Source organism: Magnolia sinica, chromosome 11 (assembly GCF_029962835.1).
Source record: "Magnolia sinica isolate HGM2019 chromosome 11, MsV1, whole genome shotgun sequence".
Classification (NCBI taxonomy): Eukaryota; Viridiplantae; Streptophyta; class Magnoliopsida; order Magnoliales; family Magnoliaceae; genus Magnolia; species Magnolia sinica.
In genome coordinates this window covers 69,086,643-69,230,821 of record NC_080583.1, presented here as the reverse complement: position 1 = coordinate 69,230,821, position 144,179 = coordinate 69,086,643, and the positions used below count along the sequence as shown (strand labels likewise).

Here is a 144,179-nt window from a genome sequence, read left to right as displayed (position 1 = left end):
GGATGATCAATTTCAATATATAATATTTTTCTTTTATCAGAGTTAACAGATAAGCATAGGATGGACAAGTTAGCATAAATAAAAATTTATATTTACATTTGAAATGTACAAGAGATTGCCCATAATGACTTATACAAACTAATGTCTCGACGTTAACAATTACAAGGTTTACATACATGAGAAATATAAAAGAAATATATAACGAAGCCACAAGGTCGCGCAGCTTCCTTGACAGGTACAACCACACATCCTTGACCATCATAACAGCTCCTCATCAGTCTGAACCTACATATCACTTAAGCCACCTGTACTACCTGTACGGTTGTATATTTGATGGATGAGTGGCCAACTCAATGTGAATTTCCCTTAAGATTACACACCGCCGCATTAGGCAAGAAATAGTATAAAATATTTAGACAACCAAAATAGAGTAAATGCAGTCTTATTATATGTGTGGATGCGTGAATGCAATCATTATCCCAGGTAAAATATCCAGACGGACATTGGGGTCATCACCCATGAATATGACTGGTCATTAGCGTAACACTCAGCGTAATCGCTTGGGCATGATGATCCAAGTCATCATCATAAATCGAATGACTGGTCATTAACACAATACTTAGCATAATCACATGGGCATAATGATCCAAGCCATCATAATATGCTATGCAATCGTCGACCCGGGTAAAACATCCAGATGGTTGTGCCCTGAGTAATACATCCAGACAGGCAAATACGTACGATAACAATATATAGTGGTTTGTGCCCCGGGTAAAACATCTAGACAGGCGATCACGTATGTTACATACAATAGCAATAAATGCTGGTGTATGCTATGCATGCATGATAAGCCAACCCGTTATTAGTCCAATTACAACCAGCAAGTTTAATAAGCTCAAAGGTTACTAAGGGGAGCTCAGAGCCCAGTGTAGGCCAACAGTTCGGGCATAGTGTCCCATGACCACCTTGGAATGTTTAATGAAAACCCATTGACTAGTGGCCAATCATATTACAGTATATGAGGCTTACCATCGCATGATTGCACAGTATAAAATATAAACACATATAGAAAAAATACTAGAACAAAGCTACATAGGGTGATATCAAAGTAGGCCACATAGGGCGAGTATCAAAACCATGCAATAAAAGACCATCCTTGAAAACCATTGGACACAACAACCTTGGATGGTAGGCCCGCATCAATGGTCAATTTAAACCATCATTTAATAACCTCTACATCGAAGGTCCATTGCAATCACCGTCAATCGAGTTACATCCCAAGTATGGGTGTACATTTATAAGTGAGGATTTTCCACTAATGTACCAGTTTAAATTCCATAAGCAATCCACAAATAATACATAAGCATGAACAAATATACAGGATGAACATTAAGCATGTAATATAGCAATTCAATTTCCACTAACTAACACATGTGATTATAAGAGGGAGATATCAAATATAAATTAAAATACAAACTATAACTTAAGCAAATGGGAAAATGGAAAGCTCAAGGGGAAGAATCATCACCTCATAGTTCACATCGCCTACCAGCATCGCTAGGGAATGCGCGTTCCCTTAAAATCGAATCCTACCATAAATCAAGAACTTGTACAATTAGATCCAAGTTCTATACACTACCTAAGGTTTAATATCATAACCTAGGGTTTGATTTATTCATCTTAGAGTTTTAGTGTAAGATTGGGACTTCCATCCTAGGGTTTAGTCCTGAACTTAGGTTCTAGGATTTTAATTCTAAATTGTTATTAATAATATTATTATTGTTATTATTGTACAACGGATCGAATAGTATTCGTAATAGGAGTATTGATCCATCCATATTCATATTTGAATGTACCAATATCATCTAACATCTTTATACTAATTAATAATTTCTTAGAAAATGCAAGTAATAGTAATAAAATATTTACTAATTATAATACAACGAGGACTAATACTAATAATTATATTAACAAGTATTATACTAATCCCATGATAACTATTTTCTAATGCTAATAGTCATAACTATCAATACACTACCAAAAAATCGAGCAAAGGCTACAGATTATGGGAAGCTTTAGCTACGGATATAAACCGTAGCTATATTATAACGGATTTAATCCGTAGCTAAATAACCATACCACCACGACAAAGGCACATCCGTTAAAAGTTCTATGGGGCCCACCACAATTTTTGTATTTAATCTAAGCCGTCCATCCATTTTGACATTCATTTTAATGCATTAGTCCCAAAAAGTAGATAAATTGAAAGCTCAAGTGGACCACACCATGGGAAACAATGGAGATTAGGTGCCTTTCATTGATTTCTGGTGTGGTACATGTGAGCCTTCTATTTGCCAAATTTTTTGGGATAAAGCCCTAAAAAATTATTTTAATTTAATGAATGGCACAGATAAATGACATATATTATGGTGGGCCACACGTAGCCCTAACACATCACCGTCCGTCTCAAGTGGGCATCCGCGCGCACAAAAAGAAACCTAATTTCATTCTCGCACCCACCTTTCATTCCAGCGCCCACAATCATAGCCCTCTCGCTCCTTTCTCTCCATCATCTCCCCACTTCTCTCTCTCTCTCTCATTCTCTCTCCATCTCGACTCCCCATCTCTCTCCATCTTAACTCCCCATCTCTCTCAATCTCTCTCCATCTCGACTCCCGACAAAAACAGCCCCATCCTCGACTCCCCATCTGTCTCCCTGCCCATCCTCGTTTGGCCGAGCGGTGGTCCAAGGCCCTCCCTATCATGCACCACCTTCATTCCTCTCTCAATCACGACCTCCTCTTCTCTCTCTCTCTCTCTCTCTCTCTCTCTCTCTCTCTCTCTCTCTCTCTCTCTCTCTGAAGCTCGATTGAATTAGATTCACGAACGCGAGGTATTTCTCTCTCTCTCTCTCAATCTCAATGTTGATATATGAATTTGGGGATTGAGTAATTTGTGGATTTCCAATTCGAATGTGGACCCTCATTTAGGGATTTGGGGTTTTGAGGGCTTACAGATTTAAATGTGGACTCTGATTTGGGTTTTTCTGATTTTACAAATTGGGGATTTGGGGATTTTGGGAATTTGAGAATTTTTAGAATTAGGGATTTCACCTTCCAGATTTGAAAGAGCGTTATAAACTTGTTACTGGTTGTAGGTCAGGAAGCATCTATGGAAGCCCAGGATTTCTTGTTTGAGGGAAAATGGTAATCCTATTTTAGTGTCAATATTCCTTAAAAACTGGAAAGTTTACTGGATTTATTTTTGTCACTTATCTCAAAGGCAGAAAGGATGTGTTCATCTGTTGGAATCTAGAAAGAATTCGTTGGGAAGGACACTCCATTTCAACCCTTTAAGATTAGCCACCATACGCATTTCACAAACCATGTTATTATTTGCAATACTCCAATAATTTGTCATCGCATGCCTAATTTTAACATGTTGCCCTTATCATGGATCTCTTTTGTGCTTCTTTTCTGATTAAATAAATTGATATTCACAAAAAAAAAAAAAAAGAACTACTCAGATGCATGTGGCACACAGGGTGGTAACCTTTCAATGGTATTTTGCTTGCATGCCATGGATTTTTATTTTTTTTTTGCAGGAAGTTTGTTGCTTAAACTGATTGCTATCATTTTTATTTTCTTTTCTTTTCCCTGCGGTGCAGATCTATCAACATCAACACAACAAGCAGATGAGCTGCCCTGCTATGGCCCAGCTTCTCATCCATTGTCATGTACATTTGAGCAAACCAGTTTTCATCTAATATCAGTGAATTCGGTTTTTTTTCTATCATTGAATTTTACAATTATTTTAAGGATAAATTAGTACATCTATTTTATTTTTTTTGCTCCTCGGTTATGTATATCTAAGGTTTGAGTACTTTTTTTTTTTTTTTCTGGTAGCTTGTTAGCACACCCAACTGTCAGTTCACACTTCACTGTTAGCCACCCCCACTAGGGATCAATACCAAGACCTCAATGTTGAAATGAGGTATCTTTCACTCAGTCTACCACTTAAAAATTTGTTATTCTTAAAAACAGTATAATGGGACAGTCACACTCTAAAATCCAAAAGCATTGTAATTTGCAAGTCATAATTCTTTAGTAGATTGAAATTTGGTGCAAGAAACACCCTCTAAAGCAAGTGCAGAATTTTGTAGACAATATGCTAATAATTAATATGCTGGTGAGGTTGATGTCTATGGATCTGAGTGATCTCAACTGGGAGTATTGGTTTCTTTAACTGTCAGTCATAATCACCAAATGAAATACAAGAAAAGGAAAAAGGAAATTGCAAACGTGTTCACTTCTCATATTTTGTCTGAATGATCTTCTAGTTTCCTAAGCTAATGCAGGAATCTCTTGTTGAAGTTATGCTTGGTGTACTACTTATCTACCCACGTGCTTAAAGCTTGCAACTCATACACCTTGTCAATGTCCGTAAAGGAACATGTACCTGAATTGGTCATGTTGAGGTGGTGAGAAGGGGTATGAAGGCTTGTTTACTTTCCAAGGATTGGGCCTTAGGCAGGATCAATAAGTGAAAAAGGGTTTGTTAGTGCAACCGACCCCCAATAGTTGGGAGAAGGCTATGATGATGAGGAGGATATTAGATGTTTGAGTCTAATTTAAAATGTTATGTTTATTTCTATATGTTAAGGTATCTCATAGTATCAGATCATATTACATAAGTTTTCAAACAAGAGCAAACTGATGTAGTGCAAATTTCACAAAACATGAAGTAAACTTAGAATGAATCAGCTAAATGAACGAGTGAAAGTTCTCCACTAGCCTTGAATTTGATTAATACATGTTTGATAGCTTCTCCTTGCTCATGGGTAGTTCCATGGCTTTTGATGCCAATTGACTTGTAACTTCAACAACTTTGTTATGTCAAAGGCAAGACACTTTTGGGTTGAGTGTCCATAGACATCCATGTAAAATGGACCTCCACAGTTTACATAAATATTTTTCTGGTGCTGTTGGATGCATGTTATGGACACATGGCCACAAGTTTTTAGTAATAAGTCCTTGGTCTATTTTTTTTCGTTGTTGTTATTATTCATATACTATTTCTAGCCTTGTGGATCTAATGTATGGACCTGTCAGTTGATCGAGTTCTGAGTCTGACAGATTATTTCTACATTTGGAATTGAGACACGAGTTATGAGCCTAAGTTACATATCATTATGGTTTGTTTTAGCATCAAACAGTGTAAGAACCCTAATTTTTCTTGCAGGCTGATTCTTTGAAAAAGGAAGAGGTTCAATTTCTTCATGTGGCGATGGGGCATGAGGATGAATCTCTTGATGAATTTATTAAAGCACGCAATGCATGCCAAGAAGATCTGATGTACTTCCCAGCTCGTAATGCTTATGGTCTTGCCAGCATTGCCAACAATAGTGACAAACTTGTGGCCTTGCAAAACGAATTTGAGAATGTGAAGAAGAGAATGGATGATGAGGCCAAGAAGGCCCTGTGGCTTGAGCAGAAGATAAAAGTTCTTAGTCAAGGATATCAAGTATAGTGAGAAGTGCTTGTCAAATGTCATGGTATGAAATCCAGGTTGCTGGTGACTTCACATCATCATTGTATAAAACATATTTGTACAATACTATTTTGCAGCTGGCATCACACTAGTCCTATGCACTTTCCTCATGGTAAATGAGGAAAGCATTGTAATGATTGTGGTTGTTGATTTAGAGAGGAGAGCAATAAACAGCTGCATTCCCCTAGTGATACTCAAACTAGATGGTCAGAATTTTGTAACATGATCTTGACCTTTAGCTTGACTCCACCGTATCAACAGTTCCTATTACTGGTTGGCTGCTTGTACCATGAAAGGTCACTAAATCACTGGTTAGCTGCAAGGCACATGCAAAGGTTACTCCTGAAATTTGATTTTTGCAGTGTGATTACAGTTTGTGGTGCATGCTTCTTTAGGATTTGTTGACCCACTTGGCCAATTGGGGATTCCATTATAGCTTTGTGAAGCTTTTATTTTTTGTTGAATGCAGCATTCCAGAATTGCTAGTTAGATTACATGAGGATTTGCAGGTGAGAATCATGAACATGGGCTACAGATGGCCCTTTCATGTGGCTATTCTTAAGAATGATCTGGCTGGGGGAATACCATGAAAACATTTAGCGTGCAAGTCTGCAACCCCATCTGATTACAAAATAAATAACAACAGGATATGGGGCCATGAAAGAAACTAGAACACCAGCTGTAAAATAGTATGGCCGAGAGTCCCAACGTCACATACAATCTAGGTTGCTGGCATATAGCTTAAAGAGGACTGCTTAAAGTCTAACTTCGTAAACAAAACATGCAAATTATAACCTGTGATTTTAGCATTACAGGTTGCTGGTAATGAGAATGGCATCACTGCATTTCAGACGGACATAAAGGTCAAGACAAATCAAATCAACAGAACTCAGTTTCTTAAGGAGATACTCTGTTTCTTGAGCATTGGAAAGACAGGTTTTTGAATGTTAAGTTTTTTGTCATCATGTTGATTCAAGTTTTTATTTTTATTTTATTGTTGAAGCATGTATGTTAGTCCAAGATCAGGAAGGAGTACCCAGATTGCATGATCTTGCATAGCTCCTGTAAGATGTATTGACATCAGTCTTGTGAATTATTGTATTAGATTTGCAGACAAGTGGTTTATTTGTGTACTCCGCTGGTGGTTGAGACACTAGAAATGTGTTCAGTAGGTGTAAATTTGTGTTTGGAAATAGATACATAGGACCCACCCAAGCTGTAACTCTGACTTGCTTATAACCATTTTTCACCTTGGGAATTGAAATAGTGCAATTTTCAAACTTTGCAGTTCCACCAAATGATGCTTGATCTGACTAGGGTCTATTTGGTTGACTTTTTATAAGTGAAGCTGATAGATGACATTCTTATTGAACAATGGTCTGATACACTATTGAATACATGTTAAAAAAAAAAAAAAAAAATACTTGCTGTTAGTCGCTTGTTAAGCTGCATTTGTTACACAAATATACTTGCAGAGATGGTTATTAATTCTGGACCTATTAGCTTTGTGTGGAACTAAGATATTTATCCCTGCACCTATGACACATTGGCAGGAAAGATGGGGCTGAATGGTAAGTATGTGTATAAATAGAGATTACATTGTTGGTGGCAGAACAGGATATTCATGTTGCCAACCCTGATTAAGTGGGATAAGGCATAGATGATGATAACCATGATCGGAGATTTTGTTGGGCAGCTTGATTTCACAATTAACCCTTTTGTTATCAGTGTCTCCATGCAACTCCATCCACTATACCACTCCTAAGGTGAACTTCCAAGTTACCCAGCTTTTCCTTTACCATTCTCCGGCTTATTTATGGCTCATGCTGCTGGAAACAGAGTCACATCCATATTCATAACTTAGTTAAAGGGCATGATGGAGCAGAATTCTAGCAGGTTCGCTTGTAGGATTGTCCATTAATTTTAGCTTTAGATGATTTGAGCTGGAGGCACACTCTTGCTTTTTTATCTCTTAGCTAAGCTTGCATAGGTACATGGAAAGTTATGAGATTATGTTAACTGTGTTATTCCGTCTTTAGATACATAATGATATATGTTTGACTCTTTTTTCTTCTTCTTCTTGGGCTTCTGTTCTAACACTTGATGCAATGTGCTTATAATTCTGCAAAGTCAAAGAATAAGTTTCACCTTTGGGGAAGCCATTGGAGACATGGAGATTCTTTACTATTTGCTCTAGTTGGAATTGGTCAGGTCAAGTACAGTTACCTCATTTGGTAATTCTGCTTCTATCATTGTGCTTCTCTGTTGGAATGTAACTCTTTAGAGATGGTAAGCTTGTTTTTCTCTTTCTCATTTTTTTTTCTATTTTTTCTTTCTATAACTTTTTGGTCCATGTAAACTTCATTTTTTGGTGATCTTGTATGGTCTGGTTTGACCAAACCAATGTACTTGTTGATCCATTGACTAGTCCTGCTTGAGGAGAGTGACGTCCACCGTTGAAGCCTTCCTAAGGTCTACCGTGATTTTTATTTGAGATCCAACCTATTCATAAGTTAACACAGATATTAAAGAAGGGAAAACAAAAATATTGGCTTGATCGAAAACTTTTGTGGCCCATATAAGTTTTTAATGGTGGAGTGACTCGCTCCTCTGTTTTCTATGGTGGGTTCCACTCAAGTTTTGGATCATACCGCTATAAATAGTGGGGATAATGATTTCCACTGTTGAAACCTTGCAAGGCCCCACAGTGGTTTGATTTTGGCTTGAAATAATCTGAATTGCTATTTGGGGTTGGATCTTCATTGTGGATGGAAAGGGGTTATTCCAATGATGGTCATTTCAATTTCATTGAATTGAATGATTTCAATTCAATTGAGCATCCAAATGCAGCCTGGTGTGTGCGATTTATGTTATTTCAGTCTTTCTTAAACATGGTCTTTCCATACTCAACTGGCTTACCAATCTTGGAAAAAAAAAACTCAACTAGCTTACCCCATTTGCAACAAACGAGCAAACTGAGCAAACTGAAATGAATTCCACACTCTTGTATTCGTCAGAATTTTCTTGTTGGTTTGGAGCTGCTAAGTCCTAACTAATAAGAAATTATGACTGTTTCCAATTCATGCACATAAGCACATTTGGTGGGATGTTGTTAGGCTTAGAAGATTCAAACAAGAAACATGTAACTGTGGACTAGATGAGTTGGATTCATGAATTGAACAAATTGAAGTTGTAAAAAAAAATAAAAAGAAGTAATAATGCCCTGAATTGAATGGACTTATTTTGCAAAGTGATATCAGCAAATTGAATTCTATAGGCATCCCATGAATAATTGCTGACTAATCCCATTTCAAATCAATCATGAAACTGAAAACTATTAGCAATATTTCTATCAATCTGATGTGTATGTGCTTTTGTTATTTGTGTTGTTAGAAATTTTGACTGTTGAGTTTTAAGCAGTAGAGTGTGTTTCAATCTAAATAGAACTGATCACCAACAAATGGTCCTAGGGAATCTAAATAGAACTTATCACCAGCAAGTCATGGTGGACCATGGACATTATAAAGGTGTTAGATTCGAATCAGTCGAGATCTATTTGGCCCATTAACTAATTGCGGATTCATCTTTTCAGGTGAGATGAACGAGTTTCAAAACAAAACAGTCTGCGGTTTTGAGAAGAGATTCCCATGATGTATGTGTGTTTCAGGGGCCATCTGCACCTTAGAAGCATACAATGGAAGGTAAGAAAAACCCTCGAGTTCCCTTCTTTGAATCATGAAAAGGTATTTGTGCTGAATCCCATGTATTGGCAATATTAGGCATGCTCATGAGCAGGACATGCATAATTCCGTAAAAATTGATGGAGCAGACCCGGATGTGCGTCAGAGCTATCCCAATGTTGAGCGGGGGTCCCTGGAAGGTGAAAACCGTTGTTATGACCATAATAAAGTTGTCCATTTCCTATGGACAGCATTAAAGTGGCCTGGCCTTTTGGACAGGCCGTATTTATATCTGTATTTGTTCAAAATTGATGGAGTAGTCCCGGATGTGCGTCGGAGCTATCCGGATGAGCGGGGGTCCCTGGAAGGTGGGAACCGCTATTATGACCATGATGAAGTTGTCCATTTCCTATGGACAGTATTGGAGGGGCCTGGCCAATTGGAGCAGGCCGTGTTTATATTTGTATTTGCAGGGACCACACCCTTAACCTAAACCACACCGAAAACCTATAACCTAAACCTATTCTCAATTCCCTAAAGCTATAACCTATAACCTATAACCTAAACCTAAACCTAACCTAAACCTATAACCTTAACCTAAACCAAACCCTAAACCTAACCAAAACCTATAACCTTAACCTAAAACCTGAACCTAAACCTAAAACCTAAATGTAATCTCAAATCCTTAAACCTAAACCATAACCTAATCCTAATCTCAACTCCTTAACCTCAACCTAAACCTAAACTTGAAAACCTAAACCTAAACCCGATCCCGAACCCGAACACGATTTCCTAAACCTAAACCTTAACCTATTCTCAATTCCCTAAAGCTATAACCTATAACCTATAACGTATAACCTAAACCTAAACCTATAACCTAAACCTATAACCATAACCTAAACCTAAAACCTAAATATGTTCTCAAATCCCTAAACCTAAACTTACACCTAATCCTAATCTCAACTCCCTAACCTAAACCCATACCTAAACTTGAAAACCCAAACATAAATCCGATCCTGAACCCGTACCCGATTTTCTAAACCTAAATCTTAACCTATTCTCAATTCCCTAAATCTATATCTTATAACCTAAACCTAAACCTAAACCTATAACCTTAACCTAAAGCAAAACCTATGACCTAAAACCTTAACCTATAACCTAAACCTCAACCTTAACCTAAACCTAAACCTATAACCTTAACCTAAAACCTAAAACCTAAACCTAAACCTAAAACCTAAATGTATTCTCAAATCCCTAAACCTAAACCTACATCTAATCCTAATCTCAACTCTCTAACCTAAACCTAAACCTAAACTTGAAAACCCAAACCTAAACCCAATCCCGAACTCGAACCCGATTTCCTAAACCTAAACCTAAACCTTAACCTATACCTATAACTTTAACCTAAACCAAAACCTATGACCTAAAACCTTAACCTATAACCTAAACCTAAACCTAAACCTAAACCTTAACCTAAACCTATAACCTTAACCTAAAACCTACAACCTAAATGTATTCTCAAATCCCTAAACCTAAACCTACACCTAATCCTAATCTCAACTCCCTAACCTAAACCTAAACCTAAACTTGAAAACCCAAACATAAACCCGAACCCGATTTCCTAAACCTAAACCTTAACCTATTCTCAATTCCCTAAACCTATAGCTTATAACCTAAACCTAAACCTTAACCTAAACCTAAACCTAAAACTTAACCTAAACCTAAACCTAAACCTTAACCTAAACCTATAACCTTAACCTAAACCAAAACCTATGACCTAAAACCCTAACCTATAACCTAAACCTCAACCTTAACCTAAACCTAAACCTAAACCTCAACCTTAACCTTAACCTAAACCTATAACCTTAACCTATAACCTATAACCTAAACCTAAACCTAAAACCTAAATGTATTCTCAAATCCCTAAACCTAAACCTACACCTAATCCTAATCTCAACTCCCTAACCTAAACCTATACCTAAACTTGAAAACCCAAACATAAACCCGATCCCGAACCCGTACCCGATTTCCTAAACCTAAATCTTAACCTATTCTCAATTCCCTAAACCTATATCTTATAACCTAAACTTAAACCTAAACCTTAACCTAAACCTAAACCTAAACATATAACCTTAACGTAAACCAAAACCTATGACCTAAAACCTTAACCTATAACCTAAACCTCAACCTTAACCTAAACCTAAACCTAAACCTTAACCTAAACCTATAACCTTAACCTAAAACTAAACTTAAAACCTAAATGTATTCTCAAATCCCTAAACCTAAACCTACATCTAATCCTAATCTCAACTCTCTAACCTAAACCTAAACCTAAACTTGAAAACCCAAACCTAAACTTGAAAACCCAAACCTAAACCCGAACCCGAACCCGATTTCCTAAACCTAAACCTTAACCTATTCTCAATTCCCTAAACCTATAGCTTATAACCTTAACCTAAACCTAAACCTAAACCTAAACCTTAACCTATACCTATAACCTTAACCTAAACCAAAACCTATGACCTAAAACCTTAACCTATAACCTAAACCTAAACCTAAACCTAAACCTTAACCTAAACCTATAACCTTAACCTAAAACCTAAAACATAAACCTAAACCTAAACCTAAAACCTAAATGTATTCTCAAATCCCTAAGCCTAAACCTACACCTAATCCTAATCTCAACTCCCTAACCTAAACCTATATCTAAACTTGAAAACCCAAACATAAACTCGATCCCGAACCTGAACCCGATTTCCTAAACCTAAACCTTAACCTATAGCCTAAACCTTAACCTATAACTTATAACCTAAACCTATAACCTATAACCTAAACTCAATTCCCTAAGCCTTAACCTATAACCTAACCTAAACCTAAACCTATAACCTAAACCTAAACCTAAACCTAAACGTAAAACTTAAACCTAAACCTAAAATGTAAAACCTAAACTAAACCTAAAACGTAAATGTATTCTCAAATCCCTAAACCTACAATTGGAGTCGCAAACGCCAACAGGGAGAATCTTTCGGCGATTTCACAACCCGCCTGGTGAGTACCCAAGTTTGTATTTAGGTCATGTTATTTACAACATCTGAATTTCTTCTAGCCATACTTGCAACTTGAATTATTTCATGGGTTTTAGGATCTGAAATTTAGCAAATGTCTAACCATTTTTAAAAGAATACTATCACAGAAAATTTCTATATCAGCAGTGTCTTAATCCTTGGTTTTGCCCTATTTTCATCTACATATCATTCCTGGGGCAACTAATAGAAAATCTGAACGGTTCTATACCGGCACAGTAAGCATACATTAAGTTTCTTCCTGTCCTATGAAGGGCTTTGACAAACTGAAAGAGATAGTTGAGAAGTGGGAGGGCATAACAAAGGCACCGGCACGATTTAATATAAAGCTTTTTGCTGACAAAGACACGTATGAAGCCATGGATGAACTTGCAAAGTTGCAGAATAAGACTGCTCACTAGCTGGCCATGGAAGTCATCCGCAACTGAAATGAAAGTGTTTCTCTTACCTTGCTTCAATCTGAGGCAGCTCATATGAGGCCAGAGAATGGTTCTTGGTTCACCATTGCTGAATGGTCTTGTAACTCTTCACCATTAGTAATTGCTTCAATCTGAGGCAGCTCATATGTGATTGTAATTGAATGAATGAATGATTATGCAGGTGATAATTGAATGAATGAATGATTATGCAGGTGGTAATTGAATGAATGAATGAATGATTAAAAAAAAAATAAAAATTAATGTAAGTTATAGCTACGGATATTAACCATAGCTGTTATAAACTTCAGGATATTGCTACGGATCCAACACTACTTTTAGCTACCAATAATATTCATAGCTGTAGGTTTTTTTGGCTACAGAAAAATTTACTACGGATTATATCCATAGCTATTTTAACCTATTACTACGGATTAGATCCGTAGTCATAGGTTTTAGACCTATTGTTTCGGGACCTACGATGACAGTCATGCCACGAACGTGCTATGGATTTAATCCATAGCTATAGGTCTATGGCTACGGATTAAATCCGTAGCCTTTACCCATTTTTTGGTAGTGATAGTGAATCTACCCATGATGCTAGATACTATGATCTATCATTAAATAAATTACCACTATTTGATAATTACAATTTTATTTATAATAACTAGGTTCTATAGTGGACTTTGGCCCATATTTAACGGTTAGGATTTTAAGAATATGAGTTTACCAACTATAACATTTGACCAAGTAATTAAATCTAAATCATGATACAAGAGGGTAGAGACTTTGTACCTAGGCGGGAGAAATGCGGCCCAACTCAACTTCCAGCGAGTCAACTCGGCCCAGCTGAACTCGGTCCTTTCTCCCTCTAGTTTCTTCTTCCTTCTTCTCTCTTTGTCCTACTTCTCTCCCTCTCACTATCCTGCCCTTGGACGGACAGCGATCAGCGGTCCCAATGATGGTTGGGCGCTGATCAACTCAGAACCCAACTAACTCAAATCGCCTGGCTCGGTTCGGGCCTGCACATCTTCAAAGCTAAACTTCCAGCTTCGTCTGCCATTCTCACAGGGCTAGACCTGGCTTGTGCTGACCGGAACTCACCCGAGATGCCCCGAGTGTTGACGAACTCGGCCCGACTCACCTGGTAGCCCAATGACCCGACTACAATGAGGCAGCGCCTCCTACTTCTTCTCTACTCTTCTTCCTCTATCATTCTCACTTCTTTCTTCTCTCATTTTCTCTTTTTACTTCTCTGCCTCTCTTTCACTTTCTCCCAGCTTCTCTCACCTAGCTGGGAATGTCCAGCAATGGAGTCCGGCGCAGACAGACTCAGTCCGGTTCCATGTGGCGCAACAGCCGCGCCACCATCATCTTCTTTCCCTTTTTCTTCCTTCTTACTCCTCTCTATCTATTTCTTCCTTCTGCTTGGGAGCTCAATAGGGTCATAACGGACCCAGATTCGCACAGCTGAAGTAAGGCGTGGCTTGACAGCAATGAAGAAGAGGGTCGGCCTCCAATGGTGGATCGAAGTCCGGCCGTTATTCCTTCGAGCTGACAGTTCTAGAAGGTTCATTTAGGCTCATACGAGCTTGAAGACATGGATTTTTGAAGCTTGGTGGAGGATAGGCTGGTGGGTTCGAATGGAGAAGGGAAACGGCCGCTTCTCTCTCCTTCTCTTTCTTTTAAGAAAAAAGACCTAGCTTGTAGGGCCAGGATTGTTTTGATATGGTCGGTCAGGATTGACGGATTCGACCTCACGGGGATCGCCAACGTGGAGTGGAAGCAGTTTCCATTTTCAGAAAGTGTGTGTTTGTAGGACTGTTTTGAGTTGGTTCCTGTGTGCCCCCACGTGCCGAAAAATCGGATACGACAGTGGTATTTTGGTCGATCCCACCCTCTGAGTCAGATGGACGGTTTGGATCATCCAGATGGTCATCTTAGGTGGGCCACTTACCACCGAAACGGACGTCCGTCCGTCCTCTGTTAAAAGCCAGAGCGAGAGAGAGGAATTTCTCTTTTTAGAGAAATTACGGGTCAAACTCGTTTGACCACTACTACTGGCCCGGTGCACCGCTGGTGCTCCTGTCCTTTATACGCACTCACTTAACGTGGGGTCCACCATGGTGATTTTTGTGGATCTATCCCGTTCATCTAGCCATATGGGTCCTATTAGGACATCCAGCCCAAGATGGGACAGATCCAAGGCTTAGGTGGGCCATACTCTTAGATTTCAAATCTTAATGGTAGATTCTCATCGATCTAATTGTCGGATCATCCCGAAATCGAGCATCAACGGTTAAAAGGGTTCAAGGGTCCATTTAAGGCTTTCATCATGTATTATAAACCAATACTAATATTAATATGGATTTACTTGTAATTAAAATAATTAAAAACTCATACATATATATAAATATAATTTTTAATATTAACATGCTACTATATACATGCTATTAATCACATATTTATTAATATATAATTCTTAATATATAATATCATATTACACATATGTATGGATTGAAAATTGTACAATATCTCTTTTAAAATCACATTGTTAAATAATATACCATCTTATTAAAATATTTAATAATTTTTATATACATTTTTAATACTACATTAACATTTATAATTCAATTATATATTGTAAAATTATTATCCACTATGTTTAGTTAATATAATATTATTTTCATAATATTTTATATACCTTAAATATATATGTATCACTCTATTACAATACATTTTCATACATTTTTATATGTTAAATAGATTATCGAAATACATCTGTAATTTTTTTTATCTATGTTTGTGTAACGTTTATAATATAATAAATAAAGAGAATATACTTACTAAATATTATTGGAGCGCCAACGAACAGATGGGTCCACATACGGATGGGGACTGTTTTAACATTCAGATTTAAACTAGGATGAACGTGAATGTTTACTTACGCCTAGCTTGTATTTATACTAAGTTTGATTATACGGTAACACCTGAGTACTGAAAAGTACGGGGTGTTACACCTTCCCTCCATGAATAAGAGCTGACAATTGAACCGAAGTCTGACACTTCGGAATGTGTTGACACTATCATCCACTGAGAATTTTTCTGAATTTTATCTACCTGTAGTCTCTGATCCACCATGGACTACTAACATTGAAACTTTTTCTGTCACAGGTGAATCATATATACTTTAGATACCTCAGGCGATTCAACAAAATTTTTTTGCTAAGGTATATAAATTTCTCTGGAAATTCATGCTTCACGACTTCCAAGCCTATTGCAAAAAGGGCTTTTGGATGATCTTATTAACAAACCTTCTAAGAAATTTATCAAGATATTGGCTGGAGGAGGAACCTTACAGTATGACTGAGTAATTTTTTCCCTTGCTTTCCTAGTTTAGGATTATTTTATTGCTTTCATGTTATGTCTAGGATAGTCGACTTTATGCTGTTTTAGATAGTTTGATTTTCATTTATTTTAGGATAGTTTGCTTATCGTCTGTTGAGACCTCCTGCTAACCCATCTTCACTCTGAGATCATTTGAAAAACTTCAAAAATTCATTCTTCAGGTACTACCATTTCATAACTTCTCCTTTACTTTCGTTGTCTCATGTGCATTGCATGCTTATATTTTTTACACTGAGGATAATGTAGATTTTAGGTTGGGGGTGTGGATTAGACAAGTTAATCAGTGTTTTCTTAGTCTTTGAGTAAAATTTGTGAAAATTTTTTAAAAAATTTTGTAAATTCGAGTGATTTTGAAGTTCATCTATGATTTAAAAGTATAAGATACTTAATGTTTGTGATTGATGACTCATGGATTCAGTTACTTGCTAGATTTCAAAATTAACATTGAGTTATTAATCCATGATTAGAGTTTTAAACATTGATTGAGTCATGATTTCACATGTCACATTTAGCTTACACACTAAGGTTTTAGTTTGATATTGAATTGATAACTTGATGATTATTAAGCATGGAAGGAACCAACTTGGGGAAATTGTCCATCATGTTCAAATTGAAAAAAAAAAGAATTGAAAAGAGAGAAAAAGAATACCCAGCTAAAAAATAGTTGTCGTCGAAAAGGACTACCTATTAAAGATCATTGAAAAGATTGAACATAGCGTGAAAGCCATCGATGATAAAATCAAAAGCTGGAAGAATAAAAAGTTGAACTATAAGGCAAGTTTTGGTTTAGGTTATAGTTATCCTAAATACTCTTTTAATTATCAATGTTATCATGAAAATAGAGAATTGAACCTTTGATTGTAATAAATTTAGGTTTCACTATGAACCCATGGAACTCGATGTTCAGAATTGCTCTAATTGGAGGATTAATACCTTAAACTTGATTATGAAAATTACCAAGTGCTGGAGTTTAGAAGAAATTAATGCTCAACACTTTTCTATTTTAGAATTTTATTATCTGGATTATTTTGAAAATCACTTGGGTTTATAGAAATTATTGTGTTCTTGAAATATTTTTCACATACTTTGCTCGGGACTAGCAAAATGCTAGTTGGGGATTGTGTTGAGGGTCAAATATTGCATATTGGACCCCAATTATTACTTGATTTTATGAATAGGATAATGCTTAATGTTCTATTTTAATTATGTTTATGTTGCAAGGTGAATTTAAGAGCTTGGATTGAAAAGGATGTTAAAAGCATGGATTTAACACTCAAGAATCACCAAAGCCAAGAATGGACCAGATGAAACCAAGAATGAAGAATGCACATAATGAAGATCCAAGAAAATCAAGTCCAGAATGAAGAAAAGCAGAGTTTTGAAGTGAATTCGCGTAATCCTTGACTAGTCTAAGCTCTGGCTCGACCAATCCTGCGTAAGCTTGACTAGTCCTGGGCCCTACTCGACTGGTCGAGGGTCGACCGGTCGAGGTGTCTCAACTCGAACTCCATCGACTAAAATCTCAAATTCTTCGTCTTGCTCGACCAGTCGAGAGTGGTCCACGACCGGTCAAGGACGTCCCACGACCGATCAAGGACGGCCCACGACCAGTCGAGCGTTACGCAGAACTTACGCGGACTGCATAAATTTGAGGCAGTTTCCAAAAATTTTCACTCAGTGCGAAAGGTTAAGGCCTAAAACTATAAATAGGGGTCCCTAAGGTATCCCTAAGCATCTTCTAGGGTTTGAGGAGTGGAGTAAAAGGGTGGAGCCACCGTCCGAGAGTTCTTCTTCTTCCCTTTAGTTGATCTTTTTGTTTTGTTTAAAAGTTTTTAGTTCGGTCATGTCTATGGTTGGCTAAACCTATTAGCTAAGGCTAAGAGGTGAAGCTTGTAGCATGATTGGGATGTTTGCTTTGTTTTGATTCATGTTTTTTTGAACTCTCTTGGATTCTAATTTAATTATGATGAAATATTTTTAATTTTTAATGGTTTATTGTGACTCAAATTACAATAGATCTGCGATAGCTTGAGATATCTTCTTTTCCTGAATTGAGATTGTGAAATTAGAAAATCTTGTTGTTCACCATCGTCCTATAGGCATGGTAGGGTGATGGAATCCTCCCTAACTTTCACAATTCTCTTATGAATGGTTTTGGGTTTGGTAAATTGTTGTTGTTTGCGTTATCTCCTAGGCATGGTTAGGTGACGGAATCACTTCCAAAACCTCACCACTCTCATCCATTGATGATTAGATCCATGATAAGTTTAAAAATCTGACAAATCTCTTCTTACCAATTAGATAAGATAGGACTCTGATTCTAGTTGTGTCCTTGAATCATGCACGGTAGCTTCCCAATTGCTATAAGTGAATCCTTGGCTCCCTAGTTACCACCTTTAATTTCATTAGTTTTAATTACTTTTATTATAATTACTCTCTCAAATATTCCAAATTTAGGCTTTCATCTTTTTCTAATTCTACTTTTAGTTACTTTCAGAAGATACACGAGTTCAGTCCCTGTGGATTCGGGATTCGACCTCAGTCTCACCAAGATTATTACTACATCACAACCCTACACTTGAGGTTATGAACACTGGTGGATACCCTCAAAAGCCAGTTGGATGAGCATTCCCAGGCTGATGTACATTCATACATTCACATATTTAAACAATATTGTATTATAATGGTGTTACATGCTTTCTTTTTTTGAAACTATACTTGATTAGTATGTCATTATATAATTTTGGGGAGATTTCTCACTGAGTTAGCTGCTCACATCTTGAATTCGAAAAGCAATGGTTGACACAGGTAGGCAGAGTCATGGAATCTATGGATGTCTAGATAGATGCTTGAGTGGAGCAATGATACCTTGGTTGAGCTTTGGGAGCTCAAGCTGATAGACCTTTAGCCATTTCCTTTTTGTATTTATATGCCTCGTACATTGAGATTATGTCATGGTTCTTGGTTGTCCCTATGGGAACCTTTGGATTTGAGCTATTTTACTTGGATGTTTGCCCATTTACTTTATGGTTTAGTTATCTTTCCTTTCCTTCAATATCTGTTGAATTCAATGGGTGCTTCTCTAATTTAATTTGTATAAGGGTTTAATGTAAATCTGAATATGGAAAAGCATGGGAGATATACCCCCACGTGTGACATCTCTGGGCGACACTCGGGTTTACGCACTGAGAGCGTTGTACTCAAGTGGCGAAAATGGGACGTTGTCAGAGTCGGTGTCAATGAACTCGGCATCATATTGTTAACACCCTTGAATTCGGGATCTAAGTCTCCATTATCAGTGTCAGGTTTTGGGACATTACATGATAACACATGCTAAACAAAATTTAAAATCAATCCATTCACAGCATCAAGTGAGAAGACAATATTACATGTTATACAAATTTAGAAACATTACATTTACCAACGTCAAGTAAGAAAACATGAATATCTAAGCTTACCATAAGTAAGGTATAAACATAGAATTTTCAAGTGCTTTTGCTATGCAATATGCTAACAAAGAAGGTTTTAACGAAGTAAGTACCTCCAGATGGTTATGATGAGGCCAGGCCCAGTCTTAGGGTCTGCTGGATAGATCTAACAAAGGGTCGATCATTGAGTCGACTTGTTTAGTTGCCGAGTCATATCTCTCCTTATGGTTCCTTCTTCTTCTTCTCCTCTCCCTTCCTTCCCTTTCCTCCTCTTTTCTTCCCTTTCTTATGCGTTTCTTCCTTCAAATAAGACGTCCAGCAATAGGCTGGGCGGGGCAGACTCGATGTTACTTAACGAGTCACCTAACTCACTGTGACATTCGCTCTCTCTCTCTCTCTCTCTCTCTCTCTCTCTCTCTGAACTCTCTTACTCTTTGGAGATTTTTGCAAGGATTCCTGGATATAAGCAGTGTTTTAAAGGATTTTTTTCAAAGTTGGGTTAGCATAAGGAGATATGGCAGTGGGTTTGCAAGTGAACGACTTTTTAATTTTTATCGTTTCAACTAGCTCCGTATTCTACATGCTGAGTTTACAATCAGAGGTTATCTAGAGGTTTGGTGCAGTGGAGGTAATCAGTCTAACATGCACAGGTTGTCTAGATGCAGTGGTTCAATAGGAAGATGGGTTGCTGTCACGGAGACATTGCAGATAACAACGGAGAAAATGGAATATGGTAATTGACCTGCAATGGTGAAGAGGGCTTCCAATCTGACAAAGATCAGCAGAGATGCCAACAACGGCTAGTTGCAGATAGCGGTGTTGCGACTGTTGGTGATCGATAAGATCAATGGCCAAGGGAATGAGTCAAGGCTCAATGACGATGGGTGTTGCTACTGGTTGTTGTTGAAGATAGTGTCGAGGACTAGTAGGGGGCATCGATCGTGTGCTAGGAGGTCGGTGCACAGGAGATGTTAATTTATGATGATGCTACAATTGGGTTTGGGGCCGGATCTGAGAAGGGGTAGGATGGTCGAAGAGTGGGTACCGAAGTTGTGTCAGTCACGTATAGGTGCCACGCAAAGGGTTTGACAACAAATGGACATCGTCGGATTTATGGTAGAAGCACAACATGGGATTTTTAGGTTTCACCAAAATTAGTAAGGAGTAGAAAGTATGCAGAACTATCAAAAGGTCCATATTAGAGGCTTGTATTGAGTATAATACTCTAAATATATATGGGAGGAGGGGGCATACCCAAATCAGAAAAATTACCATCAATAAAAAATAATATAATTAAATCATAGTCTAATTAACTAGACATGAAAAGAAATTTACATAATGGAAATTAAATATTTTCAATTTTCCTAATAGATTAAAATGATTTGAGCCTAACACCAACCTAAATTTTAATCAAACCATGCTTGCTAAGGCCAAGCCCAACCCACAGTTTTAGCTAATAGGTCCAAGCCCATTGAGCCAAATGGGCATTTTGGCCCATTAACAACCTTACTGTCACCAAATAAACCACCATTGATCTCATGCAAGCAAGTTTCACACATAGTTGAGAGAGAGAGAGAGAGAGAGAGAGAGGTCTGTTAAGTCCACACACATACAAATAACCGCTCATCCACATGTATCAAGCATGTTGGTATGCACACGTGTGCAAGATCCAAGCTTTTCATTAAGTAGGCCACACTATTCAAATCTCTTAGGAAAAAGTTATGCCATTTCACTCTTGAAGGTGACAACAATGCACTAAAGAAACGGATGGCTAAAAGAATGTGTTAGTTGTCCGTTGGTACATTGTGGCCCACGTTAGGACGGAAAAATTTTGATTATTTAACTAGAGATCTTATCAATGTGTTGTATCTAATAGAAAGGTGGATGTTGTATACTTGTGCCCTATTAATGGGTCACGGCATTTAGGCCTGTTGGGAGCATTGCACAAAAACCTTAGGATCTCACCTCTCAAAACATTAGAATTATGGGATATAATAAAGCAATGAAATAAATTAAAGCATAAACCACACGACACAACAGATTTTACGTGGAAGACCCTCGAAGAGGTAAAAACCATGGGACCTAGTCTAGAGCAACAATTCACTATGAAATAGAACGTTATAACCGATCACAAACACACACTGCTTGGATCAAACTTTCTTCACTCACGTAGGAGTGGATGAACAATAAGAGAATAATGAAAACGAATAGATCTCACCGATCACAAGGACGTAGAAGCGCTGAGACGTTGACTGCACAATCGATCACCTCTACGAGCAAAATTCTCCCTTCCACAAGCTTCCTCTCTCTCTTTTCTCTCTCACCTTAGTCGTGAAAATGCCTTAGCATGCCCTAGAATAGCCTTAGGGATCTCTATTTATAGTTTAGGCAACTCTCCTTCCGCACCTCAGCGAAACCACCTCAAATTTACACAATCCGCACAAAATCTGCACAGAATCTGCATAACTCCGACTAGTCGAGCCTTCGACTAGTTAAGTCGACCCTTGACTGGTCGAGACTAAAAGATACATCTTGCTGGACTTTGAGTCGAGAGAGCCTCGACCGATCGAGCAGCGCGGTAATGCCAAGATTTGAGGCATCGGTCGAGCAGTGCCCTCGACCAGTCGAGCAGCGCGGCAATGCCAAGATTTGAGGCATCCGATTTACAACAAGCTGCACTACCTCTCCTCTGAACTGAGGAGGAAAACCCCATCAAATATCCCCCTTTCCAACTCAGGAGGAATTCGCCTTCTTCAAGCCAGTCAGGTTTCTACAAGCCTCAAACTTACCCTTAAGCAATGCCTTGGTCATCATGTTTAACCCATTATCATCTGTGTGGAACTTCTCAAGCTGTAACACCTTCTATTCTAAAGTATCCCTGATCCAGTGATACCTAATCTCTATAGCACTTTGACTATCGCAATAGACCATGTGCTGCTCTTGCTTCAGGCTAAGTTCCTGTAGGAACCTGTTCATCCAAAGCATCTCTTTACATGCCTCTGTGACAACAATGTACTCGGCCTCTTTCGTCGACAATGCTACGACCTTCTGTAGCTTGCTCTGCCAAGAGACTGCTCCCCCTGCAAACATGAACATGAATCCCGATGTAGACTTCATGAAATCTATGGCACCTATCATATATGCATCTGTGTAGCCTTCTAACACAGGTTTTCTGTCACCATAGTATAGGCTCAATGTAGATGAGCATCTTAGATACTGCGGTATCCATTTCACCACTGCCCAATGTTCTTTGTCGGGATTGACAACATACCGGCTAACAACACCAACCGCATATGTTATGTCTGGGCACGTACACACCATATTATATATCAAATTTCTTACCACTGACGCTTAGGGTATCTTCCTCATCTCATCCACCTCTACCTTCGTCTTTGGATACTGTTTGTCACTCAATTTGAAGTGACCACCCAGTGGAGTACTGACCAGCTTCACTACATTCATATTGAACCGTTATAGGACTTTCTCAATATACCGCTCTTGTGACAACTAAGGCTTTCTGCTGCTTCTATCACGGGTTATCTCCATTCCTACGATCTGTTTATCCGGGTCCAAGTCTTTTATTGCAAACGACTTGCCCAAGTTCTGTTTTAGCCTATCAATCTTCTTGATGTCTTTACCCATGATGAGTATATCATCAACATATAACAACAGAACTAAGAAATCACCATATGAAAACTTGCGGGTGAACACACAGTGGTTCGACTCCGTTCTATCATATCCATGATTTAACATGAATGAGTTGAACTTCGTGTACCATTGCCTTGGAGCTTATTTCAGCCTATACAAGCTCTTCCTACGCCTACACACCATATGCTATTTGCCCTTGACTTCGAACCCCTCTGGTTGGTGCATGTAGATCTCTTCTTCCAGGTCACCATGGAGAAAGACAGTTTTAACATCTAACTACTTTATCTCCAGATCTATGCTAGCCTCTATACATGAAAAGATAATATCTCAAGCTATCGCAGATCTATTGTAATTTGAGTTACAACAAACCATTAAAATTAAAAAATATTCCTTAATAATCAAACTAGAATCCATAAGGTTCAACCAGACATGAATCAAAACAAAGCCAACATCCCAATCACACTACAAGCTTCACCTCTTAGCCCTAGCTAAGAGCTTTAGCAAATCATGACCATGATAAAACTAAATCTCAATAAAAGTAAGGGAGAGAGAAAGAAAAAACTCCATTTAGAAAGGCTGCTCCACGTCCCAGCTGATATCCTAATTCTCTCTCTCACTTTACTCTTTTTTCCCATGTGCATGGCCTCCACGGCTGCCCAAGACTCTCTCTCTCTCTCTCTCTCTCTCTCTCTCTCTCTCTCTCTCTCTCTCTCTCTCTCTCTCTCTCTGGTCTCCTTTATATAGGTAGGGAGTCGCTCGAGTGCCAGAGGCGGTGGCTGGAGTTTTACGCAGCAAGAGTGCATACGCAGCAACAAAATGCAAGTGAGTTACGTTTGGATTAAAAACAATAAAGCTAATCATCCCAAAACTCCTTTATGGCTCCATGGTTAGGGTCAAGACCACCCTATTGTCACATTGGACGGTCCAGATCATAGATCCAGCCATGATCAAGATCACACGATAGGCCACGGAAGTCGGCAGCGTCCAGACGGTCTTCCTGCATAAAATCTTACGCTAGGATGCATGGTGGGCCTCTGATCATTTGTAAAGGAGAAATCCACCCCGTTCATTGGATTAGTGGCGAAAAACTAGTCGGGAAGGAGTAGTTTTTATCAGGTTTTGGTGCGGTCCACTGTATCAAACCAACTCACCATTAATCTTGCGTTTTTCAACGATCCATGTGCGTATCATAGGGCCAAAAGGCGACCTAGGCGAGGGTTACGCCTACCCCAGAGACACAATGGACGGTCCAAATCATTAAAATATGATATGGGTAGGGTCCACTAGCCAAAAATGGCCTCCATACGTAAAGACGCTGGATGGTTTTTTTTTTAAAAAAAACAGTCGGTCAGTGTAATGTTGACTGACTTTGGTGGTTGTGGTGCATGGCGAGTCTTTGCACGCACTATGCACCTGCAATGCACAGGTGGGGTCCATTGTGATGTTCATGAAATTCACTTCATCCATCTACTTTGGCACCCCATTTAATGGGTTGAGACCAAAATTGAATCATATCCAAATATCAGGTGGGCCCCAAATCAAAGATTTGTGGGCTGATCTATCCGTTGGACCACTTCTACAAGGATCTAATGGCTGAAATTTGACGTGTATGGTTAATTTATAGTCCTTAGGCCATATATAAAGTTTCGAGCCGAACAGAAGGTGAGAACCCTGTGATCTTGCTTTATGGACGATTTTCGGGCCCGTTTTATATGAGTGAACAGATTTTCTCAGATATCTAGCATGTAATTTCTTCGATCTTGATTCCCCGGGGTCTATCCCTTGCCTTGGTGATGTCTAAGCATTAAATCCATGCTTTTAGTACCCTTTTTCAGTCTAGGCTCCTAAATTCACCTTACAGCACAAACACGATTAAAATAGGGCATTAAATGATATCATGTTCGTATAATCAGGTAATAACTGGGGTCTGATATGCAATATTTGACCCTCAACACTGCCAACCCAAGAAACACCCGTATGGATGTCATCTGCATCATTGGTGAGAATATCTCCTTGAAGTCTATACCTTTCCTCTGACCAAACCCTTTCACCACAAATCTGGCCTTGAACCTCGTTTGTGAATTCTTCTGCTCAACCTTCTTTCTAAATACCCACTTATTGCTCAGATCTTTCTTGCCCTTAGGTAAGTTCACCATATCATAGGTGTGGTTCTTATGCAAGGATTCTATCTCCTCTTACATAGCTTTCAACCACTCCCCCTTATGATCATCGGTTAGGGCCTTAGAATAATCTTCTGGCTCTCCCCCATCAGTGAGCATAATGTACTCATGTGGCAAGTACTTCTTGGATGGGTATCTGTCCCTAGATTTCTTCCTCACCTGTGGCTCAACAGGTGGATCAAGTGAGGGTTGCTCCCCTGGTCCATCTTTTATAGGAACTCCCTCGTCCTCTACACCTTATTGTACTCCCCCATCATCAGGCACCACAGGAGGAGTAACCATATCCATGTCCTCTAGCTCACTTGAACTATGCCGAGTCTTTTATGGCTTACAAATGTTTTCTATACATTGATCTTCAAAGAAGATCACATCTCTGCTCCTGACGAGCTTCTTCTCAGTCAAATCTCACAATCTATAGCTGAACTTTTCATTACTGTACCCCAAGAACACATATTGCCTAATCTTTGTATCAAGCTTGGACCTCTCATCCTTTGGTACGTGAACGGATGTCCTACATCCAAACACCCTGAGATGACTATACGATGAATCTTGTCCAATCCACACCTTCTCAGGTACTTCTCCATTCAATGGGGCTGATGGAGACCTGTTTATCAAATACATTGTCGTGTGCATTGCTTCTCCCCAGAATATCATGGGCAACTTTGTATGGGATCACATGCATCTGATTCTCTTTGTAATTGTGCGATTCATTCGTTCAGCTACACCATTATGCGGGGGGCCTTGGGAACCATCTATTCATGTCGTATACCCAGGGACTTACAATACTCATGGAAGTCACTAATGTATTCACCACCATTGTTAGTGCGGATGCACTTTAATGATCTACCTGTCTCTCTCTCGACCATAGCATGAAACATTTTAAACACACCAAAGACCTCTTCCTTGGATTTCAAAGCATAAACCTAAACCCTCCTAAATGCATCATCTATAAAAGTGACAAAATACAATGCCCCACCTAAGGTTTTTATCCTCATAGGACCACAAACATCATAATAAACTAAATCTAATGCATGTATTTTATTAACATGGGAAGCAAATTTAACAAATGAAACTCTATGCTGTTTCCCTGATAAATAGTCAATACTGGTTTTGAGAGATATACCTGTCACTTCTGGAAGGAGCCTCTTCTTCACTAGTAGCTGAAGTCCTTTTTCACTCATATGGCCTAGACGCCTGTGCCACATGTCAATAGCTGAATCTTCCATTGCGTTCAACTTACCCTTACACACACTGACACTTTCCTTGTAAAGGGTGCAACACTTCTTTCCTCTAGCTGCAATCAACGTACCCTTGATGAGCTTCTAGCGCCCACCAATAAATCGACTTTCATAGCCATCATTATCCAACCTTCCGATCGACATTAAGTTGAGGCGAAGGTCTGGAATGTGCCTCACATCCCTAAGAACCTATGTGCAGCCCACATCGGTCTTCACACAAATATCACCAACCCTTATGATCTTCGATATGCCAGAATTTTCCATCTTCACGGTCCCAAAGTCACCTGACTTGTAGCTTGTGAAGAAATCTCTGCATGGAGTTGCATGAAACGAGGCTCCCGAATCTATCACCCAGTCAGTGTCCTGACTCATAGCCGTGAGACAAACATCATGATCTGCCAAAAGAATCACTACAACGTCGTCATCTGAAGCGACCACAGTGTCTGATTCATCTTCCTTCTCCTTTCCTTTTCCTTTTTTGTCATTCTTCTTCTTATGACATTCATGCTTGTAGTGGCCCTTCTTGCCACAATTCTAGCATTAATTCAACATCCTTTCTGACACTCGACTTACCTCTTGATTTATCTCAGGCCTTCCCATCCTTTTTGTTCTTTCCTCTCCCCAATCTTGTGTCATAAGGGCCTCTTGTTGAGTAGACTCCTGAGACTTCCTCCTTGTCTCCTCATTGAAGAGACAACCAATTTGTTCCATGGACACCTTTCCGTTTGACACAGAGTTACTCAAAGACACCATCAATGTCTCCCAACTATCAGGTAATAAGCTAAGTAATAGCAAAGCCTTTAGTTCATCATCTAGAACCATCTTTATAGCGGAGAGCTGGTTCAATATGTTGTTGACCTCATTCATGTGTTCAGCCATAGAACCACCATCTTTGAACTTGAGATTCATAGGTCGTCTTATCAGAAAAATTTTATTGTCGGCTGTCTTCCTCTCATATAACCCTTGCAATTTTAGCCATAGGCTAGCGGTTGAGGTCTCCCTAGACACATGGTGGAATACGGAATCGTCCAGCCATTGTCTAATAAACCTCACCACCTTCCGGTCCAACTTCTTCCAATCACCATCTGACATATCCTTTGTTTTTGCTGATATGCCTAGAATTGGAGTATACAAGTCCTCGTAATAAAACAAGTCCTCCATCTTAGCCTTTCATATGGTCCAGTTAGAACCATTGAGACTGATCATCCTTGATAAGCCACCTTCCATAATTCAGAACTAATCTCACTCCATTCAACCAACCTGAACGCTTTAATACCACTTTGTTAGGAGCGTTGCACAAAAACCTTAGGATCTCGCCTTCCAAAACACTAGAATTATGGGATATAATAAAGCAATCAAATAAATCAAAGTACAAACCACACGACACAACAGATTTTACGTAGAAAACCCTTGAAGAGGTAAAAACTATGGGACCTAGTCCAGAGCAACAATTCACTACGAAATAGAATATTACAACCGATCACAAGCACACACTACTTGGATCAAACCTTCTTCACTCATATAGGAATAGATGAACAATAAGAGAATAATGAAAACGGAGAGATCTCACCGATCACGAGGACGTATAAGCGTTGAGACGTTGACTACACAGTAGATCACCTTTACGAGCAGAATTCTCCCTTCCACAAGCTTCTTCTCTCTTTTCTATCTCACCTTGGTCATGAAAACGCCTTAGCATGCCCTCGAATAGCCCTAGGGATCCCTATCTATAGTTTAGGCAACTCTCCTTCCGCACCTCTGCGAAACTACCTCAAATTTACGCAGTCCGCACAAAATCTGCATAGAATCTGTGTAACCCTCGACTAGTCGAGCCAGGTCCTTGACTGGTCGAAGGACCCTTTCGACTGGTCGAGCCGACCCTCGACTGGTCGAGCTAACCCACAACTAGTCGAGACCAGAAAATACAGCTTGTTGGACTTTGAGTCGAGCGAGCCTCGACCAGTCAAGCAGCACAGTAATGCTAAGATTTGAGGCATCTGATTTACAACAAGTTGCACTACCTCTCCTCTGAACTGAGGAAAACCCCATCAAGACCATCATCAGACTACTTCTATACTGCTCGCAGTGCCCTCAAGTCATCGAACAACGCAAAGCTATGGTGGTGGCAACGTCAGGGCATTGCTATCGGGCCACCACTAAGCTATTATTAGGCTATCGTTGTCGTTGCTCTGTCATTAGGTCATAGTTAGATTTCAGGCGCTCCTTATAGTTGAGTGGGGTTTCACCATTGCCTACCTTAAGGGTAGCTAGCTATTGTTGGGCCACTGGGTACCATGGGGCAATGGCGTTGGGCCACCGTGGCATTACAAGCTTAAGCCATGCTGGTGTCGCGCTACCATGAGGCCGCGATGATGCCAATCATGTGAAATGAAAGACAAAAAATTTTAGTGCCAACAGCATGTAGCTGATGAGATCAACAAATCACTCTTTTTAATTGAAGAGCAATGACTTATATTGTCCAAAGTTTGATTGTTAAATGCCTTTCAACTAGATTAATTCTTACTCCTAGGAGAAAGTAAAGCAAATGCCAATTATAAGACTAATTCTAATTCCCAGACTATTATGGTTGGCACAAATAAAAGCAAGCATATAAGCCTATAGGACTACCTATTTATGTATATTTAAACCACACTGTAGTGAGCACCCAAGGTAATTAACAATCAACAAGGGGGAGGCTATGAGTGAGAGAAAAACACCACCAAGGGTTTTGGGGGTTTTAGGTATGTAGGATGCATGTGTAGTCTTTGCTTAAGGTTCCAAAGCATTTAGATATTCCCAATTGTACTAAAATTCTACTTTAACCAAAGATATGATTTTCAATCAAAGAAGCCACATAAAACAAGAGTAAGGTTGGAATTGGGGATAGCAAACCATATATTTTGTAGAAAATAGTGTCTGATCTCTCATTTTCCTTCTCATATCTCAGGTCAATATATATTTCATTCCATACATCTTAAGAACACCAACAATACACACTTTTATTTCATTTATATAATCTTCCTCCCCTATCTACATTCTCCTTTTATTTTATTTTCCTACCTAGAGTTAAAACCTTAGAAAAAAGGTTAGGTATTGTTTTTTATTTTATTTTTTTGCCTACCTAAATTTTAAATTCCACAAAGAAAGCTAGAAGTAATATAATTGAAGTTTTGTCAAGTCTCTAATGAATGGATATATATATATATATATATATATATATATATATATATATATATATATATATATATATATATATATATATATATATATATATGAGGGGGGGTTAACCACAGTTTGGCTAGGTGTTTTGGGGAGTAAAATGACCCCACGCCTTCAGCCAATAGCCCCTTACCATGTCAACTCAGTACGCCTTAGCATTATGAGGTACTCAATATGCAATCTAGTTCTAAATGAATGGGTATAGAAAAGGAGATTAAAGTAAGAGTAGATTAGATCATCCTATTAATGTAATTTTGCATGGTAGGCCTTGCAATATCTTTTAAGCTTAATGGACAGCTCAATTGATTGTGAGAAGTATTCAAGTGAACCAATCAAACCAAGAACATTATAACCGAGAGGACAAAAGAGCAAATAAGAGAATAGGAAGAGATCTTAAGTCCAACCTCTCCACCTACAAGTTACAATCCACATAGTGGATAACTTTCAACCTTTTATATGTGTGCAGCATCCTGTCCATTCAATAGGTTGGCCCATTCATAAGGATCACCTTGTGCAAAAAGTCAGCCACATTTACTCACCGAATGGACCGCACTTTATTTCTCTATTTATCTTATATGGTATGGTCCATTTGATAGTAATATGTGCTTGAATTTTGCACTTGGTGATCTTCATGGTGGGGCTAGCCTATTAGCAAGGTTGAATGTCATGTGCACCTATTAATGTTCTCAAAGTATCAAATAACTTCAAAGAAATGTAATTATTTTATACTCCACCCATATATGAGGCTTAATGTACATGCAAGATGGAATCCATTGTCACTCAGCACAATCTAAAAAATCAAATTGGTTCAATAATCCTAACCTCTTATTTTGTGGACATTAGAGTTGTACATGAATAGAGTTAGTTTGGTTAGCTCGCTCGATTCAACTCGAAAAAGCTTAATTCGACTTGGTTTGAAATTGAGTTCGAGTCGAGTCGAGCTGATTTTTTGGGCTCAAAAAAATTTCAAACCAAGTTTGAGCTTGCCCGAGCTCGAATCAACTTAAATCGAACCCCAACTCGAATCGAACCAATTTGGTGACTCAGTTATTTTGATATTGATGTTACTCACCAAGTATTTGATGAAATGACTCAACGAAGTGTCGACTAGTGGCAGGGAAGGTAGGGAGATGAAACAAATACCCTTTATCTTGATTTTGATGTTGCCTACTAAGTGTTTGATGAAATACATATAAATTGATGCGGCTAATTTACATACCGTGAGAAATTGAACGTGCACTCCACGTGCTTGAGAAAATGCCACACAAGCTTGAACTCGGCTCAAACTGGCCCAAGCTATTCACCAAATCGAGCCGAGCTGGCTAGTCAAGCTCGATGACCAAGTCGACCCAAGTTCAAGCTGGGGTCAGCTAGTGGCCGAGCCAAGTCGAGCTATGTCAAGCTCGAATTGGTTCGACTCGTGTATAACTCTAATGGACATGTTTATTAAAATATGAACATTGCACATTTTTATTTTTCACAGTCAAATAAATCCCTATCAATATAATATGGGAAATTAACCATACTAGCCTCAATATATGGTCAAATTCCATGTAGAGGTACTACCTTTCAGATATTCCAAGGGTAGCCTTCTAACAACTTTTATAAATTGTTTCGGATGAAAACGCCCCTGTCCTTGGATCAGTAGTTGTACGGCTTTAGAGTGTGGAAAAAGTTACCTCTCATTTCAATCTTAAGAATGTGACGTGGACAGAAGCCTTTTTAAAACTGGAAAAGCCATAAATGTTAGCTTTATTCACTTTTTACAGACCTTCTTCTTCTTCTATCATTTTCCTAGAAAAGTGAAGATCGACAGACTAACTACCTAATAGGGATGCTGTTTCTCCTTGTCATTTCTCTCATTTGAAAGCTTCTTCCACAAGGAGTTTAGTAGTTTATTCTAGGCATTTGCTAAGGTAAAGGAAGATCAAAGTGGAGAAGGTGAGGGTTTTGGTTGTCACGTGAATGGAGCTTACTGTAGCGCACACCTTGATCAAACCTCCACCATTGATAGTTGAAAACTATGACTCACGTTTTGAAACCTTCCACCCTTTAAGAAAGCAAACATCAACCATTGACAATGACAACCACAACCCTTCATGTTAGAAAACCACGACCCAAATGAAGGGTCGTGGTTCACATGCACATTAGATCGTGATGGTCATCCACAGTACAGTGAGTGTCGTGTTTGACAACCATGATCCAATGTGAATGACAACCACAACCTATTGCGCATGTGAACCACGACCATTCGTCTAGGTCATGGTTGTTATGCATAGTGGGTCGTGGTTCATTGACAATGACAACCACGACCCTTCATAATTGACAACCACTACCCGTCACGTTCTAAAACCATGATCCACACGAAGGGTCGTGGTTCACATGCACATTGGATTGTGGTTGTCATCCACAGTGGGTGTCGTGATTGTGAAGAACAATGGGTCGTGGTTATGAAGAATAATGAGTCGTGATTGTCAACCACGACAACCATATGTGGATGACAACCACGACCTAGACGAAGGGTCGTGGTTATGATGAACAATGGATCGTGGTTGTCATCCACGTTGGATCTTGACCACGATCCAACGTGGATGACAACCACGATCCATTGTTCATCATAACCACAACCCTTCTTCTAAGTCGTGGTTGTCATGCACACTGGGTTATGGTTCACAACCACGATTCAATGTGGATGACAACCATGATCCATTGTTCATCATAACCATGACCCTTTGTCTGGGTTGTGGTTGTCATCCACATATGGTCGTCATGGTTGAAAACCACGACCCATTGTCCATGACAACCACGACCCATTGTTCTTCACAACTACGACCCTTCGCACTGCCCTTGATGCATGGTCAAATTCCATAGTTAGGTTACTACCTTTTAAATATTCTAAGGGTGGCCTTTTAACAACTTTTATAAATTATTTCATACAAAAATGCCCTTGTCCTTGGATCAGTAGTTGTACGGTCTCAAAGTGCAGAAGATGTTAACTATTATTTCAATCCCAAGAATGTGACATGGACGGAAGTTTTTTTAAGCAATGGATCATGGTTTCATCCAAAGTGGGTCATGGTTGACAACCACAATCCAATGTAGATGACAACCATGATCCATTGTACATGTGAACCACGACCATTCATCCGGGTCTTGGTTGTCATGCACAATGGGTGGTGGTTCCAAACCACGATCCAATGTGGATGACAACCACAACCCATTGTTCATAATAACCACGACCCTTCCTATAGGTCGTGTTTGTCATCCACATAGGGTCATGGTTGATAACCACAACCCATTGTTTGTCATAACCACGACCCTCCAACTGGATCGTGGTTGTCATCCATAGTGGGTCGTGGTTGTCAACCATAACCCAATGTGGATGACAACCACGATCCTGAGTGGATGATAACTACAACACTTTACAGATGACAATCACGACCCTTCATTTCTGACAAGTTGTACCCATTCATTTTTATTGCAGGTTAACCAATATTAGAAGAATATGGGTCATAAGCCTATACTATGCTATTATGATAAAAAGAGTGTATATGATAAGGGAATTTTTACGTACGACGGTGAAGACTCGAAAGGATTTGTTGTGAGTGATGATATTACGTATCGGTAGCTCATAGATAAAATGCATCAGATTATGAAGACTACATCGGATGAATATAATTTGATAATTAAAGTTATGTACGGTGATCCTCAGATATGGGAGGTATGATCATCAGATATACCAATTCAGCTCAAGTGGACCCCTAGGGCCCTTCTCAAAAATTTTTAGGCGATGATGTGGTGTGAGCTAATAGACTGCATATTTAGCTCGCATCCTTTATTCCAGTATGCTCATCCTCTATCTTATTTTTCAATTTGGGAATAACTGTGGTCGTAGATGCCAAAAGTATTTTTAGTGACTTTTGGTCATCATCATTTTCGGACTCATTGTTTTTAGAGTTTGAGTCATCTATGTCATCCCATGTGGCTGCCATGACTTTTCCTTTTAATTTTCTTGCCAGACATTCAGTTGATATATGTCAATACTTTTGGCAATTAAAACATTGGGGTTCTTTGGACTTTCTAAAAGGTTTGCCTATTTGGCTTTTATTATCTAGTTGTTTCTCCTTAAAGAATTTTCCTTGGCTCTTGTTGAAAAATCTTTTGAACCATTTATCCAAGAGAGCCACTTCTTCATCATCATATTCATTTTCAGTTTCTTCTTCCTTCATTATGGTTTTAGAAACTTTAAGGACATTGTGTTTTGACTTTGTAAGTGGTTTGAAATGCAACTCAAATGTTTGTAAAGAACCCACAAGGTCTTCAACTTTCATTTCGTCAATGTTCCTACATTCTTCTATTGTGGTGACTTTGGAGTTAAATTGTTCCGGTAAGGATCTTAGAATTTTCCTACAAATTTTAAGTACCGAAATTTTCTCCCCTAGCCCCCCCATGGAGTTACATATGATATTCAGCTTTGTGAAAATTTCCATGAATGTCTCATGTTCTTCCATCCTTATATTTTCAAATTGAGTTGTCAATAGCTGTAATGTTGATATTTTTATTGTGTTAGTTCCTTCATAGGTTGTTTGCAATAAATCCCATGCTTCTTTTGAAGTTCCACACTTGCAGATTTGATTGAACACATCTTATGAGACTTCGCAGTAAATAGCATTCATGGCTTTAGCTTCATATGATTTCATTTCTTAATTATATTGAGTCCATTTCTCTTTTGGTTTCGGTTTGGAAATAGTTGTATTGTTTTATAGTACCACTTGTTCAGTTGGTGGTACATATCCATTTTCAACAATTTCTCCAACTTCATGATCCAAAGCTTGTAGAAAATAAGACATCCTGGACTTCCAATAGGGTAATTTGAACTATAAAAAGAGGAGGTCGGGAGATGGCTGATCCTTCTCCTTTCATATTGTTCCATCTTCTTATTAGGATCTCCCTTTAAGTTGTTGACCCTTCAAGAGGAACCTCACTTTGATACCAATTGAAATAGTGGTTTAGGCTGCTGTAGTAGAAGGATGGAATAGTCCGAGAGTCCTAGAGGGGGTGAATAGAACTTTTCAAATATTATGCCTATCTAAAACTTCTAATTGCCTAACTTAAACAATCCTTCAATTGAAAGCAAGTAAGCCAATATAACTTTAAAGGCTTCCAAGCCAATAGAGGTTCCAATCACATAGGCTACTTAAGATATATAAATTAAGCGACTAATCTATAGCATAATGAACATGTGTGTGTAAAATATGTTACCTATTAATCTCAGGCATTCATCTTAATCACGCACGTATAATTAAGCATTCAAATCATACACATAATTTAAATAGATGTGCATATGACAATTCCAAACACAAGCATGTATAGTGGTTTGGCTGTTTGCCTGCTCCACTCCCAGCAGACACACTCTCTCCTAGAGTGTACCAAATTTCACTATGAATAGTTTTAAATCAGGTTCACCATTAACCTTTACAGCCCTAAACAATGGACTCAACAATTTATGCTCTACACACGAGCAAAGGTCCTACACTAAGAACCTATATTTAGGCCCCACCGCCAAGGTCCCACACTAGGTACCTATGTTTAGTCACACCGGATAAGGTTCCACACTAGGCACCTATGTTTAGGCACACAGGCCAAGGTCCCACACAAGGTAGTTAAATGAGTTTTTAGATAGTAAACTCTTATCCTCAATCATTCACAAGGAAGGAGGCTAACTTGTGGACTCTTAACAATGACACTTGTCAGAATGAGTCCTCTTTTGTAGGTTGTATTGGGTTACTTGATCTTCACTCTCTCTTGCTTGAATCAGCTCCCTGATGCTCCCCCGATCACAACACTGTGATTTTCTTGTTGTATCAGCTTCACGATTAAGTACCTTACATATGATGTTCCTATAAAGGTAACTAAGGTAATGGGAGTAGATTGAATCTCCTATCAAAAGTAATGAGAGAATTTCCTAGGAGATTCAACTAATGGATGTTTCTAGAGTATCATGGTGACAGAGGATTTACCAATGGGTTTGGTCTCTATACTCTAAAACAAGCAAGAGATCATGTTCTTCACAATAAGAACTTTGAATGCTCATTGAAGTGAGGAATCACAATGAAAGAATATGAATCTCCTGTGGATAGAGTCTAAGATGAGTGAGATAAGCTTGAGATACACTAGAGACTCTGAAATGCCTAAATCCACACCATTCATAAAGTTCTGGGTCCTATATTTATAAAGAAAAGGTCCCAATGGATTTATAACGGCTAGTTTTCGGTTCTACTGAGTGAACCTTCGGTGGCACTGAATTGCAGTCAGTGGCACCGAAATATCACTCGGTGGTACCAAGTTAGATCCTAAAGTTGCTGAAAGAAATTTGTTACTTTTGGTGGCACCAAACATTGTACTTCGGTAGGAGTCGTGGGACCGAAAATCCAGTCAGTGGTACCGAATTATCTTTAATATGTTGCTGGACTATTTTGGGCACTTTCAGTGACACCGAAGGGGTCTTCGGTGGTACCGAAGGTGCCATTCGGTGGCACCTTCTCGAACCAAATTGGGACAAATTTTTCTATTTTAACTTCTTGTCCTTTAAATCATTCAACAACTTGGAACTTCCTAAAGCCAAGTCTAGGAGGGTAGAAAATATGAACTTAGAATGGCTTGAATAGATGATCTAAGTGGGTTTTCCTATTTGGGTTAGGATCATCTATAGGCAAGGTCAAGATTGTAGAAGTTTCTTTGTGCTTTGAACTTTTAGCTTGGGCTTCTACTCTAGTTCCATCGTCAGTCTTCATCTGTCAAGGACCCATCCGACTACTAGACACAACTAGTCACGTGATTGACAAACATGTGTGCATGGTGAGTGCACTAACAAACTACACCAACACAAATACCATTATATGTAGAGAAAGTGAGGCGTATACCCCTCATTGAAGATAATAGCATACATTCTACTTTACATTCGAACCTATCATCTCTTGATTTGTAGCCTTTAAGCAATGATTGGAGAGTCGACGATTCCAAAATACGTGGCTCTTCAAGTAAGGATAAATATCACGATTGAGGACTCGATGATTGCGATATACTTGGCCCTTCATGTAATGATACACATCATGATCGAGGAAATGATGACTATGATATACCTGGCCCATCAAGTAATGATAGATATCATGATCGAGGATTCGAGGATTGCGATATACTCGGCCCTTCAAGTAACGATCAATTTCAAAGAACAGTTGACGACTGCAATCTCTAAATTCCATCTGTCAATAATGCATCTTTTGATCCCTCTGTGCAGTTCAATCTACAGCCTATAAACTTAAATTTACCCATACCAGTTTATGAAGAAAATGGAGATATTCTTATATCATTGTATACTATCTTTGCTCCATTTGATAAAGCTTTTGTCAATTCAGATCATCAAAGATATCCAGAATTGATGAAAGATCTAATTGAAATATCTGTCAGACAAGTGTTTAAAGAAAAAGGCCGATTAAAACATTTTCTATGTAAATATGCGATGTGCCACAACTTCCAGTATAACGTCTTGAAGTCTAACAAGTTGAGATATACAATTAGGTACATTATAGGAAATTGTAGTTGGAGGATGCACGCTTCAAAATTAGACGGCATAGGGATGTTCAAGATAAAGACTTACAACTCCAAGCAAACATGTCGCATGTCGTTTGAGGCGATACGCCGCTCCGAGTCAATGATCGTGAATGACAAGCGTAATATAGCAACTTCGAAGAGGAAGGGAAGAGATCATCGTCAAGCCACCAATCTAATAAGTAGTGAATTTGGCATTAGTCATATGAGTTCGGGACTAACTTGCATGCTAAAAGAAATTCAATATCGAATGAGTGAGATGCACAAGGTTGAGATCAGCTACAAGAAAGTATGGAAAGGTAAAGAGATTGCAACGGAACAAGTCTTGGGCTCTTACGAGGGTTCTTATAATAAGCTTCTGGCCTATCTTTATGAGTTGAGAAATGTCAATTTAGGGACTGTGACAGAGTTACATATGAATGAAAAAACAAATAGTTTTGAAAGATGTTTCATTGCAATTGGATAGTACATCAGAAGCCTACATCTACATATTCAAAGGGTTTTGTGTGTTGATGCAGCAAATTTGACGGGAAGGTACAAGGGTGTTCTTTTCATGGCTATTGCATCCCTATAGCATTGAGATCAAAGAATTAAAGAACAATAGTAGCTGGCGGTGGTTCCTTGGGAATTTCTCCAAAGCAATTAGGATTCTTCTAGGACTAGTTATAGTGTTAGATTGTCACAAAGGGTTGGTCATTGAAGTCCCTAACATCTTCCCCTGTGCAATCTATGGATATTGTACTCATCATATTCTTGAAAACATGAAGAAGGTGTGTTCGGATGATTCTGTGAGGGAATACTTTTAGGGTACTTTTAAGACATGCAGGACATCCACGTTTTGAGAGATGAAGCAATGCATTTAAATGTTGAATCCCATAGCATATCAATTCCTTAATGGTATAAAAAAAAAAAAAAAGATGGACATCCTTATTCTTTCCTGGCATGAGGTATAACATCGTAACTACCAACATTGTTGAGAGCATGAATGTATTGTTCGTAAATGCATGAGAGTACTCCGTCACGAAACTTCTTAAATCAATAAGGAGTAAAATCCAAGACTTCTTCCTCTGTAGACGAGACAAGGCCTTAGCTTGCAAGGAAATTTTGACTCCTTGAGAAAAAAAAGGATTGAGTGAACTTTATCATTCGAAAGTGCGAAAGACACAATGTATTGTGATTTCAGCGGATGAGTTCCAAGTGACAGCATGGGAAATGACTGATGTAGTGAAGCTAAGAGGAATGAAGTTTACATGCGGTGAGTTTAGTTCTATGTTGTTGCCTTGTGTTCATGTGATAGCGGCTTGCAATAAATGTCAGCTGATATTTACAAATACTGCTGTTCATTCTATTCAAAAGAATTATATTGTAAAACATACTAAGAGTCGGTTTACCCAATACTTGACAAGACACAATGGAATATTTCAAACAAAGCGAACATTTTATGTGAGAATATGAAATCTCCAGAAATGAAAATATCTGCTAAAAGACCAAAAAAGGTTCTAATTACATCTCAGGGAGAAGATAAACCAACACCTAGATGCTCAAGATACAATTGAATAGGTCGGCGTCGATGCACTTTCATCCCTGCAGGTTGAGGTTGATGAGGATTATTACTTTCATTTTTTTGTCATAATATAATGTAATCACACCAATGAGAATTTTGGGCTTCTGAATTGTAATCTACTTATTCATGCTAGTTGATAATCGCGAACCGTTGTGCATGTGAACCACGACCCAATGTAGATGATAATCACGAATCGTTGTGCATGTGAACCATGACCCAATGTGGATGATAATCACGAACTGTTATACATGTGAATCATGACCCAATGTGGATGATAATCACAAACCGTTGTGCATGTGAACCATGACCCAATGTGGATGACAAAAGACGTAGTTTACAACCACAATCTATCGTGGATGACAAGCACGACCCATATAACATGACAACCACGATCTATGACAACTAACAACCACGACCCTTATCACATGAAAACCATGACCCTTACAACATTATAACCACGATCTAAAATTATTTAGTTTTGGTCATGGTTGTAATGTGGTAATAGTCATGCTTGTAATGTAGTAAGGGTCATGGTTGTAAAATTTAATGTAATTAATAAATTATTATATTATTAGGATCAAGCTGATATTATGTGCCCTAGCCCTGATATTAATAACATTATTATAATATTATGTTATGTAGTAAGGGTCGTGTTATATGGATCGTGCTTTTCAGGGTCGTGTGCAAGGCGCAACTCGTTGGGCCCACACTAATGCATCAAAACTGTCATGTTTTATGGGCCATGCTTGTAATGTTACATGGGTCGTGGTTGGCAGTTGTTATGGGTCATGGTTGTCATGTTCTGTGGGTTATGGTTGTCATGTTACATGGGTCGTGGTTGCCAATTGTTAGGGGTCATGGTTGTCATGTTATTTGGTCGTGGTTTTCATATTATATGGGTCATGGTTGTCAGTTGTTATGGGTCATGGTTGTCATGTTATATGGGTCGTGGTTTTCATGTTTCATTGGTCGTGGTTGTCATTGTTATTGGTCGTGGTTGTCATGTTATATGGGTTGTGGTTTTCATGTTACATGGGTCGTGGTTGTCAGTTGTTATGGGTCGTGGTTGTCATGTTATATGGGTCGTGGTTTTCATGGGCCGTGTGCAAGGCCTAACTCATTTAGCCCACAACTTTGTATCATGGTTGTCATGTTTATGAGTCATGGTTGTCACGTTACATGGATCATGGTTGTCATGTTATATGGGTCGTGGTTGTCATGTTACATGGATCATAGTTTTTAGTTGTTATGGTTCGTAGTTGTTGTGTTATATGGGTCGTGGTTTTCATGTTATATGGATCATGGTTGTTATTTTTTTCGGACCAAAATGCCCTCTACACATAAAAAGAGGTAATGATGAAGATGAGAAGTCGGTGTAGGAAGTCTTGTGTGGTGCTTGTATGTCTTATATGGCAATGGTTATCTCTTGGTTGTGGGACAAATGTGATGTAAATTTTCAATCTACACATATCATGAGTTGTATGAGTTCATCATAATCTTTATCAAAATTATGAACGTTACTTACGGGTGAAGTGGACTACAACCAAATAAATAGTTATCAAGCATTGAGAACTAAGTGGGTCATACACCTTTCTAATAAACATTATATTTATGTTATCCCTTTATAAACGTATATTACATATGATGAACAGGTTAGATAACATATACAGATCACTCTAGGCCCCACATATCTTACTTTGTACCGATTTAATAAATTGCACGTAGGTAGAGAAAAAATGGTGAGAGAAGGCGGATAGTTTCACTTACAATTCCCAATACCTAAAACCTAGCGTTAATCATCTTGTTCTAGTTTCTGGGCCTATCATAAATCGAATCTAATCCGTTAATATTATTTAGGGCTGATGAATTCCCTACCAAATGTGTAATCTTGACACCGTATCAAGCCATCAGTGGTCCACACTAAGGAAAAAGGACAAATGCTTTGCTTATATAGTACCTATTGTTTTGAACTGTTGTGGTCCATCAAATTTGAATATTTTGATCATTCTTTAGACATTTGACTTTCTTAATTTTACTAAGAGAATGGACGGAGCGGATTAGACAAAATGTAATTCGATGTGGCTTAGAAACATCGTGAGGAGGAATGTATATAATGGAAAACGACTGTTGGGGCCCATACGGAACACCGACTCTACCACTGACATTTGAAGCTTCTTATCTGGTATCCTTTACACTTCCTAGCTTTAAATCTTCTTCACTGGGATCCTTTACCGCCACTTAGCGAGTACATCACTTCTTCAATCCAACTTCGACATCTTTCCATATTAATGGCAAAACAAGGCATGGGCTTTGTTAAACTCTATTCTCAATCCATTCCTCAATGTACGTCAATGGGTTGTGGTTGCCGACCTCGACCCTCAATGAACTCACATGAACAATGGGTCTTGGTTGAGCACCACGACCTATCTTACCAATCAACATCGTCCCATTGTTAATGTAAACTTAAACTTAATCGCTAGGTGTTGACAACTACACAAAAAATGGTTGTGGTTGACAGCTTATTGAGAAGGGTCGTGGTTTACATGAAAATAGAGTCGCGGTTTATACAAACAATGGGTTGCGGTTGATAAGCACAACGGATCATGGTTCACATTTACAATGGTTTTTTATTGTGAACGACAACCCAACGTGAATCGTGGTTCACATGTACAATGGTTCATGGTTATCAACCTTGACCCAGTGTGGATCGTGGTTCACATGTACAACAGATCATGGTTCACATGTACAATGGATTGTGGTTATCAACCATGACCTAGTGTGGATCGCGATTCACATGTACAATGGATCATGGTTCACATGCACAATGGATCGTGGTTATCAACCATGACCCAGTTTGGATCACGGTTTGCATATACAACGGATCATGGTTCACATGCCCAATGGGTCATGATTCACATGAACAATGGTTTATGGTTGTCGACCTCCACCCTCAGTGCACTCACATGAACAATGGGTCTTTATTGAGAACCATGACACTAAGTTATTCATATCTTACTAATCAACATCATCCCATTGTTAATGTAAACTTAAACTTAATGGGTCATGGTTGACAGATATTCAAAAAATGGTTGTGGTTGACAGCTTGTTGAGAACAGTCGTGATTTACATGAACATATGGTCATGGTTACTTGAACAATTGGTTGTGGTTGATAGGCACAACATATCGTGGTTCACATGTACAATGATTCGTTGTTGTTAACGACGACCCAGTGTGGATCGTGGTTCACATGTACAATGAATCGTGGTTCACATGTAAAATGGATCGTGGTTATCAACCATGATTCAGTGTGGATCATGGTTTACATGTACAACGGATCATGGTTCACATGCAAGAGAACCACAACCCTTCTCTGTCTGCTAGTAACCACGACCCATATAACATGACAACCACGACCCATTTGTTCATGTGAACCACAGATTATAATGTACATTAGGTCGTGGTTGTGTTCGTGGTTGATATACTCAGTAGATCGTGGTTGACATGCACAATGGATCATGGCTCACATGTTATATGAGTCGTGGTTTAACATGGATGACAACCACAATCCATATTGCCTGTTAACCACGATCCTTCACAAATTCCTATCAACCACAATCCTTTGTGGATTACAATCACGATCCACTATATAATACAATTACGACCCATGCTAAATTTCTACTCTTATTGATTAACAATCTTGAACCATATTGGAATGCAGGTCGAAACTAGCCAAGGATGACCACCTGCTTAGACTTCGAGAAGGCATAGATCTCTCCGAAGTGTTCAATTAGTTTTTTAAATGAGTACATGATTGAAGATCTGGACAAGAATCCTAGTAGAAATGAACTGTTTAGGAAAAGTTGTTTTGGAATTCTACTTGACTTTCCACTGACTGGGTGGAAGTCACACTCTCAGATCATGCACTGCCTAATGCAGAGGCATATTGGTGACCTGACATTCAATGTCATGATAAAGTTTACTAAGCTTGACTTTGCATTAATAATGGGTCTTAAGTTTGGACCAATTAGGATAGATGGTGGTGGACATGAGAAGAGCATAAGAGTAAAGGCAGGAAAAGGTATTAGGGAGAGCTATCTAAGAGCAGTTAGTGTAATTAGGGATGAATTGAAAGAAGCCTATCTATCACTCACCAAGAAAAAGGAACATACAGACGTAGTGAAACTGGATCTAATAATTTACGTTGAGAATCTAATAGTTAGATCTCTATAAAAGAATCATTGTGTTGATAAGTTTATCGACATGGTTGATGACTTGGAATATTTTAATAACTACCCCTGGGGCAGTGTGGGGTATGAGTACTTGATGGATGGGGTTAACACTGTAATTGGCAATGTTCGTGAGAATGGTCAGTACCCCAAATCATACAACATTTGCGGATGCGCGTATGCACTACAAGTAAGTTATTCTTGTCCTCAGTCATACTTTGAGTTTGAATTTTTTCTTCATACATGCTAACCAATATGTAATACATGATAATGGATTTTAAACAAATATGGGCATATGAGTGTTTCCCGAAACTCACTGGTGATCATAGGTGGGCCGCTAGAAGACTACCTACAAGGATTCCTCAAACACAAAATTGGGATCCTTTTAGAGTAGGCAGATATCCCCCCATCTCGGCCATCTTCAAAGTTGCCCCAGTAAGAGTTATTCAATTATTAGTGTAATCTAATTATATAGTATGTGTATAATTAATAAATCGATTTTGCTCCTGCAGGTGGTGCTTGCTCCAGAGCTTCAACCAACGGTTCAAGAAGCAGAGATCAAGGTTGTTAAGACTGTAATTCATGACACGTATAGGAGGGACAAGGTTCTGCGGGCTACAACCACCACAGAGAAATTGGTCGAGGACATGGTGCTTAAACATGTCGCTAGTAGAAATGAGAAAGGAGGAAGTAGTAAGGATGGAGAGGAAAATAGAGAGGAGGAAGTGGAGGTAATAAGAAGAAAAATTGACGAGCGAAATAAACTTGAGGCTGACCTTAGAGCCTCCCTTGAGACACTTGCTCGCAAGGTATTCAAAATGAATAAGAAATTAAGATCCACCATAAAGAATTTTAATCAGCGGATTGAGTTCCTTGTCAATGAAGTGGAAGGAATAAAGGAGAAAATGAAGCATATTGATGGGTTTGTAAGAGAAATAAAGCATTTCAAGGAGGAGAATGCTTCTTTACGCGAAGAAGTGAAGTTAATGAGAGAGGATGTTCATACAAAATATGTACGTGATAGTGCCTTTGTTTAATTGTTAACAAGTCATTATGAATGTCATGTCTAATATATGATTTAATACAAGTGAACAGCACAACAAAAACAACAACTGTTGAAGATGGGATGAGCCATCTCAAAGATGAGAATGCTTCACTGTGGGAGCAGATGAAGCAGCTAAGAGAGGAGTTTTAAGTAACGAAGGTATATGAAATTGAATTTATCTTGATCTTTATTTGGTCGTAGTTGTGTTCCTTTATGAGTCGTGGTTATCATCCACAATGGTTCGTGGTTATGAAACACGGCCTAATGTGGTTGTTATGCCTAGTCCAAACAAGGGTCGTGGTCATTATGCATAATGGGTTGTAGTTATTATCCACGATCCAGACGAGGGTTGTGGTTACTGTGAACAATGGGTCATGGTTATCATGAATAATGGGTCGTGGTCATCACCCATAGTGGATCGTGGTTGTGAACCACGACCCACTATGGATAACAACCACGACTCAGACTAAGGGTCATGGTTACTATGAACAATGGGTCGTTGTTATCATTCACATTTGGTCGTGGTTGATCCACGACCCAATATGGATGACAACCACAACCCTTTGTCTAGGTCATAGTTAGTATGAACTATGGATCGTGATTATCATCTATAGTGGATCGTGGTTTTTATCCATGATGGTTCGTAGGTGTGAACCACGACCCAATGTGGATGACAACAACAATCCAGATGGAGGGTCATAGTTCACATTCCTAATGGATCGTGGTTTCCATTCATAGTGGATGACAACCACGATCCACGACCCATCCTTCGTGGTTGTGGACCACAACCCAATGTGAATCACAACCACAATCCAGTTGAAGGGTCATGGTTCACATGCTCAATGGATCGTGGTTTCCATCCACAGTGGATCATGGTTCAATCACAACCCAATATGGATAACCACGATCCAATGTTCGTAATAACCACGACCCTTTTCTTGATCGTGGTTGTCATCCATAGTGGGAAGTGGTTCACAACCAGGAAGGGTGGTGGTTGAATTCCTTAAAAAATATATCTTGAAATACATAAATAATATATAATTTTATTATAAGACAAAATCTCTTCAATGTAAATAGAAGAAGAAATGAAGCAACTGAAGGAGGACAATGCTTCGCTAAGGCAGGAGATAAACTTGCTAAAGGATGAAGTTAATACGAAAAATGTATGTGAAATTGCATTTGTTTTAATCTTTAACAGGACATTATGAACTGCATAAACAATATGTGATTTTAATACAGGTCATCATCTCATCGATGCAAGCTGAAGAGATGAGGCATATGAAGTAGAACAATGCTTCATGCAGGGAAGAAATGAAGCAACTAAGGGAAGAATTTCAATCAAAAAGTGTATGTAAAATTGTATAAAATTGTATTTGTTTTAATTTTTCCCGAGACATTATGTTATGAATTACATAGATAATATGTGATTTTATTATAGCTCAACATCAGTCCGACGCAATTGAGTGAGGAAGGGAGAGGACAACCTATGGGTATGGGAGATGCGGCTGGGCTGGATGCGACTCCTGTTGCGAATATACATAGGCCACAATGCAATGCACCGGCCTCGAAATATATGTGTTCTCCATACACGGCTTCATCTTCTTCTCTTGTAAAGGAAAGTCGTCAGGGGTATGTAGATCTACACCAAGCTCTAACCGATGCGGAAGATAATGAGTAGAGACTTGTTAGGGAGTCAGGTTCACATCAATGGTTAAATAGCATCTATGACTTAAATTCTTGGGTCGACTCTAAAATAAGTTCCTATCATTTCTCTTTCTTTATTTAATATCATTGTATGAATATTGTATGACACATTTTCCTTATTACGTAGGCCGTCGATCTATATATAAACTACTTATCACAGTGTTAAGAAAACCAATCACGTCATAGACAGGACTGCACATTTGTCCCGTCAATATTTACAGTAATGTGAAATTGAGAACTATAGTTTTCTTTATTGCATCATAAATTATTTATGTTTCTAACACTATCTAATATCACAATAGTAAATCATGGAGTTTCAACTTAACTTGTTGTGTACTTATGAAGTTGGGAACTATAAGGACCGACAATAAATAAAGCTAGAAAAATTGAATGAAAATCTTATAGCTATAGCCAAAGGTGGAATGAAGGCTTTATGGAAATATGACATAGTAAGATCTTACTTACTTGCACATGTACTTGGACTTAAATGATATTATTTATTTTAGAAAGGCATGTGTTTAACTGTTGTCTTATTTGTTGTGCTTGACAGATATACCTCCCTCTGAATGCAAGACAATAACAATAGTTCATAGGTGTTGTTTATCCAAAGAAAAGATATGTCATTTTATATGACAGCATGAATACTGAATGAAATGAGAAAAATAAGTTGGTCATCGTGCAAATAACGGACGGTCTGAGGTGGTTATTTCACATTCTTGATGGTAGAGTTAAGTTTTGGGAGAAGCCATGGAATACAAAGATTATAACTGATAGATCGACGCAACAAAACGGAGATGATTGTGGTGTATTCATGTTAAAATTCATAGACTTCTTAAGAAACATGCATGCAATTGATTTTGAACCTGTAAGTATATATTTTATTCATCTACATTAAATCTTCATTACTTTGTCTTTTATTGTTAATATTATTTCAAACTTTTTTTTAGGAAGAAATCCCTAAATTCAGAATGACAATTGCATACAACTATCTGCAGTACAATGTTGTTTTCATAAATAAACTACAACAAATATCAATCAGACCAATGAAAAGAGTCAAACACTGATTTTGTGTTGAATGTTGAATGGATTGGTGCTAAAATTATTGAATGGATGTTGAATGGATTGATGTTAAATTTATTGAATGGATTAGTGTTATATTATTTTTGGAGTGGATTGCCGATGATATATTTTGTTAATGGAATTATATTTATAATATTTTTCCATATTAATATTTGTAATGGTTTGGTGAATGAGATGGGTCATAGCTATCACATGGGTCGTAGTTGTCATGCACTTTGGATCGTGGTTGTAATGTTATATGGGTTGTGGTTGTAAACCACGACTATTTATGGATGACAACCACAATCCATTTTTCATGTGAAACACAATCCATGAATGGATCATTATTGTCATCCACAAATGGTCATTGTTGATCCATTTGGATGTGAACCAAGATCCATTCCATCGTGGATGACAACCACGATCCATATAACATGAGAACCTCGACCCATTATAACCACGACCTATATAACATGAAAACCACGATCCGTGTAACATGACAACTATGACCCCGTGTAGCATGACAAGGGTCATGGTTGTAATGTGTTAAGGGTCGTGATTGTAGCCTAGCAATGGTCGTGGTTGTAAGGTTGATGTAATTGAATAACTTATTTATTTAAAAATAATAGGAGTCGAGGTGATCCGTTCCGTCCAATCACCATTTCTTTTCTACTGTGTAGTCCACTTTATCTAGATCAGGCTGATAATTGGGCCCCAACCCTAAGTTGACATGACAGGAGGGATGGGCGGCATGGATTATACACATGCATCAGTGTGGGCCCCATGAATTGGGGCTATTCTATCGTGGATGACAACCACGATCCATATAACATGAGAACCACGGCCCATGTAGTAGAAAAATCTCGACCTATTATAACCATGACCCATATAACATGAAAACCACATTCCATATAACATGACAACCATGACCTCGTGTAGCATGGCAAGGGTCGGGGTTGTAGCATAGTAAGGGTCACGGTTGTAGGGTTGATGTAATTGAATAACTTGTTTATTTAAGAATAATAGGAATCGAGGTGATCCATTCCATCCAATCACCATTTCTTTTCTAGTGTGTGGTTCACTCTATCTGGATTAGGCTGATAACTGGGCCTCAGCCCTAAGTTAACACGGCAGGAGGGATGGGTGGCATGGATTATACACATGCATCAGTGTGGGCCCCACGAATTGGGGCTTGCCCATCGTGGATGGCAACCACGATCCATATAATATGAAAACCACAACCCATGTAGCAGGAAAACCTCGACCTTTTATAACCACGACCCATATAACATGAAAACCACGATCCGTGTAACATGACAACCACGACCCCATATAGCATGGCAAGGGTCGTGTTGTAAAGGGCATTTTTGTCTGAAAAATGACAACCACGATCCATATAACATGACAACCACGACCCATATAACATGACAACCACAAACCATAACAACTGACAACCACAATTCATGCAACACGACAACTACGACCCATATAACATGATAACCACGATGCAATAGTGTGGCGCCCAACGAGTTGGGCCTTACACACGACCTTGAAAAGCACAATTGATATAACATAACAACTACGACCCATAAGAACTGACAACCACGATCCATGTAACATGAAAACCACAACCTATATAGCATGACAACCATGACTCATAACAACTACCAACAACTGTAACGCCCCGACTTTTCAGGACCCGAGTACGTGACCCGTTTTCCAAAAACCCGAGTGTTAACCTTAAAGGATGGTCAAATTCAAGTATATATATTTTTTTCTTTCATCAGAGTAAACAGATAAGCGTAGAATGGACAAGTAAGCATAAAAAGGAAATTTCAAATTTCAATTAGAATATACAAGTAGCTGCCCATAATGACTTATACAAACCAATGTCTCCAAAATTAGTAATTACAAGAATTACATAATCCAATACATGAGAAATAGTAGAATGCAAGTAAATTTGAACCGCAAGACCCCTCGACTTCTCAAGGTAGATACAGTCACGCAACCCTGGCACTTGAACCCGCCTCCTCATCAGCCCAAACTTGAAAATCACTTAAGCTACCTGTGCTACCTGTATGATTATATTTATTTGATGGATGAGTGGCCAACTCAGTGTGAATTTCCCTCAAGATTACACACTGCTGCATTAGGTAAGCATAGTTATAAAGCATACAAAACAATACATGATCAGGTCTTATTAGATGCGTGAATGCGTGAATGCAATCATCGCCCCGGGGATGCTCATCCGTACAGACAGTGGGCTCGTCACCCATGCAATCATCAAACTTGGGTACATCATCCAGTTGGGATCATCGAACCTGAGAACATCATCCAGTCGGAACAATACGTACATCACGTACGATAGCAATAGATGTTGGTCTGTGCCATGTATACATGATTAGCCAATCCATTATTAATCCAATTACAACCAGCCATTTTAATAAGCTCAAAGGTCACAACGAGGAGCTCAGAGCCCAGCGTAAGCCGACAGCTCGAGCATAGGTCCCATACCACCATCCCCGGCTTATGAGACTACCATCTTAGGATCTTTAATGGAAACTTGTCGACTAGTGGCCAATCATATTACAGCATATAGGACTTACCATCGTATGGTTGCATGGTATAAAACATTGAACCCATGTAGGAAAAATACTAGGACAAAGCCACATAGGACGATAGCAAAGCAAGCCGCATAAGGCGAGTACCAAAATAGGCCACATAGGGCAAGTATCAAAACCATGCGATAAAAAACCATCCTTGAAAACCATTGGACACAACAACCCTAGATGGTAGGCCCACATCAATGGTCAATTTAAACCACCCTTCAATAACCTCTAAGCCGAAGGTCCATTTCAATCACAACCAGTCGGGTTACATCCCAAGTATAGGTGTACATTTATAGGTGAGCGTGTCCTACTAATGTACCAGTTTAAAGTCCATAAGCAATCCACAAATAATCCACAAGCATGAACAAATATACAGGATGAATATTAAGCATGTAATATAGCAATTCAATTTCAACAATTAACACATGTGCTTATAGAATGGAGATATCATTTATAAATTAAAATAAAAACTATAACTTAGGCTAATGAGAAGATGGAAAGCTCAAGGGGAAGAATCATCACCTTATATGTTGAATCGCCTTCTAGTGTCGCTAAGTGCTTGCGCCTTTAGAATTGTATCCTACCATAAATCATGAACTTGTACAATTAGGTCCCTGTTCTAATTACTACCTAGGGTTGAAGATCATAGCCTAGGGTCATCTTTTAGGGTTTTAATGTGGAATTAAGGTTTTATCCTAGAGTCTAGCCCCATACTTGAATTTTAGGATTTTATTCTAGAGTTTAGTTCTATGCTAGATAATTAGGGTTTGAACCATAGTTGGTGTATCAGTTACGTTTAAACTCAATAGTTATAAGATAATTATTAGCGTTAACGTTATACTTCATATTAGCTAACATATTAATAATAATCATTCTGATGATAATTAATATTGTGATCTACCATCTATGATAATATTTAAGAGTAGCAAAAGCAATACACTAGTAATTAGTAATGATGTCATTTTATATGTAATAGCTAATATCGGTGTAGATAAGTTACTAACAGCTTATTCATTCCTGATATTAAATTCCTAATGATGATAGGAATGGTAACCATGTTGGTAGTATTAATAATTGTAAGATTGCCATTAATACTAGCAATGTAATTGTTATTATCTAACATGACAACCCTAACCCTTGTGATGATAATAAATATTATGGTATACTATTAATGTTAATATTTAGGAGCGGTAAGTGAAATACCATTATTTACTAATTGTAATTTCATTTAAAATTACTAGTCCTAGCACAAATTATCTGATAAAGGCTAATCACATATAACGTTAGCAACCTACATAGTAAGAGTGTAATCATGATATTAATATGATGAGGCATATCTAATCTCGAAAGAAACATTGACTCTTTGAGTCAACTCGTCCAATTTGGATTTGGTTGGAGAGGTTACCTGATGACGATGCATAGTACTAGGATCAGGACTGGGAGCCCCAATATCGTCGATTTGCTAACTGAGTACGGTCCTCAAATAATATGGGATTCGGGTCAGCCCGACTCACTGAGTTGACTCGGTTTGAAACTGAGTTGACTCGGTCTTCTCTATCTCTCTCTCTTCCCCTACTTCTTCCCTTCTTTCTTCACTTTCCTTCCCTTCTCACTAGGATGTTTGCAAGGATCTGGACTGATCCAGAATTGATGGCTCAGCCGAGTCGAGTCCAGTTGACTCGGCAGTGCGTAGTGCGCCCACGCCCACACTCAGTCTCTCTTTCTCTTCCTCCATTTCTTTCTTGTTCCCTCTATTTTCTTCTCACAAACCTAGTCTAGCAACATCTGGACACGAACACAACTCACCCGAGTTGGACTACACCTCAACTCGACTTGGTACAGTAACCGAAGCCATACCTCATTGCCTCCCTCTCTTAATTCTCTCTTTTCTTTCTCTTTCCTTCTTCACTCTCTCCCTTTGGCCAGCAACAGCAGGTCCAGACTCAGGCCCAAACCTGACTGAACTCGTCCCGAACTCGGACTGAGTTCGGGTGTGGTGCAACGGCAGTGGGTAGCAGCTACTCCGCTCCATCTCTTTCTTTTTCCTTTCTTTTTCGTTCTTCCTTCTACTTCCTTCTTACTTTTCTCCCTCCTTTCTTCTTCCAGACTCTTTCTTCTTCCTGCTGCGACGTCTAAGAGGGACAGAACTACCGGATTTAACCCGAAATTGACTCGGTTTGGTGCCGGTTGAATGAGGAGGAAGCTCCGCCGTTAATGGCAGATTCTCTCCCTCAACTTTCTTCTTCAATCCAACAACGTGGGAGGGTCCCTACGGGTGCATAGGATCTCGGTGAATGGGTGGAATGGAGCTCAGACTCTGTTTGGTGGGTGGGTTCGGTAAGAGGAAGAAAACTCCCGTTTTCAAGCCGCCGCAAGGATGGGAGGGAGTTCTGCTATTGTAGCTCGATCCCTAGCCCCTTTTGTCACTTACCCTAATGTCTTAGGATCGTTGGATGAAGGATGAATGGCCTGGATGGCATTGTTTTGCAACGGTTTATAATACAGCCAGTAATCTCAAACCGATAGCTGTTTCGGTCTTTCTGTGGGCGAAAATCCTCTCACACGTGGAGAGCTACTGGACGGATGGGATTGCCCTTACTGAACGGCTGAGGTTAAGGGAAAGGAGCTCACGCGGATCACCCTGCTGGTGTGAGAGCAGTTTCCATTTTTGGAAATGTGTGCTTGTGAGACTGTTTTGCACCGGAATCTATGTGTTTGCATGGATGTCCCATCACGTGGGAATTACTAGATTTTGGTCGAGCCCACCGCCCGAGTCAGATGGACGGTTCAGATCATAAAGGTAGGTCCCACTGGTGGGCCACCATTGAAGCAAACGGACGTTAGTCCCTTCGCTGGCGAAATCAGGGGAGCGAGACAGACTTTCTCTTTTAAGAGAAAGCTTGGTCAAAGGAGCTTTGAATACTCCTGCTTGTATGGTGCACAGCGAGTGCATCCACTGTGGTGCACATGCGATGCAGGTGTGGGGTCCATCGTGATGTTTGTGGAAAATCTACTCCGTCCATTCCATTTGGAAGTCCTCAGACAGGGCCCGGGATTAAAGATCAGGCCAACGAATGTCCAGGTGGGGCCCACAACTTGATTTGTAGTCCTAATGGTGGTTTCCGGTCAATCTAGTGGTCGAATGATTCCGAAGTTGGACGTCAATGGTTAAAAGGGCCCTAATGGACCATTTTCGTGGTTTCCATCTTATATTACTAACCAATACTAATATTCACGTAAATTTTGTTACTATTATATATTTCTTATAATTTCAATGGTTAGAATCTCACACACGTATATGAATGTAGATTTTAATATTAGCACCCCACCATATACATGCTATTGATCATATATTTATTAACATAATATGTAATATCATTTTATACATACATATATGTGTATATATATATATATATATATATATATATATATATATATATATATATATATATATATATATATATATATATATATATATATGAATTGGAAATTATACCATATCATTTAAAATCACCTTGTTAAATAATACACCACTTTATTAAAATACCTAGAAATTTCTGGTATTCATATTTGTAAAAGATGTTTAATACTTCATTAATATTTAAAACTAAATTATATATTGTAGAATTATCATTCATTATGTTTAGTTTATATTCATTAAATATATACATATTATTCCATTACAGTACATTTTCGTACATTCTTCATGATAGATAAATTATCAAAATACATTTATATTTTCTTTCTACCTATGTTTGTGTAACATTTATAATATAATAAATAGATAAGATAATATACTTAGTATATATATTATTTGACTACTGGGTGGTTTGATATGTGGATATGGATCACCTTCGACGGTCAGATTTAAACTAGGATGTACATGAATGTTCACTAAACTAGGTTTGCATCCGACTAAGTCAGTTTATATAATAACACTCGAGTACAGGAAAGTACGGCGTGTTACAACAACGACCCATGTAACATTACAACCACAACCTATAACACATGACAATCACGATGCATCAGTGTGGGCCCAACGAGTTGCGCCTTGTACACGGCCCTGAAAAGCACGATCCATATAACACAATCATTACTACCAGGGCTAGGGCACATAATATCAGCTTGATCCCAATATTATAACAATGTAATTAATTACATTAACCTTGACAACCATGACTAATACCAAATATTTTTGGATTGTGGTTGTAATGTGGTAAGGGTCGTGGTTGTCATGTGGTATGGGTCGTGGTTGTCAGTTATATGGGTCATGGTTCACATACACAAAAGATCGTGATTGTCATCCACATTAGATTGTGGTTGTCATCCACGATTCTTTATTGATGACAATAAAGATCCATTGTGCATGTGAACCACGACCCTTTGTACGGAATGCGAATGTCATCCACACTAGGTGGTGATTAATACACATGTATCATATACTTAAATTCCAACATTAATAAGTAGATTATAATTCAGAAGTCCAAAATCCTCAGTAGAGCTTAAAATTGCACAAATAATGCCTTTAGAGCTAACTAAATTGAAAATCAGCTACAATCACCAAAGGAAATACAACTACAAGTCTTGAACTAGTGCATAACTCTGCAAATGCTTATGTTCATTTATCTTATATAGAAATGCATTATTAAAGATTACTGCAAGAGATACAAAATATTATACTTTCTCTTGAATCAAGTTCAAATTACAACAATATTAAGTATATTCAAAATGTTTACAGTATTCTATTCAAAAGTTTAATCTTCAAGATCGACTACTAGTCTTCAATTATAATATATTTATCCTTCCGATGAGAGCCATGGGGTCTTTCTGTCTCTTGTCTTCTTGACGATAAAGGAACGTTATCTTGCAAAGTTCTCAAAGGCAGAGGAGAATGAAATGGTAAAGAGCTATTATTTTCTTCCAGATGGCTTGATAATTCATATGAATTCTTTAAATCTCTTAAAGGAACGCCAAATGTTATCCACCATTCAAGAGTATCAGTAGGCTTCGCTTCACAAGTATTATCTTCCAAAGAAATCTTTATGCAAAGCTAACCTGGACAGGGGGCACGATCCACTTTTGCAAAGTAACATATGCCTTGGTCTTTCTGATAACTTCTTACATGTGGCAGAAGAATACGTATGGCATAGTCTACTGGATAATAATTGCACACCAAATAACATTGATGAGCCCACCAATGCATCCAGCAATAAGAAGTATGGACTAGATAGTTATAACTGAGAATTATGAAGCGAGATCCAGTATTAGTATTCAAAATTGCCTCCATATCAAAGCCCAGTTATATGGTTCGATGCCATAACTCCTCATGAACCTTGTAACAATGTCGCAAGTCTCCGGTGCTGTCTGATCGAAACTAAATTGGTGAGCAAATCTGCTAGGATAATATGACTCTCGCCAGAATTTATTACTTTCTCTTAGTGGAAGAGTCTGGCTCTGATAGAAATAAGAAATGGGTGCTCATCAGAAGAAATGAAATCATTATCGATAACTTTTGTATCTTCTGGAAAGCTAGTGAGCGAAAATTGAAAGAAGCCAATAGGCTCATTCTTCTCTATTTTCCTGGTGACCCAGCCATTCGATTTTTTAATCATTTTCCTTAATTGATAATGTCGAAGAGGGAGTTGGTGAGGATTCAAATAGGCTCTTTCAGAATCAGCAAAAGTCCAAGGAAAGTATACTCCTAACCAGCCTACGAAGAAATGCCAAGGAGCGTAGAATGAAAGAGGCTCAAAAGATAAATTTTCAAAATCAGAAATAATGCTTCTAAAAGCACGATATAATGAGCAAAGGACCGGAGGAACTAATGAATATTTCCAACCTTTTGCCATTGCACCCGCAACTACACAGATGACCTAATGATTTTCACTTGTGTTGAATTTAGAAAAATCACTAAGCTGAGCCAATAAGCCAAGAAAGCAGCCAATTCACAAGAAGAACTATATTCAGTAGTATACTAGATATTCTCATGAGCAATCTTGAGGTCTTGATGATTCTGACATGTAAAGCTATCAAGATAGTGATGCAATTATCAAACAGGTGATATGAAAATATATATGTGATGAAAATTTTGAAGAAGAAAAAGAAGTATACCGCAAGTTTTGAGAGAAATGAGCCAACCAGTCAAGAGAATGAATTTCGTCAGGCCGTGAGAAATTAGCCATTTCTCTAAACAGTTTAAGAGAAGTTTATGAAACTTCAGACATATTGCTTCCTGAAGAAGTAGGAACGAATTCCACAGGAAGATGGAATGAATTGGTAATTGGAGACCAGTGATTAAGAAAACTCCTGAAAATAGTTGTATCCTCGAAGAAATGTTTCGATGTAGCTATAATTGCATCAAAAAGACTGATCTGCTTCAGTATGACAGTATGTTTATGAACAATAGCATGAGCCCAAGCACTATGGAAATCTCGTGCTGATAAAAGACCTTTTGTCAGGAATCCGTCCGTTTTTTAGGGTAAGTTTTCATTGAAGAAGCACTGTTGGACAGTCTTGAAGAAATGAATGGGAAGAACTGATGAGGATTATAACAAGGGCGAAAAAATGACATTTTATAGACCATGTCAACTTTTTGACAAGATTTGTCTTCTTCCAAACGTCTTTCTAAAATTCTTGGCTCTATCATAATCCAATTATCTACAGAAATAGGACCATTTCGTTGATCAGAGGGTTCACTGCGCAAAATTGACTAGTGACGCCGCAAATTGATAGGAATGACGGTTGTTTCATTTGCAGAGGGGTTATGAAACTCCAAAACTTTTTCATTGATCTCTATGCAATCCCAAGTACATTGAAAATTTTATTTAGACTCTGAAGAAGATAAACGCCCCTTCCTTCTTGAAGACGAAGCCTTCGAGTGCTTCATTTCTGTGAAATGAAGATTACCATATCAGATATTAGATTTTGGAAATAAAGGAAGAATTCAAGGGCTAGAAGAAAATTTAGAACTTAAGGAAAAATAAGCAGAGTTTCAGAATAGGAAGAAACTGTACTAAGTACAGAGGAGTTAAGGGGCAACAAGTTGCGCGGCCAGACGAAGGGTCGTAGTTATGACGAACAATGGGTCGTGGTTGACAATCACGACCCTATGTGGATGATGACCATGACCCATAGGAAGGGTCATGGTTATTATGAACAATGGGTCGTGGTTGTCATCCATATTAGATCGTGGTTGGGAACCACCACCCACTGTGCTTGATAACCACGACTCAGACAAAGGGTCGTGATTCAAATGCATAATAGATCATGGTTGTTATCCACATTAGATCGTGGTTGTTAACCACGACCCACTCTGGATGAAACTATGATCCATTGCTCAAAAGGGCTTTCGTCCAAGTCACATTCTCGAGATTGAAATAACAGGTAACTTCTTCCGCACTTTGAAACCGTACAACTACTGATCCAATGGCATTTTCATCTAAAACAATTTATAATAGTTGTCAGAAGACCACCCTCAGAATATTTGGGAGGTAAGACCATGCATCAAGGCTAGTACGAAGGGTCGTGGTTATGAAGAACAATGGGTCGTGGTTGTCATGGACAATGAGTTGTGGTTCATGTGTCATGGTTATGATGAACAATGAATCGTGGTTGTGAACCACGACCCAATGTGCATGACAACTACGACCCGGACGAAGGGTCGTCGTTCACACGCACAATGGATCGTGGTTGTCATCCACGTTGGATCATACTTATGAACCACAACCTAGTGTGCATGACAACCACGACCCGGATGAAGGGTCATGGTTCACATGCACAATGGATCATTGTTGTCATTCAAAGTAAATCGTGGTTGTCAACCATGACACCCACTGTGTTGTGGATGATAACCACGATCTAATGTGCTTGTGAACCACGACCCTTCATCTGGGTCGTTGTTTTACAACATGAAGGGTCGTGGTTGTCAACTATGAATGATCGTGGTTGTCACTGTCAATGGTCGAGGTTTGATTTCTTGAAGGGTGGAAGGTTTCAAAACGTAAAATTATGATTTTCAACTATCAATGGTGGAGGTTTGATCAAGGTGTGCCCTACAGTAAACTCCCTTCACGTGACAACCAAAATCCTCACCTTCTCCACTTTGATATTTCTTTACCTTAGCAAATGCCTAGAATAAAATACTAACCTCATAGTGGAAGAAGCTTTCAAATGAGAGAAACGATAAGGAGAAACAACGTCCCTCTCTGGTAGTTAGTCTCTTGATCTTAACTTTTTTAGGAAAATGATAGAAGAAGAAGAAGATCTGTAAAAAGTGAATAAAGGCAACATTTGGCCCTTCCCAGGCTCATAAAGGCTTCCATCCACGTCACATTCTCAGGATTGAAATAAAAGGTAACTTCTTCTGCACTTTAAAACCATACAACTACTGATCCCAGAACAAGGGCATTTTCATCCGTTACAGTTTATAAAAGTTATCAGAGGGCCACCTTCGGAATATTAGATAGTTGCATCTCTTTAGGGAATTTGACAGAACATGGAGGTCAGTATGGTCAATTTTCCATATAATATTTGAATAATAATAAAATAAACTCTCATGTTTGCTTGATGGTAAATTTAAATTGAGACCATGTCAAAGCCATAGTGAAAAATCTCCTTTTCGGCAATTTCTCGCCCAAAATTTTCTAGAAAGATTTTTAAAATTTTAGATTTTTCTCTGGATATTACAGAAAAAACCTCAACAAAATAAAAATACTTATAGTAAATTAATAAATAATTTAAAAATTGAACATATATTTGTAACTTAAATTTTTATTACTTTCATATTAATAGGGGTGTACATCGAGCCGAACCGAGTCGAGCTGGCCTCAGCTCGTCTCGGCTCGGTCACCAGGCACACCCAGCCTGAACTTGACTCGGCTCGGTGACCGAGCCAGCATCTCTAACTCGGCTCGGCTCGGTCAGCAATCAGACCAGTTCGAGCCAAGTTCGAGCCAATTTCGAGCTTTCAAGGCGAGTTTGAGCTCGAGCGTTCGAGCTGTGTTTGAGTTCGTTTTTCAAGCCGAGTTTCGAGCTTTCGAGCATTTAAGACGTTTAGTTTTCAAATTTTTAAGTTTTTGAATTTGAATTCAAGTTTAGTTTTCACGATTATACAATGTCGGAACTCATAACTAGGAAATCGAAAGTATCGAGTTAAAACTATAATTTTACTACATATATTTAATAACACAACAGAGCATAAAATAAAATATCAAATATAAACTAAAGACACTAGTGTAGAGGAGATTCATTTGCTGAGCTTAAGTTGCTATTAAAATCTTTGTATACGTACTCGTTCACCTCTTCTGAATCAGAAGGTGGAAATAACTTTTTATTGCCCTCTTGTATAGTTTGAATTAGATTTTTCAAAATTTCTTTCTGAGAAAATTTATTCATAGTTTCCAACATCCTGTAAAACGCACCAAGACTGGAGAGAAACTTAAATGAATTCTTACTCTTCTTCTTTTTAGTTGTGCAGCTTGAACATGCTTCGACATCATGTTGTCTTAGAGGACATCGCTGATGTGTAGAAGCCTCTTCCATATTGCGCTTTAAGGTGAGTTGGATTTGTTCTTTTTCCAATTCTAATAATTTAGTTTCCTCATCTGCCTTAAAAAGTTTAGATGGGGGAGTGGAAGCTTTTTTGTTTGAATCTATAAGTGAAAAAAACTTAAACTTCTTTTGGGGCTTTAAGACACAGTTTTGTATATCCACCTCAACAAGATAAGTGTAATCTGAGCTGATTAGTTTTATTAACAAACTTGGCTCCACAAAAATTACACAAAATCTTCAACTTTCCAGACTTTGAAGAATAGACTAAGGAACCATAGTCTCAAACGTCGATCGATGGTTCACTTGAAAACATATCTACATATTGTATTATTGTGGTGAAAAAATAAGTATTTTAACAATAATAAAATACCGACATAAAACAAAAGCAATTTATGGATGTAAAAAAAAGTTATTAATATATTTCGAGTATAGTATCCATCAATATAACATAAAAATAAAAATAAAAAAGTACCCATTACATTATTTTCAAGTTCTAATAAATTAACAAGAAATGTTAACCTAACTTCATTCATGTTTTTGTTGTTTCATGTACTACGGCTTGATACACATTCGCATCCTCTTCCTCATCAATATCAAAACCTCCCCAACTTGGACACAACCAATCTTTTGTACAAATTAATACTTCCACTGTATTTGGTGTAAGAGAGTTTCGAGTCTTGCTCATGACCCTACTCCATGTGCTAAAAGCAGATTTCGATGTGATTGTTGAAATAAAATTAACAAAATATCTCGTGCCACCGTCGATAGTCTAAGATATTTTCTTTCATTAACTCTCATTTTCCATCACTCTAAAATATCGAAGTTGGAATCCTGCCGCATCACAACTGACTCTTTGAGATACAAGTCTAACTATGATTCTTTCTTTTCAATGTCTATATTTTCTTTTGCTAAGAAAGACATGTAATTATCACCGAGTATAGTATCAGAGCTTATAGCAGTATGCAATCTAACTTCATGTAGTTGTGTACGTATTGTATAATGCTTCGATTGCATCACGAACCTTCGAGGTTTTACTTACTGTCTTTTCATTGGAATAAATCTTCATAAAGATGTACTTAACATAACCCATCTTGTACCGAGGATCAAGAACAACAGCTAAGGAATTAACAAATGACATTCATCTCAGTACTTATCGAACTTTATTTGCATTCCACCTGTCATGAGTTTTAGAAAAAATGGACCTTCACTGGCACATTTCTTTAGGGCTTCCTTGATCTTTCACACAGCTGGAAAAAACAGATTCACTGTAGGAAACTTATTGTCAAAAAATATCTTCATACAGTCATAAAAAACTTTTAAAATTTTGTGAACTTCTTTCGCTTTACTCCAATCTTCTTCAGTAGGCAACCAAGCTTACGTTCTATCACACGCTGTATATTTTAGAAATGCAAGTTCTAATTTCAAAGCTAAATCCAACATCTTAAAAGTCGAATTCGAACGTGTGCATACATCTAGCTTTAACATTTTTAAAAACTTTATATTCAAACGTTGAACTATGTCATTCCATATATTCAATTGTTCACTCCCCAAGTATAGGGTTGTGATGTAGTAATAAACTCGGTAAGACCGAGGTCGAATCCCAAGGGACTGATACCTGTACGTTATCTGAAACTAAGTAGAACTAGAACTGGACTAAGATGTAATCTAAATCAAATAGAATTTAAGGAATAATTGTGGAATAATTATCGAAAACTTAAGAGAAATCAGAGATAAGAAACTAGGGATTCAGAGGATCCACTTGTAGAGATCAGGGAGATCTTATGCCTGCTTCAAAATTCATGGAAATTAAACTGAACTTCCTTTGATATAATTTAAAGAGATGAAAAGTATATGAATTAGAATGGATTCCATCACCAAACCATGCCCAGGAGACAAAGTCAACAAAAGAATTTAACTAATTACCAACCAATCAGATGATTATGAAGGCTAGGAAGGGTACCGACATCCAACCATGCCCAAGAGACGATGGCGAACAACAGGGCTTCCTGACGTCATAATCAAAATAAAGAAAAAGAAATACTCAAAGCCATTGCAAACCCATTGTAATTTCAGTCACGACAGGCCATTAAAAACTAAAAATATTCCCATAATAAAATTAAATCAAAAACCCCTTCAATCTAAACAAAAGGCACAAGCAACATCTTTCCCATCAGACTACAAGCTTCACCTCTTAGCCCTCGCTAAGAGGTTTAGCCGATCACAGGCATGATTAGGCTAAAATAAACAAAAGAAAAAGAAGAAAAAAAAAACCACAGCAAAGAAATTAAGGTAAAGAAAAAAAAACTTCTCTTTTCTCTCCCTGTCTTCACGTTCCAACTTCAAGCCGTGCTCACGTCCGAGCAAAGATGCCTCCCTTTCTTTCTCTCTTCTTCTTTTATAAACAACAGAGATGGCGGTGGGTGGATGCTGGAGTCGGTGCGTAAGTTGGTTAGAAGAGAACAAGGAGTCACGCACTCCTCTTTCGCAGCGAAACCGCAAACAGCCTGATTTTTGAAGTGATTTCTGGAACAGCGAACCTCCCCACCTTGGAATCTGACTGCATGGTGAGGTTGAAGGCCCAGCTTTGTAGTGTTTGGACGGTTCGGATTGGCTATCCGACCCTCTCTATGGATATGCAATAGCCCGAAAAATTCGAATTTCTCCGGACTACGTAAACAAAGCTTGCGTAATCGTTGCGCTGTGACGATGGTGGGCTCCACAATCAGTTTCAAATGAGAAATCCAAGCCGTCCACCAGATTTCTCTCGGAATTTTGGTCGGGAAAGAGTGGTCTTTACCGTCCATTGATGCGGTCCACTGAATTTCCCATTTTACTGTCCATCTTCCGTTCCGCTGAGATCTTCACACAACTGCTTGCAAGGTGGCAAACGGACACCTATATGTTGGTCTTGGCCATCCAAAAGATCGAATAGACGGTCCAGATCTACAGTTTGAACGATGTATGGGCCCCACAACTCAAAATTGGATGGCCGCTGTCCGTCCGCTGGCTGTCTTACGGAGCGACGGGTCAGCGCCCATTTTGACCGGGCGACCGGCCTGGTGTGTTGCGGGAGTGCACCGCCTGTGCCGGTGCACTCCCACATGTACACGTGGGGTCCACTATGATGTATGTGAAAAATCCACCCCGTCCATCTCTTTTCTCACCTGATTTAAGGGGTTGAGACCAAAATTGAAGCATATCCAGATATCAATTGGGCCCCACATAACGATTCAAGGGGTTGATCTGTCCATTGGGCCACTTCCGGAGGGATCTGAGGGTTGAAATTCGATATGTACGGTTAATTTGTGGGCCCCTGGCCATGTATAAAGTTTCGAGCTGAACGGATGGTGGGAACCCTGTGATCTTGCATTCTGGATGTCTTTCGGGCCACTTGAGCTTCAGTTTCTCGATTTTCTTGGATCCCTGGCGTGCAAATCTGTCGATCTTGGTCTCCTGAGGTCCGTCGGTTGCCTTGGTGACTTCAGACCGTTAAATCCATGCTTTTAGTACCCTTTCCCAGTCCAGGCTCGTAAATATGCCCTGCATCACAAACACGATTAAATCGGGCCGACAAACAGTACCATGTTTGTAAATCCAAGCAATAATAGGGGTCTAATATGCAATATTTAACCCTCAACACAACCCCCAACCAGCATCTTGCTAGTCCCAAGCAAGGTATGCGAAAAATAATTTGAGAATTACAGGACAATTTTTATAAACTCAAGAGATTTATGAAAAACAATTCAGATACTAGAATTCTAAGATTAATGAATGTTGACATTACTTTCTCCTGAAATCAAGCTCACGGTAAACTTCATAATCAAGCTCAAATATTAATCCATTAATTAGAACAATTCTAAACATTGAGTTCCATGAGTGTATAGTGTAATCTCGGCTTAACACTATTAAAATTCACTTCTTTATTTCAGGATATCATTGGTAACCACAAAAGAATTCATGATAACCAACACCTAAACCGAAACTTGATTCATTCTTCCAGCTTTTGATGATTTTCACACTGTCAACTTTTTTAAAAGTAAAGCTAAGTAGGGAAAAGGAATCCTCACCTATAGAGAGCAGACCCATGGTGAAGACTAGTCGCCTAACTTTTCCCAAATGTCAACCATGGAGAAACGAATCTATACCTATAGGGAGCAAACCTATGGTAAAGACCAGTCGCCCAATCCTTTCAATTTCTCAGGTTGGTTCCTTCAATGTCGAACTGAAATCTTAATGTGTAAGTGAGATGTGTCCTGTGGAATCATGACTCAATCAATGTTTACAACTTCTAATTCTGGATTAACAGTTAGAACTTAGCTGTGAAATCTGACAGATGGCTGAATCTAAGAGACATAAATTACCAACATCACGTATCTCGCAATCCTAAATCAAAGATAGATATCAAAATCACATCGAATTCACAAGAATTTCCCAGAAAATTTTTGAAAAATTTCCACAATTGTTGCTCAAGACTAAGAAAACACTGATCAGATAACCTAATTTCCCACCCCCAACCTAAAATCTACATTGTCCTCAATGTAAAAGAAATAAGCATGCAGTGCACATGGGACAACGAAAATATAAGAGGAGTGATGGAAAGATAGTACCTGGACGAAAGAATCAAGAGGCTTTCCAGAGATATCTACGTAAGAGCGGGTCATCACAAAAGAGAAACCAATAGAAGTAAAATAAAAATAATAAAAATAAAATCCTACCTACACCACTTTCGCAGGTGCTCTCGATTGCACTTAGCGTATGCAACAAGCCTTTAAACCCCTACGTTGCCCCTAGTGGACGAGTTGTAGTCTCGTGAGGGTTTCCAGTAATGTTACCCACAAACATTGAACTAACTAATGATAAAAACGAAATGAAATGAAGAGCTGGGTTGCCTCCCAGGTGCGCTAAGTTTACCGTCTTCAGCCAGACAAATAAAACAACTATCCTAGTCCTATGAAAGTGATAAACCTACCTATACCTCCATCAGACTAGGAGATCAATCCTGGTAAATAGGAGCAGTCAGTGGCATGGACATGTCCTCTGAATCAAATTTCTCGACAAATGGTTTCAATTGATGTCCATTGACTTTAAACTCCTTGTCATTGTCGGGATCTCTTATCTCAACGGCCCCATGAGGAAAAACAGTAACAACAATGTAAGGGCCGGTCCAACAAGATCGAAGCTTACCCGGAAAGAGATGTAATCGAGAATTGTACAAAAGGACCTTCTGACCAGGCATGAATGATTTTCGTAGAATATGTTGGTCATGAAATGCCTTCATTCTGTCTTTGTAAATTCTCGAGTTCTCGTACGCATCGTTTCGGATTTCTTCAAGTTCGTTTAATTGAAGTTTATGTAGCGAGCCAGCGTTATCCAGATTGAAATTCAGATTTTTGATCACCCAGTACGCTCTATGTTCCAACTCCACTGGCAAGTGACAAGTTTTCCCGTAAACAAATCTAAAGGGAGATGTTCCAATAGGGGTTTTAAAAGCAGTACGGTATGCCCATAAGACATCGGTCAATCGGATTGACCAATCCTTACGATCAGGGTTAACCATTTTCTCTAGGATATGTTTGATCTCCCTATTGGAAATCTCAGCTTGTCCACTTGTTTGTGGATGGTATGGGGTGCTCACCTTATGAGAGATACCGTATTTCTTCATTAAGTTCTCGAATGGTCTATTATAAAAGTGTGAGCCCCCATCACTAATGATGGCTCGAGGCGTCCCAAACCATGAAAGAATGTTCTCTTTTAAGAATTTAATGACTGTGTGATGGTCATTATTTCGGCACAGAATTGCTTCGACCCATTTAGTGACATAATCTACGGCGAGCAAAATATACAAATTTCTAAATGATTGGGGGAATGGTCTCATGAAATCAATGCCCCAGCAGTCAAATGCTTCTATGATAAGGATGGGATTCAAAGGCATCATATTTCTACGGGACAATGTTCCCAATTTTTGACAACGCTCACAAGCCTTGCAAAACTCATGAGTGTCCCTGAACATAGTGGGCCAATAAAAGCCACACTGTAAAATCTTGGCCATGGTCTTTTTAGCAGAAAAGTGACCACCATAGGCCTGTGAGTGACAGAAGGAGATGACACTCTGATGCTCATCGTCTGGCACACATCTCCTTAGGATTTGGTCTGGGCAATATTTAAACAAATATGGATCGTCCCAGAAAAAGTTGCGCACCTTAGTGAAAAATTTCTTCTTATCTTGCGCAGTCCAATGTGTCGGTATGGAACCTGTGGCAAGATAATTAGCAATATCAGCGAACCAATGTGAATGGGAGACTTTGAACAGTTGTTCATCAGGGAACATATCATTGATATGGGTCGCCTCAAGGGAATCAGAGGTATTAAGGTGAGAAAGGTGATCGGCCACTACGTTCTCTACTCCCTTTTTATCTTTAATTTTCAAATCAAATTCTTGGAGTAGAAGGATCCATCGTATCAAACGGGGCTTAGAATCATTCTTAGAAAGAAGATACTTAAGTGCCGCATGATCTGTGTAGATAATGATCTTGGATCGGATCAAGTAGGACCTAAATTTATCCAAAGCGAACACTACGGCTAGGAGTTCCTTTTCCATAGTCGAGTAGTTCACTTGGGAAGAATTTAAAGTTCTACTTACGTAATGAATGACGTAGGGCCTCTTATCTTTTCTTTGGCCTAAAACCGCCCCAAGAGCATAATCAGAAGCGTCGCACATAAGCTCAAAAGGAAGGCTCCAATCGGATGGCTGCATGATTGGTGTAGTGGTTAACATGCCCTTAAGCTTGGTGAAAGCTTCCTGGCATTGCTCAGTCCACTCGTATGGTGCATCCTTTTGCAGAAGATTACATAAGGGACGAGAGAGGAGACTAAAGTCCTTTATGAATCGTCTGTAAAACCCTCTGTGTCCTAAGAAGGACCGCACATCTCTAATGTTCTTGGGTGGAGATAGGTTAGAGATAAGATCGATTTTTGCCTTATCTACCTCGATTCCCTTGAACGAGATGATATGCCTAAGGACAATTTCCTTCTGAACCATGAAATGGCACTTCTCCCAATTAAGTATCAAGTTCTTTTCTTTACATCTTTTCAGCACACATTTAAGATTTTCCAAGCACTGCTGAAAGATGGACCGTAAATAGAGAAATCGTCCATGAAGACCTCTAAATATTACCCCACCATATCAGAAAAGATACTAAGCATACATCGCTGAAAGGTGGCAGGAGCATTACATAGTCCGAATGACATCCTTCGGTAGGCAAAGGTGCCGTAGGGACATATAAATGTGGTCTTTTCCTGGTCTTTAGGGGCTATCTCTATCTGGTTGTAGCCCAAATACCCGTCAAGGAAACAGTAATAGGAATGACCAGCTAACCTTTCCAGGATCTAATCAATGAATGGTAAAGGAAAGTGGTCTTTCCTAGTGACGGTATTCAACTTCCTGTAGTCAATGCACGTTCTTCAACCAGTAGTGACTCTAGTTGGCACGAGTTCATTATTAGCGTTGGCTACGATGGTGATTCCGGACTTCTTAGGGACCACTTGAGTTGGACTCACCCATTGACTATCAGATATAGGGTATATGATACCCATGTCCAATAGTTTAAGAACCTCAGCCTTAACCACTTCCTTCATGTTTGGATTTAGTCTACGTTGTGGTTGCCAAGCGGTTTTTGCATTATCCTCAAGATATATGCGATGAGTACAAATCGAGGGATCGATTCCCTTGAGGTCTGCTATCGTCCATCCCAGGGCTCCTTTATACTCAATGAGAGTAGATATGAGCATACTCTCCTGTTCTTTCTCCAGGTGGGCAGAGATCACCACCGGGTATGTCTTATCTTGACTTAAATAGGTACATTTCAAATCAAAGGGCAAAGGTTTTAGGTCAAGCTTCGGCGGCTTGAGGTTAGACGGTAGAGGCACTACATCGATTTGTGGCAATTCTTCAAATTGTGGCCTCCACCAGTTAACTTTAAGTACCGGTGCAGTATCAAGAAAGGCGCACGTCTCCCTAATCATGTCATCATCAAAATCATGGGAGTGGGCCAGGTACGTCTCTAGATGGTCGGAGGATAAGGTCAGAGGTGTCGTATCTTCCACGAAAGAGTCAATCATGTTAATGTCGTAGAAATTGTCATCATCCTCTGAGTTGTTGCCGTTATTGAAAAAGATGTTTGACTCCAATGTTAAATTTTCAAAAGACATAGTCATGACACCATTCCTGCAATTGATAATTGCATTTGACGTGGCAAGGAATGGGCGACCAAGAATGACGGGAATCTGAGTGCTCATGTTATTGATGGGTTCGGTGTCCAGGATGATAAAATCTACAGGGTAGTAAAATCTATCGACCTGGACTAACACATCCTCAATTATCCCTCTTGGTACACGAACAGAGCGATCAACAAGTTGTAGTGTGGTCAGGGTGGGTTTTATCTCACCCAAATCTAACTGTTTGTATACCGAGTAGGGAATCAGATTTACGCTCGCTCCTAAGTCAAGAAGTGCGTGATCAATTCGATGGTTCCCGATTACACATGATATGGTTGGGCTACCGGGATCCTTGAATTTCTGCGGCACGTCTTGCTTCAGGATGGCACTCACTTTCTCAGTCAAGAAGATGTTCTTTTGAATACTTTGCCGTCTTTTGGTTGTGCATAAGTCTTTCAGAAATTTGGCATATGAAGGAATCTGTTTCACGACATTAAGTAGAGGAATATTAACTTTCACTTGTTTCAACACCTCCAGAATATCCTGAGAGTTAGAAAGACGTTTTGGTGCAACCAACCGTTGGGGGAACGGAGCAATTGGCTTCTCTAGAAGTTCCGGTTCTAATTTTTGTGGGTTATCACTAGATCCATCATTGTTGTCCTCTTCTGGTTCTTGAGGCTTTTCAGGCCTAATCGGAAGAGTTTTATCAATGATCTTTCCACTCCTAAGAGTGGTGATGGATTTAGCGTGCCCCATCTGATTTGAAGAGCTGGGATCACTAATCTCGTACTGCGTTTTAGGATTGGGGAGAGGTTGTGCAGGAAGCATCCCCTTTTCTATAACCGTCATACAAGAATCTATCTTTTGCATAAAATCTGTAAATCCCCACATTACCTGAGCCAGCTCTTGTATGGAATTTTGAACCGGTTCCTCTTGAGGTTTCACTTGATTTGGATTTTGATTGAAGAAACCTTGAGGGGTAGCCGTTTGTCCATTCCTCCAACTAAAGTTTGGATGATTTTTCCAACCAGGATTGTACGTATTGAAGTTAGGTCCAGTAAAAGGTCTTTGATAGTTGTTTACGGTATTGACTTGTTCATTCAACACTCCTCGAAAGGCAGGTATTGTTGGACAGTTTTCAATTGTATGAATGTTGCAATCACAGATGCCGCAAACAATTTCATTGACCTTATCCTTCTTTCTTTCCATGGCCTCAAATTTTCCTATGAGATTATTCACTTTATACTTGAGATCATCTTCTTCTTTCAGGAGATACATTCCGCCTTTCTCCTTAGATTGAGTTGGTCTAGACGTGGTGTTTGATTTTGGGTAATAGTCCCAAGATTGTGTTTTCTCAGCCAGACTGTCGAGGTAGTCCTATACCTCGTCGACATCTTTATTAATGAACTCTCTATTACACATTGTCTCGACCATTTGGCGCATGGAAGATGTCAGTCAATCGTAGAAAAAATTTGTAATGCGCCACGTTTCAAATCCGTGTTGTGGGCATGAACTGACCAAATTTTTGAACCTTTCCCAACATTGGAAGAATGTTTCATCTTCCTTTTGGGCAAAGTTCATGATTGCTTTTCTGAGGATAATCGTTTTATGATGTGGGAAGAATTTTTTTATGAATTCCCTCTGCATGTCGTTCCATTTGCCAATGATCTAGGACGCAGTGAATGTAACCACGTCTTAGCCTTCTCTTTTAAGGAAAAAGGGAAGAGTTTCAGCCTGATTGTATCCTCAGATACATTAGGAAAATATAATGTAGTTATAATCTCATCGAACTCTTTCAGATGTAAATATGGACTTTCTGATTCAAGTCCATGGAATTTGGAAAGGAGTTGGATAACTCCTGGCTTGATGTCCATTTGTCCTGTATTTTCAGGAAAAATCATGCATGAGGGCGTACTCACTCCCGCCGGTTGTAAATAATCTCGTAAAGTACGAGGCGGGGGTGCCTGATTCACCTCATTATTATCTTGGGTATCCTCCACCCTGGGTGGAAGTAGAGGAGGTTGGTCTTCAGCCATAACTTCAATTAACTCAGGGGATTTCGAGTGGTGTCTAGTCCTGCGATGGATAGTCAACCCCTCAACCAATCCTCCTTCAGTCAAGAGACGTCGAGTGTTGTCACGGGCCCACTTGGGCATGAACCACTCGTAGCCCTCAATCAAATTCGAAACCTAATCCTAAGAAAGGAAAAGAAAATCTAGAAAGAAAGAGAGAGTTGGACAGAAATTACTAAATTGAAGTCCCTAAGTTAAAGACCTGCAAAAGAAAACAAACAAGTCAGTTTCTAAAGAGAAAGTCTAGAATTAGAAAATCCTTGAAAAGAAAGATAGAAGTAAAATAGTTTCAAAAAGAAGAAGGTCCTAAACTAGAAAGTAAATTACTAAAAGACGACTGAAAAATAGAAAGTAGAGAAAGAACTTACCGAATTAGAAATTTCTATCTTAAAGGCCTACAAAATAGGAAAGTTAGTTTTTTAAACAAAAAGTCTACAAGTAGAAAATTTCTAAAAATAAAATAAGAAACAAAGTTAGAGTCTAAAAGAGATCAGAATTAGAAACTTGCTAAAAAAGAATCCTAATCTAAAAATAGCAAGGAGGAAATTGAGAAAGAATTTACCAACCTACAAAACAGGAAAACAGGTTAGTTTCTAAAAATAAAATAAAATAAAAACCTTTAACCTAAAGTTAGTAAAATCCTAATCTTAACCTAATTCTAAAACTAATTAATTTCAGAAAACGTAGCCGTCAATCCCCGGCAACGGTGCCAAAAACTTGTTCACTCCCCAAGTATAGGGTTGTGATGTAGTAATAAACTCGGTAAGACCGAGGTCGAATCCCAAGGAACTGATACCTGTACGTTATCTGAAACTAAGTAGAACTAGAACTGGACTAAGATGTAATCTAAATTAATTAGAATTTAAGGAATAATTGTGGAATAATTATCGAAAACTTAAGAGAAATCAGAGATAAGAAACTAGGGATTCAGAGGATCCACTTGTAGAGATCAGGGAGATCTTATGCCTGCTTCAAAATTCATGGAAATTAAACTGAACTTCCTCTGATATAATTTAAAGAGATGAAAAGTATATGAATTAGAATGGATTCCATCACCAAACCATGCCCAGGAGACAAAGTCAACAAAAGAATTTAACTAATTACCAACCAATCAGATGATTATGAAAGCTAGGAAGGGTACCGACATCCAACCATGCCCAGGAGACAATGGCGAACAACAGGGCTTCCTGACGTCAAGTCAAAATAAAGAAAAAGAAATACTCAAAGCCATTGCAAACCCATTGTAATTTCGGTCACGACAGACCATTAAAAACTAACAATATTCCCATAATAAAATTAAATCAAAAATCCCTTCAATCTAAACAAAAGGCACAAGCAACATCTCTCCCATCAGACTACAAGCTTCACCTCTTAGCCCTGGCTAAGAGGTTTAGCCGATCACAGGCATGATTAGGCTAAAATAAACAAAAGAAAAAGAAGAAGAAAAAAACCACAACAAAGAAATTAAGGTAAAGAAAAAAAAAACTTCTCTTTTCTCTCCCCGTCTTCACGTTCCAACTTCAAGCCGTGCTCACGTCCGAACAAAGATGCTCCCTTTCTTTCTCTCTTCTTCTTTTACAAACAACAGAGATGGCGGTGGGTGGATGCTGGAGTCGGTGCGTAAGTTGGTTAGAAGAGAACAAGGAGTCACGCACTCCTCTTTCGCAGCGAAACCGCAAACAGCCTGATTTTTGAAGTGATTTCTGGAACAACGAACCTCCCCACCTTGGAATCTGACTGCATGGTGAGGTTGAAGGCCCAGCTTTGTAGTGTTTGGACGGTTCGGATTGGCCATCTGACCCTCTCTATGGATACGCAATAGCCCGAAAAATTCAGGTTTCTCCGGACTGCGTAAACAGAGCTTACGTAATCGTTGCGCTGTGACGATGGTGGGGTCCACAATCAGTTTCAAATGAGAAATCCAAGCCATCCACCAGATTTCTCTCGGAATTTCGGTCGGGAAAGAGTGGTCTTTGCCGTCCGTTGATGCAGTCCACTGAATTTTCCATTTTACCGTCCATCTTCCGTTCCGCTGAGATCTTCACACAACTGCTTGCAAGGTGGCAAACGGACACCTATATGTTGGTCTTGGCCGTCCAAAGGATCGAATAGACGGTCCAGATCTACAGTTTGAACGATGTATGGGCCCCACAACTCAAAATCGGATGGCCGTTGTCCGTCCGCTAGCTGTCTTACGGAGAGACGGGTCAGTGCCCATTTTGACCGGGCGGCCGGCCTGGTGTGTTGCGGGAGTGCACCGCCTGTGCACTCCCACATGTACAAGTGGGGTCCACTATGATGTATGTGAAAAATTCACCCCGTCCATCTCTTTTCTCACCTGATTTAAGGGGTTGAGACCAAAATTGAAGCATATCCAGATATCAGGTGGGCCCCACATAACGATTCAAGGGGCTGATCTGTCCGTTGGGCCACTTCTGGAGGGATCTGAGGGTTGAAATTCAATATGTACGGTTAATTTGTGGGCCCCTGGCCATGTATAAAGTTTCGAACTGAACGAATGGTGGGAACCCTGTGATCTTACATTCTGGATGTCTTTTGGGCCACTTGAGCTTTAGTTTCTCGATTTTCTTGGATCCCTGGCGTGCAAATCTATCGATCTTGGTCTCCTGGGGTCCGTCGCTTGCCTTGGTGACTTCAGACCGTTAAATTTATGCTTTTGGTACCCTTTCCCAGTCCAGGCTCGTAAATACGCCCTACATCACAAACACGATTAAATCGGGCTGACAAACAGTACCATGTTTGTAAATCCAGGCAATAACAGGGGTCTGATATGCAATATTTGACCCTCAACATCAATCTTGAAGGCGAGCGCTTTGTGTACTTTACACTCTCCCTCACATTCTCTATAGTTTGGTCAATTGATTTCAACCCTTTCTTATACAATTAGGTTCAGAATGTGTGCACAACATCAAACATGAAATACTTTCTCGGTTGCCTTGAACTGGTTACGTAAGAATGATATTACATTGTCATATATTGAAGCATTATCTAAAGTTAATGAACTGACTTTTTTTTCTTTCAATTCCCCAATCTCATAAACAGTTGTAAATGTAATATGAAATAACCAAACCAGAATTGGGAGGTGGAAGGTGGTGAAAGTTCAATATTCTCTTGCAAAGTTTTTAATTTTTATCAACATAGTGTGCAGTCAATGAAATGTATTCATTTCTTTGATTTTACGTCGTTCATATATCAGAAGTCAAACTTATCCTTAAAATCGAATTTAAAACTACTTCAACTTCATTTTCTCACTTATGTACATCTTCATGCACTTCCTCTTTACAGTAATACGGGAGACATTCTCAAACTAAGCATTAAAGAATTTACTGTATCACATGAACACTTCACTCTCTATTATTTTAAATGGTTGCTCATCAATAATAATAAGCCTTGCAAACCACTCCTTCAACTTTCCTTCAAACTTATGAGTGGTAAGTTTACCTTCAAAAGTAGTTCCTTCGGACTTTATAAACGATAGCAATTATTGGCCTGAAGGTGGAATTTTAAGTCTCCTTACACAACTTTACCTATGTCTGTTTAAGTGAGTAGTCGACCCCCCGGTATTTTTGCTGTATAAACTTTTGCAGTACAGACATCTGATCTTAGTGACATTGTTAACTACTACTTCTTCAAAATCATCCAAGACAGCTGACCGTTTCTTTCCTTTACTTGCAACTGAAGACCCCTCTCCCTCAATAACAAGAGATGATATGGCTGACGCACCGGCACCAGGGGTAGTTGAGACTTCATCCTTACCAGTCATCTCTAAAGATATGAAACAATTTTATCTAACCTTAGTAAAGAAATTCCTAATTAGTGTATCATGTATGTATAAATGTCCTCTAAACTTTCAACAATTTTCTAAACGTTTAAATCAGTCACCCGTTCAATGTTGAATAGATAGTAACGCTTTTATTATTCAATTTAAATGTCACACTAAAATTTCGACAACATCTCCCCTTATTTCTTTAGAATATATTAATCTTCTATTTGATTCACATGTCAACTATCCACACAAACTGTGGATATTTGATAAGGAAATAAATGCAAGAAATATATCTAGAGAGAATTAGGAAAAACGAAATGAAACAAGCATGTGCATTTAAATTAGAATAAATGAAAACATTATTATCTATCCAATATGGAACTGTTCAAAAAGGAACAATTTAAGAATTTCTATGTATCCAAGAACACATTGAATTTATGTCTGGCAACATAAAAATCCTCAAATGGGCAACTAATTATCCTATACTACAATTAGAACAATAAAACAATTAATATCTAAGCAAACAAAAGAGTAGGCTGAAAGATATCCAACTGTCATCATCCAACTAACTATTAACAACATTTACAAAAATAAAAGATATCTAATAGGCAATAGGTACAAGCATCATCTCTCTTTTAGACTCAACGAGCAGATCTGGTAGTTCCATACTATAACCCTTAGGCCAATGTAAAAGTGGGCTCCAAAGGAGCTACTACTCAGAGAGCACAATTAGAGGTGTTACCTCTTCTACCAAACGAGCTGTTGAAGACCCCTCTCCCTCAAAGTTGGAGAGATTGGAATTGAATAAAAATATAATGAACCCTATATATGTGGCGGAACATGACAACATCTGAAACTTGAAGGCCAATGTGCATGTAATATAAATGCTAAAATAAAAAAAATCTATTAAAGCATTTATATGTAAAGTAACCATTGCAGACTTCCAAATACTTGCCCAACCATACAACAGATATAAGTAACCACTAGTCGCAAATACTTTCTACATTTGTTTACAGACTTTCAAACTTTTGATTCATATACGATCCATTTGATATTAGTCTCTAGTAATTTTAAATGTCCAAATGTCCAAAGGGCGCATGCACACACATATATAAGGATAAGACCTTTTGTAATCCCTATTTATTCATAATTGTGGCCATTAAGAAAGTTCATTTCAATTGTGGGCTAATATTATAAATTGAGCTGATAAAATAGATGAATGGCATGAATAAAACACATACATCATGTTGGAGTTCTTAAATTGTTGGAATAAAACACATGCATCATGTTGGGGTTCTTAAAGCTTTTCCAACACTAACCCTAAAGGGGTAAATACTAAATCTAAGTACATCGCATGATGTATGTTAGGGTTCATTAAGTTTCATCCATGTTAGAGTTGTAATGTTGTGTTTCAATTTGGGCTTGTAATTTTAGTTGTATTGTTTGCTACTTTGATAAACCCCACCCACATTTCATGAGTGTGTATTAACCAATGTGTTTTATTATGCATGATGCCTTTTTAACTATAAAGACTTTACATATAATCTGAAATATGGCTTTTTACCCAGTTTTACATTACAGTTAAAAGTTGCAATGTGCTCCCAATGACTCTAGCAAACACAGGTATCCAAACAGCCCTTACAGTCCAATTACCTGTAATCCCTAACAGAAGATAAGTTGGTGAAAATTAACCAAATTAATGAGGTAGTTTAATAAGGATCTTTATATATAAAAAAAATGTATTAAAATGTAAATTCTGTAATAATTGAGTAGTGATCTATAAAAATCCCCAAGGAAAATACCAAAATAGCTAATTACCAAGAAGAAATTGGAAATCTGAATCTTCTATACTAAAAAATGCCATCTTTGTACTCTAATTGTAGCCAAATTTTCCTCCAACAAGAGTCTAAGGGCATGTTTGGGTGGCACTTAAAACATAAGTTCATCTCATTTTAATTAACTGCGATTATGTGTAGAGATCCTGATTGTTGGTTATCAAGATGATTTTTAGTCTCTACCAAAAAGAAACATGATCTCTAATACACTAAAATGAAATGGAGCTCACTATTAAGTGGCACCCAAACAACCCCTAAATGGTCAAGAACAAATCAATAAATGGATGTAGATACTACGGACCTAAAGAAGAGCATTACGTCATCCACTCGATCTTTCTGTGATGCATTTGGAATTTGGATGCAATATCTAATTGAATTGCAATAATTAGTCTGGGGTAGTGGAAACAACCAAATTCTAAGTACTTAGCATTCATATTTAAGATCTCCATTCCAAATCATAATTACATCACCTTCTAGCAACATTAGGAAACAACATTTCTATTTGCCATTTCTTTCTATTAAGCTGGATGTTTGCAATTCAATTCCCTTCTACATCCAAATGTAGCCTTTCTGATTCTCTTCAATAGCATGCATCATAACATGTTGTGGGATTGGAACCCACCAACTGCACATGATGGATTTAAATCAGTAGCAATGTTGTGCACTAGGTAAAACTAAATGCATACTCTCGAACAAATGCTATTCAAACTTTACATTGAGGGTCCAATGTTCATTTTCCCAACAAGCTTCATAAATCATGAAACATGGCCTTGTTTTTGTCTCCTAGGACCTGGCATAATTGGTTTTGGTGTTCCTACTTCCTAGTAACATCCCTTTTGTCTATTCAGATAGAATAATGTTTTTCCCTTTTGGTGTGCTAGGACCTGACGATGAGATTTTGTTCTCTTTTTTTAATAGGCATGATACAAAAAATGAAACAAAAATCTGCCCAAATCAAAAAAAAAAAAAATCCGCAACTTATTCAAGCAAATATACCCAAATCAAACAAAATTCTTCAACTTATTCAAAAGGAAATATGCCCAAATCAAACAAAATATATGCAGATTCTAGTTCATACAGGGGCAAGGGCTTGTGGCTTACCAGCGGGCAGACTCGGATTGGCGAGTTGCAGCTGTGGCAGGGGCTAGCGGGCAAGGGAGTTGCTGCAGTGGCAGGGGCAATCGGACATGCGAGTTGTAGTAGTGGCAGGGGCGACCGGACTGGCGAGTTGCAGTAGTGGCAAAAGACTTAGAGTTCAGGAAATGGTCGGACGGTGGCCGTGCGGGTAAGGGAGGAGGGAGAGAGAAGAAAAATCGGACGACGGTGGTGCGGTGGTGCGAGTAAGGGAGGAGGGAGAGAGTAGAGAGATCGGACGGCAGCCGTGCAGTAGCGCGGGTAAGGGAGGAGGGAGAGAGTAGAGAGAGAGAGAGAGAGAGAGAGAGAGAGAGAGAGAGAGAGAGAGAGAGAGGGTTAGCGTTTAAGCTATGTTAAATATATGCATGCATGCTCTAAATTACTTAAATACCCTTATATTTGTGCACAGGGAGGGTTTATATTTATATATATATATATATATATATATATATATAAAAGTAGGGTTATGTTTTTTTTTTTTTGAAGGGTATATATACCCGCACCGAGTCGAGCCGAGTTCAAGTAGGATTCGATCTGAATTGAGTTGAGCTGGGGCAAGATCGAACTCAGCTCGAACTCGTTTTCGAGCTCCAAAAATCAGCTCAACTTAGTTCGAACTTAGCTTCGATCCAAGTCGAGTTGAGCTTTTTCGAGTCGAGTCAAGTTAGCCAACCTAGCTAGCTCGGTTCGTTTACACCCCTACATGTTAACAAGGCGATATGTTAAAATCTGCCAATACTTAAAAAATATCCAGATAATATCGATATTAAGGTGAGATTTTTAAAATCTCCTGGATATTTGTAACATCGATAAAAACGGGAGCAGATTGGATATTGCCAGGGTACCATTAGGGGGTGTTTCGCTGACCATGGGGCCCACCTTGATCTATGTGTTGTATATCTAAGCCGACCATTGGTATTTTTTGCAGATCTTTTAGGGCCTGTTTGGGCGGTGGGATTAGAAGGGATTAGGTGGGATGAGATTCATCTGGTTCTGTGCCAATTCCACTCCATGTTTGGGAAGAATGGAAAACCTTGGAATTACATTAAATGGAATTGCATTAGGTCCCGTGCCAATTTCACTCAATTTAGCAAGTTGTGTAGGTCCCACCATGATATGTGGGCTATATCCACACCGTCCACCCATTTATTGAGATTATTTTAGAGCATGGGCCAAAAGATCAGGTAAATCTAAAGCTCAAGTGGACCCCACCATAGAAAGCAATGGAGATTGCATACTTACTGTTGAAAACTTCTTCGAGGCCACATAAGTTTTGGATCTATCTCATTTTTAGGCCCATGCCATAAAATGAGGTTACAAAACAAATGAATAGTTTAGATATAACACGTGTGTTATTCTCAGTAATTTCAAATGATGGTGGGTATATTCATTCAATGTACCACCGTATTATCAACAAAGCATGTCATTAATCTTATCACACAGCAACAGGGGATGATCCCTGCCATGGGTAATAATTATGTTTTTTGAATCCCATCCCACCTAATCCCTCGTAATCCCACCGCCCAAACAGGCCCTCAGCGCATTGTCCAAAGATTGAAATAGATAAAACTCAAGTCACCATACCACAAGAAACAGTGGTCATTGAATGCCTACCGTTAAAAACTTCCAATGGCCCACCGTAACGTTTATCTTCCATCCAACCTGTTGCAAAGGTCACACAGACGTGAATGAATGGAAAACACAAATATCAGCTCGATCCAAAACTTTTGTAGCCCCCACGCGGTTTTGATGGTGGGAATTCAATCCCTACTGCGTGATATCTTTGAGATTTTGATCTACTTTATTTTTGGAACCATGCCCTAAAATGAGCTGTAAAAACAGATGGACGGCGTGGATATAAAATTAATACATCAAGGTGGGCCCCACGATCAGTGAAACACCTACTGACGTACTACCCGGGTAACACCTGATCCGCTCCCGATCAAAACCTCCCCCCCTCTCTCCCTCTCCCTCTCCCTCTCTCTCTCTGCGTCTTAGGCCAAACCCAACCCTCCCCTCTAAAACCCTAACTCTCTCTCTCTCTCTCTCTCTCTCTCTCTCTCTCTCTCTCCCTCTGTCTGTCTGTCTGTCTGTCTTCGAAGAAGAAGAAGAAGAAGAAGAAGAAGAAGATTGGTAAGGGATTTTATTTATGTTATTATTATTATTATTATTATTTTAATTTTTATTCTGATTTTGTGACCCATCGATCGTGGACCCACGGTTTGGACCGCATGATTATTTTACCTTTTTTTTTTTTTTTTTTTTTCCTGATTCTGATTTGGGGTTATTGCCCATTTATGATGGACACATGGTTTTGGCCGTTTGATTTCTTTTTCCAGATTTTGGGTTTATGACCCGTCCATTGTGGTCCCATGATTTTGGACCGTTTGATTTGAGTTATATATTGCGGGTATTTTTATTAAATTTTTTTTCTTGATTTTATAAATGGACAAGATTAGTTTGAGTATTTTTGGGAGGCATTTGCAATTGGGAACAATTGCTGTGTTTCTCTCTTAACTGTCTATTTGCTTATTATCTGTTCAAGTGTTAGGTTACTTCCAATTCCAAAAGAGAGATTATACAATGCTCGGGTGTAGTGTAAAAAAAAGGAAGAAAAATGATGAGGAATGGGATATTCAGGCTGCATATGATGCTTGAAATGCAGGCACTCAGAAATTGCACACATGGCATACATTAACTCAAATAAACCAAGTGACAATTCCAACGTTCGATTGTTTGAACAATACTAACCTCTGATCCGTGGCGACTTGTTTTTGGAAATAGGACGGTTGGATATTTCTCATTTTAGCCGTGCAACAGATGTCCACCAATCCGATAGTCAGATAATTGATAAGTGCCTACGCCTCATCCATCACACTTTGACAGAGTATCAAAGTTTTTCTCAAAACCCAAAAAAATAAAAAAATAAAAAAATAAGAAGGAAGAAAACTTGGGGTTTTTATTCTAATGTTCTCGTATAATTATAGACTACCTCTAACTCCCTGTCAGAAATCTCTACTATATATAATGCAAGTAGCTATGGACATTGTTACCCATGCAACTAGATTTTGGAGGAGGTGAATCTTTCCCTTGTTTAAAAGACAAAGGGAGTAGTGTTATATATATATATATATATATATATATATATATATATATATATATATATATATATATATATATATATATATAATATTTTTATTTTTAAGAAAGGGTATTTAGGGAATTTAGAAACATGTAACCAACCACACGTTCAACTGTGCCCTCTTACTTTTTACAAGGGGAGAAACTTTAATACCTTGTAACGTAGTGGATACGTGGAGAAAGAGAAGCGATCTCCACCTTGTTCTAAAAAATAGCCCTTGAATACATAAGGAGAGAGAAATCTCTAAAAAAATGAGAAATAAAGTTGTTATTGTTGATGAAAAGTGTTGATTACAACGTATTTGATGTGCTTATATAATCAAAAGAAGCCTTGGATTCCTAATTTGACTCGAAATATGATACTTTCCTGAAATAGTAAAAATTACCCAAAATTGTAAAAAGACATCTAATCTTACTAAAACTCATGTTAGATGAGTAAAACAAATACTATGGACCGCAATTGTACTCTTAAAACCCTAAAAAAATAGAAAAATGGAACTTACTGAAAATAATAAGTTTGAACTTTAAATCCTAAATTGATCCCCAAAGCAATTGAATTTTGAGAAGCCGTTTGGGGGCCAATGAACCTTGGGTTATTGGCCATGGTGTAGAGCTCACTAATAGCTTTCCAATGAACCTTGGGTTATTAGCCATGGTGTAGAGCTCACTGATAGCTTTCCAATGAACCTTGGGTTATTAGCCATGGTGTAGAGTTCACCGATAGCTTTCCGACGATATATTATACGTGCAAAATAGATAGTTGGTCGCAATGTTATGGCTGTCGGAAGCTATGGTGTGCGTTTAGTCCGTTTTTGTCGTAGTTCGAGTCTTCTGACCTTATTTTTATTTATTTATTTTTGTAATATCCTGGTTGTCCATGAAGTTATTTGCCACCCATTCCATATCACCTTGGTAGAGTAAGATGCTTGATACACAACCACTAAGAAATTACACATGTGGAAGGCAATGGACTGAAATTAAACAGTGCAAATTGTGGGTTTTGATTAAGATGGATTTCAATTGAAAATATATTGATTTGATTTTATACTTGACCAATTAATGGATATTTAATAGTTTAAAAAATTAATGGATATTTAATGGACCAAAAAGTTAAATGTTGAAATTCAACAAATAAATGCTTATTAATTGGAGATTAAAAATATTAATCAATATGAAATTTGGTAGGCAACCTATCTAATGTGATCCCCACAACCTGAACGGTTTTGATTGAGCTAATGTTTGCCATGTGTGCAATTTCAAATGGCTTGACTCTTGAGTATCAACCAGTGTTCGAGTTGTCGGTGTCGCTACAAGTTTCGCTGGCTAGAGATAAAGATATAATATCGTTATCACCGATAACCGGAAATGCAGGGAAAAAGGGAAAAACATGGAGAAAATGGTAGAATTTTTCAGTGAAACTTCAGGACATACTTAAATACATATATTTACATATTCAGGAATGAAAAATTTGCAAAAAAAATGCATTAAATTAGAAGTTTCCATTTAATGGGGGCCAAAAAGCTTGCGTTGTTGTCATAAGAAATCACTTAAATAGTAATCAAAATGAGTTTATACAATACAAATGCAAGCTTACAACAATTAAGACATGCAAAAGTAAATGAATTGAAAAAAATACACATTTCTGGCCATGTTTCATCCCCACAGAGTGACGAGGTGACTCGTAATCATTGTCCGGATCCCGTGGTAGTTGAGAGTAGTACTGTTGCCCAACATGTTGGCAGTACTGTTCCCAGGTCATCCTCCGCTCGTACCAATTGAGGAACTCTCTTATGTACCTTTGATAGTCATCCTCCCCAAACTGTATGAGTACGCCTAGATGTGGGAATTGCGTGACATACATCGACGGCGTTTCCTGAGCAGGGTACTGAGGGAACAGAATAAGTCCAACCCCGACTCCTTGGTAGTATTGCTGCTAGTCATACAGGTACCCCGAATATCCTCCTGTCAAAGGGTCATGACTTGAAGAACTATCTTCCGGTTGCCTGTACCCATGGGTAGATGAGTGTAACTGAATGTCAGAGCTGCCATGGCCATACTCGTGATATCCCCCATGAGCATAAGGTGGGACAGAGGCGGAGCTCCCCTGATCTGAACTTATGTCCATAGATGACAAGCTGCATGTGAGAGCATCAGCCACGGCGCGTCCAGCTTTCTTCTTCGAACTACGCTCGAACATATGTGGGCTCCGATGCTCTTGCCCTGGATGGTGGACGAGATTCATGGTCCATGTCTTGAGTGGTATGGTCAAAGCTTTGTTCCTCAGTGAACTAGCCAACGGATCGTTGGCTCTGAGCCGTCGTGTACCCCCCACCACTGTCACCCCCACCCCCACTAGTACCACCTATACTAGTGTCGGTGCCTCCGTCCCCTCCCTCATTACCGTCGTCATTGTCATCGTCGTCGTCCCCAGGACCAGTGTCGAGTGGGGATCGAGTCTCATCATCATCATCACTCACTACGACTTGATGATGGGGAGGGGGCCGTGAAGATGCTTCCTCACCCTCATTGGAACGTGCCAAACTCCTCACCAAAGGATCAAAGGAGTCTGTATCTGCCTTCTGTTCGATTACTACCTGATCGACATCAATACCCAAAGCCGCTGCTCCCTCGGCTACCTGTGGAGCAGGGCCTCCCTTCGCATCATCTAAATCAGCTGATTTGACCCACACAAAGTGGGTCCTCACCATCATCACCTATCTGTGCTATGTTACTTATAGACAACAGGTCCAGCCGGTCCTGATTTTCCTCCATTCTCGGTCTACCCGCAACTACCTCTCTCTTAACTTCATATTATAGTGGTAGTAAACGAGCTTTGGCAGCTTCTCATATGCCAGCCTGTTTCTCTTGCTGGTGTGTATGAGTGACCATGTGCTCCAATTCCTCTCACACGGTGAGGAGGATACAGTCTGTGCTAGAACACAGACTGCCAATAACTGCAGTGTGGGCATGTCGACTTCGTACATCGCCCACCACTCACCTATATATCCATGAGTAGCTTATTTTAGTTTGAAGTTTAAACGAAAAATGCAATTACCTAATTATGTTACTATACTCACACGACATCATCGTTTTAGTCGATGCTTTTGCTAGTGCGGATGAGAACGTACCTCTCGCATCCTTAAACCGCAATAATTGTAAACACGGATTCACAGGTCATTATTTTTAATCACCCATATTTCTAGAGGCTATAAGGAAGAAAATTTATTGCATTACCTGGTTATCGAAATCTGCTTGCGCTGTCGATTTTGGGAACAATCGTTCGAACGCTTTATGGATGGCCATCGTCAAATCTTGATTCTCATGGAGCCGGCGTTTATAATGAAATTTGAGATTTAGGTAGTATGCTGAAACCCAAATATTAGTTACTTAGTTGTATTAACATGTAAACAGAAGTGATGCTTAAAGTACTCAGTTGTATTAACAAACTTACTGGCTTAGTGGAGTGGATGCTCGAGAGTCTCGGTCCATCAATGATCGATGATACTGATCACCCATTGATACTAACTGGGGATTGCAATCATTATCCCCTCTCTCATAATTCTCATAAGCTCATACATTGACCCCATCGAAGGCCACATCTCATTATCTACGGCTCGTAGAACCTTATATATAGGATGCAGGAAGGAAACGACATTGTGAACTTTATCTCAGAAGGAATCAGAAAGCACTATCTTCGAACAAGTCTTTGCACCCTTAGTCTTCCTCTGATTCCACTCCATGTATTTCTCGGATCTGAACAAATTTCTCAAACCCACGTGGTGCCTGTATAAGCTGTCGAGTGCAATGAAGTTTGTGCCGAGCCGTGTCTCGCCTGGTCTAACGATGTCCTCTCCACAACGCTCACGCATTGCAGCCAACAACCATGAATGATTGTATATAAAGTTTGTCACTCTCCTCGCATCCTGGATAGTTTTCTTGATAGAATCTCTCTGGCCTATCTCCTCGAGCATTAAATCGATGCAGTGTGCCGCATACGGGGTTCAATAGAGATTGAACTTCTTCATCAATTTCTTCCCCGCCTTAACGAACGCACTGCCATTGTCCGTCACAACTTGGACAACATTTTGGGACCCAACATCTCTAATCACTCATTTTAGGAGAGCATATATGTATTCGTGATCTTTTATTCTGGCCATGCGTCAATGGATTTGAGGAAAACCAGTTGTCCTCTATAGTACACCATGAAATTGATAACGGACAATTTCGTGGGTCCCGTCCACCCATCATACATGATTGCTATCCCATACTGCTTCAAGTTTGACTTTAAGTCCACGTACTCAAGCCTGCATCTCCTCGTGCTCCCGTTCGAGGTAGACGCCAAGAATCTTCTGTAGCGTTGGAGGCTTCACGCCGGGCCCGGCACGTTGCATCTCCTCAATCATATTTTTGAAGTGAGGACTGGCTGCTGCATTTACTGATACATTACTCGAGATAAACCACCTAGATATAGCGCCACCTACTTTCTCCCTGAGCCCCTTGCTCCACATATTTTTTAATCTTTTTTGATAAACGCCTGTGATGGGTGCATCTGGGACACGAGCGCTTTGCGTGCATTGTAGGCCATGCCCGCTGCCTCCCTCAAATCATCTGCTGCTCCCACCAGCCTCATGTCTGGACGTCCCAAACGACGGCTTACTCTCATCAACCCATCTTCTTTGCTCCCCTTTCTACTCCGAAGCCCGAGACAGCGAGACTCACGAATCACTTGTCTAAAATCACTCCTTTCTCGAGTCGTAACACAGTCATCGGGGTACGCAATCCCCTCATCGTCGTCATCATCGTGCTCGTTGATAGCACCTAGGCCCCGTCCAGTGCCTCGTAGCTCTTCCCTCATATCCCTCTCCCAATGCTTTTGTTGCAGCTTGCGTAACTTTGCTTTAGTCAACACTCTTCTCATCTCCTCTTTCACTGGCCTTGTTACACTTGGACAATCTTTCACATTCTTGTATCCTCCTGTCAAATGTTCCTTTAGCTTAGACACTCCCCCACTCCATATCACTTGGCCACAATAGTCGCATATGGCCTCATATTTATTCCCCTCCACTGGCCGTCCATGTTTCCACCCAATGTCCCTTGCTCATCCTTTTCCCGATTCAGACGACATTTTGCTCCCTAGTAGTATACAAATTTGCAATAATTGACAAAAAAAAAAAAAAAGTGCATCGGCTCGTATTCAGTGTAATAATCCCAAATCATTTCAAGGGCTAAGATGTTAGATCAGATCAAAAATTCATATAAATTACAATTGAGGAAAGAATTTGCAGATTGCATACTGAGTAAACTTTATGGGGCCTATTGTGATTTATACATACAACATGATGGGTCCATGCAAATAAAGGGTGGACGTTATCTCCCAACTTGTTCCCTCTGGTGTAGCCCATTTAATTAACTGATCATCCTGATTTTTGGGAATTTGATGTATTTATTCTATATCCACGCCGTTCATCTGTTTTTGTATTTAATTATGGAGTATTGGAAAAAAAAAAAGAAACAGATATAGTCTCAGGTGGACAATGCAAAAGGAAACAGTTGTGATTGTATGGTCCACTGTTAAACACTTATTAGGACCCACCATAATGTGTCCATAATGTTTATTTTCCATCCAACCCGTTGAAAAGGTTACGTAAATCTGGATGAAGTGAAAAAACAAATATCTGCTTTATACAAAACTTTTGTGGCCCATAATAAAGTTCAAGTGGACCCCACCATGGAAAATAGTGGGGACTGTGACATTCACCGTTCAAAACTTCTTAGGGGCCATAGTAGTTTCCGAAGAAGTTGATATTTTTGTTTTCACTTCATCTATCTTTATGTTAATTTATGAATAGGATGGAACTCAAAAATGCATCATTGTGGGCCCTATAAATGTTTGAATGGTGGGTGTGACGGCTCCCACGGTTTTCTGTGGTGGGTCCACTTGAAATTTAGATCTATCTCATTCTCTTTGTAATGCCATAAAACGATGTCTACAAATGGTTGGACGGTATGGATACAACACATGCATCCTGGTGGGGTCCACAGAGCTTGGCGACATCACTTCAGTAGCCATTTGGCCACTGACCTTGTTAGTATCTAATCTGCGCCCGACTCAAAGTTTAGGACGGTCTGGTGGTCGGTGCTCTGTGGGCCCCACCATGATGTATATGTTTCATCCATTCCGTTCATTCATTTTTACAGACCATTTTAGGGCTTTATACCAAAAATGATAGGAATATAAATCTCAGGTGGACCACACCACAGGAAAATAATAGTGATTGGATATCCACCATTAAAATCCTCCCAAGGACACGACTGTACTGTTTATTTGACATCCAATCTGTTGATTAGGTCATACAGATCCAGATGAAGGGAAAAAACAAAGATAAGCTTGATTCAAAACTTTTATGGCCCTCAGAAAGTTTTTATGAAAGTTTTTAATGGTTGAAGTTTATTCAACATTGTTTTCGATAATGTGGTCCACTTGAGACTGTGATATACCTCTGTTTTGGTCTCATTCTATAAAATGTAGGAAAATAGATTGATGGCATGGATGAAACACATTAATCATGGTGGGGTCCACGGAGCACCTACCACCAGCCATTGGCTGGTGGCAGGGGGGTTAGCCAATCTGTTTCCTTTGGCTACGGCTTTTGTCTGTAGCCAATACACCAGAAATCGGATTGCTTACTGAGTACGCCCTTATTGTACTGAGTAAACTCAGTTGGGCCCACTGTGAATTCATGTGGTTTAGCCACACCTTCCATACGTTTTTCCATCTCATTTTAGGCGTTGAGCCCCAAAATTGAAGCTTATGCAAATCTCAAGTGGATCATACCGCGGGAAATAGTGGAAATAATGATTTCCATTGTTGAAACCTTTCTATGCCCCACAGTGATGTTTATTTTTCATCCAAACTGTTCATAAGATCAAACAAACATGGATGAAAGGAAAAAACAAATCTAATCTTGATCCAAAACTTCTGTGGCCCCCAAGAATTTTTCAGCGGTATAACTTCAATTCACACTGTTTCCTGTGGTGTGGTCCATTTTAGCCTTGTATATCCTTCGTTTTTTATCTAAGGCCCTAAAATTATCTTGTAAAATGGATGGACAAACTGGATAAAATACATAAATCACGGTGGACCCCACAGAGTTTACTCAGTACGCTTAGGGTGCTGTACTCAGTACGCAAACCGCTTCCATCCGCGCCCCATTCAACAGCAGCGCAGGACTCGGATTTCCTTCTTGTGTTGCAAGCTCAGGTGGGGCCCACTGTGATGTTTGTGAAAAATCCTCCCTGTCCATCCGTTTTGTGAGTTCATTTTAGGACATGATGCAAAAAATGAACCACATCTAAAGCTCAAGTGAGCCTAAAATGTGATAATCAAACGTCCACAGTTGAAATATTCGTGGGGCCAAAGAAGTTTTGATTCAGCCAATATTTTTGTTTTCAGTTCATCCCAATAGTAATGACATTATTAACGGTATGGATGGCATCTAAACATCACTGTTGAACCCAGGAAGGTTTCAACGGTAGGAATTTCCCTAACCACATTTTCCTATAGTACGACTCACTTGAGCTTTGGAAACAGATTGGCTACTCCCTTGTTGTGCTCTGTGGGCCCCACCACGAGGTATGTGTTTCATCCATGCCGTCCATCTATTTTTATAGATAATTTTATGATATGGAAAAAAAAAAACAGGTATATCCCAATCTCAATTGGACCACATTACAAGAAATAGTGTTGAATGAACTTTGACCATTCAAAACTTTTTGAGGGCCATAAAGGTTTTGGAACAACCCGATCTTTGTTTTTTCCCTTAATCTGGGTCTGTATGACCTAATTAACAGATTGGATGTCAAATAAATAGTATAGTGGGCCTTAGGAGGATTTAAATGATGGATATCCAATTACTATTATTTTCCTGTGGTGTGGTCCACCTGATATTTTTATCCATCTCGATTTTGGGATAAAGCCCTACAATGATCTGTAAAAATGGATGAACGGAGTGGATAATACACATACATCATGGTGGGGCCCACATACATCATGGTTGGACCACACTGCAGGAAATAGTTGAATTGCACGTCTACCATTGAAAAATTCTTGGGGGCCACAGAAGTTTTGGATATGCTTAAATTTTGGGCTCATCCTCTTAAATTAGATGGAAAAACGGATGGACGGCTTAGATAGACCACATACATTCAAAGTGGGCCCAACTGAGTTTAGTCAGTACGATAGGAGCGTACTTCTCAGTCCGCCCATGCATCCGTCCGATTTACCTCCCAGGGCGAGAGGTATTTCGCATTCGTAGGGTGTGAACTCCTCACCGCAAGAGGGATTTTCGCTCGACAAAATCTGATTTCCCAGTGCGAGAGCGATTTTCGCTCGGTGCGAAATCCGATTTCCCGGTGCGAGAGAGATTTTCGCTCGAAGGAAGAAATTGAGATGGCGAGAAAAGAGGGGTTTTGCGTACACATACCGGATCTGTCAATTGAGAAGCTCCTGTTCCAGCTCCGGTTCCGACTTCCGTTTAACCAGGTATTCCCTGATATTCCCGATATTTATCAGAGAAAGAGGTAGGTAGCTACAGTTTTCTCGTGGGGTCGGTGGCTACAGTTAATATTCTGAAAATATCGCCCTTACGTCGATAATATCTCCCGATATTTCGTCGATAATGGAGTACGAAATGGAATATTCCAATAATATCTCCCATCTCAAAAAAATCGCCTATATTTCGCCAATTTTTCGCCGACATCTGGCAGAGAAACGAATATAGGGGGTTTCGCCGATATTATCGTCGATATTATTGACATTTCGCCGATAACTCGAACACTGGTATCAACCCACACACTGCCAAAGTATTGAACAACTTCTTATAACCTTTAGCTCTCTCCCATGTCTTGCAAACCACCTCTCTCCTTATGTGAGTTGCACTTGCCATATGCACGTCTTGCTCTTGTATTTTTCTGCTGATTTTATAGATGGACAAGTTTAGCTTAAGTGTGTTTGTAGAGGCATTTGCAATTAGGAATAGTTTCTGTATTTCTTCCAATCCCACAAAAGGTATTATGCAAGGGAGATGATATTGTAGAGCCTGAAGAACCAGAACATGTTAGAGCCGTATGTGGTAGTGTTATCTTTCAATCAGGATTATCCATCAAGTGGGACCCACTATGAAGGAAACTGGTTCGAGATTCGCATAGATCAGATGATCATTGCCATCTAAATAGTGCCTCCAAATTGACTGTGGGAAAAAAATAGTTAATGGTTAAAGTTAAGTACTAGGATATAAAGATGAGTGACGGGTATGGCCTTCCGATAAGTGATGGATCTCACTCTGTTCTATGTCCAAGTATCTTCTGATAAGTATGATTTTCGAAACATTGTCTATCCATAATAAGGCCAACTGGTTGGACCTTTAGATTGACGGACAATATAGCCACATGCAATGTAGAGACATGGCTCTATCATATTCTGGTTTTTCCAGCTCCACCATGGTTTAAGGGCTTAGCATGATGTGTTCCATCAGTCCTAGGGCTTTTGGTGTATATTTAGGTTATTAACATTTGTTATCAAAGCCAACACCACGTACCATATTTGAGTACTGAAGTAGGTGACTTCTAAGATGATACAGATGGAAGTTTGAAGTCTACACGTGTAAAAGTTATCCCATCTACATGGCAGCGCAGCACATGCCAATGTGGTAGGCAGGTGCAATATCCAAGCTGTCCATAATGTGTGTGACCATTTAGATGTTGTAATCCAAAAATTAGGCTGGGCCACTCATCAGGTGAGCCACTACATTGGAAACAGGTGGTGGCTTAGAAAGATCATTTTTCGCCGTACTTTTGTTCCGCCAACTGTAGCCCATCTAAGCAGTTGACCAAAATGGTTTTTATGCCAGGTCTTCAAGGCATTGTGACCTTCATGATGGATGAATCTGATCTCATATATGTATGCCATGCTGGCAGATATGTTGGCATGTACACAAATACCTTAGACATGCATGCACGACTTTATCAAAATAGCTATTGACAGCATATAGAGGCAAATTACTAATGTACTGTATGTCTGTATCCATCCAATTTGATGAATATAATTGATTTATAGTGAATCAAATTGCAATTCTGGTAGCTTGTAGTGAATCTCAATTCGATGGTAGTTGTAATGATTTAGGTAACTATGATCTCTGTTTGTATAACACGATCTGGGAATGGTGCAATTGATGAGACCGACTGTTCAACGAAAGGCTATGTTGGGTCCACTGTGATATCTGTGCGACACTTGCTCCATCCGTCAATTGCAATTGCTCATGTTAGGACACTAGCCCAAAATCAGAACAGATCTAAAACTCATGTGGGCCACAACATTGGAAATGGCGGGATGGGACGCTTGCCTTTGAAGAGTCGTCGACATCTATACCCCTTTTTGACGAGTTCTTAACTTACGGTTTTAAGGGGATATTGGAAAGGATTTACCCAAATAAATGAGTGTAATAATGTCATTTAAAAGTTTAGCTGGTGCTCAAAAGCTATGGTTGAGATTTTACTTGCAAACACCCTCAAACGGCTTAGATTTTAAGTGGTTAAATGCTCTCTCCGTGCATAGCATGCACCCCCATCTCTCCTCTATGTGTTGCCTGCACCATCTCTTCCTCTTCTGGGGTCATCTCTCTTTGTAATTTAGCTCTACTATCTGTTTCCTTTTCCTTTTCCTCTCTCTGTGTGCAGCCTGCACCTGTGTCTAGCCTCACCATTTCCCTCCAAAATCCGAATCTCTCTCCCTTTGCTCATACCCCTCCTCTCTCCATGTGCATTGCAAGTGCATACCCCCTTTTCTATAAATGAAGTGATAGTAGTTCATCCTGGGCTAGTTATTCTTTCATATGTTTTACAAAATCCAATTACTTGACCGTTGTTTGTGCTTTTATATTTTGCTTCCAATTTTCATATTGACTAATCATTGTTATTGCCTGAATGGGTGGTAGATTCTAATGTTTCAGTAGTTCAATCACGGAAAGATACAACACCAGATGGAGGTAAAGGATAGCGTTCTTGATATTCCGTTGCAAGATCCGCCCGGTGAAGAATTCTCTTCCATTAATCTGACATGGACCAAGTTCGGAACTAATGAGCACCACATTGATGATGTGGCCCTTATCCCATACAAGCGCGTTGATGCATTTATAATTGGAGAATGCTCTAATGTCGAATGCCCGACAAGATTTCACATTGAGAAAGGGAGAAAAAGAGAAAAAGGCAGCTTGAAGAACTACAAGAGTGATGAATATCTTGAGTATAGGCTGTGAGTTGACATACTCTGTCAAGCTTTCTTTCTTTTTACTTACTATCTTTGTTCATCTTTTTAATTGTGGTTTCATTTTTCACATGAGGGGTCATACAGCGTAACTAAGATTTGGATTTTTTACTTAAGAATAACAAATCCAGGACTTGCAATCCCTGATATTTTCATTCTGTCAGTTTTGTTTGGCAACCTGGATTATCAATCTGTGGAAATCAGAAACTGTGTTTGGCAATCTGGATTTGGAAGTGTGGAGGGTTGCTGCTCTCCTTAAATGATCATTTTGGAAATTATAGCTGTTAGACAGGATTTCAAATCTGTGGAGTTTGCAGGCCAGCTTTTAGGGGCCTATTTGGATTGTGGGTAAAAAAAAAGAAAAGAAAACAAAAGAAAATGGATGACTTTTCCTTTGATTGTACATTTTATCATGTTTGGATAGCAAAAGAAACATTGGATTTCAAAATGTAACCATTTACCCAAACACTAAAGTCAAATTTTCATGCACAAAATATGTGGTGACTTTCTTGACAGCTTCATTTGGTTTTTCATTTGTTAATTATCCAAACAAGACCCCCAAAATCCATGAGAATCCATGCTCATGGGAAATCGGGGAAAATAATTATTGGATAATCGTTACAGTTTTCTTTTCTTTTGCACCATCCAATCAAGCCATTAGAGAAGAATTGAAAAATGGACTTCCTTAGGATTTCAAATCCCTACTGGATTTTAAATCCCCCAAATTTAGCGTGGATTTGGATTCCAATTTCAAATGCCCCGAAATCAATATGCCAAACAACACTTTATTGAAACAAGTAGATCTTCTTAAATTTGTGTTGGGTTTGCAGGTATTGGTGCTCGTTTGGTCCTGAGAATTATGGAGAGGGTGGGAGTATCTTACCCAGTCGGAAATATAGACTCAATACAAGAAACCGTGCTGCTAGACCACAATCAATGCGGGGCTGCACTTGCCATTTTGTAGTGAAGCGCCTCTACGCTCGTCCGTCAGTCGCAATGATTATATACAACGACAGACGCCATGTCAATAAGTCGGGTTTCTTGTGCCATGGACCGCTTGACAGAGATGCTATTGGCCCAGGTGCGAAGAAAATCCCTTACATTTGCGACGAGATTCAGCAGCAAACGATGTCCATGATTTATCTGGGCATTCCTGAGGAAAACATATTGCAAAAACACATTGAAGGAGTTCAGCGTTATTGTGGATCAAATGCCAAAGTCAATAGCCTTGCATCCCAATATGTCCAAAAACTAGGGATGATTATCAAACGGTCCACACATGAACTGGACCTTGATGATCAAGCTAGCATTCGCTTATGGGTCGAACGCAATAAGAAGTCAGTGTTCTTTTATCAGGATTCTACAGATACGGATGCATTTATTTTGGGAATTCAAACAGAATGGCAGTTACAACAAATGGTTCGTTTTGGTCATCACAGTCTTATTGCAGCAGATTCAACGTTTGGCATTAAAAAACTCAAGGCATGTCCACCACTTCTGCTCAACTGTACAAGCTTACAAACTGCACATTGACCCCTTTATCTGATATTGTGCTGTGTATTTGGGTTATGCAGTATCCGCTGTACTCTCTTCTTGCCTTTGACTCGAGACAACATGCACTTCCTGTTGCATGGGTCATTACCCGGAGCTTTGCAAAGCAGGATGTATGTAAATGGACGAAAGCTCTTGCTGATAGAATTCATGCTGTCGACCCAGTTTGGAGGGTTAGTGGGTTTCTGATTGATGATGCAGCTGTGGAGGTTGATCCCATCAGGCAAGATTCTATTATCCTCCCTCTATTTGAAGCTCCATATTTATGTGTGTGTGTAAATTTGTATGTATGCATGTCTGTCTAAATTAATGAGAGATGTCACATCCAACTGGTTGGATGCTCAGTTCCATGATCCTTCTAACTTGGTGTCCTTCCCGCTTCGAATCATGCATAGGACTCACGTTCCCGCTCCTGCTTTGGCGCCCCTATCCATTTATACTTGAAAACATTTTGAAAAACAAATGCTACCATGGTCCCTCACCGAACTGGTTGGGGCTTCACTCCATGTTAGGACAAAAACTTTCAGTCCACCCCATAGATGAGTCTCAACTTTCAACATTTCATGTGCATGCAACATTCAAGTCTTGTGTAAAAATCAGCCCCTCCCACTCATAAGGTGGACCACACTTGTATTTTGTTATTTATCAGCAGGTATACATTATTTTCTGGTGTGTTCCACCTGATGAGTGGATGGGGCGAATTTTGCATAAGGTGACTCTCATGGTGGGGCCTATTGAATAGGGTGGATGGCAACATTCAAGTCTTGTGTAAAAATCAGCCCCTCCCACTCATAAGGTGGACCACACTTATATTTTGTTATTTATCAGCAGGTATACATTATTTTCTGGTGTGTTCCACCTGATGAGCGGATGGAGCGAATTTTGCATAAGGTGACTCTCATGGTGGGGCCTATTGAATAGGGTGGATGGCAAACACACATGATGGTTTGGAAGTTATCCACCAGGTGGACGGTAACTGTCCAACCTGTTCAATGTGTGCATCTCTCTCGCTCCTTGTCTATGGGGGGAGGGAGATGCTCTAATGCTCATTAGGTCCAACACAATTTTTTTGGGCTACCATGCAAATGTCTCACAATTTGACCAGTACTAATCACTTAATCAATGGCTTTAATATGTATGATCAAGCCATTTACACAAAAATAGGCTAAATCAACAATTTGATCATCTATTTGTTCAGGGCAATCATGAAGTACTTGACTATCTATAACACGACGTGCAGGTGGAGAATTTTTCCCCTGCAATTAGTTTTTGACAATTGTTCAGGCTTCCAAATATCTTTGGACATTGAATGGAATTTCTATTTTTGTTTAAGGGTATTTTTGGAATGTGAATTTGTGCGTGCGTGACCATGGACACTTGATATTACCCGTATCCTGTGAATGTATGGTTGGGATTTTCCGCACACTTGCCACATGACTAACCCTAATTCCTTTGCTCTCTCTCACCCCCCCCCCCCCCCCCCCGGCTTTGTCGATCCTCTCGTCCAAGGTGTTGTGTATCTGTTACGATATAGCTATAAAGGTCGATACGTATAGGTAACGGCAATGACCGTTACGCGATACGAGGGTGAAACGGGGTAGGTTTTTTGGGACTATATTGGCCATTATGGGGCATAACGACAATTACCCGCTTAACGTTCGAAAAACGACCACTTTTTCTATTTAAATCCATTTTTCTTCAAAAAATGACCACCTCTTTTAATATTAAATCCATTTTCTCCTCATTTTTTTCACTTTTTTCATTCCAAAAACTCTCTTAGATCATTCTACAGTAAATTTCAACCACTCTTACTATAGTTTTTATGATTAAAACCATATTGAAGTGATTTGAGTGAATAGAAGCTTCAAGGGCCATTTTTTCAAAAAAATGAAAAAGGTGATATTTATGTTTTTTTTTTTTTTTTGATATCTAGTTCTAATGATTAATTGTAATGGTGGACCATTATGCTACCAGAAACATGTTCAAAATAAAAACTGAATACATATTTGGAATATTTACATTATTTCGGATTTTCTAGATATTTTTTTTATTGGAATTTTTTGGCAAATATTTTTTTTTTTCCCAACTGTTCCGATGGCCGTAACGGTCGTTATGCCCCATTATCAACCATTATGGCCGATACTTGTATCGGTAATGGTGGTGACCATTACGGTCATCGTTACCGATACAAAATACCTTGCTCTCATCTCTCATTCAGTCTGTCAGCCTCCTGAAACCCTATTTGCTCTTCCATTTCCCTCTTGAAATGTTGACGTTTGAATAAATGATTATAAATAATGAAGAACAGTGTGCAGAGCATGCATCTACGAGAAGAAAGCAACAATATGTAAAATCCACTAATTTTAGCACTAATTAAACCCATGATGCATGACAATTAACCACTTGCTCGCACATGGGTTCCACTTCACATGAGACACCCTCCTCACATAGATGAGGCCCATCTCACATGAGCCACCCCACCCCGAGTGTGCCCCCGCATCCCACAGGCAACCCCACTTGAGCCCGGTATGAAAATGCCTCTGCATTAATCACTCCTGGTGAGGAGACTCGAACGCGAAACCTCCCACTCTGATACCACCTTGATGCAGGACAATTAACCACTTGCTCTAGAAGCTCGAATTGATAGAGCATGGTGAATTAATCACTTTAGGGCCTGTTTGCCTAGCTGCATTAGGTGGGATTAAGGTGGATGGAATTGCAAACGTTGCAATTAATGCATGTGTAAGGTATTGTCTATGGATTGGGTTTATCCTATGTTTTGTAATGCCATGTTTGGAATTGATAGAAATATCTTTAATCCCGCGGGTATTGAACTAAATTTGATGTTTGGAAATAGATTCGGGATTGCAAAAGGTACATACCATTTCTCCCTACTCATGTTTGGAATGTAACTAATGTTTTAAATATCGTTATCGCATAATGTATCGCACCTTTAAGATACGGATATATATCGGTTATCACATGAGATATATCAATTGTACTGCGTAATGTATCGCTGTTGTTGGGAAACATGGAAACATTGGGAAATTGGTTGATTTTTTTAATGGAACTTCAGAGATTGTTGAAAAAGACATCAATATACACTTAAAAATCAAAACATTACAAAAAAAGTGCACATAATAGGGGTTTCCTTTATATGGGGTCCTAATATATGGGCTTTCCAACTGAATTGATGTAAGCATATTCGAAGTCTGTTCATATAATTTATAAACGTAAGAAGACATGTATGGAAACACTAGCAATACATTCAAAAGCAAAAGAAGAATCACTAGATTAGGTTACATGTTTAATTTTGTGTTTAGATACAAAGATTGCAAATGATTTGCGAGAAATTGAGAAATTTCGTTTTTTCTCAAATTTCCACAACTTGATCCATCTCCCCTAAATCTCGAAATCGAAGTTTCAAATCTATGATTTTTCATGTAAAATATGAAGAATCATAAATTTGTAACAATTTGACATTAGTTTAATATGACTTGCAACAAAAACATAGATTGGAAATCGAAAATGCTCACTGGATCGAATATGTGGGATATATCGACACTACCTATGCGTTTCGTATCGCACAGGTGGGATACAAGATATATTGTCGGATATATCGGTTGATATCGTCGATATTTAAAATACTGGATGTTGCATATGGTCACCTTGAAACCTTCTATCACCAACCAATCCACGTTTGGAGACGTCATACTGGGTTTGGTCCTAGATTTGATGATTGCTTTCTATTGACGTACATGACCCACATGTGGGACCCACCACATAAGTTGTTTTGAATCCACACCATCGATTCAGCATAGGAATTAATTTATATTAACACCCAAATAATGAGGGAGATTTGAAGTAAAATTGTGCCCCATCACAGGATAGATCATGGATTGCAGCCACCTGTACTTGAATGCATAGATGAAAGATAACATGTAATATTGTAGCCGTTAAAATAATAGTAGATAACAATAAACATACAGCGCCAATAAGTAAAGTTCCTATAGTTTGATCACAACATACAATGCGAAAAAAGAACCAGGATCGAAACGAAAAAGAAAACAAATGTCGTACCGAAGGTCGGATTTAAGTCATCCGTGGATGTACCCTTTGAAACTGTTGTTGGCGTCCCAAATGTTGAATTCAAGTCTTCCGTTGATGTACCAGGTGAAACTATTGTTGTCGTCCGACGTTCGATGTGGGTTGAGATGTTTGAGTTCGGAGTCGGAATATTTACGTAGGACTGTATGTCAGCATGGGGAGACATCTCCATCACTTGTCTTTGGCCTGATCCAATTGTTCTATGACAGCTTCAAAAATACAACATGGAGAAACCTGCCCCACCACAGAGAAAATGTACGGTGGTTTTTTACGAGGTCTGGTTGTTCCCTTTGCGGTGGGCCACTTGTGTTATAGAGCAGGCTGGATTTTGAGATCTAGCTCTAACATGTGGGGACTCATCTAATAGATGGGTCGGTTGAAATTCATGCATCATAATGGGCCCCACATAACATGAATCGGTTGTCTCGACCATCCGTAGCCCAGTTTTGAACACATAAGACTTGTCGGTTGTGTCTCAACTAGGACCGTTAGTGAGAATCCTTGTGCATATTCAAAATGGGATTTCGCCTGGTCTGGAATAAGCACAAAAATTCCGTGTCACCATTAACGCAGAGTGGGAGAGAAACTGGCACGCAATTGGTACACGCAAGGTAATGGTTCATTCACAAGAGAGGAAGGAAAGAGAAATCTATGGTCCCTACAAAATAATAAACATACCTTAGCCTATGGCTCCACTCGTATGCACGATTGCCTCCTTCGACTTCCACCTCTCCTCGGCTGCTATATATACAGTGGTAACCCCTTTCGATCTTCAACTACAAAGGAGGATGAGAGATGTGCGGTCAACATCATCTCCCATTCGAGCAGAGGTGATAGTGTATGGTGGTGAGATGTATCGAGCCCTGTGTTTCTCTATCTCTCAAATCTATAAGGCATCCGTCTGGAGATGGCCCTGCTTCTCTCTATTTGTGAGAAGAGTGCCATGATTTTTTATTTTTTATTTTCTCTCGTAGGACCGAATGGCATGGATGCGGGAAGATATTGGAGGGGAACAAGTGATGACTAGTATGCACTGCGATCGATATACCACGCTGTATGGTGGAGAAATCCATGAAGTTTTTAATGGTGGGGTTTCAATCACGTGAACACATTGTAGTGTGGTCCACCTAAGAGTTGATTAAGCTTCATTTTTGGGATGATGCCTAGTAATTAGCTTTGAAAAGGGATGGACGGTGTGGATTTATGGTTTGTATATTATTGTTAACACCATATAGTGTGGTATATCGATCGCGGTGCATACTAGTCAATACCTGTTCCCCTCCATATCTTCCTGCATTCATGCCATTTGGTCCTACGAGACCCAAAAAGAAAAGAAAAAGAAAAAAACATGGTTCTCTTCTCACGGATAGAGAGAAACAAGGCTACCTCCGGACGCATGCCCTATAGATTTGAGAGATAGAGAGATGCGGGGCTCGATACATCTCACCACCATACCCTGTCGCCTCTGCTCAGATGGGAGATGATGTTGATCGTACATCTCTCATACTCCATTGTAGTCGAAGATCGGAAGGGGTTACCACTGTATATATAGCTGCTGAGGAGAGGTGGAGGTCAAAGGAGGCAATCGTGCATGCAGGTGGAGCCACAGGCTAAGGTATGTCTGTTGTTTTGTAGGGACCATAGATTTCTTTCCTTCCTCTCTCCCTCGTGAATGAGCCATTACCTTGTGTGTACCAATTGCATGCTAGTTTCTCTCCCACTCTGCGTTAATGGTGACACGGAATTCCTGTGCTTATTCTAGACCAAGCGAAATTAAATGTGCACAGGGATTCTTGCTAATGGTCCTGGTTGAGACACAACTAAAAAGTCGTGTTCAAAATTGGGCTACAGCCTTGGTCGAAACAACCGATTCGTGCTATGTGGGGCCGTCTATTAGATGAGTCCCCACATGTTAGAGCTAGATCTCAAAATCCAGCCTACTCGGTAACACAAGTGGTCCACCGCGAAGGGAACAACTAGACCTCGTGAAAAACCACTGTACATTTTCTATGTGGTGGGGCAGGTTTCCCCATGTTGGATTTTTGGAGTTGTTGTAGAGCAATTGGATCAGGCCAGAGACGAGTGATGGAGATGTCTCCCCGTGTTGACATACAGTCCTACGTAAATATTCCGACTTCGAACTCAGACATCTTAACTCACATTGAACGTCGGACGACAACAATGGTTCCACATGGTACATCATTGGAAGACTTGAATCCGACATTCGGGACGCCAACAACAGTTTCAAAGGGTACATCCACAGTTGACTTAAATCTGACCTTCGGGACGACATTTGTTTTCTTTTTCGTTTCGATCTTGTTTCTTTTTTCGCATTGTATGTTGTGATCAAACTATAGAAACTTTACTTATTGGCGCTGCATGTTTGTTGTTATCTATTGTTATTTTAACTACGACTACAATATTACATGTTATCTTTCATGTATTTATTCAAGTACAGGTGACTGCAATCCATGTTCTATCCTGTGATGGGGCACAATTTGACTTCAGATTTCCTTCATTATTTGGGTGTTAATATAAATTAATTCCTAAGCTGAATCGATGATGTTGATCCAAAACAACATATGTGGTGGGGCCCACATATGTGGGTCATGTACGTCAATAGGAAGCAGTCATATCAAATCTAGGACCAAACCCAGTACAACGTCTCCAATCGTGGATTAGTTGGTGATAGAAGGTTTCAAGGTGACCATATGTTACATCCCAAACATGAGTAGGGAGAAATGGTATGTACCTTTTGCAATCCCGAGTCTATTTCAAAACATGGATTTAGTTCAATACTGTGGGATTAAATATATTTCTATCAATTCCAAACATGGGATTACAAAACATGGGATAAACCCAATCCATAGACAATACCTTACACATGCATTAATTGCAACTTTTGCAATTCCATCCACCTTAATCCCACCTAATGCAACTAGCCAAACAGGCCCTTATCTCATAGGCTAGGTCCCATATCCCATGGGTTAGGACCTCGGCCGAACCCCCCAAATGGGTTCCGCTTCACACGAGCCACCAGCCTCACACGAGCCACCAGCCTTCACACAAGCCACCAGCCTCACATGGGCCGTCCACCCGGAGTGTGCCCCTGCATCCCACAAGCAACCCCACTCGAGCCCGGTGTGAAAATGCCCCCGCATTAACCCACCAATGACATTGGTTTTAAAGAATGATTAATGTGGAATTCTATTGAGCAAATGGGGTTTTTGAGATCGATGTTCAATATTGAATCAATTCGTTCAATTCATATGAGACATACGATCTCATGTATTGTAAGCTGTGGGACCAGCTATGCGAGCTACAATTTGGATTTATGACCTGATGTTTTTCATTTATATTACCTTATTTTACTCTTTTTTTAAAAAAATAAAAATAAATTGTATATTTTCTTTTAAATTGTTTTAGGCTGTTTGGAACATTTGATCCTAGTTTGGAGCTTGTCGTTCAACCACCTGTGGGACCCACAGTTTGGTTGTAGTAACTAATTTTTTTCATTTTCTTTATTTACTCTCTCTCTCTCTCTCTCTCTCTCTCTCTCTCTCTCTCTCTCTCTCTCTCTCTCTCTCTCTCTCTCTCTCTTAATTTCATTCTCTGTAACCTCTCTCTCTTGTCCCCTCCCTTCATCACTCTACAAGCGTTTCATGTGCTCTACCCTTAGTGATTCTAAATATTGCTTTTATGAGGCAATCTTAACCCATCCCATCCATGGTTTGGAAAAATGATGGCAATAGAAGGTAAGGCCCACTCAAGGATAGATTGGATCATCCAATTGGTGCTATTTTTGCTTAGTAGCCCATGAAAAGCGTTCTGGACTTAATAGACAGTTCAGATTGATCGATTGGACTGTCCGACTGAACCAATGCAACTAGAAGCACCATAGCTTATTGTGCTCTGAGAGAACTAGTGGCTTCAGATTGATCGACTGGACTGTCCAAGTGAACCGATGCAACTTGAAGCACTATAACTTACAGTGCTTTGAGAAATCCTAACCATTTAGGACTAAGTGGGCTGAATAAATAATCTAGTGGGCTAAGCACATGGATATGCTTCTCTGCACCTAGTTCCATTTGGACTTGTTGGCATCAATGACACTTATCTGGACCATCCATTTAGGTCCAGTCCACTCTCAAGGCTGCCTTGAAAAGGTCATATTGATCAACCAATCTAAACCATCCAGTCAGAGGCATGCAAAAATGGATGGAAATGATCATTCATAGAATTTATATCTAATTAAGGATGTTTAGGACTGTACAATTGCTTTGATTTTCATTCCATAATGGAATAATTGTGGAGTTGACCTAATCGATGGTCCAGATTGATCATGTAGGCGGCAACGAGTCTAAATGCAACTAGATGCATGGGAAGTTTCCATACGCTAAGCCCATAAATCATTGCTTCTGTAGTGATCTCAGTGAGCCCATGATTCCAAGGTGGTGTGGAACATGGTAGTTATGGCTTCCTATGTGCCATTAAAAGAGAAAGGAACCACCATTGCTTCCAAGATTTATCTTCCTCTTTCTGCTTTGGTGTCCGGGCAAATCATTTGGGATCTGAAGGAGTGTCTGATCAGTCTAAACATCTTTAGACAGATTGCCTCCTTTGCTTAGAGCCTTCTGGCCTGTTCGAGTCTCGAGTTGCATAGTGTTTTCAGGTTTTTAGGCTTTTAGTCTTTTGTTAGTTTGCTTTCATTCCTCTTCTTTTTCTCATTTCTGTTTGTTTTAGGTTCTGTTTTTGCTTGTTGTCTTCTTGGCTTTTGCTTTTTTTAATGAATTTCTTTGCAATGTTTTTAAAAAATAAATCTTGGTGAGCCTACATGCGCCTTTACAAGCAGGCCACACGTGACTGCGTACCATGTGTGGGGCATCTGAGGTAGGCCCCACATTTATACAAATAATTGATGGTTTAAATGATACATAGAATTGCAGAGCCCAACTGATGCTTGGATTGGAGCTATGTAGAGGTGCATGTAGACAGCTGCATGCGGGCTTAGCAATTATAGTAATGATATATCGTCCAGCCTATTAACCTGTTTCGAATGGTGCGTTTAGGGACATCTTTTGCTGTCCTGTTCTTTTTAGTGTTTGGCGGATTCGTAGATCGTGGCTGAGGAACATCATCAAGAAATGCAGTCACATTGAAGTTCAGCGGGAGATATTCAAACGTCTTGGAGAAATAATGTACAGCGTTTGGAATGGGGTGGATTCTGTAAATGCTATGGGAGAACTAATTCAAGATTTTGCCGACCAAACAGCCTTCATGCGCTACTTCAAGACATGTTGGGTGCCTAAAATTGGTCAGATGCCAATCTTACTTGCCCTTTATTTTTTTAAAGCCCGAGGTGGACTACATTCTGTCTGTGCATTAGGCGTGCCCCACAGTTCAGATGATCTGACCCCAAAAGCCTGGCTGGTTATACCATGTGGTGGTCCACATGTGTATGTTGAATGCAGACGTTTCAACCATCCATTGTTTTCATACCTTCATGGTCTACCTGATGAGTTGGCCACACTGACTTTTGGCTGAGGTCATTTACATTGTGGCTCCATCTGATGCATGGCTCATGTGTCCAGTCATGCAGAGAGGGTGTCTGTAGCCTGGCAAAAGTTCTAATCATGTTGCAATCATACTCATGTTTAATTCTTTCTATGCTAGAAATGTCACTTTAAGTGCATCAGGCGCACCACCTCATAGTTCAGATGATCTGACCTGAAAGCCTGGCTGGTTCTCCCAGGTGGTCTGCACATGTATGTTGAATGGTGACCTTTGCAACTGTCCATTGTTTTCATACCTTTGTGGCCTAGCTGATGAGTTGGCCAGACTGATTTTTGGGCCAGGTCATCTACAGTGGGCCCTATTTGATGCACAGCTGAGATGTCCAGCCATGCGGAGAGGGTGTCTGTAGCCTAGCAAAAATTTTAATGATGTTACAGTCATACTCATGTTTTATTATTTCTATGCTATAAATGTCACTTGAAATGCCACTATTCAGATGATCTGACCCTAAACACTGGGTTGGTTCTCCCATCAGGGGCTCCACGTGTATGTTGACCTTTCAACTGTCCATTTGTTTTCGTACCTTCTTGACCTACCTGATGAGTTGGCCAGACTGACTTTTTGGCCAGATCATAGACACCATGGGCCCCACAATGCACGACACAGATGTCCATGTACAGAAGTGTCTGTAGCCTGGCAAAGTTCTAAGGATGTTGCAATTGAGAAATGCTGCAATGGTCTCAGAGCACTGTACGTGATAGTGCTCCTAGTTGCATTGGGATGGTTAGCCAGTTCAATACCTTGATCTAGACAAGTCCAATGTACACTTCATGGCTACCATGGGAATGTCACACTGATCTGACAAATATCAATGATTTGATCAAAATCCTTTAATATGGCCGGTCAAGATTGTTTACACAAAAATAGCTCCAATCAACGATTTGATCCATCTGTTTGTTAAGGACCATCATGGATTGCTTATAATTCTAAAGAGTTACTTTTGGCTGGTGATGACAGCCATCCATCCATGGCTTGGAAAAAGGATGTCTATAGAAAATAAGGCCAAATCAAGGATGGATTGGATCATCTGATCATTGCGATTTTTGCATGGTGACCCATGAAATGTCTTTTGGACATTTCAGATCGATTGATTGGAGTGTCCGAGTTAACCGATGCAACTAGGAGCACAGCAATTTCTAGTGCTCTGAGAGCACAGCATCTCTTGTTACAATTTTACTCATGTGAGATTCTTTCTATACGCTAGAAATGTGGCTTGCCACCATGAGGAGTCTCCCACTGGCGAGTCAAGAAGCGAGCAGTGCCATCGAAGCCTATCACTTGAAGCTGAAGCTCAAACTATATGACGATTCACATCTTGGTGCGCTCCAACGAGTCGACTGGCTGGTGCACAAGCTGACGACCGAGCTGCATTCCAGCTATTGGCTTGCTCGCTATGCAGATGAAAGCGGTTCTTTCCAAGCTGTCAAGGACGAGTACATTGCTTCCACATCATGGCATAGAGCATTGCAAATTCCGGATGATGCCGTTGTGTTGGATGATAAAGACCACCGATTTGCGAAGGTCACTAGCCAAAAGGATGGCGGCCAAACACATCTGGTGTGGAATCCTGGATCGGAATTTTCTCTCTGTGACTGTTCATGGGCAATGCAAGGGAACCTTTGTAAGCATGTTGTCAAGGTCAATATGGTCTGTCACAACCGCAAGGGTTATCGACCATCCATGTCGTTTCAATCATTGCAACAGATCTTAATGGATTTGTGGCAAAAGCCCATGGATGATTCTATTGCCCTTGATCAGTCCATGGCTTGGGTGGGCCTCATGCAAGAGAAAATTCTACGGCTGGTTGAGCTACACCAGGCCGATGATATTGGTCATGTGGTAAATAATCTGCCATTGAAGTGGGTTTCTAGGAAAGGCAGAACATCTGTTGGTAAGCCAGCAGGTGGTGCTCTGGCCCTTCCGCCTGGTTCCAAGAAGGCTCCGGCTCCTAGGAAGAGTCGGAAACGGAAGAGATTGTCTCGGTTGAGGGGTCCCGCTTCTGCCTGAAGGTGTATCCACAGGAGCTCAAATGTACTTATCGGTCATGAATGTTCTGAAATTCTTTGTGCATCATGGATTGACTACTCGAAGAGTTGGATGCGACTTTTCTGAGTCGACTCAGACTCAGTTGGGATTGAACTGGTTCAATGCCACAATTCACCCTTGGATTCACTCATGACTTGGTGGAGTTGGGCTGATTCACCTTGACTTGGGCGAGTCACAACTGGAATCAGACCCAGATGAGTCGGGATAAGACCTCTGCTTGCCAAGTCAGAAAGCTATGTTGTGCATTGCTCCATGGCATCAGGATTTTTGTAATCAAGTCTTACAGGGCTTACTTTGGCAGAGTTGTAGCGACCCATGAGAAGAGAACCTGTTCGATGCTGGGGAGTTAATGATACTCAGGCAGAAAATGACGGGTGATACACAGGTTCTCATAAGTTGTACATGTAGCATGCATTGATTGAATTAAACCAACTAAATTGTGGAGCTCGGTCACTAATTCACCATCCCAAAATTAGATTGTTTGTACGACCCTAACGTCTGATTCATGGACGACGCTTGAAATATATGATGATTGGATATTTCATTCTTAACCATCTAATAATTGTCTATCAATCTAATAGTGAGATAATCTCAAATAAGCATCATTTTTAGTTCATGATACATCCAAACTGTTAATCATAATTTGGACAGTTAAAATTTGATTTGTATAGCAGATATTTGATTTCTAAGTAATTTCTAAGTGTGTGTGTATCATCATTACACTGCTAGAGTATCAAAGTTTTTTCGAATGTCCATGAGAGTGTTCTGCTATTTCTTGGGATATGGGTCCCACCCTAGCGTTTTCCTTGTGAGCCCGACACCTTTACAGGTCCTTGTAAAGTAATTTTATTCTACAAGTGCCGTCTGTGAGGCTATGGGTGTGCATGGCATCCAAACTGTCTATTCGGTCTCCCTGTCAAGAAAGTTGGACGGCCCAAAAATCAGGATGATCCAACTATCGTGTGTCACCACATGAATTGGGAGGCTTTTTATATATTTATTATTTTTATGGTTGTTTATTGTTTTACTATCGTGTGTCACCACATGAATTGGGAGGCTTTTTATTTATTTATTATTTTTATGGTTGTTTATTGTTTTCTATGGTGTGGTCCACTTTGTATAGGCCCAAATTTTAGTGCATACGGAGCTCACATGATGCACTGATGGTATATACTCAACACACCTGACCCATCATAGAAAACAATGGACGACCCTTCATTTGAGTTTTGGAGCATCGGCCTTCACTGTTGAGCAACCCGGCTGGCAAGGATGCCATCCACACAACCCCAATGAGCCTTACGTGCAATGCTTACAGAGTAAAAGCTCATCCAACAAGGATTTCATGCATTTCAACCCCATGAGCCAAGACTTCAAGCCAATGGCTGGGTTTGGCCATGTGAAAGGATATCTGTCCATTTGCGGCTAATGGTCTGTGCTTGTAGAATAAGCTCATCTTACAATGACTTGGGTGCCAACCTTCAATCACTCGTGGGATTTTATTTTATTTATTTTTATTTTTATTTTTATTTTTTTTTGAAAATTTAAGCGTACAAACATTACAACTGAGTAAGAATCGTTTATCAACTTACCCAACAACTACTATGGAGCATCTTGGGGTACTTGGGAGATTTGAAATGCTCATCAGAATGGCCCAATAATGAAATATACCCCAGCTCAAATATCAGGTCATCATCTTGGAATATGTTACAGATATGAGGCTATCGTACACGTTGTAGCCTTCTTCACTTAAATAGAAGAGAGGAGACTTCAATGAAGATGGAATGACAGAGGTGTTTAACTAAATGGTGGGATGTTATGTCTTTACGAAATCCAATCTGCTCACCAGTTGCTAAACCTATGTACCTTTCAAAATTCAGTTCCATCCGTGATTCAGGTGGACCATACGGTAGGAAACAGTGTCCACGGCGATGCCTACCCTCCAAACTGTTTCCCTCGGTGTGGCCCACCTTAATTACAGATTATCTCAACTTTTGGACCCCAGGTCTAAATGTCTTTTGGGTATCTAATGGTTTAAATGCATTTCACATAATCATCATGGTGCGTTATGTGAAAAAATCAATAGTGGATTCTCTCACAACTGTTTCCTTCGGTGTGGCCTAGTCAACTGGTTAGCCTGATTTCCTGATTGCGGGCCTTACATAGGATTGTATGTCTAATGGTCAGACTGGATTTCATATACACATCACATTGGGCCCTGCCAAAAAAACTCAGGGAGGGATATCATGTTGCACGACTTGGCTTGGGGCCCACCGTGATGTGTGTATTTATAACGCCATCCCACTGTTGAAACCTTCTTAGGGCTCATTGTGATGATTCATTTACCATCCAACCTGTCCGTAATATTGCATAAACCTATGAATTTTTCAATTGTTGCCGTTCAATCCCCACTCTATTCTGTGGTGTGGCCCATTTGAGCGTTGGATCTGCATCATCTTTGGTCTTATGCTCTAAAATCAGTTGGCCAAACAGATGGGCGAAGTGGATAAATCACATACATCATAGTGGGCCTCACATAGCTTATGCCATGTGGTGACAAGGGACATCCCTGATTTAAAAAAAAAAGAAAAAAAAAAAAAAAGAAGTTACCCATGATGTCTACGTGAAATCCATTCCCGTCATCGAATGTGTAATCCCAATGTTAGGCTCAAGTCCAAAAAAATCAGGCTGACCCCTTTGATACAGATGGGCCACACTAAAGAAAATGGTTGGGAGAGAAAGCACCTTTGAATATATATATATATATATATATATATATATATATATATATATATATATACAGAGAGAGAGAGAGAGAGAGAGAGAGAGAGAGAGAGAGAGAGATCACCGATGAAGCAATCTGAGCCAAACCTCAAGAAAAAGAAAATCACAATCTTTTAGACCTATAACATGAACAACTCATTCCATGATTAATCGCATAGCCTTACTAGCGATCGCCATTTCTGAGTTAGAGAAATCCTTGAAACATCTACCATTTCTCTCTTCCCAGACCGACCGACCAGTAGATTGCAACTATTGCCATTCTCCACAGGCGCGTCTTTTGCTTACCCAAGCTAACTCCATGCCAAGCTTGAAGAAGATGGCCAAAACTTAGGACTATGGCCCAAAACTTGGGACAATCCGTGGTTCAAGTGAAACATACCGCGGGAAATAATTTGGAGGGTGGGTGTTGTCCTATACGCTATTTCTAATCTTATGATCCAGTTGAATGACAGATGGAAATGATTTTTGAGCCCTTTGCCTAAAAATAGGTTACAAAGGTGATGGTTGGAGTAGATTTTGAAAACGGGTCCCACTCGATCCAGCCAACTCCTTTGCTGTTAGGGAAGCTCAATATAAATCTTAGCTGGTGGGAGACCATTGGATGGGAGGGATTCGGTTGTAAACCATCTCCACGTGAGAGGATATAGATGAGAATGAATGGTACGTGAGACCATTAGAATCTATAATTTGGTAAATATAGAATTTATTGCTATTTTATAGTCAAATAAATATTTAAGAAGAATTTTTTGGTAAAAATTTTTGAACTTATAAAAAAAAAATAAAAATAAAATTATATTAGGATGAAAATAAGGTACCTTAACTGAGGAATAAGGCGGTTCTCATGAATGTTCCACCCACGGCTCTCCGTTATCAAAAGTGAACTACCAAAGCCTAGTTCTTCCGGAGAGATCTTTTCACATCGAAATTGAGTGGGATTTTCCAACCTTACGCATGCCATAGCTTGCAGGAATTAAAAACCGTCCAAATCATTGGGCCACTGAAAAAAGGATCACAGTCTAAAAGTTACATTTGAAAAGAAGATGTATGTGATCTAATTAGCCCAGGACTTGCTCGATCTTAGGCCAGCTTCACGAGCATCTCTGATCTTACACATCTTCCAAGATGCTGGCTTGACATTTGGGTTAACAGGTATGTTGTGTAGGATACGTTGCTTTTGGGCTGCAGGTGCGGTTTGGTCGATCGAGAAAATCGGGGTCGACTGAACCTTGTTGTGTTATTTCCAGTCAATTAAGGACTGGGACTGTTTCGGTTGACTGAGAGTATCTGTTGAAAGCTCGATTGACCGAAAGTGCAACCGATGGTTTATGCGTTTTTACGTAACTATGCCGTATATACAGCTAATTCCGAATTAGGGCTTTTATTATCGGAAAAATGCTAGTATATTTCTTTAAGAGGCGAAGGTTTTCCTGAGGTGAGAAGGTTTTCGATACTTGTAAGGGTTTTTCTCTAGGGACTAGGGTTTTTCTAGGGTTGCGCATCGTAAGGGGAGATCGACTGATCCAATAATCGAAGAAGGTGAGTGGTGTACTATAAAGTTTTGATTATAGTTGAGATCTCTGTCGCTTTGTGTAGTGATTTTTTCCCGCAAGGAGGGTTTTTCCACGTAAATAACATTATTATATTGTTTTTTTTTTTTTTTCTAATGAACTTGTTGCTATATTATTATATTATTCTATCTTCATTTATCGTGCTTCTGCAAAGCACATGGATTAGTGTTGGTGTTAGATTCAAATTTCTAATACCTAGGGTTATCAGGGTTTGTTGTGGTTTGGGTTTATATCATTGTGGTGTGATAATGAGTTGATTTACTCCAACAAAGTGGTATTAGAGAGTCAGGTTTGAGGACGTTTCAAGATTTAGTGAAGATGTCATGACACTGCAAGAAAGTAATCCTTTAGCCTCAATTTTTTAGCCTCGGTTCAAAAAAAGGAGGCTAAATGTGGTTCTTAGCCTTGGTTATAAAGGAACTGAGGTTAAAAATTTATTTTTTGCCTCAATTGGTGGGAAACTAAAGCCAAAAGTCTGTCATTTTGCCTTGGTTGGCGAGCAACTGAGGCTAAAAGTCTACCCTTTTACCTCGGTTGGTGAGAAATTGAGGCCAAAAGTCTGCCATTTTGCCTTGGTTAGTGAGCAACTAATACTAAAAGTCTACCCTCTTGCCTCGGTTGTTGAGAACTGAGTCCAAAAGTCTGCCCTTTTACCTCAGTTGGTGAGCAACTAAGGCTAAAAGTTTGCCATTTTGCCTCGGTTGGTGAGAAATGAGGCCAAAAGTGTGCCCTTTTGCCTCAGTTGGTGAGCAACTGAGGCCAAAATCTGTCTTTTTGCCTCGGTTGTTGAGAACCGATGCCAAAAGTCTGCCCTTTTGCCTCGGTTGTTGAAAAACTAAGGCCAAAAGTCTGCCCTTTTGCCTCGGTTGGTGAGAAACTGAGGCCAAAAGTCTGCCCTTTTGCCTCGGTTGGTGAGCAACTGAGGCTAAAAGTTTGCCCTTTTGCCTTGGTTGGTGAGAAACTGAGGCCAAAAGTTTGCTCTTTTGCAACGGTTGGTGAGCAACTGAGGCCAAAAGTCTATCCTTTTGCCTCGGTTAGTGAGCAACTGAGGCCAAAAGTCTGCCCTTTTACCTCGGTTGTTGAAAACTGAGGCCAAAAGTTTACCCTTTTGCCTCGGTTGGTGAGCAATTGAGATAAAAAGTTTGCCCTTTTGTGTCGGTTGGTGAGAAACTAAGGCCAAAAGTCTTCCCTTTTACCTCGGTTGGTGAGCAACTGAGGCCAAAAGTCTGCTCTTTTATATCGGTTATTGAAAACTGAGGCCAAAAGTCTGCCCTTTTGCCTCGGTTATTGAAAACTGAGGCCAAAAGTCTACTCTTTTGCCTCTATTGGTGAGCAACTGAGGCCAAAAGTCTACCATTTTACCTCGGTTTTTGAAAACTGAGGCCAAAAGTCTGCCCTTTTGCCTCGGTTGGTGAGAAAATGAGGCCAAAAGTTTACTCTTTTGCCTCGATTGGTGAGCAAATGAGGCCAAAAGTCTATCATTTTGCCTCGGTTAGTCAGCAACCAAGGCTAAAAGTCTACCCTTTTGCCTCGGTTGGTGAGAAACTGAGGCCAAATATCTGCCCTTTTACCTCGGTTGGTGAGTAACTGAGGCTAAAAGTTTACTCTTTTGCCTCGGTTGGTGAGCAACTGAGGCCAAAAGTCTCCCTTTTGCCTCAGTTATTTAGCAACTGAGGCTAAAAGTCCGTCCATCATTTTTGGAAACTCATTTATGGAAGTGGGCTGAAAAATTCTTTCTTGAACACGTCTATCATTGAAGCCTTCTTGAGGCTACCGAACTTTTGGATCAGAACCATATTTAGGTTTTTCCTTCATCCTGATTGAGATCACCTTATGAGCAAGTTGGATGTCATATAAACATTATGGTGGGCCACAGTAAGATTTCAAAGGTAAATGGTCCCATTATCACTAATCCATGCATTATGGCCCATTAGAGTTTTGAATCAACCTACTATTTTGGGTCCCATTCTAAAATAATCTGTCATAAAAGATGGACGGAGTGGATGCCATGTCATAGTGGGCCCACAGAGCTCTTTGCTTCACGGGCTATTACAACCAGGGATGATGTAGGGAATCCGTGCCTGGTCGGGCATGGTGAACGCCCCAGACACATGCCGATATTTTGAGAAAGTAGCAAGGGTAATTTCGACCTTTTAAAGTTATGGTGGCATTTTCGTTATTTTCGGTAAAGCCCGGCTACAAAAGCAAGCCACCATTCCTCTCTCAGAGGCTTTTCGAGCAAAAGGTCTCTCAGCGAGTCCAAGCAAGTCTCCCAAAACCCTCATTTCTCTCAATTTTCACTCGAAAATCGCCATTTTTTTCTTCAGTTCCAACCATTTCGTCGCTTGATGGCGAAAGGAGCTTCGGAATTCTCGTTTCTCGGACGTGCAGGTCGGTATTGCTCTTATTCCCACATTTTCTTGTTAAATCTCATCGAAGATCGGATGTTCTAGCTCTCAATTTTGTTTTTTTTGATTTGTTTGGAATTTCTTTGCTGTTTTCTGTTTTTTTCTCAATCGAGAACCCTAGATCGTCTGATTTAGAGAGGAATGTAGAGATTTTATTTTATTTTATTTTATTTTATTTTTTTTTTTTTGTGGAATTTTGTCGGATTCCCATAAAAAAGACCTTTGCGATTTCTTTGTTTGCAGATTTTGATTCTTTTCGCATGTTTTCGAGTTTTTTTTAGTCGAAACCCTAGAAACGGAGATTTCACACGGAAATTTCATTGATTTTTTAAAATGTTGGGAAAATTTTGCTTACTCTTGCTCTTGATTTCTCATTTTCTTTTTTCTTTTAATGATTTTTTTTTGCTATTTTCTGAGTTTCTGTTGATTCGTGACTCTAGAAGTGGAAATTTAGAGAGTGGAACTAGAAATTTTACGAATTTCTTTGGAAACACTTCTCATTGTTCTTATTTTTCATTTTCTTCATTTTGATGATCTTTTCTCCATCCTTTGTATGCAGTTTTTCCCATCTGAGACCCTAAAATTTTGGACTTGGAGAGAAGAATTTGGTTGCTGATGGCAGTTAGGTTTTAAAGACCAGTATATTAGGGGTTTTAAAAACACAGCATGTGCACTCCTGAGGCACAATGAAGACACCTGAATGATCGGGTCTTCGCTCCTGCATTTGATGCCCCCTGCAAGTTTCGGTAAAATGCCATTTGGCATAACTCCCAAACTAGGCCTAGTATTTCCTTTCCGGTCTCATGTCGTAAGGACCTCCAATTGTATGACCTCAGTGACGAAAATGCCCCTATGGTCATGTGCGAATGGAAACTGTTCTTCGTTGACTTTTGTGATGTAAATCCCGAAGGTCACGAGCTACTGTATATGAGATTGAAGAGGTGAATTGTGGACATTTGCCACTGGGACATTTGCCACAGATTACTAGAGGATATAATACTGGAATTTAGTTCCATATCCTGTAAATTTGTAACCGGATAAGGATTTTAGGTGAAATAGGTTCAGATCTTAGCACTGGAACAAGATCTATTGTTTTTTTTTTCCCCAAAATTTTGAGTCTCCCTGTTATCTAGATCTGTAGATAAACGGATTAGGGCTTTACTAAAAAATCTCACATTGTAAAGAGCTCAAAGGATTGAAAAATTTGATCCAGCGCTATCATTTCTTTAACTCGGATTGTTGTCATTCTAAGCTTTTAGATCAGATCTGTAAAAATAAAAATAAAAATAAAAAGGAGAGAGAGAGAGAGAGAGAGAGAGAGAGAGAGAGAGAGAGAGAGAGAGAGAGAGAGAGAGAGAGTAGCAGAACGAAGAAGACTGACAGCCTGCAAATGCTTCGTATCATGTAAATTTAAACCTAAGAGAATTTGGGTGTTTGCAGAGATGTCAGATCAGTACTTTGTGAATGAAGACTGAAGCAGAGGAGCAGTTAAAAGAGAGGGAGGATGGCAATGGAGATTATAAGCAGTGTATATATTTTCCTTCATTAGCCATCTCATATTTTAGACGAAAATCTCACTTCCTTGTTCCTCTTGAAGTCTCCTATAACATCTCCTATAACATCTCTAATGAGGATTACAAGCAGTTAAAAGAAATGTTGCTGACTCAATTGCACTTGGGAAGTTAAGAGGGAAAATCAGTAGAAGGAATCTGATATCGGTTGAAGTTAATAATAAGGAAATCAGTATGAGGAATCTGATACTGGTTCATTTCAATCATCTTACTTTAAGGTATGGCTTATGTTAGGTAGCCTCTTCCTCTTGTAAGCTTTTAATGATGCATACTTGTAAGTAGTTCACTCCTTTGTGGCTCTACATGCCAACCTGGCACAAATCTATGACATCCAAAGCGTTCATCTGGTGGGACATGCTGTTCAGATCATGCCCTCTAAAGAAATCGAACCTATCACTTATCTGGCAGCCCATGCATTGATGAAAGCAATGGATGGTCTAGAAAATTTAAAGGTCTATTTTTAGACCGTCCATTGTTTTAGTTCTTGCATTGCCTACTGAGTTTACCGGCCAGAGCACCTAATTTTACATGGTGTGGCCCACCAGTGTTTTGGAATTGCTTGATTTCTTGTGGGACTGATTCTTAATTTGTTTCTGCTTTCTGTTGATAGAAAACTTCAATCAGCTATACATATTTATAGAGCTTACACGTCAAAGGTTCTGTTTTTTAATATCTCTGGTGCATGATATTAAAAACTGGTACTTGGTGGTGAATTTTCTATTTTTCTTATGTATAACATTTACTTCGCTGCTATTAACTCAAATATGTTCCATAGAACTATTGAAATACCTATGCTTCTTTTACAATACCTATGTTCCTATGCTTCATGCTTTGTTTGCTAATGAACTCCATTAGCTAGTGACTTGTAGCTGGTTATTATGTTGACTTCTGATATCAGCAAACTTTCAACAACTAGTCCAAGTTTTTAAAGTGCTCTAACTATTCATGTTCTTCTTTTGGTTTTGTAACAGACAATTGCAACATTTTTTAGCTGTGTTATGTCTGCTATTGGAGGAAACAGTGCTGGTCCTGGTCGGTATATTGTATTAGTATTGCAGTTTCTTTCTTCTGCTCATATTTTGAGATCATACCTTTTTGTTATGCAATATAGAAGGGAATTGATTTAAGGCATTTTCTTTTATAGGCAATGCTATGGTTAATGTGTACATCAATCACGAGAAGAAGTTTGCTTTTGTGGATATGAGAACTGTTAAAGAAGTGAGAAATGCAATAGCATTAGACGGGATAACGTTTGAGGTAACCTTGTTCCCTTATTATTATTATTATTATTATTATTATTATTATTATTATTTTAAAGGTAACTTGTTCCATTTATTTCTAAAAAAAGTATTTTCCGCAATTTGATTTTGGAATGCATCTATACCAATGCTAGTGCTTGATTGTACTTTGGTTGAAAAATCAGCAGTTTGACAAGTCACTTAGGCATGTGGATTATGGTTAAATTTCAGATAATCATGAAATGATAGTCATTACAAAACAACTAAGCAAATCAGAAAGGAGCTCAACCCAAAAAGAGAATGATTATAAATGTTAAGCCACGACGATTTGAGAGGGGGGGGAACCGAATCTCAAATATTTGGGGACGTGAGTTGCATACAGGACTGGGTTGTAGCTCAACATGCAGAAGTGGAATGGGTTGTTGCGAGTTTTACGTCATTTATCTTCCGTTCATTATGCTCTGTTATTGGCATTCTGTTTTACATTTGTTAAGTTCCATTTGTTAGTTTCAGTTTCCCATTTTCCTTGTATGTCGGTTGTGGTACGTGGCTTTGCCTATTTAAGCAGCCATTGTTTTCGTTAATGGATATCAAGTATTTGCATTTAAAAGTGTGGTACGTTCTCACCCGAAGAGAATAATTGTATTAGTGTGTATATTCTTTGTGTTGGGACCTATCATTGGTATCAAAGCCAGGTTACTAATGGGTACTAACAAAGAGTGTATTGAGCACTTGAAATCTAGACTTGGTGTAGTTCACGCAGGACTTCAGCGAATGGAGGAAGCTATCAATCGACTTTCGAGTATAGTGATCGTAAACCAGGAAAATCCTACCCAGGAGAATCCTAACCACGACAACTATCACCAAGAAGGCGATAATGGGGGTCGGCAGATCATTTCCTCCAAAACGGCGAGGCTGGAATTCCCACGATTTTCAGGAGATGACCCAACCGTATGGTTCAATCATGTGGAACAATTCTTTGAATACCAAGGCACGGCAGAACACCAAAAGGTTCCCATGGCTTCTTATCACCTTGAAGGGGAGGCCAACCAGTGGTGGCAGTGGCTTCGTAAGACGTTACCGAAAGAAGGACAGGTGATTTTATGGGAAAGATTCCAAGAGGAATTATGGGCTCGCTTCGGACCATCAGGCTGTGAAGACTTTGATGAAGCTCTCTCAAGAATCAAGCAACTGGGGACGTTGAGAGACTATCAACGTGAATTCGAGAAGCTCGGCAACAAAGTAAGTGGATGGACGCAGAAGGCGTTGGTGGGGACGTTCATGGGCGGCTTGAAGGCTGAAATTTCTGATGGGATTCGGATGTTTAAACCGAAATCCCTCAAGGAGGCCATCAATTTAGCACGAATGAGAGATGAGTAGCTTGCACGACAGCGGCGGTTCATGTGACCACCACTTATGAGAGCTCCTCTAGCTCTTCCACAACCCACTCGTGTTGCTCCTGCTACTCCGGCTGCTACAATCAGGCGTTTATCCTAGGAGGAGATGTAGAGGAGACGAGTGCAAGGCCTCTGCTTTAACTGCGATTTACGGCTGGGCATCGATGCCAAAAAACTCAGCTATTACTCTTGGAAGGCAACGCAGGTGCTGGTAATGTGGTCTGTGAGGATGTCATTGACCAACAAACGGGAGAATTTGACCCAGGAGAAGATGCGGCAGAGGTGCAGGAACCTGAACTTGAACCTGAAATTACGTTACACACATTGACAGGATGGACTGCTCCAAGAACAATGCATATGATGGCAACAATGGGTTCTCTTGAAGTAGTGGTGCTGATCGACAGTGGGTTAACACACAACTTTATTAGTGATCGTCTGGCAAGCATGTTGCGGTTAACAGTGGTACCAACGGAAACTTTTACTGTTCGGGTTGCAAATGGCGAGCGATTGAAGTGTCAAGGGTGTTTTGATAAGGTAATAGTGAATTTACAAGGAACTGAGTTTTATCTCACCCTCTTCTCACTGCCGTTATCAGGTCTTGATCTAGTGCTTGGCATACAATGGTTGGAAATGCTGGGTTCCGTGGTTTGTAATTGGAAGCAATTAACCATGGATTTCATTTGGAATAACCAAGCCCGACGGTTGCAAGGACTGGGCAAGCAGTCCATTTGGGAGGCTACGTTAAAAGAACTCTTAAAGGATTGCTGACAAAGCCAGACGTTTTTTGCAGTATGTTTTCCTTCGGCTACAGAGGAAGTCTTACAGGGTGCAGTTCATGGTATTAATCATCAAGACATGCAGCGGGTAATACAGGAGTATGCAGACGTGTTCCATGACCCCTCATGCGTACCACATGTGCGTGAGATAGACCACTGCATTACATTAAAAGAGGGAACCGAACTTATTAATGTACGCCCTTACAGATATGCTCACTTCCAGAAAGAAGAAACAGAGAAGCAGGTGCAGAAGATGCTGGATTCCAGACATATTCGTGCTAGCACCAGTCCATTTTCATCACCGGTACTACTGGTAAAAAAAAAACATGGTAGCTGGTGATTTTGCACAGACTACCGTGCACTCAATAACGCCACCATCAAAGATCGTTTCCCCATCCCAACAATGGAAGACATGTTGGATGAATTACACGGTGCCGCATATTTTACGAAGCTAGATTTGCGAGCCGGATACCACCAAGTAAGGGTAAATCCTCCTGATATTTTTAAGACTGCTTTTCGTACTCATAATGGTCATTACGAATATCTCGTAATGCCTTTTGGCCACTGTAATGCACCCTCCACATTTCAGGCCATCATGAATTCAATAGTTCGAACTCATCTTCGAAAGTTCATTTTGGTCTTTTTTGATGATATTCTCATATATAGTCCCACTTGGGAGAAGCATGTGATACATGTTGCACAAACTCTGGAAATTTTGCGACAGCATAAGTTTTTTGCTAAGGCAAGCAAGTGTGTTTTTGGCCAATAAGAATTGGAGTATCTGGGGCATATCATCACGCCGCAAGGAGTGAAGGTTGATGATAAAAAAATTGAAGCCATGCTCACATGGCCCCGACCTGCTAATATTTCTGAATTACGTGGGTTTTTAGGCTTGACAGGTTACTACCGGAAGTTCATTTAAAATTACGGCATTATCGCTCAACCCCTCACCAACCTACTCAAGAAGGGGAAGTTCGGATGGCATGAAGAGGCCGAAACAGCTTTCTCTGCTCTTAGGCGAGCAATGACCACCACTCCCACTTTGGCTATGCCTAACTTCAATGACTCTTTCACCATTGAGACCGATGCCTCTGGAGATGGGATTGGCGCAGTTCTAACTCAGCAAGGCAAGCCCATTGCCTTTATGAGTCGTGCACTTGGAGTTACCAAAAAATCATGGTCAACCTACGCCAAGAAGATGCTTGCAATTGTAGAAGCCATACGCATGTGGCGACCTTATTTATTGGGGAGGAAATTCTTCGTTCAAACCGACCAGCGCAGCTTGAAGTATTTTCTGGATCAACGTGTAGCAACGCCGGAGCAGCAAAAGTGGGTAGCCAAATTAATGGTCTACGACTACGAAATTATTTATTGTCCAGGACGCGAGAACTCAGTAGCAGATGCCCTTTCACGCCAGCCAAATAGTCCAGTACTTCATCATCTGCACACAGCCGCTGTTACCTTGTGGGACAAGATTAAAGCTGCTTACGAAGGGAATTCTTATATTCAGCCCGTAGCTCAGGTGGCAAAAGATCAAACCGATGGTCCCTATTCTCGGCTCCATGAACTTTGGTTATTTAAGGGAAGGGTGGTTATTCCTTCATGTGTGACGCTGCGCACTAAGCTCCTGCATGAGGCACACAACACCAAAATTGGTGGACACTCGGGCGTCTTATGGACATTCAAACGGCTAGCTCAACAATTTTATTGGCCTAAAATGCACCAATCCGTCCAGGAGTATGTCAAGCACTGTGAGATATGCCAAAAAATGAAGTCTGAGACACTTTCCCCTGCTGGATTACTACAACCGTTACCCATCCCCTGCCAAGTTTGGGATGATATTACTCTCGACTTCGTTGAAGGATTGCCAACCTCTCACGGCAGGGATGCAATCTTAGTAGTCGTTGACAAGTTAAGTAAATTTGCATATTTCTTAACTTTGTCCCATCCATTTACTGCTAAGAGTGTGGCTGAAAATTTTTTGGAAGGAGTTATCAAGTTGCGTGGCCTTCCGAAATCGATCATTAGCGATCGGGATCCAATTTTTATTAGTTGGTTTTGGCAGGAATTCTTTCAAATGTCAGGTACTCAACTAAAACTCAGCTCCGCCTATCATCCGCAAACCGACGGTCAGACGGAAGTGGTCAATCGTTGTGTCGAACAATATCTTTGTTGCTTTGTTCATCAATGGCCGCGTAAGTGGAGCACTTATATTCCATGGGCTGAGCTATGGTATAATACAACATTCCATGCATCTACTGACATAACTCCATTTCAGGCATTGTATGGTTGTTTACCTCCTCTCCTTCATAATTACCGAAGTGGTGATTCTTTGGTACATGAGGTAGACCAGAGTCTCGTGTCCAGAGATGAGTTGCTGCGTCAACTTAAAGCAAAATTGGAATCTTCCATTAATCGTATGAAGCAGACAGCTGATCAAAGCAGAAGGGATGTGACTTTCGAAGTGGGTGATATGGTGTTTCTCAAGTTGCATCCTTATCGGCAGCAATCAATTTTCAAACGTGTACACCAGAAGCTTGCTAGTCGCTTTTACAGGCCCTATCCAATTGTATAGAAAATCAGAACGGTTGCTTACAAGCTTTAGCTGCCGGACGGAGCACGAATTCATCCAGTCTTCCACGTCTCACTGCTAAAAAATTTCGTGGGAGATCTCGTGGTACCTTTTACGGAACTGTCACCAGTGAACGATGAAGGCATAATTTTACTGGAACCTCAACAGATTTTGGACACTCGCTGGGTCAAACGAGGAAACAGGTTTGAAGAAGAGAGCTTGGTTCAATGGAAGTGTCTACTAGCGGAAGAGGCCACATGGGAATCAACTCAGTCGTTGCTTGAGCAATTTCCGCATTTAGATCTTGGGGACAAGGTTCCGCTTGATGGGGGAGGGATTGTTAAGCCACGACGATCTGAGAGGGAGGGTAAACCGAATCCCAAATATTTGGGGACGTGAGTTGCATACATGACTGGGTCGTAGCTCAACGTGCAGAAGTGGAATGGGTTGTTGCGAGTTTTACGTCATTTATCTTCCGTTCATTATGCTCTGTTATTGGCATTCTGTTATACATTTGTTAGTTGCAGTTTCCCGTTTTTCTTGTATTTCGGTTGTGGTACGTGGCTTTGCCTATTTAAGCAGCCATTGTTTTTGTTAATGGATATCAAGTATTTGCATTCAAAAGTGTGGTACGTTCTCACCCGAAGAGAACAATTGTATTAGTGTGTATATTCTCTGTGTTGGGACCTATCAATAAACTTGGTCTGATTGACAAAAAAAAAAGGTCATAGAGCCTATCCAAACACACAAGAAGCCTGCTCTGATGTGGCACTTCTGATGAAGAAGCCGAAAGGTTCATGTTCCCCTCAAGATGGTAATGTAGAACCCACCCACCCTCCTGAAAATCTTGAATTGCTTCCAGTTGTAGAGATGCGTGATGCCATGGATGACCCAGTTCATGGTTGAAATGATGAGGCTGTTGATGCTGCCAAGGATGAAGAGATGGATACTATGAAGGAGCTGGCAGAGGAGCCTAATGAACCCATACTACAGAACGCATCCGATGTAACTTAAAAGAGCTCTCAGAGAAGCCAAGAGAAACAATTGAAATGTTTGATGGGCATCTTCAAGTTAGCGAAGTAAATCATGATCCACAACAGTCCACTAGAGAAGTCGAAAGTGAGAGGGAAGAAGGAGAGCTGGTGCCAGATGGGGCCCAACCACAAGACAGTGTTGATGTGGCAGGCATGATGGACATGGAACCTGACGATAGCTTGGGTGAGCCTGGTGATGTAGCGGCTGACATTGATAATGACAGAGCAATTATTGATATGGGTGATCCAGCCGTTGAGATTGCTTCCCCTATGGTACATCTGCCACTTATTTTTTGGGTTAACCGCCTTTTCTATTCTTAATTTATACAAGCCAACCTCTAATTGCAATTCATTTGAACAGTGTATGAAAACATGCCTTTAGTTTATAAAAAGATCTATTAAAATTCAAACAGAAACATTAACCACACTTCAATGTTTGGTTCTATTCTCACTGAGTGGTCTTAATTGCCTTTCTTTACAACCCACTGTGACTCATGCTAGAACATTCAATCCACTGTCTGCTTTGACAAACAAACAGGATTCATAAAACAAACGGGATTCATAATCAAGCTGCCATGAATAGTAAATGCTTGTCTTCCTATGGAAAAAGAAGAAGGAAACAAGATCTCTGGAAAAAGAAGAAGTCCCAGTGTCAGTGCCCTATGGTGCAATTCCCAAAAAACACAACCAAGTAAAAAATCTCTTAATGAAGCCAGCAGCAGCAGCAATGACAGAAATCCTGGATGTACAGCAGCAGCAGCAATGACAGTTTGCGTTTTGAAAACTTTAAATAGACCATTAATTATTTGGTTGGTACTGTGCTAATTTTTGTCTTGATGGATGTTAAATGGGTGAAACATGCATAGGTTCAATCATTGGTTGATTATAATATTGTTAGCTTTTGTTAATAGAAACTAGATTTAGTCTCAGTTGATGCCAGTAAAGGTTAAATCTATCTGTAGTCTCAGTTTTGCCTCAGTTACCTAAACTGAGACTACAACTCCTGTGGCTACACTACGCCAAAACTGTGAAAAAAGGACGGTCCAAAACCATCTCAAATGACCAAAAAGGACGGTCATGGACCGTCGCATGGGTCGTCAAATTTTGATGTGTCGTATTACTTAAAGGACGGTCAAAAACCGTCGTTCTTATTGACGAAAAAAGGACTGTCATGGACCGTCTCTTATGAGCCTTCAAAGGACGGCCATCGACCATCCTTTAAAAGGACGGTCATGGACTGTCCTTAAAAAGGACTGTCATAGACCGTCTCTTATGAGCCTTTAAAGGACAGCCATGGACCGTCCTTAAAAAGGACTGTCATGGACTGTTTCTTATGGCCCTTGAAAGGACGGCTATAAACCGTCCTTTAAAAGGACGGTCATGGACCGTCCTTCAAAAGGACTGTCATGGACTCTCTTATGAGCCTTCAAAGGACGGCCACAGACCGTCCTTAAAAAGGACTGTCATGGACCGTCCCTTATGAGCCTTCAAAGCACATTTTCAGATTTGAGAAGATCAATATACACCTGTTACAATATATTTCATCGTAATCTTCCTGATATACACCTGTTATATAATCTATTTCATCATATTCACATTCATATCCATCTAAACCCAAACTATGTAAATCCAACCTAAACTACATTCATCCAAACATAAACTACATCCATCCAAACACAAACAATCTTATCCACATTACATTCATCTACGCATAAATACATATAAGTTTAACATCATAAATAAAAAAAGAAAAAAAAATCACCAACAATTTTCTCTGTGTCTTTCATTTGAAAAAAAATATTAAACCAACAAAACATTATAATTCAGAATCATGAAGAATTGCATAAACTTCTTCCAAAAAAGTAGGCACTTTTTTTAAAAAAAATAAAACTAAGAATAGGTTTAGGTTATAGGTTATTGGTTTAGGTTTAGGTATAAGTTATAGGTTTAGGGAATTGAGAATAGGTTAAGGTTTAGGTTTAGGAAATCGGGTTCTTGTTCGGGATCGAGTTTAGGTTTGGGTTTTCAAGTTTAGGTTTAAGTTTAGGTTAGGTCGTTGAGATTAGGATTAGGTGTAGGTTTAGGTTTAAGGATTTGAGAATACATTAAGGTTTAGGTTTAGGAAATCGGGTTCGGGTTCGGGATCGGGTTTAGGTTTGAGTTTTCAAGTTAAGGTTTAGGTTAGGGTTAGGGAGTTGAGAATAGGATTAGGTGTAGGTTTAGGTTTGGGGATTTGAGAATACATTAAAGTTTTAAGTTTATTATAGGTTATAGGTTTAGGTTAAGGTATAGGTTTAGGTTTCAGTTTAGGTTATAAGCAATAGGTTTAGGGAATTGAGAATAGGTTAAGGTTTAGGTTCAGGAAATCGGGTTCAAGTTTGGGATCAGGTTTAGGTTTTGGTTTTCAAGTTTAGGTTTAGGTTTAGGTTAGGGAGTTGAGATTAGGATTAAGTGTAGGTCTAAGTTTAGGGATTTGAGAATACATTTAGGTTTTAGGATTAGGTTTAGTTTATAGGTTATAGGTTTAGGTTTAGGTTTAGGTTATGGTTTAAGTTTAGGCTTAGGTTTAGGTTATAAGCTATAGGTTTAGGGAATTGAGAATACGTTAAGGTTTAGGTTTAGGAAATTGGGTTCGGGTTCGGGGTCAGGTATAGGTTTTGGTTTTCAAGTTTAGGTTTAGGTTTAGGTTAGGGAGTTGAGATTAGGATTAGGTGTAGTTTTAGGTTTAGGGATTTGAGAATACATTAGGTTTTAGGTATAGGTTTAGGTTTAGGTTATAAGCTATAGGTTTAGAGAATTGAGAATAGGTTAAGATTTAGGTTTAGGTTATAAGCTATAGGTTTAGAGAATTGAGAATAGGTAAAGGTTTAGGTTTAGGTTTAGCAAATCGGGTTCGGGTTCGGGATTGGGTTTAGGTTTTGGTTTTTAAGTTTTGATTTAGGTTTAGGTTAGGGAGTTGAGATTAGGATTAGGTGTAGGTATATGTTTAGGGATTTGAGAATACATTTAGGTTTTAGGTTTAGGTTTAGGTTAAAGGTTTACAGGTTTAGGTTTAGGTTTAGGTTAAGGTTTAGCTTGAGGCTTAGGTTTAGGTTATAAGATATAGGTTTAGGGAATTGAGAATAGGTTAAGGTTTAGGTTTAGGAAGTCGGGTTCGGTTTGGGATTGGGTTTAGGTTTGGGTTTTCAACTTTAAGTTTAGGTTTAGGTTAGGGAGTTGAGATTAGGATTAAGTGTAGGTTTAGGTTTAAGGATTTGAGAATACATTTAGGTTTTAGGTTTAGGTTTAGTTTATAGGTTACAGGTTTAGGTTTAGGTTTAGGTTAAGGTTATAGGTTACAAGTTTAGGTTAAGGTTTAGGTTTAGGTTTAGGTTATAGGTTAAAGGTTATTGGTTTAGGTTTAGGTTTAGGTTATAAGATATAGGTTTAGGGAATTGAGAATAGGTATAGGTTTAGGTTTAGGAAATCGGGTTCAGGTTCGAGATCGGGTTTAGGTTTGGGTTTTCAAGTTTAGGTTTAGGTTTAGGTTAGGGAGTTTAGATTAGGATTAAGTGTAGGTGTAGGTTTAGGGTTTTGAGAATACATTAAGGTTTAGGTTTACGCTTAGGGTATATGTTATATAGGTTTAGGTTTAGGTTATAAAATATAGGTTTAGGGAATTGAGAATAGGTTAAGGTTTAGGTTTAGGAAATCGGGTTCGGGTTTGAGATCGGGTTTAGGTTTGGGTTTTCAAGTTTAGGTTTAGGTTTAGGTTAGGGAGTTGAGATTAGGATTAGGTGTAGGTTTAGGTTTAGGGATTTGAGAATACATTTAGGTTTAGGTTATAGGTTATTAGTTTAGGTTTAGGTTTAGGTTTAGGTTATAAGCTATAGGTTTAGGGAATTGAGAATAGGTTAAGGTTTAGGTTTAAGAAATCGGGTTTGGGTTTAAGTTTGGATTTTCAAGTTTAGGTTTAGGTTTAGTTTAGGGAGTTGAGGATTAGGTCTAGGTTTAGGTTTAGGGATTTGAGAATACATTAAGGTTTAGGTTTAGAAAATTAGGTTAGGGATTGGGTTTAGGTTTGAGTTTTCAAGTTTAGGTTTAGGTTTAGGTTAGGGAGTTGAGATTAGGATTAGGTGTAGGTTTAGGTTTAGGGATTTGAGAATACATTTAGGTTTTAGGTTTATGTTTAGGTTATAGGTTATAGGTTTAGGTTTAGGATTAGGTTAAGGTATAGGTTTAGGTTATAAGCAATAGGTTTAGGGAATTGAGAATAGGTTAAGGTTTAGGTTTAGGAAATCGGGTTCAGGTTCGGGATCGGGTTTAGGTTTTGGTTTTCAAGTTTACGTTTAGGTTTAGGTTAGGGAGTTGAGATTAAGATTAAGTATAGGTATAGGTTTAGGGATTTGAGAATACATTTAGCTTTTAAGTTTAGGTTTAGGTTATAGGTTACAGGTTTAGGTTTAGGTTTAGGTTTAGGTTTATGCTTATGCTTAGGTTATAAGGTATAGGTTTACGGAATTGAGAATAGGTTAATGTTTAGGTTTAGAAAATCGGGTTCAGGTCCGAGATTGGGTTTAGGTTTTGGTTTTCCAGTTTAGGTTTAGGTTTAGGTTCGTGAGTTGAGATTAGGATTAGGTGTAGGTTTAGGTTTAGGGATTTGAGAATACATTAGGTTTTAGGTATAGGTTTAGGTTATATGTTATAGGTTTAGGTTTAGGTTTAGGTTAAGGTTGAGGTTTAGGCTTAGGTTTAGGTTATAAGATATATGTTTAGGGAATTGAGAATAGGTTAAGGTTTAGCTTTAGGAAATCGGGTTCGGTTCGGGATCGGGTTTTGGTTTTGGTTTCCAAGTTTAGGTTTAGGTTTAGGTTTGGGAGTTGAGATTAGGATTAGGTGTAGGTTTAGGTTTAGGGATTTAAGAATACATTTATGTTTTAGGTTTTGGTTTAGGTTATAGGTTATAGGTTTAGGTTTAGGTTTAGGTTAAGGTTTAGGTTTAGGCTTAGGTTTAGGTTATAAGATATAGGTTTAGGGAATTGAGAATAGGTTAAGGTTTAGGTTTAGGAAATCAGGTTCGGTTCGGGATTGGGTTTAGGTTTGGGTTTTCAAGTTTAAGTTTAGGTTTAGGTTAGGGAGTTGAGATTAAGATTAGGTGTAGGTTTATGTTTAAGGATTTGAGAATACATTTAGGTTTTAGGTTTAGGTTTAGGTTATAGGTTAGAGGTTTAGGTTTATGTTTAGGGTAAGGTTTAGGTTTAGGGAATTAAGAATAGGTTATGGTTTAGGTTTAGGAAATTAGGTTCGTGTTCGGGATCGGGTTTAGGTTTTTGTTTTCAAGTTTAGGTTTAGGTTTAGGTTAGGGAGTTGAGATTAGGATTTAGTGTAGGTTTAGGTTTAGGGATTTGAGAATACATTTTGGTTTTAGATTTAGGTATAGGTTATAGGTTATTGGTTTTGGTTTAGGTTAAGGTTTAGGTTATAAGCTATAGGTTTAGGGAATTGAGAATAGGTTAAGGATTAGATTTAGGAAATCGGGTTCGGGTTCGGGATCGGGTTTAGGTTTGAATTTTCAAGTTTAGGTTTAGGTTTAGGTTAGGGAGCTGAGATTAGGATCAGGTGTAGGTTTAGGTCTAGGGATTTGAGAATACATTAAGGTTTAGGTTTAGGAAATCGTGTTCGGGTTCGGGATCGGGTTTAGGTTTGAGTTTTCAAGTTTAGGTTTAGGTTTAGGTTAGGGAGTTGAGATTAGGATTAGGTGTAGGTTTAGGTTTAGGAATTTGAGAATACTTTTAGATTTTACATGTATATTTAGGTTATAGGTTATAGGTTTAGGTTAAGGTATACGTTTAGGTTTAGGTTATATGTTATAGGTTTAGGTTTAGGTTATAAGCTATAGGTTTAGGGAATTGAGAATAGGTTAAGGTTTAGGTATAGGAAATCGGGTTCGGTTTCGGGATTGGGTTTAGGGTTTGGTTTTCAAGTTTAGGTTTTAGTTTAGGTTAGGGAGCTGAGATTGGATTTGGTGTAGGTTTAGGTTTAAGGATTTGAGAATACATTTAGGTTTTAGGTTATAGGTTACAGGTTTAGGTTAAGGTTTAGGTTTAGGCTTAGGTTTAGGTTACAAGATATAGGTTGAGGGGATTAAGAATAGGTTAAGGTTTAGGTTTAGGAATTCGGGTTCATGTTCGGGATCGGGTTTAGGTTTTGATTTTCAAGTCTAGGTTTAGGTTTAGGTTAGGGAGTTGAGATTAGGATTAAGTGTAGGTATAGGTTTAGGGATTTGAGAATACATTTAGGTTTTAGGTTTAGGTTTAGGTTATCGGTTACAGGTATAGGTTTAGGTTTAGGTTTAGGTTAAGGTTATAAGCTATAAGTTTAGGGAATTGAGAATAGGTTAAGGTTTAGGTTTAGGAAATCGGGTTCGGGTTCGGGATCGGGTTTACGTTTTGGTTTCCAAGTTTAGGTTTAGGTCTAGGTTAGGGAGTTGAGATTAGGATTAGGTGTAGGTTTAGGTTTAGGGATTTGAGAATACATTTAGGTTTTAGGTTTAGGTTTAGCTTATAGGTTCCAGGTTTAGGTTTAGGTTTAGGTTAAGGTTTAGGTTTAGGCTTAGGTTTAGGTTATAAGCTAATGGTTTAGGGAATTGAGAATAGGTTAAGGTTTAGGTTTAGGAAATCGGGTTCGGTTCGGGATCGGGTTTAGGTTTTGGTTTTCAAGTTTAGGTTTAGGTTTAGGTTAGGGAGTTGACATTAGGATTAAGTGTAGGTTTAGGTTTAGGAATTTGAGAGTACATTTAGATTTTAGGTTTAGGTTTAGCTTATAGGTTACAGGTTTAGGTTTAGGTTTAAGTTAAGGTTTAGGTTTAGGCTTTGGTTTAGGTTATAAGATATAGGTTTAGGGAATTGAGAATAAGTTAAGGTTTAGGTTTAGGAAATCGGGTTCGGTTCGGTATTGGGTTTAGGTTTTGGTTTTCAAGTTTAGGTTTAGGTTTAGGTTAGGGAGTTGAGATTAGGATTAGGTGTAGGTTTAGGTTTAGGGATTTAAGAATACATTTAGGTTTTAGGTTTTGGTTTAGGTTATAGGTTACAAGTTTAGGTTTAGGTTAAGGTTTAGGTTTAGGCTTAGGTTTAGGTTATAAGATATAGGTTGAGGGAATTGAGAATAGGTTAAGGTTTAGGTTTAGGAAATCGGGTTCATGTTCGGGATCGGGTTTAGGTTTTGTTTTTCAAGTATAGGTTTATGTTTAGGTTAGGGAGTTGAGATTAGGATTAAGTGTAGGTATAGGTTTAGGGATTCTAGGCTACATTTAGGTTTTAGGTTTAGGTTTAGGTTATGGATTACAGGTTTAGGTTTAGGTTTAGGTTTAGGTTAAGGTTATAAGCTATAGGTTTAGGGAATTGAGAATAGGTTAAGGTTTAGGTTTAGGAAATCGGGTTCAGGTTCGGGATTGTTGAGGGTCAAATATTGTATATTAGACCCCATTTATTAGCTGGATTTACGAGCATGATATTGTTTAACGCTCTATTTTTAATCATGTTGTGATGTAAGGCGAATCTACGAGCCTGGGCCGAAAAGGGTGCTTAAAGCATGGATTTAACGCTCTGATGACACCAGAGCATGGGACAGACTCCAGAGAACCAAGATCGATAGAATTACACACCAGGGACCCGAAAAAATCGAGAAACTGAAGCTCAAATGGCCTGAAAGTCAGCTAGAATGCAAGATCACTAGGTTTCCACCATCTGTTCAGCTTGAAACTTTATACATGACTCGAGGACCAAAAACTAACCGTACATGTCAAATTTCAGTCATTGGATCTTTCTAGAAGTGACCCAACGGACAGATCAGGCCATAAATCAGTGATTTGGGGCCCGCCTGGTATCTGGAAATGCGTCAATTTTGGACTCAACGCCTTAAATGAGGCAAAAAAATGGATGGACGGCACAGATTTCTCTCGAACATCACGATGAACCCATATGTACATTGCATGTACATAGGGTACATGTGCACAAGAAGTGCACCGGACGGAGAGTCTGGTCAAACAATGGACTAACCCGAAGTTCGTTTTTTAAAAAAAAATGGAAATAGCGTCCGACGCTGTTTCGACGGATGATCGCTGTGGGCCCCACTCACTCCCCAGAATGCTGATCCTAACCATACACTCGAACTCCATGGTCCATATTACCAAGCCCTAGGTGACAAAATTCCAAGAAACAGTACGGATGGGTTCCTGGCAGTTCAAACGGAAGATGGATGGTGGATTGAACCGGCTTGTGGGCCACACCAAAATCAAACTGAAACTATCCCTTCCCGAACGGTTCTTCGTCCTGAATCCAATGGACGGCTTGGATTTCTCAAAACAACAGTGAAGTGGGCCCCACCATCGTCACAGCGTTAATGACGTTACTCTGTTTCGTGGTCCGGAAGAACCAGACATTCAAAGGGAACTCTTTCATTTTCCTTATTTTCTTTTTCTTTTTCTTATTCTCTTGCTGTTATTTTTTGTTTCTTTCTTTCTCTCATGACTCCTAAGGTTTTTAACCTAATCATGTTTGGCTAAAACCTCTTAGCTAGGGCTAAGAGGTGAAGCTTGTAACATGATGGGAGACTTTACCTTATGCCGTTGATTTAATTTATATTGAACTACCTTGATTGCGGTTGAATTAAGGGAATACTTTTAGTTTTTAATGGTTTGTTGTGACTGAAATTACAATAGATTTGCAATGGCTTTGAGTATTTCTTTCTCCTTTTTATGTTTATGACGTCAGGAAGTCCTGTTGTTCGCCATCGTCTCATGGGCATGGTCGGATGACGGTACCCTTCATAACCTTCATGCATTGTTGATTGGTTGGTAATTAATGTAATTCTGTTGTTTGCTTTGTCTCCTGGGCATGGTTTGGTGATGGAATCCATTCTAATTCATATACCTTTCACTTCTTGACAACTATATCAAATGAAGTTCAGTTTAAATTTCATAATTCTTGATGCAGACATAAGATCTCCCTGATCTCTACAAGTGGATCCTCTGAATCCCTAGTTTCCCTTCCCTGAATTGTTTAAAGTTTTAGACAATTATTCCTTAAATTCTATTTGATTTAGATTACATCTTAGTCTAAGTTCTAGTTCTATTTAGTTTCAGATAACGTACAGGTATCAGTTCCTTGGGATTCGGTCTGGGCAATATTTAAATAAATAAGGATCATCCTAGAAAAATTGCGCACCTCGGTGAAGAATTTCTTCTTATCTTGCGCAGTCCATTGTGTCGGTATGGCACCTGTAGCAAGATAATTAGCAATATCAGCGAACCAAGGTGAATGGGAGACTCTGAACAGTTGTTCATCAGGGAACATGTCATTGATATGGGCCGTCTCAAGGGAATCAGAGGTATTAAGGCGAGAATCGTGTACCAAGAGGGATAATTGAGGATGTGTTAGTCTAGGTCGATAGATTTTACTACCCTGTAGATTTAATCATCCTGGACACCGAACCCATCAATAACATGAGCACTTAGATTCCCGTCATTCTTGGTCGCCCATTCCTTGCCACGTCAAATGCAATTATCAGTTGCAGGAATGGTGTTATGACTATGTCTTTTGGAAATTTGACATTGGAGTCAAACATCTTTTTCAATAACCGCAGCAACTCAGAGGATGATGACGATTTTCACGACATTAACATGATTGACTCTTTCGTGGAAGATACGACACCTCTGACCTTATCCTCCGACCATCTAGAGACATGCCTGGCCCACTCCCATGATTTTGATGATGACATGATTAGGGAGATGTGTGCCTTGCTTGATACTGCACCGGTACTTGAAGTTAACTGGTGGAGGCCACAATTTGAAGAATTGCCACAAACCGATGTAGTGCCTCTACCATCTAACCTCAAGCCGTCGAAGCTTGACCTAAAACCTTTGCCCTCTGATTTAAAATATGCCTATTTAGGTCAAGATGAGACATACTCGGTGGTGATCTCTGCCCACCTGGAGAAAGATCAGGAGAGTATGCTCATATCTACTCTCATTGAGCATAAAGGAGCCCTGGGATGGACGATAGCGGACCTCAAGGGAATCGATCCCTTGATTTGTACTCACCGCATATATCTTAAGGATAATGCAAAAACCGCTCGGCAACCGCAACGTAGACTAAATCCAAACATGAAGGAAGTGGTTAAGGCCGAGGTTCTTAAACTATTGGACGTGGGTATCATATACGCTATATCTGATAGTCAATGGGTGAGTCCAACTCAAGTGGTCCCTAAGAAGTCCGGAATCACCATCGTAGCCAATGCTAATAATGAACTCGTGCCAACTAGAGTCACTACTGGTTGGAGAATGTGCATTGACTACAGAAAGTTGAATACCGTTACGAGGAAAGACCACTTTCCTTTACCATTCATTGATCAGATCCTGGAAAGGTTAGCTGGTCATTCCTATTACAGTTTCCTTGACAGGTATTCGGGCTACAACCAGATAGAGATAGCCCCTGAAGACCAGGAAAAGACCACATTTACATGTCCCTACGGCACCTTTGCCTACCGAAGGATGCCATTCGGACTATGTAATGCCCCTGCCACCTTTCAGCGATGTATGCTTAGTATCTTTTCTGATATGGTGGGGCAATATCTAAAGGTCTTCATGGACGATTTCTCTGTTTACGGTCCATCTTTCAGCAAGTGCTTGGAAAGTCTTAAATGTGTGCTGAAAAGATGTGAAGAAAGGAACTTGGTACTTACTTGGGAGAAGTGCCATTTCATGGTTTAGAAGGGAATTGTCCTTGGGCATATCATCTTGTCCAAGGGAATCGAGGTAGATAAGGCAAAAATCGATCTTATCTCTAACCTACCTCCACCCAAGAACATCAGAGACGTGCGATCCTTCTTAGGACACGCAGGATTTTACAGGCGATTTATAAAGGACTTTAGTCTCCTCTCTCGTCCTTTATGTAGTCTTCTTCAAAAGGATGTTTCGTATAAGTAGACTGAGCAATGCCAGGATGCTTTCACCAAGCTTAAGGGCACGTTAACCACTGCACCTATCATGCAGCCACCCGACTGGAGCCTTCCTTTTGAGCTTATGTGCGATGCTTCTGATTATGCTCTTGGAGAGGTTCTAGGCCGGAGAAAAGACAAGAGACCCTACGTCATCCATTACGCGAGTAGGACTTTAAATCCAGCCCAAGTGAACTACTTAACTACGGAAAAAGAACTCTTAACCGTAGTGTTCGCCTTGGACAAATTTAGGTCCTACCTGATTGGATCCAAGATCATTATTTATACAGATCATGCAGCATTGAAATATCTTCTTTCTAAGAATGATTCTAAGCCCCGCCTGATACGATGGATCCTTTTACTCCAAGAATTTGATTGGAAATTAAAGATAAAAAGGGAGTAAAAAATGTTGTGGCCGATCACCTTTCTCGCCTTAATACCTCTGATTCCCTTGAGACGACCCATATCAACGACATGTTCCCTGATGAACAACTGTTCAGAGTCTCCCATTCACCTTGGTTCGCTGATATTGCTAATTATCTTGCTACAGGTACCATACCGACACAATGGACTACGCAAGATAAGAAGAAATTCTTCACCGAGGTGCGCAACTTTTTCTGGGATGATCCTTATTTATTTAAATATTGTCCAGACCGAATCCCAAGGAACTGATACCTGTACGTTATCTGAAACTAAGTAGAACTAGAACTTAGACTAAGATGTAATCTAAATCAAATAGAATTTAAGGAATAATTGTCTAAAACTTTAAACAATTCAGGGAAGGGAAACTAGGGATTCAGAGGATCCACTTGTAGAGATCAGGGAGATCTTATTCCTGCATCAAGAATTATGAAATTTAAACTGAACTTCCTTTGATATAGTTGTCAAGAAGTGAAAGGCATATGAATTAGAATGGATTCCATTACCAAACCATGCCCAGGAGACAAAGTAAACAACAGAATTACATTAATTACCAACCAATCAACAATGCATGAAGGTTATGAAGGGTACCGTCATCCGACCATGCCCATGAGACGATGGCGAACAACAGGGCTTCCTGACGTCATAAACATAAAAAGGATAAAGAAATACTCAAAGCCATTGCAAATCTATTGTAATTTCAGTCACAACAAACTATTAAAAACTAAAAGTATTCCCTTAATTCAACCGCAATCAAGGTAGTTCAATATAAATTAAATTAACGGCATAAGGTAAAGTCTCCCATCATGTTACAAGCTTCACCTCTTAGCCCTAGCTAAGAGGTTTTAGCCAAACATGATTAGGCTAAAAACCTTAAGAGTCATGAGAGAAAGAAAGAAACAAAAAACAACAGCAAGAGAATAAGAAAAAGAAAAAGAAAATAAGGAAAATGAAAGAGTTCCCTATGAACGTCCGGTTCTTCCGGACCACGAAACAGAGTAGCGTCATTGACGCTGTGACGATGGTGTGGCCCACTTCACTGTTGTTTTGAGAAATCCAAGCTGTCCATTGGATTCAGGACGAAGAACCGTTCGGGAAGGGACAGTTTCAGTTTGATTTTGGTGTGGCCCACAAGCCGGTTCAGTCCACCATCCATCTTCCGTTTGAACTGCCAGGAACCTATCTGTACTGTTTCTTGGAATTTTGTCACCTAGGGCTTGGTAATATGGACCATGGAGTTCGAGTGTATGGTCAGGATCAGCATTCTGGGGAGCGAGTGGGGCCCACAGCGATCATCCGTCGAAACAGCGTTGGACGCTGTTTCCTTTTTAAAAAAAAAAAAAAACTTCGGGTTAGTTCGTTGTTTGACCGGACTCTCCGTCCGGTGCACTTCTCGTGCACATGTACCCTATGTACATGCAATGTACATATGGGTTCATCATGATGTTCGAGAGAAATCTGTGCCATCCATCCATTTTTTCGCCTCATTTAAGGCGTTGAGTGCAAAATTGACGCATTTCCAGATACCAGGCGGGCCCCAAATCACTGATTTATGGCCTGATCTGTCCGTTGGGCCACTTTTAGAAGGATCTAATGGCTGAAATTTGACATGTACTGTTAGTTTTTGGTCCTCGAGCCATGTATAAAGTTTCAAGCTGAACAGATGGTGGAAACCCAGTGATCTTGCATTCTGGCTGACTTTCAGGCCGTTTGAGCTTCAGTTTCTCAATTTTTCCAGGTCCTTGGTGTGTAATTCTATTGATCTTGGTTCTCTGGAGTCCGTCCCATGCTCTGGTGTCATCAGAGCATTAAATCCATGCTTTAAGTACCCTTTTCGGTCTAGGCTCGTAGATTCACCTTGCATCACAACATGATTAAAAAGAAAGCGTTAAACAGTATCATGCTCGTAAATCCAGCTAATAAATGGGGTCTAATATATAATATTTGACCCTCAATAGGGATCGGGTTTAGGTTTTGGTTTCCAAGTTTAGGTTTAGGTTTAGGTTAGGGAGTTGAGATTAGGATGAGGTGTATGTTTAGGTTTAGGGATTTGAGAATACATTTAGGTTTTAGGTTTAGGTTTAGGTTATAGGTTACAGGTTTAGGTTTAGGTTTAGGTTAAGGTTTAGGTTTAGGCTTAGGTTTAGGTTATTAGATATAGGTTTAGGGAATTGAGAATAGGTTAAGGTTTAGGTTTAGGAAATTGGGTTCGGTTCGGGATCGAGTTTAGGTTTAGGTTTAGGTTAGGGAGTTGAGACAGGATTAGGTGTAGGTTTAGGTTTAGGAATTTAAGAATACATTTAGGTTTTAGCTTTAGGTTTAGGTTATAGGTTATTGGTTTAGGTTTAGGTTAAGGTTTAGGTTTAGCTTTAGGTTTAGGTTATAAGCTACAGGTTTAGGGAATTGAGAATAGGTTAAGGTTTAGGTTTAGGAAATCGAGTTCTGGTTCGGGATCGGGTTTATGCTTTGGTTTTCTAGTTTAGGTTAGGAAGTTGAGATTAGGATCAGGTGTAGGCTTAGGTTTAGGGAATTGAGAATACATTAAGGTTTAGGTTTTGGAAATCGGGTTCGGGTTCGGGATCGGGTTTAGGTTTGAGTTTTCAAGTTTAGGTTTAGGTTTAGGTTAGGGAGTTGAGATTAGGATTAGGTGTAGGTTTAGATTTAGGCATTTGAGAATACATTTAGGTTATACGTTTATGTTTAGGTTATAGGTTATAGGTTTAGGTTTAAGTTTAGGTTAAAGTATAGGTATAGGTTTAGGTTTAGGTTTAGGTTATATGTTATAGGTTTAGGTTTAGGTTATAAGCTATAGGTTTAGGGAATTGAGAATAGGTTAAGGTTTAGGTTTAGGAAATCGGGCTCGGTTTCGGGATTGGGTTTAGGTTTTGGTTTTCAAGTTTAGGTTTAGGTTTAGGTTAGGAAGTTGAGATTAGGATTAGGTGTAGGTTTAGGTTTAGGGATTTGAGAATGCATTTAGGTTTTAGGTTTAGGTTTAGGTTATAGGTTATAGGTTTAGGTTTAGATTTAGGTTAAGGTTTAGGTTTAGGCTTAGGTTTAGGTTATAAGATATAGGTTTAGGGAATTGAGAATTGGTTAAGGTTTAGGTTTAGGAAATTGGGTTCATGTTTGGGATCGGGTTTAAGTTTTGTTTTTCAAGTCTAAGTTTAGGTTTAGGTTAGGGAGTTGAGATTAGGATTAAGTGTAGGTATAGGTTTAGGGATTTGAGAATACATTTAGGTTTTAGGTTTAGGTTTAGGTTATAGGTTACAGGTTTAGGTTTAGGTTTAGGTTATAAGCTATAGTTTAGGGAGTTGAGAATATGTTAAGGTTTAGGTTTAGGAAATCGTGTTTGGGTTCAGGATCGGGTTTAGGTTTTGGTTTCCAAGTTTAGGTTTAGGTTTAGGTTAGGGAGTTGAGATTAGGATTAGGTGTAGGTTTAGGTTTAGGGATTTGAGAATACATTTAGGCTTTCCGTTAAGGTTTAGGTTATAGGTTACAGGTTTAGGTTAAGGTTTAGCTTTTGACTTAGGTTTAGGTTATAAGATATAGGTTTAGGGAATTGAGAATAGGTTAAGGTTTAGGTTTAGGAAATCGGGTTCGGTTCGGGATCGGGTTTAGGTTTTGGTTTTCAAGTTTAGGTTTAGGTTTAGGTTTAGGTTAGGGAGTTGAGATTAGGATTAGGTGTAGGTTTAGGTTTAGGGATTTGAGAATACATTTAGGCTTTAGGTTTAGGTTTAGATTATAGGTTATTGGTTTAGGTTTAGGTTTAGGTTTAGGTTAAGGTTTAGGTTTAGGTTTAGGTTATAAGCTATAGGTTTAGGGAATTGAGAATAGGTTAAGGTTTAGGTTTAGGAAATCGGGTTCGGGTTCGGGATCGGGTTTAGGTTTTGGTTTTCAAGTCTAGGTTTAGGTTTAGTTTAGGAAGTTGAGATTAAGATCAGGTGTAGTTTTAGGTTTAGGGATTTGAGAATACTTTAAGGTTTAGGTTTAGGAAATCGGGTTCGGGTTCGGGGTCAGGTTTAGGTTTGAGTTTTCAAGTTTAGGTTTAGGTTTAGGTTAGGGAGTTGAGATTAGGATTAGGTGTAGGTTTAGGTTTAGGGATTTGAGAATATATTTAGGTTTTAGGTTTAGGTTTAGGTTATAGGTTACAGGTTTAGGTTTAGGTTTAGTTTATAAGCTATAGGTTTAGGGAGTTGAGAATATGTTAAGGTTTAGGTTTAGGAAATCGTGTTTGGGTTCGGGATCGGGTTTAGGTTTTGGTTTCCAAGTTTAGGTTTAGGTTTAGGTTAGGGAGTTGAGATTAGGATTAGGTGTAGGTTTAGGTTTAGGGATTTGAGAATACATTTAGGTTTTAGGTTTAGGTTTAGGTTATAGGTTATAGGTTTAGGTTTAGGTTTAGGTTAAGGTTTAGCTTTTGGCTTAGGTTTAGGCTATAAGATATAGGTTTAGGGAATTGAGAATAGGTTAAGGTTTAGGTTTAGGAAATCGGGTTTGGTTCAGGATCGGGTTTTGGTTTTGGTTTTCAAGTTTAGGTTTAGGTTTAGGTTTAGGTTAGGGAGTTGAGATCAGGATTAGGTGTAGGTTTAGGTTTAGGGATTTGAGAATGCATTTAGGGTTTAGGTTTAGGTTTAGGTTATAGGTTATTGGTTTAGGTTTAGGTTTAGGTTTAGGTTAAGGTTTAGGTTTAGGTTTAGGTTATAAGCTATAGGTTTAGGGAATTGAGAATAGGTTAAGGTTTAGGTTTAGGAAATCGGGTTCGGGTTCGGGATCGAGTTTAGGTTTTGGTTTTCAAGTTTAGGTTTAGGTTTAGTTTAGGAAGTTGAGATTAGGATCAGGTGTAGGTTTAGGTTTAGGGATTTGAGAATACATTAAGGTTTAGGTTTAGGAAATCGGATTCAGGATCGGGTTTAGGTTTGAGTTTTCAAGTTTAGGTTTAGGTTTAGGTTAGGGAGTTGAGATTAGGATTAGGTGTAGGTTTAGGTTTAGGGATTTGAGAATACATTTAGGTTTTACGTTTATGTTTAGGTTATAGGTTATAGGTTTAGGTTTAAGTTTAGGTTAAGGTATAGGTTTAGGTTTAGGTTTAAGTTATATGTTATAGGATTAGGTTTTGGTTTAGGTTTAGGTTTAGGTTATATGTTATAGGTTTAGGTTTTAGTCTAGGTTTAGGTTTAGGTTTAGGTTATAAGCTATAGGTTTAGGGAATTGAGAATAGGTTAAGGTTTAGGTTTAGGAAATCGGGCTCAGTTTTGAGATTGGGTTTAGGTTTTGGTTTTCAAGTTTTGGTTTAGGTTTAGGTTTAGGTTAGGGAGTTGAGATTAGAATTAGGTGTAGGTTTAGGTTTAAAGATTTAAGAATACATTTTGGTTTTAGGTTTAGGTTTAGGTTATAGGTTACAGGTTTAGGTTTAGGTTTAGGTTAAGGTTTAGGTTTAGGCTTAGGTTTAGGTTATAAGATATAGGTTTAGGGAATTGAGAATAGGTTATGGTTTAGGTTTAGGAAATCGGGTTCATGTTCGGGATTGGGTTTAGGTTTTGGTTTTCAAGTCTAGGTTTAGGTTTTGGTTAGGGAGTTGAGATTAGGATTAAGTGTAGGTATAGGTTTAGGGTTTTGGGAATGCATTTAGGTTTTAGGTTTATATTTAGGTTATTGGTTACAGGTTTAGGTTTAGGTTTAGGCTAAGGTTTAGGTTATAAGATATAGGTTTAGGGAATTGAGAATAGGTTAAGGTTTAGGTTTAGGAAATCAGGTTCGGTTCGGGATCGGGTTTAGGTTTTGGTTTTCAAGTTTTAGTTTAGGTTTAGGTTAGACAGTTGAGATTAGGATTAGGTGTAGGTTGAGGTTTAGGGATTTGAGAATACATTTAGGTTTAGGTTATAGGTTACAAGTTTAGGTTTAGGTTATAAGATATAGGTTTAGGGAATTGAGAATAGGTTTAGGTATATGTATAGGTTTATGAAGTCGGGTTCGGGTTCAGGATCAGGTTTAGGTTTGGGTTTTCTAGTTTAGGTTTAGGTTTAAGTTAGGGAGTTTAGATTAGGATTAGGTGTAGGTTTATGTTTAGGGATTTGAGAATACATTAAGGTTTAGGTTTAGGTTTAGGGATTTGAGTATAGGTTTAGGTTATAGGTTTAGGTTTAGGTTTAGGTTTAGGTTTAGGGATTTGAGAATAGGTTTAGGTTTAGGTTTAGTTTTAGGTTTAGGTTATATGTTAAGGTTAGGGTTATAGCTTTAGGTTTAGGTTAAGGTTATAGGTTTTGGTTTATGTTAGGTTATAGGTTTTTGGTTAAGGTTTATGTTATAGTTATAGGTTTTGGGATTTGAGAATAGGTTTAGGTTATAAGTATAGGTATAAGTTAGGTTATAAGTTCAGGTTATAGGTTATAGGTTGTAGGTTTTGGGATTTGACAATAGGTTCAGGTTATAAGTATAGGTTTAGGTTAGGTTATAAGTTAAGGTTTAGGGAATTGAGTTTAGGTTATAGGTTATAAGTTTAGGGTATGGTTTAGGTTATAGGTTTTGGGATTTGAGAATAGGTTTAGGGAATAAGTATAGGTTTAGGTTAGGTTGTAGGTTAAAGTTTAGGGAATTGAGTTTAGGTTATTGGTTTAGGTTATAGGTTTAGGTTGTAGTTATAGGCTTTGGAATTTGAGAAAAGGTTTAGGTTATAGGTTAAGGGTATGGTCCCTGCAAATACAAATATAAACACGGCCTGCTCCAATTGGCCAGGCCCTTCCAATGCCATCCATAGAAAATGAACAGCTTCATTATAGTCATAACAGCGATTCCCATCTTTCAGGGACCCCCGCTCAACATCTGGATAGCTTCGACGCACATCCGGGTCTGCTCCATCAATTTTGAGTAAATACATAAACATGGCCTGTCCAAATGGCTAGGCCACTCCAATGCTGTCCATAGAAAATGGACAGCTTCATCATGGTCATAACAGCGGTTCCCACCTTCTAGGGACCCCCGCTCAACATCCGGATAGCTCCGACGCACATCCGGGTCTGCTTCATCAATTTCGAGCTAATACATTTAAAAACAACATAAATATATCTAAAAGCATCTGGATACCTGGGGAATGCCTCCCATATTTGTATTATTGGTTACCCATCCCTTTGTCTATAAGCCACAATTGACCAACAATTTCTATTCGCTACCTGTACTCTGAAACCAACACAAATATAACTGGGAAACAATATAAGGAATAAGATTATATATGTAATAAAATTATATGTAATAGGCATAGCCTTCAAACCCTATTTTAGAAAAATGGCTGGGGTAGGGTCTGGAAAAAGAACTGACCTGCACTCTCATCCTGAACTGAACATGGACTGTCTTTCAATAACCCCGCTTATATGAAAGTCTGAGAAGCGGAAAAAATAAAATAAAATAAAATGTTGAACTCATTAGCATACTTGATAAAACAATTGAAGTAAAAAGTGGTTAATAACAATGACGAAGATTTATGATCAACTGTTTGAAGAATGTTGCATTTCATTCTTAAGAAAAGCTATTAGCGTAACATGAGGAATTGCGAACTCAAATTTCCTTCAATAGGAAAGCCACAATTCCTTTTCTGATAGACACTAAGTAAAGAATAACTGACTCAAACAACAATGGAAACATTGATGGCAAGGGGTCAATGGTTTTTGGACATGTATCAAAGTGCACACAGCCCTATGATCTGAGTAAGCTAAAATTGTACCACACTGCCCCCAGTCCCATGCATTAACCATGTACTTGGTATTCTTTGTGATGAAGATCAATTTAGTTTGAATTGAATAACCATCCAGACCCTTAAACGGACAAAATATTAAGTCCTATGAAAAGGAAATAGGTAATAGCAATACCCTTTTTGTTGTGTTATAGATTTTAACACACACCTGCATGCCGGTTTTGATGCGGACAAAATCATCCATATGCAAGGATGGTTCATGAGGAACCTGAAGTTCAAGAAAAGCATTATTAATGATAAAACAAGGCAGAAATATCAAGCACAGTAAAACATTGTTGGGGCGAGGAAACATGCTCTTTCTTGTTCATTTAGAAAAAGAAAAAGTGCATCCACACTAGTTGTAAACTTGATTAAAACTTAGGAATCAGATTGGCGTCCGAAATCCGTCATGTATCAAATTCAGGCGCTGATTAAGTTGGCAAGGTATCATTTGACAATGTCACTTTCAGGCAGTGTGTGAGGCGTATGTCCTATATTCTCGGCATATCTGTCGCATGTGGGCTAGAGTTTGACCACCAAATTATTGCAAGTTTTGCCCACTGAACATGTACGTACAGTTGCTCTTTTTGGGTTAATTGTCTGCTTCAGACCACTGAGCAGATGCTTGGCTAGAACAGTCAGATACCATTGCTTTTCAGGTCCACAAAATCGATGAGCTGATCACCATGCACAGGCACCACATGTCAATTGGACATATTCCGATGTACACTTCACAGAACTCAATGAAGCATGCTACCGTGGTAGAATTCCTCAATAATAAATATTAGCAAATGAAAATGTGAAAACCCTTCTTCCTGAAGTAAAATTTCTAGAATAATAATAATAATAATAAGGGAAGGTGCAATGACAAACATACCACAAGATGTGAATAAATAGTTGCCAGAGAGCGTGCTTTTGCACGTTCATCACCCTCCAGTTTGGGTAGTGGACGTGAGTTTTTTCCCTGAATCAATATATATGAAAGGGCTAAGGCATTCAAATGAACCTAGTTTCTAGTGACCCCTAAATTTGAGTATAGTGAATGTTACAGAAAATGACAAACCTTCAGTAAAAGTAGCTTCCACAGAATTCCGTTCACCATGTTACTCGCACCAGGCCTAAGTGCTACCTTTGCAAGCCTTACATTCTGGAGTTGAAGAGAAGATACCATCAATTACATGGCCATCATCTTCTTTGGACTGAAAATATATTAATTGTGACCATGAAGGGGCACATTAAGAAATCACTTTTGGGTCCACATATACCAAACACAGAAAACATGACATGAAAAATAGTTCATAAGTCTAACCCACATGAGTAATGCCAGGCACTGAATAAGCTTCAAGTTGTGAGGAGCACTTGTTGGGCTACTGATATGGACACTTACATTACAACTTGCAAGCCATATCATATGCACTGGATAAGTATTTGTTCTAGGTACACCAAAAAATGTGGTGCCAGAAGTATTCATCAAAGAGAATGTTCAAAGGATGCTAATATTGTTACTTTCAAGTACCTACTTTTTTCTCATGTGTAAGGGACACAGTTTCATGGCTGTATTTCCAACCAGCACAGGCTGAAGCCTTTCAATAGAAGATGAAGATGCACATGCTAGCATATAGAGAGCTGATGGAGCATATGCATACAATTGGGATCAAAGTATTCAAAAATTGTACTGGAATAGTCATAAAGGCCGTTACATAACGGTAACAGTGGGAAGAGTTGCGCGTTACAGGACTGTAATGCCCGTTCTAGGGGGAAAAAATGGCCTGCAACAGCGCATCCAATGGGAAGGCTATTAATAGAGAGGAGAAGACACACAATCAATATTGCTTCAAGGGAATGAGTCCAATGGAAATCTACATATCCACAATGACCAGATAATGAAGCATTTTATCAAATACAAAATGGACAATGCCACCCCATGTAGCATATAACATGGAAGTTAACCTAAGTTTTAAGGCACCCACCATTAAGCAATAAAAACCATCCAGCAGATGGAACCACATCATATATCCATATTTCCTCCACATTGGGACCCAATAGATTGACAAGAAGAGACATCAAAATCCTCAAGATCCCAAAAATTCTAAAATCCCCAAATCCCTAATTTGTAATATCAGAAAATCCCCAAATCGGGGTCCACATTCAAATCTGTAAGCCCTAAAATCCCCAAATCCCTAAATGGGGGTCCATATCGAATCGGGAATCCACAAATTACTAAATCCCCCAAATTCATAAATCAGCATATAGATTGAGAGAGATTGAGAGAGATAGATACCTCTTTGGATCTTGAGCAGGGCGTGCGTAGGTAGGGAGGGCATCGTCTCAGCTCCCTCCCTTCTTTGGATCAAACATCCAGAGACAGATGGAAACGGAGACGCATGACTCATTGGCATACTCGCAAGGTGGGTGACAGCCGCGGGGATGGCGCTGCTGGCGCTGCAGCTCCTCGATCGCCTCCCGAAGCTGGTCCTCTGCCTCCCGGATCCGACGCTCCACTGCACCGTCGGTGCTATCTTGCACATGGGGTGGTGAGGGGGGGTCGAAAGTGGAGGGGATGTGGCCCTGGTGGAAAAAGGGAAGGAGGGTTTGGAAAGATCGGACATATAGGACAGAGAGAGCGGACGATGCTTTTTACATCTGCAGATGGAGGAAAAAATGGGGCCGAAAAAATAAGGGAAATGAAGGAAAAAGGGCAGAGCACAGGAGTGAGAGAGAGAGAGAGAGAGAGAGAGAGAGAGAGAGAGAGAGAGAGAGAGAGAGAGAGGGCAGAGGGATTGGGTGCCCAATTTTGGGCGAGACCGCGCCCAATTTTGGGCGAGACCATGGACGGTGTTCCATGGGTAGTTCAATGATGTATGTGTTTCATCCATTCCGTTCATCCATTTTTAAAGATCATTTTAGAGCTTTATGGCAAAAATTAGAGGGATATAAATCTCAAGTGGTCCACACCAGATGAGAACGATAGTGATTGGATATCCACCATTAAAATCCTCCTAAGGCCTACTATACTGTTTATTTGACATCCAATCTGTTGATTTAGTCATACAGGACCAGATGAAGGGAAAAAACAAAAATCAGCTTGATCCAAAACTTTTATGGCTACCAAAATGTTTTTAATGGTCGACGCTCATTCAACACAATTTCGTGTAATGTGGTCCACTTGAGATTTGGATATATCTCATTTTTGGTCTCATATTGTAAAATTATCTATAAAAATATATGGACGGCATGGCTGAAACACATACATCATGGTGGGGGCCACAGAGCATCGACCACCAGCCATTGGCTGGTGTCAGGGGAGTAGCCAATCCGTTCCCAAGCGTACTGAGTCAATCCCATGGGGCCCACCATGATTTAATCATTTTATCCACTCCATCCATCCATTTTAACATATAGTTTTATTACATAGGCTAAAAAATGAAGCCTATAAAAATCTGAAGTGGGCCCAGCATAAATTTCTTTTTCAAAATATCAATTTTTTAATCTTACTTTTGTTATATAACTTTTCAATTTTTCTTGTCAAAATGTAAAAACTAGTTTTCTTTTTAAAAAAATATAATTTTTTTATAATTTGTCAATTTTTTCACAATTTTGATCAATTTTTTCACAATTTGTAAAGGTAACGAGTAACTCACTTAAATGTAGTGGAGAAAGGTTTCCTTAAAACATTCATAATCATATATTAGGCCTGCCTAAATGTGATTCACATGTCTAACCCACTCATTATGTGTGTCCCACTTGGATGAGGGGTCAGATCAAGTTTCAATCGCATCCAAAACTCATGTGGGCCGCACCAAGTGCTTTTATATTTTTTAGGATGCCTTCACATAGTTTTAAATGGTATGGCCCACTTGAGTTTCGTTTACCGATGATTTTTGAGATATCTCATAACCTAAAGGGGACACATCAAATCCACGGTGTTGATGTTCGACACACATCATGATGGGCCCCACAAAACTTAGTAACATCAATTCTTAGGTTCTCACGAGGTCAGTAAGTTGGGTCACAATTTTAACTAGAATATTTGGCCCATTTTACATGTATGGTCCATTCACTCTATTTTACTAATCAATACTCTCAATTTGACTAGTTACTCGCCTCAATCAGGCTACATATGAGAAAGATATTGGGCATACAAGATTGATCAACAATTTTAGTGAAATTTGATTTAAACATCTGAAGTTATTTACTCTTCAATTTGAACTGATTATATTGTCCAAAAATGATTAAAGGTTCAATTAGTGGATGTGCCTGATAAGTTAGTAATTTTATTTTTCACAAATAAATTTAACATTTTTTTTTCAAAATGTATATTTTTTATCTCTTTTAACTAAATATCATTTTTATTATAAAATATCTCAAAAATATTTAAAATACAAATTTTGAATTTTTATTTTCAAAATCTCAAAAATTTTCTCATATTTTTAATTCTTTCTCAAAATTTTCAAAATGTTATTTTTTTTCTTCAAAAGCATTATTTTGTTCTCCAAATTTTTCTTAAACATAGTTAAAATTTCTAAACTTTTCAAAATTCTTTTTCATGTCATATTACAAATCATTTAAATATTACCTTTTAATTATATAAAAAAAAATTTCCATTCATATGTTATAAAAACTACACACACACACACACACACACACACACACACACACACACACACACACACACACACATTTTTACTGACAAAATTTTTTAAAAATTAAAACATTTTTACATTATTACCCGGTCCAAAAATGGGTTGGAGAAACATAGGGGCGGCAAGGATATATAACACATCATCCTAAATGTGGGTCACACCACATAATATAATGGAGGGGTTTCCTTAGAACATTCATAATCATATATTGGGTCTGCCTAAATGTGATTTACATATCCAACACAATCATTACGTGTGTCCCACTTGGATGAGGGGTCAGACCAATTTTCAACTACATCCATGTCTGTATTAACTTATAAACAGGTTGGATCTCAAATAAACATCGTGGCGGGCCTTAAGAAGGTTTCAATAGTGGGTGTCACTATCCCACTCTTTTTTATGGTGGGTCCACTTGAACTTTGGATCTGCCCCATCAATCAGATGCACCATTTCATGGTGGGCCACGACCTTAAAAATAATCATTTATTGGGCCCACCTAGATGTGGTTCATAGATCCAACCCATTCATTATATGTCCCACTTGGATGAAACACATACATCATGGTGGGACCCATAGAGCACCGACCAACATCCACAAAGTTTTGTCTGCCCCACTATGATGTATTTGTTATATCCACACCGTCCATCCATTTTGAAATATCATTTTACGTCATGAGCCAAAGAGTGAGGCAGATAAAAATCTGTAGTGGACCCTACCACAGATATCTTAGGTGCACCACACCACATGAAACAATAGTAATTGGATATCCATCATTAAAATCTTCCTAAGGCTTACTGTACTGTTTATTTGACATCCAATATGTTGATTAGGTCATACAGGGCCAGATGAAGGGAAAAAACAAAAATCAGCTTGATCCAAAACGTTTATGGCCCCAAAATGGTATGACATCTAATATTGTACTGTTTATATTTTTTTAGATGTCTTCACATAGTTTTAGATGGTAATTAACACTTGAGTTTCGTATACGGATGATTTTTGAGATATCTCATAAGCTAAAGGGGAGAAATCAAATGCACGGAGTTGATGTTCGACACACATCATGATGGGCCCATTTTACATG

General features: G+C 39.2%; 3 protein-coding genes and 1 non-coding gene across 7 annotated transcripts; 3 read left to right on the top strand and 1 right to left on the bottom strand.

Annotated features, from left to right (window-relative positions):
• Positions 1-68,921: 68,921 nt before the first annotated feature.
• On the top strand, positions 68,922-69,028 carry LOC131219666 (small nucleolar RNA R71). The gene has a single exon (XR_009158314.1). It is a non-coding gene; the product is annotated as a small nucleolar RNA R71 (small nucleolar RNA).
• Positions 69,029-78,287: 9,259 nt separating this feature from the next.
• On the top strand, positions 78,288-104,550 carry LOC131219297 (uncharacterized). Its single transcript, XM_058214362.1, has 6 exons — positions 78,288-78,390; positions 90,390-90,706; positions 91,549-92,200; positions 92,293-92,492; positions 101,446-101,690; positions 103,155-104,550. Exons 2-6 carry the CDS (start codon positions 90,435-90,437, stop codon positions 103,955-103,957), a joined length of 2,172 nt encoding a protein of 723 aa, XP_058070345.1. The 5' UTR covers positions 78,288-78,390; positions 90,390-90,434; the 3' UTR covers positions 103,958-104,550.
• A 9,645-nt stretch (positions 104,551-114,195) lies between these two features.
• On the top strand, positions 114,196-114,963 carry LOC131218423 (uncharacterized). The gene has a single exon (XM_058213002.1). It carries the CDS (start codon positions 114,265-114,267, stop codon positions 114,940-114,942), a length of 678 nt encoding a protein of 225 aa, XP_058068985.1. The 5' UTR covers positions 114,196-114,264; the 3' UTR covers positions 114,943-114,963.
• A 23,014-nt stretch (positions 114,964-137,977) lies between these two features.
• Positions 137,978-139,677, bottom strand: LOC131218421 (uncharacterized). Of its 4 annotated transcripts, none has more exons than XR_009157723.1 (4): positions 139,519-139,677; positions 139,032-139,419; positions 138,625-138,684; positions 137,978-138,104 (listed from the first exon to the last, which is right to left on the bottom strand). XR_009157723.1 is itself a non-coding variant. In XM_058213000.1 (4 exons), exons 1-4 carry the CDS (start codon positions 139,624-139,626, stop codon positions 138,093-138,095), a joined length of 300 nt encoding a protein of 99 aa, XP_058068983.1. In that variant the 5' UTR covers positions 139,627-139,677; the 3' UTR covers positions 137,978-138,092. The 4 variants fall into 4 exon arrangements, 3 of the variants coding, with proteins under 3 accessions (XP_058068983.1, XP_058068984.1, XP_058068982.1); XM_058213000.1 differs by having other exon boundaries at positions 138,592-138,684; positions 139,333-139,419; XM_058213001.1 differs by having other exon boundaries at positions 139,333-139,419.
• Between the last annotated feature and the right edge of the window lie 4,502 nt (positions 139,678-144,179).

Bases quoted from the DNA above. Each gene is read 5' to 3' on its own strand.
- LOC131218421 (XM_058212999.1), bottom strand. From the start codon at position 139,626: ATGGTATCTTCTCTTCAACTCCAGAATGTAAGGCTTGCAAAGGTAGCA. The intron at 139,420-139,518 runs GTTTGTCATTTT...ATATTGATTCAG, and splicing joins GGAAGCTACTTTTACTGAAG to GGAAAAAACTCACGTCCACT. The intron at 138,685-139,332 runs GTATGTTTGTCA...CTTGAACTTCAG, and splicing joins CTATTTATTCACATCTTGTG to GTTCCTCATGAACCATCCTT.
- LOC131218423 (XM_058213002.1), top strand. From the start codon at position 114,265: ATGGGTACTAACAAAGAGTGTATTGAGCACTTGAAATCTAGACTTGGT.
- LOC131219297 (XM_058214362.1), top strand. From the start codon at position 90,435: ATGGAGGTAAAGGATAGCGTTCTTGATATTCCGTTGCAAGATCCGCCC. The intron at 92,493-101,445 runs GCAAGATTCTAT...TGGTGCGTTTAG, and splicing joins GTGGAGGTTGATCCCATCAG to GGACATCTTTTGCTGTCCTG. The intron at 101,691-103,154 runs GTCAGATGCCAA...TCTATACGCTAG, and splicing joins ATGTTGGGTGCCTAAAATTG to AAATGTGGCTTGCCACCATG.